The following is a 144,179-nucleotide window of genomic DNA, read 5'->3' on the forward strand; positions in this document are numbered from 1 at the left end:
TGGGAAATTCCCACCCTCCCCGCCCCCTTCGAGCACCCACTCCTCGGCTATCAATGCCAACTCAAAGTTTGGGGGCCACAGGTCACAGGTCACAGCACATCACAGCTATTTTCGTGCAAATGGCATATTTTTTATGGCTTGTCGCTGGATTCCTGTTCCTCGTGTTGTAATTAGACAAAATTGTTGACTGCCACGACTCCGCCCAGTGCCCCGCCCACCCGAAGGTAGCCCCACTCGCGACTGTTAGCTCAGTCCTGAATTCCGGCACTCATGTCTACAGCTCGAGCCGCTGTTTTCCTGCCGCTGGAGGTGTGTTTGACACTTGGCGTGTCAAGACAGCAAAATATGGTTCCCGACCATTCACTGGGGACTGCACTGTAAAACATTGTTTTAGGCATATACCACTATATGCTAAATATACTTTAAACCGTTAAAAAATGTTAGCTCAGACAAATACTTTTTTTATTCCCAAATACATCTTGTTTACCATTTACTTTTTATTCCATAATATCCCGCCCAACAAAAACTGTATTTTGACCAAAACAATGCAAGTGATGACAAAATGTGGAATGTAGACGTCATACCTCGTGGAATTCGTTATAAAATATTTTCAATCGACTGGTTTATTTTTAACCAATTTTTGCAAAAATGTATAACAAATGTTCAAAGAAAATATTTTTTTTAAAAGGTTGAGGTATTAAAAGTTTGGAACAAAAAGATTTGCTTTGAACAGCAAAACAATGCCCCAAAAATTGACTTTCTTTGATTTTTTTTTCAAAAAATTGTGAGAATTGTGAAATTTGTAGAGCAAGCACAAACTCTGTTAATTAAAAAAAAAAAAACAATGGGATTTCACAGACATCAAGTTCAATTAGGCGATAACGAAATCATCACAAATCGACTGCCAGATTAGAGGTGTTTTTCACTAAACACTTATCAAAATGTTCACTGTGTTCGAACACGGGTATGATCTTTGGGCAACAGAAGTTCATTTGGGTTTTATTGTGATTGTGATTACTCAAAGTATGCATGTGTATAAAGAAGAATTCCACACCTATAGTTATGCAGCAAGTGCGTGTTACGAGGAGCGACGAACTACCAGATTTCGCGGCAGCGACCGCGATGGTCGGGCAGATATCCCGGCTGGCAGGGGAAGTCGATCATGGCCACCTCCATGATCTTGGTCTCGCCGGCGGGCTGTCCGGCGACTGGGGGCACTTTGGAGGCCTCGTAGGCGGCCAGCACCTGCTGCTCGTCCAGCTCGACGCACTGGTTGGGCTTGCCCAGGGTCTTCTGGTCGTTGGGGCAGTCCACTCGCTTCAGGCAGTACTTCAAACAGGGCCGCGGAGTGGGCACCTGGGTGAGCTTCTTCTTGCAGGTGAAGTGCGCCGCGCAGCCCACCTCAATGGCGGGCACATTGTTGTTGATGAAAAACGGGCGACGGGGCTCCTCGGTCGTCGTTGTTGTGGAAGTGGAGGTGGAGGTGGACTCCCGGTTAAAGATCCTGCCCAGCAATCCACCCTGCGCGATGGTGACCAGCAGAACGGCCAGAAAGGCCACCAGAAACTGCTTCATTGCCGACTTGTTTGCACTGCGACTGTCGTTCGACTACAAAGCGTTGCCAGTGTTCAAGAGTGGCAATCTACGCCGCTCGATAACCCCTGACCCTAGAACCGCGGCAGGGAGATAAACAGTCGACCCGCATCCAAACACAACACACACTTACACACACACATACACACCTTTGTGTACGCCTATAATTCCAGTCAGTTTTTCTTTCATTTTTGGTTGACTTTAAATTGGTTTATCGCAAAATTGAATTGCATTTGGGGTAAGCGGTGGGCTGGGCATACGCACATTTTGGCAAATTTGGCACGGGAATTGAATTATCTGCATTCTGTGAACCGCAAAATTGTATAAATAAATATTAGTCAATTGGGTATTTCGTACATGCGAACGCATAATTTTGAGCTGGCATGGCTAAGCCGTGGGCGAACCAAACTGCCAGTTTAATATAATAGAAATAAGCCAGGGCAGGAAACGCGCTCGAAAATCGACACTAATGTTCAATGATTATGTCGATGAGTGGCTGATTTGTAAATTGCGCTTTAAGTGGTTTTAATTGATAAGAACTTTTTAAAAGAGTGTCGCTCATATTTTATTGTATTCATTTCAGATTAAACATAGTCAACACTAGAAGTCATGAAGAATAAAAGTTTTCGTGATTAGTAATTTTTATTTTTAAGATGATTATCAAACATTTGTGTTATTGTTAATGCTCATGTTTTTCTATATTTATTGTTGACATTGTTATTTAAGCTATTTTTAATCAATATTCTGATAATTAAGTAGAACTCAACATTTAATTTAATTAGTTAAGTAGCTGAAATGAATATTTAAGCTGCAATCAATTGACATGGGATAAAGAATGCAAAGAAAATACATGAAAAGCTGCCCTTTGGCTAGTCAAACAATGGTTTAAAATGGGTTAAAATGGGTTAAATTGGGTTAAATTGGGTTAAATTGGTTGTTTCACAGGGTCTTGTCTCAGATCCATCGATACTACGAGGTTTATAGGTGTCATAGGAACACGGCCAACACGTCGAACGCACCGGACATCGCACATTATGGAGAACAAAGCACATGCAAGCCCTTCAATGGGTCGTCAACAAAAGCCGACAGAGCTCCATTCAGCTTAAGCGTAATGAAGCAGTTGCAGCCCATTGTCGATGTGGGAGGCACTCCTTTGAAATCCAGGAGATGCTTGCAAACTATTTAAATAATTGATATTAATCGCTGCCGAGAGCTGTCAAAATTAATTTGTGATGTGTTTCCAAAGCCAGATTATTGATGATGATTATGTCCGGGGCCTGACGAAGACATCGCCTAATGGAAGTGGTCGGTCTGACAAGTGAGCGCTGAGTAGTTGCTGCTAGTTCTGGCCGATTGTCATTCCCCAGAGGCATTAATTACACTTCGACTCGAGAAATTGAATCGTCTTGCAGAGGGCAAACTTCGAGCGGCCATTGTCTGGATGGGAAATCGCTTAATATGTATTAACATTTATTGCCGGGCAAACTTTTGGAGCGAGAGGGAAAAAGAAAAATAAATGCTAAGACAACAGCAGGCCGGAAATTGCCAAACACTGATACTTCCGCCGGAAATAGGTTCGATTCTGGTTGTTCACGCTGCTGAAGGTGGCTGCTGCCTGCCTCGAAGTAAATTGAGTTAATGTCGGTGGCGCTCTATCAGTCGACCTAATATGAAGGACAACGCCTGTTTGGCGCCTCGCTCGCTCTCACTCACTCACTCACTCACTCACTATCAATGGAAACACATTTCACATTTGTCGCAAAGGCGGCTTAATTGCCGCCCACTCCCTAGTTCACAGGACTTTGCACAATAAACAGATCATAATCTGGCTGAAACTATCAATTTCAAGCCAAACAGAACGAAATATCTCAATCTGAAGCTCTGGCTTCAGAAGCTTCGAAAAGGAGAGAAGCGGCAAAAAACAAATGAAAATGCTTTACAACATAAAAACAAACTGGAGAACGGGACGGAATCGAGATGGCCGGGGCGACAGCAACGATGTGTTAACACTTAGGAGGACGATCGAGCAGTGGCCGGGTGACAATGGAGCCAGCCGAAATCCTTCGATAGGTTCTGCAGCGACTGGAGGAGCAGGTCCTGGAGGACGACTGCGACGACTGTGCGTCCTCATAGATTTACGCACACTTAGGCAGCGTTTACTCAGTCCTCCAACTTCAAATAGTCGTATAAATTGTTCGGCAGGCGCAACTGTAGCCCGGGCTTTTTGTTTCTTCTCCTCTTTGTCTTTGGCTTTCGGTTGAACTGTTGTCCGGACGGAGTTTCAGCAGGGAAGGGGGTAAGGGAGGGGGAGGGGTAGGGGCACTTCCGGGGCGTGAATGAAGTGCCATGTTCTCACGCTCACGCATTTGCCAAGTGCCTGCCGGCCCACATGTCGTATGAGTTTTATGTCCCTCTGTTTATATGACTGTGTCTCTGTGCGCTCAATCGTTTCTGAGACACATTTATTTGCTCTGGTACTGCTGCTTTTCTGCTTTTGCTGCTTTTGCTCCTTCTTTTGTTAGTTTAACAAATAAAATTAGTGCTATAAACATTCGTTTGCCAATGCCTCACTACGTGGCATCATGGCAAGAGCCAAAAAAGGGAGCCAAATTAAAGCTGCCCTTAAAAAAAAACATGTTAAAAACAGAAAAATCTTGTGAGCTGGATTGCTTTTCCTTTAATGACTTTAAGCCCCCTTCTTAGCACGCCACTGGTAACATCTATATATTTGTTTACACAATCGCAACTCTTTGCCACTTCATAAGTTTTTTTTCTGTTTCAGTGCCACCCACTTCCTTACGGGATTTATTGCCACAGCGAATCTGCTGGTATCGCCAGGGGTCAGAGGAGCAGCAAAGAAAAACAGAAGGAAGGACCTACCAGACAAGGACCGAGCATGTATCCCATTTCCGGCTGATGACTCGGAGGTTTGTTTTAGCGGCGGCATTCCACTGTGCTGCAGCTCTATCGCAGCTATATTTGCACTGCCGATTCGGTCCAAGCTGAAGGAAATATCTATTAAATCTATTACGTATGTGCTGCATATTGAAGCAAATGCATTTTGCGCACAAATAAAACACAACAAAAGATGCTCTAGGTAAGCAAACTGATACACAAAAAAACATTGGCGGAAGCAAATTTATAAAAATGTTCAAGACCTGCCACATAAATCGATCTTAATATTTACCATCTAAGCAAAGAACCTGAACAAATTTAAGAAGAATTGAAAAGCAATTTGATTTAACAATACAAAATTCAAGACATAAAAATTAGAAAAAAATAAAAATATTATTAAGTTACGTTTTAGACAGTATTTAAGAAAATATATAATAATTTGTAATAAAATCTTGGCTAGCATATATCATTATTAAAAAATATTCCCTTTAGACACTCGGCACTTTTTCGTTTAGATGACTATAAGAAGCCCTCTTTTTATTCTCACTCTTCGTGGAAGAGAAGAACACGTGTCCTTGCACCTATTTAGGTAGCCATTTAATGGGACATTTTCGGCTAGAAGTTTTTCTGTCAGTTATGTAGCCATTAAAATGGACCATTTTCAAGCAGCCATATTTATGATAGGGTCGTCCATCGCTGTAAGTGATTATAGATATAATTTACATTTTAGCCACGCAGGCACTGGGCAGTCAGGCACATGATTATAATTCTCTGTCGGACAGCCACTAAATTGCAGAATTCCCGCTTAGCAAACACAGAAACGAATTGCTGCGAATAAATTTTATTATTATCGCAATTGAATTGAATTTGCGATAAACGTTGAAATAATTCGTATGTTGTACATGACCGCAGGAGCGGTATCGAATCGATTCGTATTTGAATGGCCGGCCCAGTTGGCTCTCAAAATCTCTGCCAGTAGGTCGTCCTCCTGTCCAGGAAGCGGGATCCGTAGCATGTTCCTGTGTGTTGTAATCCCTGCCAAAGCGATTACAGTTTTTGTTTGAATTTTGAATGGGCACACGGGAGTGGGCAGTATTTACATTGATGCACTTTAGCCGCATTTTAATTGGATGCTAACTGCGCCCCCTGCCCACATTTAGCCGATTAGCGTTCAATGAAGTCCGCAGTTACTCTATTTCCAATTCGAATGCAAATGCTTCTGGTCAGCGGCAGGAGAGCGATAACAATGGTTTAGGTTTATGCTCGCTTATTTCGCTGCCATGCGGTAAATGGTAAATGGTGAATGGTAATGGGCACACTTTCGCCGTGCCAGAATGGCCGTGAACCGGCAGCCGATTGTTATTTATTTCAGTTTTTGCCACGGCCATTCGCTCCATAATTTGTCACTGCAGGCGAGTCATAGAATCCGTTATAGATAGTAAATACGTATGGGGCATAGAGCTAACAAATTGGTGTATTTTATGGGCTTGTCACAGCCAACAATTCGACCGGGTTGGCTTAAAAGCTAATTACGTTTTATTTGTGCACATATTAGAGGCCCTCTCATTAGCAAGTTGCACCTCTCCCTCCCCACTTTCACATTTCTACTTTATACTTTCTACTTTCTCCGCTCTTCAATTGGCTTCACACTTGCCCGCATTCATGTAAAAATTGAGCTTCCATTCAGGACTCAGCCTCACTTGAGTTCAATTAAAACCGCACTTGTAGTTGTTGTTTGCATAACAAACACACTCAGAGCTCTCGACACACTCTCGGCCAACTGGTCAAGCAACCGCACTGCCCGGCCACGCCCCCACGCCCCTGTCGACCATGCCCATCTGCCGCCCATAATGCAAAACGAACTCAGTCAAAGGCTCGACGCAGTCATTGTTGGCCATTGTTTAACAATTAACCGCAAATTGAATGCAATTAAATAAATAACGGTGTTGAACCTTTGTGCAAACGATGTAGGCACATGTACGCGTCGCCGAAGTCGCTCCTCCAGCCCTTATCCTTCCGCATATATACATATATACACATATATTTATATGGTATACCCACTTTATTGCACAGTGTATCCCTCTGTGTATATGTGTGTGCTTCACTGCCAGGTCAACGGTGAGCGCAATGCAAACACACACACACACCAACACACCAACACACCAACACACTCAACCTTCTCTGGCCTGCGTATGTGCGTTGTACAAATGAAATGAAATATTACGTATACGTCACGTCGGTCCATTGGCCAGCAAACAAACACACTCGCACAATGGCCACTGGCCTCCTGAAGTTGCCTGCTGGGCCGAACTGCCGCGTATTTGCCAAAGTTATTGTTGTACTCGATCCGCAGAGCAATCGGCCAGCGCCGCCACCTATTTTCTTTCAGAAGATTACGTACGCGATTTTACTGACGCTACCGATTGCACTTCCTGTAGGGTTAATTTGTATAACTAGGATTAAATATCACAAGGTGGTTTTGATGATTTGGTTTTGATGATTTACAATTTTCTTTTTTTTTAATACTTTTATGATTTTCGCTGGATGAAACTCTAAAATGTCAGATTTCAAATAGCTTATTTAAAACAAGCAAATTAATTAACACACTCACATTTTTAGCACGCCAAAGCAAGGAGCACCTAAAAAATTAATATCTTAACCTAAAATCATAATTACAATTATGGTGGCTTGTATCTAACATGTTTCGGAAGGCAATTGTATGACCCATTTAATAGTTTGTACAATTAAAATAAATTTTCAAAGCATTTAAGTGGGAGCTTGGAGGTTATATATTGCCATTAATCATGTCTAACTAATAACTAAAATTCTAAGCCAATAAATGTGTAATATAAAATATAATAATAAATGCTTATAATAATTAGAAAAGATTAAATCTAATAATGTTATTTGGTATGTTTGAAACATTAAACACCATGATAATGGAATTTAGTCGCTTTAGGTTATTCGCTGACCCACTGCTAGTCGCAGTGTAAAACAATTTATTATGACTGCGAAAAGCGTCGACAAGCGAAATGGAACAATTAATCGCAGCACCCTGCACTTTGCAGTTGGAAGTCCGGCCGATAAAAAGCCGCGAATCAAGCGCACTTAAAGCGCATAAATGAGTTGTTAAGAGATTGCCACACACTTTGCATTGATTGAGGGACTTGCTTTGTTCGCATTCAGGCCATTCGAGGGCCAAGCGCCAAGCGCCAATTGCCAAAGTTTGACTGCCATTGAGGGAAATTCATGGACTGCGGGGTGCTCTGCGGGGCTGACTGCCCAATTTGACACTTTTTATTGAGCTGTTTTGTTTTGTGATCGGTGGAAAAAATTTCAATTTGCTATCCGGATGGGTTGCCAGGGACATGTGCACGCAATCTAAAACTTGTATGACAACGACACTGCCTGCACCCATCGCTTGTGTTTCAATTTGGCCCACCCGCTACGCTGATTGTCTATTTGCCAGGACAAGGACTACGTTCAGGACCACATCCACATCCCCATCCACATCCCCATCCACATCCCCATCCATATCCGCATCCACATCCGCATCCGAAAAAAGACTAGCTGTTTTCGGGCATATGGAGTGTTTTGCAACTGCAAGCTGCAAAGTGCAAACAGGACCCACCGCGGAGCGAGTATGAAACACGAAACGCAAATGTTAAATGTCAGTAAGACATGCAAAGATACTGTCACACATTGCGGCCTGTTCGATGGTTGCGGTGTCGGAAAGGATAATGCAGGGCTCCATTAAATTCGGGCGGCCCCTCGCTATTGATTGACTTTCATATATGTGCCGCACGCTGGCAGTCCTTTTGAATCTCGACCTGCAGCCAGGTGCAAAAATAGCTACAAAAGGACCTGCGCTCGTGTGTTATGACAATTTATTGCCTGGTGTTTGACGAAATTGAAAGGCCCAGCGTTGGATATTGTTGGCTGGCATCGCACATTGCTGATGGAAATGATGGAAATTGGAAATTGAAAATTGTTTGCAGCAAATCGAGTGGCAGCAAAAAGCCCTGAAAGGACTTTTCCAACAATGGTGTAATTGAATTGACTGCCATTAGGCCACATCGCACCTTTGGCTGCTATAAATGTGTGTGGACTGCTCACTTGTTTAATGATTTCAGATTCAGAATCCGGGACAAATTCAAATTCCCTTCAACTGTCAACATGACCAATTCACGTCTTTTGTTCCCAGCCAGGTCCTTCCCTATTCATGTGAAACTTTCGCATTTCGACAAACAAGAAGTCAAATTGAAAAGTTTTTATTTTGTCAACAGCGGTGGAGGGAAAAAAGTGAAATTAGAAGCCGCGACCGGGAAAGTGAAACAAAGTTGGCGAGTTGTGTTTGCAACTCGAGCAGAACAAATAGCGGCGAACGCAAAGTTAAAGTCGGCAAGTCTCCCTGTCCTCTGCGATCCAATTTAAATGTGATGCTTTCCTTGAGTGGATTACCACATAATTGTGAGATATCGATTGGCAATTAGTTTTGCTGCATTCGCATTATCCGCAGATCCCCCAGATGTCCGAGGATGGCCAAGACAGACGCAGATAAACTGCAGCCTGGTGGGTAATTATTATCCTTAATTATCCACGGATGGGTTGCCGGGCCAAGAAATCTGCCCCTTCTTCATTCATTCGGCCCCTCTGCTTTGCTCCTTGGCGGGCCAATTATGCAAACGCTGGAGCCGACAAAACAAAACAATGCTGAGATAGCGAGTGCTTTCTTTCTATCTGCCTCAGCTCTCGCGCTCGTTAATTGTAATTGAAGTTTGTAATTAAAAAGTTTATTCGCGGAGCGGGGTCATTAAAACGAAACGATGCCGGCTAATTCAACTACTGGACACTGTGGCTCCAGAAACTGGAAATGGAACTGGGCGTTCCGATCCGGGTTCAGGTAGCATTCGCACTCGGCATTAATTTTGATTTAAATGGTGTGTAAACGCTTTTAAACTTTCGAGATTTGTGTGGCCTTGCCTCTGGCACTTTATTTGGCCGCAATTGAGTTATTGGCCTCATTAGCGCCGGCTTTTTGCCCAGGCTTGCAGCCCGAAAGCGGATCCGGTTCGACTAATTACCACTCTGATGTATGGGTGGAATGGTAACGTGGCCAGAAATCCTCCGGCAGGACTGCCGGATTGCGCACCTCCACCTTGTCAGCCAATCAAAGTGGGTATACACCGCACACACCAAACACAGCACACCACACCACACACCACACACACGCACTCGTAGGCACACAAAACCGACAAGCAAACGACCTCAACCTAATCATGAATAATGTGCCACATATTCACACAATAAAATCAAGAAAAAGGCAACACAAATATCATAACAAGCAGTCTGGCAGTCGCAGTTCGCCACCCCTTCGCCCTTCGCCCTTCGCCCTTCGCCCTTCCAGCGACCCTATCAGCCGAAAAGTGACACAGGCCACGCGCGTAAGGGCCATTGAAGGAGTACACTGCAAAAAAATTATTTAAAAATTTAATTCAGTTTATGAAAACATTAATTTTAATCTTAAGCTTGGCCAATATATGGCGCACAGCCATAAGAGTGGCTGTTTTATGCAGCTGGTAGCCTATTTTATCCATCCCAAATCCATTTTCAATTTCCGTATTTTTTATAAGGGACAACATCAAATTTTCAACATTTTTAGCTGTGAATAGGAAATCCAACGATGTTTGACATTCTCACTAAAACATTAAAAAATCTGAAAGGTTTTCTAAGTTTTACAAATAAATAATATCCTACAAACGAACTTACACTTGTGCCATATCAATTAATTTTAGTTAGAAACAAAACCATTTTCCCCAGTGCTAGTATTAAATATGCGTGTCATGTCCATTTATTTGGCTTTGTTGTCACCTTCGGCCATGTTTACTTTTCAATCTCGCCGAACACTCCGCGCTGGGCAAATCGCACCAGGGAACGTCGACATTAGCAGGGCCAATCTGGATAATGCTGGAAACATATTTCGAACGTCTCCCCGATCTCCGTGGCTCAACTTGATTGAATGGGCCTAGACCGGGGCCAGACATCTAAAGTGCACACACATGACTTGCTCGGGCGCATCGCATCCCCCGGCTCCAACACCAGTTATGAGAAAATATTTTTTAGCCCCAGTCGGCTGCTTAATCAGCATTTGTCAAACGAAAAACCTTTCACCAGTTCTCGGCTTGGCTTTGCGCCTGGCCAAAATGACAATGACATTGCAGAGGCTGGCAAATGGCAAATGGCTTTCTCTTTGTGTATATTAGTCTGTGTGTGTGGCTGCTCCACCTCCTGCTTCTTGACAATGACACCAAAATGCCTGGCATTATGCGGGCTGCTCGCTGCTGGCTGCATTGAGTCCAACGTCAACTGTTTCAGTTGACAAATTTGAGCAAAAAGTAAAAATGTCCCAGCCAGCAGCAGACAAACGACTGTGACTGCGAGTGGGGAATGGTTTTTTGGGGGGTATCCAAAGGAGCAGGTGAATCAGCCACCTGGGTAAGCAAGCACACAAAGGCGAGTGCTTTTCCCAATGCCAAGCTGGCAAATTTCCATAAATCATATTAACCCACATTTGACATTACCCACACAAACGCCCACCGCCTTTCGCCTTGCCCCCGCCATCCTCTTTCCGGCATTGTTTGCCTAAAAGTTTTCGCTTTGCACATTTGGCATAGTTTTTCCTTCTACGCAACTTTGTGCAGCTTCCCTTCTTGAGGCTTGCACTTATAAATTTCCCTGGAAATCGTTAGCCCGGAGAAAGGTTTTCAGGGCCAACGTTCCTAATGAATGTCGAAGCTCGAAGCTTGAAACTCGAAGCTCTCAACCTGAAATCGCAAATGAAGGTGCATGTGAATTATTTAGGTTGAGTGAATACTGATGTACATTATGTGGAACATAGAATATCTTTCACCGACACAGTGGAGTTCGAATCGCATGCATTTTTTATTATAATTACCCCCGAATAAACAAAATACCCAGCAGATTCACATGCTCAAGGCTCCGGCTTCGGTTGCTTTTGTTGGGTAATAAATCATTTTTATTGTTGGCACTTAAAATGCCATTGTGTTGCAATAAAGTCGCCATAGTAAGACACGAACATGGCCCACTTAAACCTAACGCTGACCCGGTGCTTGAGCCCTAGAATGCCTCCTAGAGGGCAGGAGGTGCCAAATTGGATCGGGATGACTTGGCCTTCATTAGTTTTAATTCTCATTTCGGGATTTGTGTGGAGAAGAATGGTCTTGCAGCCTGGTCTTCCTGGGTAATTATGCAATCACTTTTTGGCATGGCCCCCAAAATGAACTGCTTGCATGTCCTCGTCTCAGGACTCTTCAAGACTCCTTCCGGCCTTCTGGCATTACAAATTGCCGCCATACGCGAAATAATGCTTTGCTATTTGTACAAAATGCTAATTTGATTAATCCGCGTTTCAGTTTTATGAGGCCGCGCTTGTTTTGCGTCGCATTAAATCCATTTTTCAGCTGACTCGCGTGCCATGGCCCGAGCAAATGCCGAAAGCCAAGCGCCGAGCTGGTACCGAATGCTCCACATCTGCCGGCCAGGACGAGCGAAGAGGCTAAGGCCAGCTCCCAATTAGGATAATCGTCGGCGGGAAATGTTAATTTAAATGTGAATGATTGTGGCTCCTGTGTTTCTGATTCGGATTCTTTTTCTGCTTTTGTTGACTTTGTTGCCCTGGACTTTCGTGTTGCCGGTTGCGTGCTGGAATACATGTGTTTGGGGGCGCGGAAGTTGCGGCAATTGTGTAACCGCTTGGCTGAGCTTGATTCCGAATTGGAATCTCTCGTGACAGGCGGCCATGCGTGGGACATTGATAGGCTACTCGCTCGAGGAGGATCCGCACTCTTCCTCCTGCTCCTGCTCGCCGAAAAAAATGCCGCGTTGAACCTGGGGCAAATCGCACCAGTCGCTAACAGCCTTTCTCCGGATCGAGAATATCGATGACTGGCTGTCGATCTCCTGGTACAGGTCCAGGAACTTGCGAAAGCCAATCGTTGGCTGAACGGCCCTGATCTTTGGCATCCGTTTGGCAGGAATATTGATAACTGGTTCCGCCTGGTAGAGAGCGATCGGTTCGCAGATTTGCTGCTTACGGGATGGCTTCGCCTTAGTCTTCTTTTTGGCCATCTTTTTAATAGGTTTAGCTTTCTTTAGACGATTTTTGGCCGTTGTCGTCGCTAGACGGGGTTTTCTAGGAACCAAATGACTTGGCTCATTCATTACCATATCGGAAACAGGACAGCTCTACAAAATAAGTGGTAAAAAAAGGTTGTAATTTTAGATTTCAAGTTAAGAGGTTTACTTACCAGCTGGGCATATCGCATCCTTTGAGCCTGTGAAAATGTTCCCCAAACACGGGCTGCATTCAGAAGGGCATCGTTTGGCAACATTTCACAGTGCTGCCTCGAATAGATCTGCAGAAAGTTCCTGTACGCCTGTACTGACCGCTCCTCTGGTCGACTGGAACGGTTGCCCATCTCAAAGAACTGATAATTTGGCTTTTTATTATAAAAAAAATTTTAATCTGCAAAAATACGAAAATTTATCACTTTCATATGTGTATAACGTTAACTGATTTAAACAAGATTCAACAATTTGACAGATATTAAAAAAATAACTTGTTTAAACATTTCTTATTTGTACTTTTTGTTAAGATGTTATTAAATTTAAATCACTTAAACAGGGAAATGTTCTCACATTCTTAAGCAGGTCAGAATGTGCTCAAGTGAGATGTATTTATATTTAATACTCTAAGAAGCAACTGCTGTGATTATAACGCTTGAGTTTTAAGACGAAACATGAGCAAAGTACACTTTTCATAATTAAAGAGCTTCCTGCTACAAACATTGGTGATTGTGAGACGGCCTCCACAGCTCCTTCTTGCCAATCTTATCGCTCGGCTAACGAACTAACGCCATTAGCCAACGCGGCTGGTGCGACAACCACTGGATACGTAATAAAAAAAAAGGGCAACAACCGGACATTAAGCTTTTGGTCAAGGAAAAGGGCCGGGACGAGGTGAAGCCTAATGAAATTCCTTGGAAACATGTTCTCGCCTGATAAGCAGCCATTGGTCAATTGGCCAGGCAGCCCACCTCGAAATGTGCAGCACTCAGGCAATGCCGCGGAAACGAGCGTGACGTGGTACGCAAAACGCGATCTCGAACCCCAAAACAAAAAGAAAAGCAAGCCAGTCTGCCGCACGAAATATGAAAAAGTGCAGAGGCGAAAAGTCAATGTCGTTTGCAATGCAGCGCTGTAAATTATTTTACATGGCCGACTTAAGGCCAAATGGAAGGAGTGGGCCAAATGAGGCGACACCCCAGCAGGAGCTTTAAAAGCAAACCCCAAGGCAGAATTGCTGCCCGGATGGGCCTCACTTTCAGCAAGATCCCACGGCTGAAGCGGCTGCAGATTGCAGTATGCATACACCTGGCGAAACAGGGTGACCTGACTGTTTAAAGAATGAATTTATTCAGTTGCTACATTTTTAAAAGGGATTGATATATCGGTAACAACGAAATTTCTTTTATAAATCTAAATGCTGCCAAAAGCTTTTCGAAAATGAAAATAAAATGGATTGGTCATAAGCCCATAATTAAAATTATTTTTGCTAAAAGGAAGACAAATTGGGAGGAATGAGTTTAAGCAAAATTTAATTTTTACAATTTTAGGTTTAAGCTTTTTGGAAAAGAAAACCAAATCTTTTGGTATATTTTCCTATACCTATAGTCGCACTTAAATTATATTTTTTTAACAAGGCCAAGTAAAATATTCTTAATATAATTATTTGCCAACCTTTTGTCAAGGCTCAATAAACAGAAAATTTAAACAAATGAAAACGAAAAAGGAGTTTTCTCGAAGCATATCAATTTGGCTCGCTGAACGTAAACCCAAATTTTAGTGCCTCGTGCACAAAATATTTTCTTTATTGTGGTAAAATTGTTTGCCGTGCAAATGCACGTGTTTAAGTACCCTGCCGCTGCGCCTGTCCCAACTTTCTGGCATTTATCTCTGTGAAAAGGAATCGCTCAACGCCCGGGAAACGTTGAAGCCAAGTTGCGGCGGGATGGGCTCCATTGTCTTAGCCAGGAGTTGGTGGGGGGTGGTCCGAGTGGTAACCACCGCAGAGCAGCGTTTCCGCCGCGGATTCCTGTGCAGCGAGTCCTGGGCGCCGCTCCTTTGGCTTTGTGTATGCAAACAAAGTACGAGATAAACTTTTGTTCTGCCTGAACTTTGTCGCGGCTGGGTGTTTGTGGGCTGCTTCTCTGCTTCTACAGCTGCCGTTGTTGCTGCCCTCGCATTATAATTTCAGCTCGCTTTCGCACAATTCCTCCCGTCTTTGTCCGCGCTTTATGAAAATGAGTTAAACATAATACGAATCTCTGGGGCGAGTTTGGGAAATTGTTTTTAAATTTACCACCAGGCCCCAGTACTGTGTCGGCTTTGGTTGCCGTCACACGAGCGGCGACGAACCGAATTGAAAACGCCAAGAACAATATGTCATTAGAATATAAATTGAAATTGACGGCTCATCTTGTTTGTTTTTCGCTCACAACTTCTTTGCGGCACGCAGACAGGGGAACTGTCATTGCTTTTGCATGTTGCAGGTTGATTAAAAAACTATACGAGAGTGTTCCACTCACGTGCCGCACGCAGGCCGTGGCGAAATGTGCCAGCCATAGACATACTTTTCCAATTTACCCACACCATCGCCATCGCCATCGCCATCGTCGAAACGGACTGTGCGAAATGAGCCACTCAAAGCAATCAGGCAGACACATCTCTGGCCCCACCCAATCACTCAGCCTCCGATGGAAGCCTCCGAAGGCACCCCAATGCCCCGCTTCCGGTCGAGAATCCCATCCCGCAATCCTCACCAGCCATCAGCGCCATGAATTATGCAAATCTCTTGCGGCCAACTCAACGCAGAGGCGAGGCTGGAAAAAAAAATCAAACAAAATCGATTGATGTACAAATTTTTCTTAGCATCCGCAAACAATTTGCTCCAAAGGAGCCTGCCTTTTGATTTGTGCGTCAATGACGGGCACGAGTGGGGGAGATGCTGTCTTGTCCTGGCGGCCTACTCCTAAATTATGTAGATTTGTTTTAGCATAATGCCTGTGCTTGAGCAGGGGTGTTGTACGGAAAGAGTGTGTGTTAGGAGCAGGGATCCTACGGCAGCAGCTATTTTTTGTATTTTTCTCGGCTGCAACGTTTTAAACCGCCATTAAGTTGCCTCCATAAATATCAGGCTGGCCCGCTCCGCCCCCACTCTCCGCCAGAAGAATTATGTAAATTCATCGCCCTCCGCCCATCCGAAGCGTTTCATTGAATTATTGTGCGTTGCCCGGACAACCGATGGTCCACCGGACTGGCCTTTTCCTTTTCGACATATTCCCGTTGCCATGGTGGGCACTGTGCGGTTGTCTTTGAGCCCGGGCAATATATGAAATTCTTAAGTTTTCTCTCTGTTTGCCTCGGCTAATTTAATTTACTGGCATTCTCTGCACAATTTAGTTTAATTTGCCGGACATCCGCTTTGATTGGGGCAACACAACTTTTCCATCGGCCATTGTTAAAACTTGCATTTTTAGCAATAACTGTTGGAGGAATCAAATCAGTTGAAAATTAATTTAATTCGCACTTGAACGGCAAACTTTGGCCATAGCTGGCATGTAGCTTTATGATTTGCTTGCGTTTGGTTCCTTTGCCAACGAAAAAAGCGAAAATACCGAGCTGCAAAATTTTAATTATAAAAGTTTTGATCTTGCTCGCCTTGACGCCTGCTTGCCTGACTGACTAACTGACTAACTGACTAACTGACTAACTGACTGACTGACTGACTGGCTGACTTTTTCCCACTCCTGTATGCGGATTTTCAAGCGGCAAAAGTAAGTGCAGTCTGCACTTTGCCAATTTCACCAATATTAATTATGATTTCATTTTCGTTAGTTAACAGTTTTTTCCAGCGCTGCTTTATTGCTTTTACGCTTCCTTCAAATGAATACCAATGGCAGTGGCAATGGCAACGAGAGGGATGCTCGAGAAGGGTAAGAGAAAGAGTTTCCTTGTGGCGCAACTTAATTAATTTTACATTGCTTCGAGTGCACTGCTCCCTGGCTGTCAGGAAAGTGTTCAAATGATAAACGAGCTAATTAATATGCGCCAAAACTTGTCCCTCGGCCAACTACTACTGGCCGTGGTAATGGCCAATGCAAATAGCTGGAAAGAGTCGCTTGTGGCTGGCCAATTATGCGATATGATTTGCGCAAGTTGCGCAGCATATTTCTGCGAAATGTGCCATTTTCTCGGGGCAGTTCAACGACACAGCTTGCATTAAAATTCATGTGCAATATATTGGGACTTGCATGCATAATGGTCACTAAGTTTGCGCGCTGCAAACTTGGACGGGGGTATCAAGTGGACCACCTACATCCACCCCCTGCAACATGCAAATACCTACGTGGGCAGGAACAACTGGAAACTGAAAACTGAAAACTGAAAGCTGGAAACTGGAAACTGGCTACCAGTAACTGGCATCCGGACATCCTCTGCGTTCCGTTCCAAATGAAACTTGCAACGGTGGCATCCGCCTGCCTGTATAAAAACGCAGCTCAAGTAGTTTGTGTGCCCCATGAAATTTCATGCATAAACTTTTGCCAAATGCAAAACTTTTAATAATTTAAACCGTGCACGTATGGCGACGTTCCTGGTCAGCGTTTGGGTTCATGAAAGAGCTTAGAAGAGCTCCAGGCAAAGTCCTCGCAAGAAATCGACAAAAAAGGACCCAGCATTTCCATCGATGATTATGTATTTTTAAATAAATTTGCAAAAAGTTTGCGAGTCGGCTGACTGGCACAAAGGAAGTGACACATTTAAATTTCATACTTAGAGTTTGCATTATGGAAGGAAAATACTTGAGGGCCTCTTCGAAATTGTAATACTTTAAGAGCCTCTCCAAGACATTTGTTATACCAATTTGTACTCTTTATTGGCATGTCCAATTGCGATGTTTGCAGAGGTAGTTTTAAAATCGTAATAATAACAATAATAAATTCTGAACAGTCCTTAAGTTTCATACTTACAGAGAAATAATAAACTATTCTACCCCTTTTCTTGTTTGCAAAGCTAGGAGGATTGGGAAGTTGATAGCCATCTGAATTCTTATACGAATCGAATAAATAAAACACATTGACACAGTTTGGTTTACATCTAATGCTTTATTTTATTTTTGAATATTTTAGGGTTTCTTATGCGCATTAATCATACAATTAGCATCGTACTATGTAATTAGTAATTAATGAATTCACTTTTAATGAACACGAACGGTCCACGTGCTTATCTATTTCTGGTTTTCTTGAAATATTCTTGTATTTAGGTTCAGATTAGACATTGGATCAATTCGCCACCGTCAATCTGTGTATTCTGTAGTATCGCCTTCGATTTGTTCTGCACTCAACTGGCTATGTAAGGTACACACACATACACATTTATGTAGATAAATTTTAACGCTTTTATTTGGTTTTCAATTCAATTCGATTCGGTTTTTAGTGTTTTATTTCGGCTTTGGCTTCGTTCGACATGCTAGATACAGGAGTTGAATACGAGTTCGAGGGGCCGCGGCCTATAAAATATACAAGTGAGCTTTGACCTCTATTGTGTGCCCTAAATGAAACAGTACAGATTCGGATCGATCGTACAATTGGAAAGGTGCAAAAGCTGATAAAATGCCTGCTGGGTTTGTAACACTCAATAAGTACCGTATTCATGTATTTACAGATTGACACTCGTGAATCGTGAATCGTGATTCGTGCCGCTAATATCGTATGTATGCAAAAATTCACATTCAAATGCTCCGACTAATATTCCGAATGGGGGACTAGCTTAGTTCCGTCGCTCGTTTTGGTGGTACAACATGTTTGCTTAAACGCTAGTTTACATCGAAAAACATTACATTGAATTGCTGTTACGTTGTTATCCTTTTGGTTATGGGTGCGCTTACTGGCTAAAATAAGACTACAGCTGCAATCGAAGTAATGGCAATGAAACGAGCTCGAAACACAAATGTGGCTGATACTTTACATACTATCGTTTTGCGGTCTGGTTTTTGGATCTCTCTGTTTTATTTCGCCTTCAATATTTTGTTTTTTATGCCTTCGCTTCAAACTAAATAATATCACTATATATTGTTTGCTTAATTTACATACACATCCTGCATCGACATTTATGAAGTAAAATGCAGTTCACATTCAGATATCTAATGCTTATTTACATGACCTAGTTCGAGTGGCTTACACTACCATGGGGATGGAACTGGGGGTGGGATTTGGATAGTGGATTTGCATTCTCCTGCTGCACTTTCCATTAACCATTTTCCGGTTTTTATGTGTGTACTCTAATTTAATCGTGGACAAAACTCGTGACAATTTATTTACATGGTTTCCATACATTTATTCCTTTAGCTTTCTGCTCTGTAGTTTGGGCTAGATTCACTTGCGCTTTGGTAAAATAATGGGATGGCCGGGAAGCGAACACATCAGCAGTATAATAAGACCAATTGTGTGGGAAAACGATTTTGGAATTTTCTCTGATTTTCTGTACTTTACAGCTCATGCTTGTGTCCTTCCCCGCCAAAAGATCCTGATCCTTATGCTAATCCTGATGGTCGTCTGCCTGCGTGAACGGCTTATCCCAGGCCCAGTCGACGTCTGTCGAACTGACAATTACTCAAGGCCAGGGCCAAGAGCAGCGCCGTGTGAAGGAGCAGGCTCTGGGGCAAGGAACCTGGCAGGCTGCCGACCGAGGCACTATTGCTGCGCGACTTGGAGCTGGCCACCACCTCGGCGTCCTCGGGGGCAATGTCCTGGTGCTCGTTGGCGACGATAAATTGAAATATATCGCTGACCTGCGGGGCGGACAGGAATGGACAGGGGTTGAGTACAGAAAAGTGTGGCACAGAATCAAGATTAAGTAGCCAAAGACTAGATTTATGATGGCACAGTGGCACCAGGCTACAGGCTACACAAAACTCACCTCATTCCAGCCGTAGCGGTTCTTGGCCTGCACAATCGCCTCGTAGTAAGCGCCCGGATGCAGATTCTTAATGGTGTAGGACATGATGTGTGTCAGAGGCTCCGAGGCCGGTCGGTGTTCCGGGGTGAGGATGAAGTCGTGCCACCTTCCCGGCTGCTGGTACGTATCATTCATCTATCCACAGCACAGCGGGGAGCAAGGCGAAGGGAAAGTGGGAAAGCGGGAAATCGGGAAAGAGAAGGAAAAGAAGAGCCAAATTAAGTGCCGGCTTCAACCATTGACAGTTTTCCTTTGATTCCTTAATTAATTTTATGTCCTGCGCGAGGAAACCGAATGATTTCCGCTGCGAGCGCCCGATCAAGTTATGACAGCTATCACATCAATTAAGCCCCATCCTCCTCCACCTGTTCATCTGAACCACTCGTCAAGCCGCTCCGGCGGAAAGTCCTCCAATAATTGCACTTCAATGGCGCATGAGTGCAGAAAAAAAATTATGTCCGCCCAATCAGCGGAGCGTGGTAGGCCACTGCAGTTTGACATTCATCGTCAAGTGTGCGTGAGTCGAAATCTCATTAAATTTCGCGACCCACCTCACCCGATATGCCAGTGTCTATAGCTCACAGTCGCAATTAAGCGACATTCTCGTATCTCTGCGCTGAAACTCGTATTAAAAAACACTTTGGTCTCTCTTATCTCTATCTTATCTGCTACGTGGAAAATAAATTTACAATAATTTATAGTTTATAACGAGTTAATAATAAAAATACTTTTAATAATCTAAGTACTTTTCCTGCACTTACAAACATTCATAAAATAAAAAGTATTTTAAACTGTAAAATTTATAATTTTGGTCTTGGTTTTGCTTTGGAATTTTCTAATGCTTTCATTATTTAACCCCGTTTAAAAAAGTATGTTTCAGTATCTCTATGGTAAACGACCCTACAAAAAAAATTATAAAAAAAATATTTTACTAATTAGTATAAATATTTCTCTCTGTATATTTTTCCCACCACTTTTTTTTTCTTCTTCCTACATAATGGATTCGTTTCAGTTTTTTATATGTTTTTTTTTACTTTTTGCCGGCAATTTGGTGCTCGATTTTTTAGACATCTCGTCTCAGTGAGTGTAATTTTAATCACGTGCTTCATTAGTGAGCCCTGTATTTTCCAAAAATAGAAGCCCCCTTCAAGACGAGACGTCAAGGTATTGGATTGCTTTTTATGGCATCCTCGGCGAATCTGCCAGCCCTTTGTCTAGATGTCAGTCTGGCGGGATCGGGCCTTTGCGCATATTTCGCAATTAATTAATTGAATATATATAGTACTCCTTTCATATCCTTTCATATCGGATTGCCAGTGGCTTCGCACCCATTATCGCGCCCCTTCAACTCACCAGCACTCGACGGTAGAGTAGGCGGACCTCCTCCAGCGGCGGGTAGCTATCGATTTTCCAGGTCAGGTTGTAGCTGTCCGGCGAACGACCCCACTTGGGGGAGTAGAACTCGGCGGGGCCGGGGCGTCCGGAGAGCTCCATGTACTTGCGGGAGCGGCCCAGCGAATTGTCCGCCACGCAGCTGAAAAGGATTTCTAATTAGCATATGGCTTAAATCGTTAATTGACTTAATTGGCTTTTGGTTTATTTTCTTATTTTCTTTTTAATTTTCTCTTGTTGATTTCGGAGTGCGTCATGTTGTTGCCTGCAATCAGTTTTGCACACGACCAAAAATGTAATTTCCTTTTAATTTTGCGTTACACTCTGTCAGCATTACTCATACGCCATGTACGCCCCGTGGGGTTGTTCCCACATCGATCTGGCAGTCGGCAGTCGGCAAGTGGCAAGTGGCTGGCTGGCAGCCGACTTTCCTAGTCGACTCAACTAATCCAAACACGTCGACACTTCGTGTGCACAAAAGCCACTCACTGTGGGTGGTGGCCAGGTGGTTCGATGGTTCGATGGGCACCACAAGTAGAACCAGTAGAACCACCACCACCCCCCTGAAAGATGGCTAAAACTTTGTGCATGAAATGTTGTGTCAACATGGCGAAACTTCCGCTTCTTTAATATGTTTCAGACAGATTGACATTGATGTGGAAAACTTGTTTGTCCGCAAAATGGGTGGGCCACGGCCCGCACCGACAATTCCCAATCCCCAATCCCCAATCCCCAAAGCCGGACGTGGGAACCATGTACTATGTAGCAAACGTATGGCCATGGCAAGTACAACAAATACATGCTACAAATAGTAGCAGCGGACAAAGCCTCGTTTCTCGGGCCCAGACAAGTGGCAACTTCTAGCTCCGAACTGCTAACTGGCTACTGGCTACTGGCTACTGGCTGGCAAAAAGTGAAATAAGTTGTAGCCAAAGTTGCCAAATTGGCTAAATCAACGCTGGGCGGCAAAGTTCATCGCCAGCCACAAGTTGTCTTCATCGATGCTTACCTGTAGTTGCCAAAGTCCTCCTGCTGGATGTGGCGTATGGAGAGCGTGTGCCGGTTGGCCCGGGTGTTCATCACTCGGCGGTCGGTCGATTGGATCGGAAATGAGTTTTGGTACCAGGACACCTGCAGCGTGAAGAGATTCGGGTTCGACATTAGCTCGGTCAAGATGGTCAGGATGGGAATGAAGATGAAGCACATGTCAATTGACTGCAGCAACTAATAAATTCAACTCAAAAATTGACCCACTTGCAGTAACTTCTTTTTGCCACAATTCGAAACGAGAAACGAAATGAAAGTTGGTCAAATAAAAATGGCATTAATTTGCCACAGCAAGCAATCGGTAAAAGAAATTGCAGGCCAGGCTGGCAATACAAAGCATAGGAGAACAAGGCAGGACACAACACAACACAACAGAATAGAAACGAAACGAAACGAAAAGCTGAATAACTGAAAGACAGGAAAAAGTGACCTGAAAACAAAGTTCTTACATAAAACGGGCAATGGCAAATGGAGAAGGCATGAGCTGTGAGCAGGCCTTGCCTGCCCGTGGCCCCGTAATCGTAATAATCTAAAAATCCGCGAAAAATAACAAATAACAAAAACTATCTGGGCACAATGGAAGAACGAATGGAACGGTGCATTCAAAGAGCCAACAAACCGTTGCGACTGGATCAGCGTAAACAATGCAAACGAGCTTCGCCTCGAATCCTTCGCCTGAGTGTATCCAGGACTTCTCCACTTGTATATCCGGGGGATCTGCACACAGATGCGGACACAGTCATAGATACAGATACAGATATACCGGGCATCCGTCAGGTTGCAGGATGGCGTGATGGCAGGAGGGCCAAATGGGAGGCAACGACACACAGAGAAAGAAACAGAGAAGAATTTAGCACACGAAGGCAGCAATCTGATTACAGTCAAAAATCAATTTATATACAGTTGCTAAGACTCCGTTTGGTCTCGGCTTTCTCTTGCCGTTCAAATTGTTTTCTGCCCGGCATTTGTCTATATCGAATCGGTGGTGCCGCATTGTTGCATGCATCCAGTATATCGAGTTTTGAATCTGCACAGCGGTTTCCGCATTCCCGCTGCAGTCAGCAGCTTTGAGGCTCTGATTTACGAGCCCCGCGAGACTCTAAAACACTTTTCTTCGCCTCCGGTTACTGTTTCTGTGCTTTTCTTTTGCAGTTGCAAACTTGAGCTATCCCCCAAATAGATTTCAAGTTCCTGCTCTATTCACGCAATGATTAATGACAGATTACGCGGCACAGATACTAAGAACTTACACTCAGAAATAAAAAGTCATTTAATTGACAACTTAGATATATCTTTAAAATTGAATCATAATATTTAACGTATATTTTCATTTAAAGATTTTTTGAGATGAAAGCTACACAGATGAAAAAAGTTTAGCTTTAGAACGTAGTTCTCTATGAATAAGACAAAGACAGGGTATAATAAATTTGTATCCACCATTTTAGAACATACTTCAGTTACCCGAATACTGTCATAGTTTTGTAAACTTATAAATATAGTCTTTTGTAGAAGCCCGCTTTGATTTATTAACAAAACATATCCCTATCCCCAATATATGTATCCTAATATATCTATCCCAATACACAATACCCAATTCTACGCTTTTTTTTATATATTTTTCAATCATGACATCATGATTTTTCTTTTATATAAGCACAAAAATATAGTCTATTAGTTTTAACCCGCTTTAACCTTTTTAAAATAGCTATGACTATTGCTTTGGTATACCCATTACATATCGATACTTTAAACATTTCTCAGTCTCAATTCAAGTGTACTTACACAGTACATCCAGCCGCATATCGACTGTGACCGGATCGCCCACTCCGTTGTCGGCGGTGCACTGGTAGACTCCTGCCTGCTGGCGCTCCAGCTTCTCCAGGGTCAAAATGGGTCCGTCTCCGATCCTGGCTGTCGACTTGTTTGCGCCGCTCTGCAAGGACATGGCAAAAAAAAAAAAAGAAAGGGGGTGGAATATGCTGTAACGCTTTGTAAACAGAGTGGCAACAAATTGAATCAATCGCAGACATCTTTTGGCCCCGGCAAAAATGGAGTCGGCGAGAGTGCAAGTAGCAAATGGCAAAAGACAAATGCTGTTGGCAAGCGAAAAAGTACGGTAACGAAATGAAATGAAACGAAACGAAACAAAACCCAAATGAAGACGTCTCCCCATCGAGAAGCGAAAAACGAAAAACGAAAAGCTACCTTCAACTGCACAGAGGGCAGGGGCCAAAAGCCAAGTTGCACAAATATTGGATGTGGAGCATGCAAAACTGGATGTAAACACAGACATCGGAGCGGGTCTCAAAGGGCCAAAAAGGGCGTTGTAGCAAGTCAGCTTGCTGGCATTCTGGCTTTCTGGCTGCGAGCGTCTTTTCTTTGGCAAACGGCTTGCTTTGGCTTGGTTTGGCTTGGTTTTCTCGATTTTGGCATGGGCCAAGTGACGCCCCAAGGGGAACACGTGTCAACGTGTGCTCCAAAGACCAAAGACAGCCGAAAACACGACGGAAACGCTGGGGCAGATTGAAATGGAACGCAGTGCCATGGAGTGACACCCAACTTTGGCAGTCTCTCCAGCAACGAGGAGCTATCCATGAAGGTGGAGCCGGAGCCCAAGCAACTCATCGTACCTGTCTAGGAGCAAACAAACCGAACGGAAATGTCAAATGCGCCAAAGTGCAGTAATGCAAACGAGACTTTTTCCTCGAATGTAGGGGTCCTGACATCGACATATATGGCACCCACATTCCTCGAGTGCTTACTCCGACACTTGACTTATTGAAAGTTTGTTGGCGAACAGAAGTTACACTCAAAAAGAAAACGGTTTTATTAAAAAAACTGGAAATTGAGCGAACTTCAACAAGCCGAAGTTTATATAACCTTGTATCCACTGCAAAAAATTAATAATTCTATTAAATTATAATTAAAAAACGTATGCGTAAATGTTAAAAAAAAATAAAGACATATCGACTTGTGGCTAGACTTTTCGATTGTTCCTATGGCAGCTAAATCATATAGATGTTGTCCTATTTTATTATTATAAAAGACGTTATTATCAACGAGTTAGCCATTACTATATCGCAAAGTACATTCATTTAAACTGAAAAACAGCAAAGTTATAATTTGTTTTCAATAAAGAAAGAAGTCTTTTGAGAAAGACTAACAAATGTTTAGTCCAGTTATTTAAAATTAAATTATTTTGAATTGCAGCTTTCTCGTGGACCAATTTGTACTGATGTTTCTTAGCAAAAATTATTTTTACTCTGAGATAGTTGGCTATTTTCAGAGTGTAGAGTAGTGTCTGTATTTTCACTGCCCGAATGACTGGGTCACTTGCTTATTGCCAGTTGGCATAGTTCCTCTAGAACTATGTGCTGGGTAGCATACTATTGCGGGTCTATGAATCGCATTAATTACGCTTTGAATACGAGCGAAGCCATTCTCCCTGGAAAGCTGGAAACCAGGAAACAAGCAAATCACAGCTCACAGGTTGCTGTCGCTGACAGTGATTTAGTGTAAATTCTCTGGCATCGAATCAATGCCAGATTCAGGTACCGAATATACTGCTCTAGCTCTAGCTACGAAATGGGTAATGGTAATTGGAAAGCCTTTGTGTGTCTCTCTGTTCTAGTTGGCAAGTTGATAAACTTCTCGAAATTAGCAGCGAAAACTGATTGCCAACTCGCATCCGCATTTGCAAGTCATACAAGTCGACATTAATTCATTTGTTTCGCTGCCGTTGCCATTGCCATTGCCGTTTTGGCCCTCTTTGAATGCCTGGCAAATATGTTATCCCTTTGTTGGCTCATGCGTAAAATTATGTGTTTGTTGAATTCATAATTGCCTCCCATTACAGCCACATGCCGCAATCGTAGATTTTTGGGGCGGCGGTGCCGCCTTGCGATTTATCATCTCACTTTTTGTTTGCTCCTGCTGCCGAGCGGATGGCGGAGATTTCTACTGTGCGGAATGTGTTGAAAACTGTGAGTGATGAGTTATGTTGTTGATTTATAATACAAACACATTCCTATCTAGATCTGTTCCCTATGTGTGTGAGTGTGTGACTTTAATATAGGCGAATCATTTTTAATTAATAACGAACTTTTGGCCATCCCAAAAGGCTAAAAAAGTTTTCCCCCCTCGCCTGCAGTTTTGTTTGGCGGGCTCTCGAGAGCTTAAAAGCGAGTGAAAGTGAAATTTGAAAAGGAAAGTGCTTAAAGTGCTGACCCCGCACAGCTTACCCGTACCGCCCGTTGGCAGGAAAACGCAATTTAAATTTACATAACGATGCGAAGCAGTTGCGGGAATTAAATTCAATTAAACTAAATGAAATTCACTTAAAACAGCATCGGAATGTGCCCAGTTCAGCTAAATGGCTAAGGAGTGGCGCACAAAGCAATGTGTAACGAACCTTCTTGGTCCAGTAAATGGATGGCACCGGATTACCAGATCCCTTGCACTCCAGCGTAATGGGTCCTCCTTTGCGGGCCTGCAGTTGTCCGGATGTGGGGATGGCCCGTACACTGGGCGGAACTGGGGGGAGAAAGGGGGCCAAATCAGTGGCTAATTGATGTATGCGACTTAGGCAGCACTTGTCAAATGCAAATCTCTGCCCTAATGCTGTGCAAACATGTCGACGTGTACTCACCCAATATCTCAACTGTGTGCACTTGATCACGATTTATTTTGTCACTGATTTGACAAACATAATCCCCGGCATCTTGGGGCTCCAAATCGGATATCTCTAAATTATAACCATCTATCAGTCTTACGCGCTCATCCCTTGTAACCATAATGTTGGAGGCAGTGAGCACATTTGTTCCCCGTCGCCACAGAAGAACGAAATTGCCTGCAAAAAGATACAGAGATACAGACAGATATACAGAGTATGAGAGAGTGTAGTCTTGGTCCTATAAGCAGATGAAAAATATAGAGCAAAATGTGTCTTCTTGTTGGCTACGAAATTTATTGTAAAATGCCGCAATATAAACATGAAGCGTTCTGCTGCCAGCGTAGACATATACTTTCAGCTGTCACTGCGGCAGAGAAACTTGGAGGCGGCGGCAGGCGGGCGAAAATAGTTTTCTTCCGCCCAGATACATATCTATCTTTCCATCTTTCTCCGACTCAACTTTCCCCCACCGAGCTGTGAACATTCTGCAGATTCCGTTCTGTTTGTCTATCCGGAGGTCCTGGCAGCATCAGCAGCAGGATGTGTGGACTTCTGTTTTCATCTATTTTTTAGTATGTTTGCTCATATAAATGACATAATTTTGCAGATGTTGTTGGCATAATTCTTTGCTTTTTTATTCTTTGCATATTTTATACCACTCGGATCGCTGCTGGTGCCATGGCCGTTTTTATTGTTGTCGTCGCCACAAAAAGGCAAACGAGAATTTGTTAAATGAGATTAAGTGGCGTATAATATGTTTATTTATTTTGTGTGCTTAAGTCCTGAACGAGAGACCCATAACCCAGCGCTCCACTTGGCTTCACTTCGGCCTCGAACCATTTATGAACTTGTATTTATTATGGAAATATTAAAAAAACAAACGTGAAAAAGCGCCGCACGAACGTATTACGTATACGTGCTGTAAAACCGAAATCAGAGTTGTGTAAATACGACGTCGTCAACGTTTACCCACTGTAAGGGTGGGTGTGGCAGTTCGTCCTTCGGTCCAACGGTCAACGGTTTGTTGGAATATGATTCGCAGCATTCGAAATATGAAATTTTAATGAAATGTTTTCATTTTCATTTTCATTTTCCCGACCCGACCTCCGCTGCTCCGCCTGACTGCTACCGCTCGCAAAAATGTATATGTTTGTGCGTGTGTGGGCCCACTGGCATCTGACATTTTCCCGACCTTAAGCTGCCATTAAATAATCACAGCTTAAAGTAATGTATTATTAATGCCGCATTTAAAATGCATACGCGTCCATAATGAGTGTGCTCAGTTGGGTATTTGCCTTCCTTCCGGTCATCAACAGGAGTTGAATGCAAAAGAAACACTGCCCCTCTTTAAATGCGATAAATACAAATATTCGCTTAAGTTGGGCACAAAAACTCACAACTTCACCCCATAAACGCAGCTTGAATCCTCTGGCTTAAACTCAAGCAATCATCGTTTTATTGGGGTTTGATTTTTATTGAATCGACTGCAGACTTTCAGAGCAATTGCCCAGCATTTTGTGGGTGAGCAGGTGGTGGAGGGTTTTATTTTGATTTTATATTAGTCCTCGCCGGCTTCCGGTCCTGCACTTTATTGGAGTCTAATGGCTGTATATTGATATTGTTGTAGGGAAAGGGGAATGCCATAAAAATTTCATTTTATAGCTCGTCAATTTCGACATATGAATTCGGAGGCAAGTTAAAGCTGCCCTCTCAACCCACAAAGTGCTCATAATTTTTGGGTCCTACAAAAGCATGTAGGCGTATTGCTAAATGAGTTACCCACTTTCTTCGGTACCTTTTTTTTCAATGGGTTTTAGGTGAAAGCAATTTAGTAAGTCAATACGTTCCTGCTGCGACCAGACCAATGAAAATCCAATTTACAGCCGCGCTCGATATTTATTGACTAGCGTTTTTGTCTGCCATTCACCGGGTGACAACATGACGTATACGTATTTGATTCGCACATATGTGACGAATGTAGGTACACAGCGTACAATAGCGGACGGCAATCAATGAAAGGCTTCATAGACCATTTGATACTTAATTTCCTTTATTGGATTAAAGGCTTGCCCTGCCGCTCTCTTTCTGGCTGACCTCTTCGCCAGTTCGTGGGACTGAAAGCTGCAATCAAACCCCGTCCGTGTCACCCATCGTTAAAAGCTGAAGCGGATTGATGACAGTGCAGTGCAAAAAAGTACACACAGCCAGGGGCACTGGCACTGGCCATCGGACTTCCAGCTCCAGAAACATCAGCAGTGACAGGGCCAGAACCGCAAACATAGTAAAGTGCATCGGGGGAGATTTTAGAGCAGCCCAGAGCGTCAAATAACTTCCAGCTGCTGCAATTATCTTGATTATTTTGCCACAAACTTTGAGATTTTTTGCTTCTGATGTTTGCCATCTGAATCTGCCATCAAAATCACAGAGTCAAACGAGTCAATTGGCATTTGACGCATATAGAGAATTATAAAACCAGGCGAATTATACATTCGAGCTGTGTTCAAATGACAGCTTAAGGCGCAGATGGAAAATCTGTGTTGTACAGCTGAAACAGCATCACAAAAAGTCGAAACATCAGGCGTTAATGGGAAATCATTGCACTTTAATGCGTCGGAAAGTGAATCGAATTAAATGAAAATATTTTTCGAAATAAAAAACTGTGCACAAACAAGCTGGTTCAAACGGAAACACACACGGCATTTGTTGAACATGCACTACGAAAAAATAACGCTTAGAATGTGAGAATTAATTATTAATTAATGTGTCAACTCAAATCATGATTCGTTTTGCAGTTTTTGTGGTTATCAAAATAGATTTTTCTGTCACAACCAATTATTTCAGGCTGTTGTCTTCCTTAAATAATATAGAAAATTTGTGGACCTACAAAGCAAAGGGTTTTAAATTATTTATTTTATTAAAATGTTGCTAAAACGTTTGTATTGTTTTCAGTATACTTTTGTTGGTTTTCGGAAACATTTTTCGGCAATAACGTGATGTTTGTTTGTAATGGTGTTGTATGTGAGTTGTTTTGCCAATATTTTTTTCACCGTGTACCGTCCGTTTGATCGGCACTGCCTTTCCACAATCGCGGAGTGGGTAACTTTGCTTGATGTCAATCTGGGCGCTGGAGCGCATGCTGCGCGGATTGTCGTCGCTGCCATCAATGTGCAATTTATTTTCATTTGCTGCGAACGGTTAATTGCATTTTATTTATTGGCGTGTCAACAGCAGTTGCAATTTAAGCTTTTCCCCCTGCTCTGAATTTAACTGGGTCAAAATTAAAGCGACCCCAACGATAATGACTAAAGCGAAGGAAAGCCATCAGCTCGGTCAATATTAGTTGAAATTGTTTAGTCCTGGCAAATATTTCGCTCGTCTTTTAATTGATTAAAATTCGATTTTCATTGGCCCCGGGAGACACATTATCCGCAGAGTAACTTCCTGCGGACGGATTCGTCGGTCTGCTGACAATCCAGTTGTTTGCCAACAACGCCCTAGCATATTGACCGCATTTTGAGATGTGGCTGGCTAAAAGTTTTTGCGTCTCTTAGCGAAATAATAAACTTACGGAGCTTCGCAGCAAACCAAATTTGGCTTGAATTGAACAACTTTTGCGAAGGACAAAAGGAATATTCTTTGATCTCTCGGAGATATCTTTTGGCCACACTTGAGTGAGCTTTGGCATTTTATTAATTAAGATATTCATATGCGAAATTCGGGCAATCAAAGCAAATGCGTTTCTGAAATTTTTCATTAGCCCATGCTAATTGGAGTCGAGGAAGACATTTCTGACATTGCTGCTTATTTAAATATGCAACTGCAACAGCAAATGCTCTCTCAAACGGCAGCCATTCATGCATCCATGGGCAATCAAGTGTCATTTTATTTGCAGCCCAGATGCATTCACGCTTCGATTGCATTTCGTTGCCATTTGATTGCCTACAGTTAGGCTGGATCGCATCCAGAGTGGAAATCTATCAACTGGCGAATCGAGGCTAAACTAAACTCCATTTGGCCATTACAAACGGCTTCCTCCATTTCCCATCTCCCATCTCTCATTTCCATTCCCATCTCCCATCTCCCAACCCTCTGCGGCGGTCAACGATAATCAGCCAAATTTATTTGCTGCCAATATGTGTGAGGTTGCATATTTTGCCAGCCGATTTATAAATACGAAGGGAAAAGTGTGTCGATGCGTATGGCCAAAACCGAACGACAGGCTGCTGACAGCTGTTGGTTGGCCAAATGTTGTCGCCATTATTGCTGTTGTTTTTGTTGTTTTTATTGTTTTGATTGTTTTTGTTGTTCCCGTTGTTACCATATTCGAATATTAAATTTATGTGAACTGACATTTTGCCTAAACAAATTTGCATATATTTTGCATAATTCGCACCGCCTGCCGTCCATCGAAAATATTATTATTGTACAACACCCAGCCGCATTCATTTTAATGATCGCATTTTCACATCGCAATACTAATAAGGTCGGATTAATTATACTCACCCAGGTTCTCCACCTGGCAGGGCAGGACGAGGGTGTCCCCGACGACGGCGCGGTAGGTGTGTCCGCGGGACAGGAAGCGCGGCAGAGTGGCGGTCAGTGTGGAGGGGGCCACCGCCGACTGCTGAACGTTGCTCATCGAGCGGCCGTTGCTGCCTAAAAATAGAAAACGGGAAAGCGGTTTAGCCTGCGGTTGTACACAGAAAATAAAACAAGACAATTTAAGGTTTGCGTCTATCCACCTAGCCAATAATACGACATTTTTTTTGTGTGTCCACCGATTAGAGCCGAAATCGAACCAGTATCAATAAGAAAAATAAAAGCAATCGAAGTATTAAATTTCAATAAACCAAACTTAGGAATTATTAGTATAATATTTCGCAATCCAGCTATTTGACATAAAAATGGAATTTGTCCCCATCATTATTTTGAAATTGACAGCAAATTCATATTTTAATTACAAATATCAACCAAAATTAAATTCAAGTATTCATCTGCTTGCGAATTGCTCAAATAATTTTAGCAATTTATTTGTCTATTATTTTCAGTAGCTGATTTTCATGATGCACAAATGGCAAATCACATTATTTATAATTGGCACTTAATTGTCTTAAAAATCAAAGCTTTTTTTTAATAAAAATATTTAAATGCTAATTACGTTTCGTACACAAATTATTTGTGACAAACCCCAGAAAATTGATTGTTAAATTGCATAATAAATAACAATTTAAAAATATGAAATTTTAAAGGTTTAGAAGACATCTTAAAATGCTTTAAATATGAATTCCAAAACTCTAACTTCCAAAAAGCACAGTATTTGCTGGGCGGCGCAATGTTTTGGGGGCTATTGCGTTTCTCTAAGTGCACTCACACTCCTGCTTGGCGGGCCCGTCTATCGATGGCAATTTGTTTCCATCTGAATGGGTTTCAATTAGCATAAAAATGTAGCTGCGAGTCCTTCGCGTTTACGCCGAGACCCCAGGACTCCCAGGATGGCAATAAACGCGCAGTACGCACATACCGGAACGTTAGCGCGCTATATAAGGGGTGAGGGAGTAGGGGAGGGGCTGGAGGGTACCGACACATCTCGGTGCGTGTGACCCGTCAGAGTGTGTTAACGCACTCGCCGTGTCCTCGGGGGCATCGTTGCTGACCTGCCCTGTCCTGTCCAACGTGAAAATTGCCGTCGCCCAGCAGCAGCTTTAAGCCAATTTCTATGGCGGCAAGGAAAACAGTCACGCAGTTTCAGTATTGTCGGCTTTTGGCGACAAATGAGCGCAACGGAGCGTAACAAATGTTCCGACCCGGCTAAATGCAGTTCAAGAGCAAGTCCTGCGCGGCAACAGGACTCCAGCGCAGCGTAACAAATTTGATTACAGGAGAGTTGCAGTCCTCTGGCCCAAAGGACGCCCCAAGGAGTCGCCTGAAGCTTTAGCTATAGATGCGAGAGGCGAGTGGCGAGTGGCGAGAAGGAAACGGCAGCATCAGCAAACAGGCCAAAAGTCTTTGCTTATGGCCCAACAAAGTCAAGTCCTTCTACCTGCTGCACTTTTCCGTTTTGTGTGCTTGTGCGCACTCGTTTTATCTTTTACGATACCCTGGACACGGCCATCGCCTCCGCATTTGACCCACCTGTCTTCGCTCTTAGCCGCCCCCCTTCTTCTAAAGAGACACTTTTACAGGTCCTTAGCGCCCAGCGGACATAAAAGGACATTTTCGCAGATCATCATTTTATGGGGGTGGCGAGGGCAGCCGGAGTACAAAGAAAGCGGGCGAAAATTGGTCAGGCTTTAATGCTGGACACGACGTCGACGTCGACCCTCAGATTTTATATTGTCTCGGGACAAAAGCGCACGCTTGTGTGAAATTGCACAAATTTTGCAGTCAAATGAACTTTAATACGCAACCAGTGCACGGACTTTACACACCCACAGACCGAGTAATAAAATAAATGAGTAGTTTAACCGAATGAAAGATACTCATTGCATACTTTAAGGCGTTGCATTGAGTAAAACATGTAAACGGATGTTGGCCCATATTCAAATGATTGAATGAGCCTTCTCCACTATTAAAGGCAGAACTGTAATCTAAATAGTCCACTAGACCAGCTCTTACTTCTCATTGTTGCAATAATATCCACAAACACAATATACCCTCAAGCCCGTCGAGTACCGCTTACTAAATGTGTCGGACGGTGCCTGAAGGAGCACTTTAAATCTCTTTTATGCCCGGGACACTCTCGAGTTTCTCGACCGCCTGTCGAAATACGAGCCGACCCCTGCGTTAATATCTCGGCATGCATAAATATGTCTGGCCCACAGCAGTCGACGCGATATGCACCTCGTCCCCTTTGAGGGGCCTGCCGAAATTAGAGTTTTGCATATGAATTTTCTGGCGACGGCAATGGCAACACCTCCTTTTTTGGGGTCGGTCGGTCATTCGGGCCACAAAAAGACCCAAGTGGCACATGTCGAGGCTCCAGCTCCAGCACATATTTTTCAAATGACCAAAAATGCAGTTGGCCTTAAATTGCATGCATGAAATGCATTAAACATGCAAACCACTTCGCACCGAGAAAGCCGAATGCTAGGAAGGTGATTTGTGTATTTGTGTGTGTTTTGGGTGTGCGTAAACCTTTTTCGGTGGCAGAGTTGTGGCCGAAATGTGTGGACGGGCCATAGGCGCATTAAACAATTTTAAAGTGGTTTTCAACTATGCACAAAATTTCATTAAAACTTGGTAAAGCTCAGAAGGGTAGGGAGCCGAGAACGAACGATTGGTTTTTGTTTATTTAAATGCTGAGATAAACTGAAAAAATAAAAATGTCTTATACTTTTTAAGCTCAAGAAAACAAAGCTTTGATAGAATAACTAACTTTTTTGTTGATTATATGCTGGAAAAGTAAAATAAACCTCCATGAGTGAGCTCTTTTATTTTTTAATCCAAAAAAAGCGTAAAAGGTGTAATATGGTGTTGAACAAATTTAAATATCCATAAGACCTATTTTTTTTTTGTATGGCACTTAAGGTCGAACTTAAATTTAGGAGCTCTTAATGTATACGGCTCTTTCACTTAAGTACACGTACATAGCCAGTTGCGTGCGTTGCACCAAACGCAGAAACTTTCGCCACTTCCGCGTCGAACACTTTCTCTCTGTCCGTGCTGAAAAATGAGCGCGAATGGGGCTTGTCCTGGCTGACGCGAAAACTGTGTCACATGAGTCCACCGTACAGTGCGCACTCGCCCTGACGCACACACGTTCGCCTGCAAACACACTCGCACGCAGAGCACTTACGTCAGAAATGCATACAACATTGCAGTAGTGTAAGTGAGACAGCTCACCGCACAATAAACTCGATTTGGTTAACAGACTTCAAGATCGACCATATGATGCCCATTGTCTGCCAACGGCTTTCAACAATGCAGTGGATATGCCATCCTTTCTTCGTGCATATTGATTTTCATCTGACAGCGATATGCCCTGCATTTTCTAGGGAAAGTGGTGCGAAAGTTTGTTGCTTAAATAATTTATCTCGTTCACAAGCACACAATTTACGTGGCGGGGGTTTTTAGCGGCTAACGACAATGCGGTGTTCTGCTCGTCAACATTGTTGCATAAATAGTGACGCTACTTGCAGCAAGGTGCACTGGGAAAAACACATCCTAACAACTGGAATAGCAAATCTTTTCACATTTTAATGTATATATTAATATTCTTTCGGTACTGATTTAAATCGATTACATGGTCCTCTTACATTCATTATTCATTTTCTGTGTTTTATTTAAACAATATTTGATATCGCATTCCATATTAATCAGGAACGGCGAGAATCAGAACTTAATCCTGAAGTAGATGTGAGTATTTGAACTGTTTGCTGATCCTTAAAAAAATGATTATTTATTAACGGAGAGAGGCAATGGTCGAGAAATCACAATTATTGCAATGATTTAGCTATTGCACCTTAGGAACGCATAGTTTATATTAATGGAACTCCCACGAGTATTTTGCTGTGAAATACAAACTAACAAAATATTTTCTCTGTACCACATCGTCCGTTCTCAGGCTGTTTTTCCTGCACTTTTACCTCTAACCACGGGCAACGGCGGTTGAGCTCTGCGAACAGCGATGACTACGCCATTTTCGCCTGCTTTTGTAAACGAAGCTCGTTGGCATAGTTCCGCCAGAGGCCTCTGTTTCGAACCACTCGGATCTGTTCAGTTTCAGTTTTGGTTTCAGTTTCAGTTTCAATTCCAGTTTCAGTTTGTGTGGCCGCGAGCGCAGAGCAGGCGAAAGAGCTTGCCACACGGCTGCATCGATTCGATTCGAGGCATTCGAAATTGTTTCGCCGAAATCTGGAGCAGTATCTCATTGCTGTTCGGCGCTTTTCGGTTTCTGTTTTTGTGGCTGCTGCAATAGTTTTAGTTTCAGTTGCACTTTCGCGATTCGAATTGCGATTGTTTTGCGCCAGCGACACTGCGGTTGACAACGAGGAGCAGAAGCTGGAATCGCTGTCACCGGCGACTGATATATGCATGCACTCCATTTCCCAGTCAGCGCACTAAATTTGTTGCATTATTTTCGGCGGACACAAAGCCCGCACATGCAGCGTTTTCTCATTTCCGTTGCGTGGTTGCAGCTTCCATGGCAACTTGGCTCTTCTTTCGCTTCTGCGGTTCAGTTTACACGCCAGAGCATTTTTCCCACGCTGCTGCCAGCGGAAGTTCTGGGGCAGCGGGTCCAGGGGCGGATTCAGTGGGAGTTTAATAAAGGACAACTTAAAATATGCTTTACATTGCGTTACAATTCAACTAGATTTAGATTCCAAGCTGAAAATAATAGGAGGTGATTAAAAAACTTACATAGGAATAACTAAAACAAATTATATAATTTAAGAAATCATTTAAAACGAAAATTCGTCATACTTAATGAAAACAAAAGATTCAAGAAAACAAATTAAATGCTTTCAAAACTTTTCAGATTGCGCTGATATTAAATTTGTTTATTTTATGCTACTGTAACTATTATTTCACAGCTGTAAAAATGTTTCAATTATGCACATATTTAAGTAATGGAGTGAACAAAATAACATATATCAAATTTTAAACGAATACAATTTATTTTTGTTTTAAGTTTTTTATAACTCCTCTTAAAAAATGTGAAAGTGCGCCCCTGGCAAACGCAATAGTTGCAGCAGCAGCAGCAGCAGCCACACTTTGTTTCATTAAAACTTTTGCCACGTGTCGTAGGTGCACGTGTGTTTGGAGGTGTTGTTGTCGGTGTGTTTGTATATGATCAGCATCTTTGCTTGTTTTGCCATTTGTTTAGTGTTTACTCGCCACCTGCCACGCCCACTCACACCATTCGCTAGTATACCACCCTCCCCACATTCACCAGGCGTAGTATCTGCATTTCAATGCATTTTAAAATATGCACAGCGGGCGGTAAGAGGGGAAAACCAAGAGAAACTAACCAAAAACGAAGCGAGGAGCAAATATTTTAGTTTACAGGGGGAACGTTCATTACATATTTTTTTTGGTTTTCTCTGGTTTCGCAGTTCGGCAGCTTCTTGGCGCGGAGTTTGCCTTGTTAGTCGAGATTTTCATGCATATGGAGCGGAGAGCCGCGGGATACGATGCCACACCTGTCAGTTAAATCTATCCCCATTCCCATTCCCAGCCCCAGCGCCATTGCCATCGCCATCGCCATCGCCATTTTCATTCCCCGCCCACTTACTCTCAGCATATTGCATTTTCCGTTGTTTTACCTTGTTGCATATTTAATGCATGCAAATTATTTACGGTGTCGACGCTTAGCCCGCGGCGCAATGTTGTTTTTAAAGCTCACCTCACCTAGCTGCGGCCAATTCATTTTTATTGCCTGCAATTTTGGCCCACCCCGCCATTAGGGGATGCTGATGTTGGCCCCTTGAAAACCCCCGCCGACATGGCATCCAGTAAGCCCCAGTGACTTGGCTGACTTGGGAGTCGTAAGTGCATTTATCAAAATCCTCTTTCCGAGCCAAAGATGGTGCGGGAAAGTGCATGTCAACGGCAGAGGCGTGGAGAACGTGCCACGGACCTGCTACGTCGGCACAGCAATTTCCCAGCAATTTCGCAGAAAAAATGACAAAAGGCATACGAGTGAAATGTCATTCAAGCAGCGAATGCCATTTACCCGAAACCCCAACTCCCAGACCAAAATCCCATCCGCTTTCATCAACCAGGTGGCGGAGTCCTGCCATTTGACACCCGAAATATGCAAATACTGTCAGCTTTGTCGCGTTGCTTTTCCCTCGTTACTTCCGCTTTTCCTCACACTTTTCCCAACCCCCTTTTCCGCCCACGGATGCAGCGCGCTGGTGGGTGTGAACTCGTCAAGCATTCGCGCTTGTCGATAGTCAATCTATTCATCTTTCTAACTGGTTTCACATGTGCTGCCAGAATGCCAGAGCTGCCAAGGCTGCCAAGGCTGCCAAGGCTGCCAAGCTGCCAAGCTGCCACACATTTCCCAGCTCATCCCCGCCCATCTGGCTTTGGCTGGATGGCGGTGGGGGCGTGGCCGCTGTCAGAATCGAGCTTGACTTTTATGCACATATCATTTGCATAACATTATTTGAGCAGAGTTCGCATTAAATTCTGCAATGCCAAATAAATCCGCAAGCGAAATGCTATTTTTTCGAGCTATTTTCGTTTACGTTTGCACTTAGCATGCACTGCCACTGCACTTTGCATCCTTTTGCCTTTTGCTTTTTGCTTTTTGACTTTTGCAACTCCTGCGAATCATTGGAATCCTCTACTGGTGCTGACAGTTTTCTCAATTTGCATACGCCGTTGCAGTTCCATTTTGAGTTTGAGTTTGAATTCGAGTTCGAGTTCGAGTGCGAGTTGAGCCACGTTTGATTTACGCTTGTTGACGCTGCACTTGGCGTATGCGTAATAAGCGTGTGAGCACTGACTCGCCTGCTTTGATATTCTGGAGTGGGTTCGGAGAAGACGTCGTAAATTGTTTTATTGCCCTGTCATGCCTGAACATCCAGGCAGCTTCTTAGAGAGCCCGGCCATAAACTTATTATGAATTCCTGTTATTTATTTGGCAATTTATATTTCATGCACATTGGCAAACCCTTTAAATTAAATAATAAAAACAATACTCGCGCCTGGACTCCTCCAGCGCACCCTTTCGTTCGCTGAGCCAGCAAAAGAGGAAAAAGCAGAAGGCGAAGATAAATCCCTTCGCATCCCCCGCCAGCCAACAAACAGTATATGAACGTTAGCGCATAAGACAGATAAAAGGGTCCTCGGAGCTGGGGCGTTTTAAAAATATTAAAGCTGCTCAGACGTGTGGACTTGACTTGGTAGTTATGGTTCTCAGAAAATATCGGGAAATGCTGGCAATTGCCTTGGAAACACGCGCATAACCGCACGCACATATTCGGCTAATAAGCGAGTGGGTAAAACCGAGCTATATATCTACCACAAGGACACATTCGCTTCCATTTCTACATCCACATCCACATCCACATCCTCAGCCGTAAATCAAACTTCTCAATAGACAGAAATGTTTGCGGTTATATATATTGACAGGAATTTTCACTAATATTTTATACACACTCACACAGAAGTTCTATGAAAGCGGAAGGCATTTGATCCCACAAAAAAGCGACGCCCACACGGCGTATGAGTAATGACGCCGGCTTACGGCACTCGTGCACCAGGCTAATTTGAATTTTAAGGCCATTTGCAGGCAAGCACTCCAATTTCAATTGCTCGGAAAACTTGCGCCCCGACTTCGACACTCGAGTTGCTGGGTGCTGTTTGGTGGGTGCTGGCCATTAATTTGCAACGCCTCAAAATTGCTTACGAAACATTAAGCGATTGCAGTGCCAGCGAAAAAATGGCATTAAATATACAACATAGTTGTACGTACAGCCGCCCACCGAGTTAGAGTCGCAGCGCAGTGGGTGGCCTAAGATATCACATTAAGAATTTAAATTAATTAAATTAAAATGCGTGGGTGTTTGTTGCTGCTGCGGCTTTTGGCCAACCAAGCGACCAAGCGACCAACGTCTGTTTCGCCAGTGCTCGTCCTCTTCCTGTGCGGTCTTCAACGGAGCCTGGGTGCCGGAGGTTTGTTAAAGCTGCCACAAGATTTGCATAAAGTATAATGGCCATCTTCCTGGTCCCAGCCACAGGACGACAAGGACGCTGGCGGAAAAAAAAGGGGGGGGGGGAATGGAATGAAAAGCGGAGGAGGAGGCGGAGGCGGAGGCGGAGGAGTTGCCCGTCCAGGATCCACAATGGAAAAAGCCAACCGAGCGTGGCCATTCAATTTTCATTTTTTCCCTGGCCCCGTCGTCTTTGAACTTTTCACATTTCTCGTTTTTTTGGCTGTCGCGCAGCATTTGTACTCGTACTTTTTGCCCAAGACATTTCCGCGCCGCATGTCCAGTTCCTGTCCAAAGCTTTTGGTACTTGCTGGAAGGCCGGCGTTTTATGGCTCGCTCGATTTCTCTTTTCCTTGATTTTTCCCAGCCATCGCCTTTTGCTTTGCTTCCTGGCCGATGGACTCGATGGCTCGATGTCTGCATGTCTGGATGGCTGAATGTCTGGAGCGGCAGCGGAGAAATTTCAATTTGATTCTGCTCCCACGATCGTTTTGTTTTATTTCCTGTAGATATCTGCAATTTCGTGTATCAGATTTGCTCCTTTTACAAGCAACGCCCAATAAAAATTGACTTCGCCCGCTTCCGCCGCCATCGAAAGTTGAGCATTTAAGCCGCTCCACTCCTCGCTGTTAAACGAACTGATAAATTTAATGCTCCGTTATGAGCAGTCCTTGAGCAGGGACTAAACAGCCACAGGGCTATGCATATTATTGGCCCTAAGTCCTGGCAGTTTCTCTCGTACTTTGGCCGAAATTTAAAACGGCAGTGTGCGGCTGCGGGAGGCTTTTGTGCTCGGGCTTAACTTACAAATTGCTTTTAATTACCGCCTCAGAAAAGCGGCTGGCAGCTTAGTTAGTCGACTCACGACCGCCGAGCAGAAGGTGAGTTGCTATGTACTGAGGGGGCTCAAATCGAAGCCAACCAAGAGTGGGGCAAAGTGCTGTCTACACTTTTAACTAGTCAACTAGCGGAGGAAAGTTTTCCTCTGCAAATAGCCCGAAGTACAAAAACTTGGGCAAATTCATTCAGCACACAAAAACATACCCACTAATATGGACTGGGTTTATGCATGGATTTCTTGATATCTTGGGGACCTATAAATTCTAAGTTTAAATTAAGTTTGCTGTTTATGTAACGAGTTCATTTAATACAATACGTTAATAAGTTTAAACATTAAAGAGCTTTCTTTAATTTTTACTATTCTTGTGAATTTAGAGAGAAGCTTAAGTTTCAAATTTAATTTTAAAAGCTGCCAAACAATTTATCTTTCCTCTCTTTAAATCCTTATAAAATCGTAGCAAGCTCAAAATGGCAAAGAAATGTTTCTGTTCATGCTACGAAATGGCCAACAACTTTCCATGAAGCCATTCCGCCGCACAAACGTGGCCAAAATGGAGAAGGCAGCCATGTTGGCGAACGACCTTTGTCTTTTGGCCCGCCTCATATTTGCGTTAACTGTTTGCCTATATATGTGTGATGGTGTGTGTTCTTTGAGGCCAAAATGCAAATGTTTGGCCGCCTCGCAAATCCTATTATTTTATTATGAGGGTCAGTTGAGTGTCGTCGGGCGCAATATTGTTAATATGAAGAGCAAACAAAGGCCGTCGCCGCCCCGCTTCCACCAAACTGGGCGCATATCACCCTGCCTTCGGGGCCGTAAACATTCTGATATCTTCTGATAACTTTCGCCAGTCATATATAGGATAATAAATATATTCCCCCAATGATGCTGATTTTTTGTATAATTTAAGGCGCCTCATCGAATTCGACTTGATGACCCGACAGGCAGGCTCCGCTTAAAGATCTTTGGCCTGGCCACATTTTCACTATTAGTGCGGATAATTAGGTGCATTTAATCACAACAGGAATGCGGTCTGGCGAAACCAAATCCCCCAGCCATTTTTTGCCGTGTGAGCTTGTGTGCCGTTGGCCAATTTTCAGCTAACTAATGTTTGTCTGTTACTTTGCATTGCGCTTATTTCTGCTCATTTATTTAACAGTGTTAAATCCCCTGTCTGTGATTGCTGTTTCCCGTCCCTTGTTTGCCGAGTGTTCGACTGTTTTTTCCGGATTCTTTTTAGAGTTGCAGAGCAAGCGGAGCGGAGAAGAGTTTGAAAATAAATTAAACGGGATAATTTGTGGTGCGTTTGTTAGCAAAATGTTAATGAGGTCGGTTGTGGGCACCGGTGCCCCCCACACATAGGTGACATCCCCCCATTTTGTCCGACATGGTGACACAGCGAAAGATAAAACCCTGCGAGCGAACTTAGAGCGAACAAACATTTAGCAATGTCAAGCAACAGGGGGGCAGTAAATTTCAATTTGCTGGCAGGACCAAGAGCATCATTTAGATTGTTTAAATACCAGCAAAAGTGAGGCTAGAGTCTGAGCAACTCAAAGGCAGATGGAAATGCATCCACAGTCACAGCCACACGCATCCACAGGCGACAGACAAATTGGGCAACAGTTTTTCAGATCCCTTGGCTTAGGACTTAGGGCCTGGTTGTCCTGGTTGTCCTGGCTGTCCTGGTTGCTTGTGGTTTCATTTGCTGGGCATAAATCAAGCAGAAATTGCAGCCCCGGACAATCTGTCACCCCCGCAGAGCGCTTAGGTCGACTACGATTTTAAAGATAAACACTCGCCAGACTGCTGTCTCCTCGGCCCCGAAGTTATTTCATATTTAAGCCAAATTTAATGGCCATGTCCAAGTCCACTGGACAGGACTCAGACGGAGCAGGCAAGTCAAATCCCCACTTATGTATGCATGAATATATATCCCAGTGCCTTTTGCTCTGAATGGTCCGGTCTGGTCTCGTCATTTTTGCATATTTGCCAATCAATTATGTATGGATCCCCATTGGATGCTGATTCTGATATGTGTCAATGCATTGCTTCCTCTGAGCAACCTAAGGGACATTGGAAGAACGGTCGTCTTCTAATTACTTATATCTAGAGACTCAAAAGGAGTGCGCTCGATAATGGGTCGCAGTGCAATGGGAATTCCGAATCAAAGTCATTGCAACTGGGTCGAACAGCTGTGAGTTTGCCAACTTGAAAGTTATCGGCGACCAAGTGGGGGCCAGGCAAATGTTGTCTGCGCCGGAAACGGAAACAAGCTGTGCACACGAGTGGAGGCGGCCAAAAGGAAGTGAGCCAGCCATCCTTTCTGCCTTTCAGCTATCCAGCTTTTCAGTCTTTTGGCCATCCAAAGACAGCCAGAGATTGTCGTTGCCGGCGCAGTTAGTCAGCAAGTCGTTGCAGCAAATGGGGCGAACAGAAGGAAAAGAGCCAGCACCAAAAAAAAAAGTCCTGCGGCAGCAGACGGAATGCCGCTTAGTCCTTGAGTCGACTCCTCTTTTGCGGCCGCCTCAAGCCCACATGTGAAAGGCATTCGAGTGTAGCAGGTTTTAATTCAGCATGGAAAATGAAATTGAAAACTGTGCCAAATGTGTGCACACAAACACAAGCCCGCTGCGCTCTGATAGACAAACTTATTTTATGGCACTGAAAATAATATAAGTCTTCGAGATTTGAAATGACAAATTCCCTATAGCATCATTAAATGGATTGTATATTGAATTGTGATTTTATTCTTCCTACACTTAAAAAAGCACGCTTAAAAACTATTTGCTATCCTCTTTTCGCTTAATGTGACCATTATGACATATAAACAAAAGCCCGACATTAAGAAGTTTTTAAAAACATTTTCATAAAAATTGACTTCTCCATTTATGCGTTCATTAAAACTGCCAATACAATATCGTTAGTAACTTATCTTCTGATAAGAAATCCCATGTTAAAACAATAATAAATTGTCGCCCATTGACAACATTCTTTATTTTTTCCTAGTGTACAACTGATGTTACCGCTGGAAAACCAAGCCGAGGATGCTGCTCTGAAAAAGTGACATGTAATAAATTTTATTGATTTTCGCTTTATTCTGCCGGCTGCTGCAGGAGATCCGAGCTGCGGCTTTAATGCATTTTTAAGCCTTTAATATTGCGGTTGCACTGGGTTTTCGGGGGCGATGAGCCGGCAATTATAATTGAATTAGAAATGCCAATCTCAGTCCTAGTTTGTGCTGTTGCATTGAGTGGATTTGAATGGGAATCTGTGCGCCCATGTTGGGGTTGCATTTGTTATTAGTTGGCCGGGACACTCCTCAGCAAATTGGAAAAGTAAAAACCGCCTCCTACAGTACTGCATTTTTCATGTATTGTCACACACACACTGAAATCGGAATCGAAATTGGAATCGGAATCGGACAGACATGCTTGTGTATCTCTGTTTGAATTTATTGCATTTTTAATCAGCCCGTTCGGTTTCAATCGTCTGGGCGCGTATCCCATTTTGTAACATGTTTTTAAATTCAGTTGCACAACACAAGGTTAAACAATAAACGCCCCATTAATAAATAACATCAACTGCCATTGTTTACTTTGCTCTTTTTGTGCAGCTTATGTTTACCCATTGTTTTCAATCATTCGTTTGTCCAGTCTGAACTCACCTGGAAATAAATAAAAAAACGAAAAACAAATCAGAAAATGTTTTCTCTCGTAAAATGAGTTATTAATTAAATGTTGGGTACTTTGTAGCGCTAACAAGATAAGTAAACTTTGTTGGCTGGAAAGTTTGTTGTACTGGAGCTTTAATGTACAATTATCGTTGAGAAATTTTCCATTTCTAGGTACTTAAACCGAGGCAGTAAGCTGGTAATTTTAGTCTGGAACTTATCTGATAAAATATGAGTGGTAAACATGCACATCTAATTTGGAGAAAGGAAAAATTATAATATATTGTTGTAGCAGCCTGGTTTTTGCTGATTCCTCTATGCGATTGTTAGTGCTGTTCTTTTTTTTCTCTCTGCAGCCGGGTTAATGTGTGTGCCTCATTTATCAAAGCACAAAATGCTGCTCTTGTTTGCCGTCAAAGGGTTGAGAAACGTCCTTCCACCCAAAACCCCCACACCAAGCGACCCACCTTCAACTACCCTTTTTTCATGTGCGTGTACGGCACATGAAAAATCCTGCGGCTAATAAGTGACACGCGTCGATTAATAAAACTCTACGAGGCGCACAAGGCTGCCACCCACTGGGGGGCGTGGCCCCGGGGGAGTGGATGGAATGCCACTGCGTGTGTCGTACATTAAAGGGCCATGTCACATTCAACGATTATGCAAAGCAGCCAACCGATCTTGGATAAGACCAAGACCCAGTGAAGGACTTCCCCCCAAATGCGTGAGTCCCTCGGGGACGTTTAAGTGGCTATGCCCCAGCGTTAATAGCTCGCCAAGGTTCCTTTTCGATTCTGATTATAATTTCATATTCCCATGCATTTTCAATCTAATCTACTATCTGGCTTTTACTTTATGAAATGATGCAGTTTTAAATTGAGTCATTTTTTTTAATTCCATTTTGCAGACAAGACTTCATAGTCAATTCGGAAAATTGCTTATTTAATTCACTTATAATTGAGTTTATAATCCATGTCAGTCTTAAGAAAAGCGATTAAAATACAACCTTATCTTCATCTTCAAATGCACAATATATGCAATTATTCTTAAAGTACGACAGCTTTATTTCGCCCGGCGTGGCAATGAAGTTGGTTTTTTGCTTTCGTCTGAGCATGTGGCAAGTAAATCAAGTTTTAAAATATGCCAAGAGCACAAATATGAAATCAAAATCCATTCAATTTCCATTTGCGTGGGAGTGTGTCCTGTGGCTCTGCTTTCATTTTTTCTGTGGCCCGTATGGAAATGAGTGTGCTGGATTCTTGCTCCAGTCGGTTATTGCTCTTCGTTATTTTGTGAGCGGTTGAAAAAGAGATGCAAATCAACAAGCTGCCAGCAGATAAGCAAAAACAAGTGTCTCCCTTCTGTCCTGCGTGTCCTGCGTGTCCTGGGCATCCATCTATCCATCCTTCTTTGCCGTCCCCCAGCCATACGTTTGTCCCTCGAATTCTGGCATATCGCCCGTATTTACAATCCGTATGCAGAGATGAATGATGCTGCCAATGAGCGTGTGTCTCGGATGTGTTTTGACAGCATTTTGCTATTAACTTGCTTTTCCTCGCCAGCTATTTGCTTTTCTTTTCACTTCGTTCGGGTGACATGTCTGCTGCTTGGCACAAGGAACATGGAACATGGACTGGGAATCGAAATGGACTTTGGCTGATATTTGATAAGCCGTCGTCTGAGCTAAATGACTACCCCGGGGTCGAGCAGATCTCCGGATAAGTGATTTATGCATTATGTGTCTATCGTTATGGACATAAATCGTATTAAGATGGCACACACAGCAACCCGCACCACCATCCCCCCATCCCCCAATTGTCTCATTACAATCTCCCTGGCCTCTCAGCTCCTTTTGAAGTTTACACCTGCGGCATCTCAGACGCTGTGTTGAAAACAAAAGCTGCTTTGTTTGCCAACCTTCGGCAGAGTTGTTTTGGCTGGCGTTTTTTATTTCCTCCTAACGAGAAACTTCAATATTGTCCCTTTCGCCCACCAGGCTCAAACAAGAAGCGAGCTAGAAAGAAGGCAGGGCAAATATTAGCCCGGGGCTATTCATTAAACAGTCCTTTGCTCATATGTTTTGCTTTCGCCTGCCACTCTGTGTCCTTTCATTAAACAAGCCCAGCCCCCCCTGTCCCTGCCCCACTTGCCGCCCCCTCCGGCAGCCACTTGAAGCGCTCATTGTTTGCACTTGATGATGCCGGGTTGACAGCCACGCCCACGTGGAAGCCAACGCCCCCGCCCAGTCGGCACACCAACGAGTTGCAGACATTTATGGCAATATTGCCGGGCATCTTCGACAGCACCTGCTGCTGGGAGGAAGTCATTGCACTGGGGGAAAAATGTATACCAGCAAACGGGCTTAAAGGAGTGGTAAAAACACAGCTTATGTACATAAACAAAAGTTATTGAAGAACCCATTAAATTAAGAGTCTTTTAATTTAAGGTTTTTTTTCCATTTTCCACTAAATACTAGTATCGCTTAATGTGTATTCAATTTAAACTTTAAAAGCTATTAAGACCATATGTGATCTAAAATAAGGTTAACTTCAAAATGCTATCATTTTTTCTAGTTTTTGATTTAATGAATGCTTTATGTAAAGCAATCGTACTTTATTTGATTTGGCATGATTCAAAATTGCAGAACTTCCGATTCTAGCCTTAAACTTTGCCTCTGTGTGAGCTTATGCGAAAATGTTTAACGCCATCTTGGCAAACGGCACTCGATTTCTCATTTCAATTTCGGCACTTCTGGGTTGTCGGTTTTAATATATATCCCTCTGCTGTGGAAAACTCTCGTCTGCTTTTCTCATTGTCTCCGCTGACAGCAGCTGGTCTCCTCGTCGTCTGGCGGCAGAAATTGTACATTAAAAAGCTTAACGATGGCGCGCTCAGTTGTCCTTGTCATTAGGTCCTTGGCTGCCTGTTTTGTCAGCCAGCCAAAAGTCCGCACCCCGTCAGCCGTTTGACCGTCTGAGTGGCATAAAACGCACCTGATGTGCAAAAACTGCTTAATTGAAAACATAAGCTTCTATAATTTCGTTTTGCCCAGCCACGCGGTGTCAAAGAACTCAATTTAAATATTCTAATTTATGCGCCTGCATATTAACAGGCACGATCACGTAGCCAGGACCTCCTCCACCTCCACCTCCTCCTCTATCCACATCCATTCCATTCGAACTGTCTGCTTAGCTGAGGGATGGCCACTTCTGGCTCCCCGTCTGTTGTCTGCAATTAAAAGCGCTTAAATCAATAAGCCCACACAGTTGACGTTCCATTTCTCATTTGGCCAGAACGTGTTGGCTTTTAGTATGCAAAGCACAGTTAGCGGAGGCTAATGGATCCTTCTTGGCGACATCTTCCCAGTCTCGTCACCGGGAATGCTCTGTAACCGATTGCCGGCAGGCGCGAAACTGTCCCAGCGGCCTTGTTGCGATACTTTGATTGGCATCCCGAGACTCTTGCGCCATCATCATATCACAATGGCAACTTTGGCTCCCGTTTGCCGGCTTATCAATGTCGCTGCCTCACATCTGCCAACGCGACAAATTCGCGCGCTATCTCAATCTTGGCAGCAGCAGCAGCAGCACCACCACCACCAATCTCACCTGACACTTCCTTGCTCCTCGAAAGCGAAATATGGGTGGCAAACAGTGATGGAAGGTATTCTGGTACTTAGGTACTTTTGAAAATTATGGTATTAAATTCAAAAGAAGAGCATTGACATTATACTAAAGTGTTCGATTTGGAATATCCGTCTTTAAAGTCTTGCATTTCTATCTTGCTTTTGAAATCTTAAAATAGTTTAGTACCAAGTTTTTTTTGTATGATATAATTACAGGTATAGGACCTAGTTTACAACTTGTTCCTTCTCTTTACTGGCAATGGGGTGGTGCTTGGGTGATTGAGCGTTGGTGGGGTGTCTTCATTATTTCTTTTCACGCAACCGTTTCTCGGTTTTGCGGTGGGTGTGGAGGGTGTGGAACGAAAGTAGAACGATTCGCCGGCGAAACTTCATCCTCCTGCAGTCATTCATTCAGTCCCCCGGCTGAGAGGTCCACCATTGTTGTTGCTCGTAATTTATCTACCGCTTTTGTCTACCGCCGGCGTCTCAATGTCACCCGTTTCTGGGTTCTGCGGTCTTTGGTCGACATTCCTGGGGCACAACCCTCCGCCTTCCTCTCCCCCCTTCCCCCCCACGAAATGGAAAATCTCAGCGCAGTGCTTAGCATCTCAATTCGGTTTTGGTTGGGTGGCTCTGTTGCTATCTGTGGGCCGATAATAAAAATACCACCGCCAAGGTCCCTGGGGTGTGACAACTTCCAGCTTTGATTTTTCCTTGTTTTGCTGGCTTTCTCTCCTTCCGTTTTTTTCCCCCCTCTAAGACACAAATTCCGTCTTATCAGCAGTCGCAACTGCCGCCCCCTCTCACCCCCCCACCCGAAGTGTGCAATCCTAAATTATGTCAATAAGTAAATGAATTTCGGCTATATTCAGATTTTAATATCAACTGTGAAGGAAAAATGTCTTAGGATTCTCATTTTGCGCGGCTTCTTCATTTATTCATACAGCTCAAGAATATACTCACGCACCCACATGTGTGTTTTGGTTATTTGTCGTTTTAATGGCAACATCTCAGGAAGGCGTACATATGCGCCCTGCCACGCCCACCACTTTGTACTTGATTTTAACAAAACTGTCTGTTTAAAGAAAACAAACTGGAATTGTCTCCTTGGGGGGGCCAAAAATGAAAAAAACCCAAAATGTAACGTTCCCGAGAAATGTATTTAATATGCAAATCCTGTGTGTCCTTTGAGATGATTATGGCACACATTATGTCCCGAGCAAGCACACGTAAATGTAGAAGTCATTTTTCCCCAACGCACCCACAATTATCGATTTTAAAATCCGCTTTCAACCAGCCAGCGATGACAAATTGAAGACTAATTTAAGCGAAATTAAAGAAGCTTTCAGCCCGTTCGGAATTTAAACACGAGTGAATCGAGCTGAAAATTAATATAAATGGGAAATGGAGTTTTCTTTCTTTTTTTTTTGGTTTTTTTTTGCTCTGGCGCATTTGTTTTGTGAGTGCCGCGCGGAACTTTTCCAATTTGTGCACCGAAAAAGGATAGATAAACAGAGACGCAGACACGGACATTAACTCTAACTCTAACTCGAGCCCAGACATGGGAAAACCCCGGCCAAGCACCTGGTCAGACATCCGGACATCCACTATTCTCCGCTGACCTCTGCGGCCTGCTGGATAGCCGGAAAAAACTAATCGAACCGAAATACTCGAAATGTTTGCTTGATTTCTCGAGAGTACGCGCAGCTTGAAATTGCAATCATTGAACAGAATTATCCCTCCTTTCTCTGTGCCATGTTATTTTTATGCCCTCCTCCGAGCCGGAAACTTCAAGCAACTTGTTGGGGCAAAAGAAAAAACATAGAAAAATAAAGGAAAACGCTTCACTATCCCCGATAAATTAGCTCTTTAGAGCGGCGGCAGACCGGATGGTTAGTCTTTGCTTTGATTGCATTTAACTCGAGTTAACACGACTACGGTTGTTGCGGTGAAGAAAAAACTTATCGCCCTCAAGCTGCATATTTTGGTTTCGAGTAGAAAGTTCCACCATGACACTTACATACATATTCTTTAAAGTCCAGCGTTTAATTAAAATACAAACAGCGATATTCCCACAATTATCCCTTTTTCTCGGCTCCTTCTTTCTGTCCGATTTTTGCGCATCTTTCGTTTTGCGCCCCGATAATCTCCATCTAAATGATGGAAAAAAATTATGCTTGAACCGGGAAAATGGTTGGCGTTATATTTTTTTTTTTGCTCAACTTCCCAGTTTCTCCCTAATTAAATGTGTGGCATTAGGTGGCGCATTTTGGCACCAAGCCCAGCTTCTGGTCACAGATTTGCGGCCAGCGATAGGACCAACGTGAACATGTTGCCGCCGAAGAGATGATGTCAATGCCAGGGGGTTGGGCTTAGAAGTGAGGGGCTAAGGGAATGGGATGGGATGGTGGCTGGCCAACGCTTTCAGCTGCCAATTTACGCCGCCATTATTGAGGTTTTTTCATACATTTCGGTGGCCACTTCCGGCGACTGCAGCATCTTGTCTTGCCTTTTCCGGTCCTTCTTCATTTAATTTTTTATTTATTTCCCCCCTTTTCTTTGTTTTTTTGCTTTGGCTGCTCTGTTTGTTTTGGCCTGGGCTTCCAAAAAATAATTCTGCACGCTGCCGTTGTACCGTCATTACGTCCGCTCGTTTTCCTCGGCGTTCCGGAGTCGTAAAGTAAATTTTTTAATTAGAGTCACGAGTAAAACAAACCAATTAGTAAAGCTGTCAGAGCAATCCTTTCGCCGCCCTCCTTGGCTCCCGAGCCGTGTTGTACTTTTAATTTCCTGGCCGTGTTTTGGCCACAATTCCGCAATTTACGCGTGCTGCCGCGTTGGCGGCGTGTGAATTATTGAAAGAGTAAATTATGTGAAAAGGGCGAATTAAAGAGGTTCGGTCGGGGCACTTGCCATGATTTTTACGACTCTGACCCGGTCAGAGCCCCAAATGATTTGGGGTCTCCTTTCTTCCGGGCCCCCCCGCTCCCTTTCGGTGCATCAAGTGTCCGAACTGGAGTTCGACTGCCTCTCAAGACCCCAAAATGTAGTTTTAATTAAATAGCACAATTGCCACTGCCGCCGGGCACCTTTTCATCCTTCGAGAAAAACTTCTTGCTTGTTGTTCTCCGTTCTTGTTCGGCTCGGTTTGGTTTAGTTTGGTTTGGTTTGCTTGTGTTTTAGTTTTAGTTTTTGGTTTCGGTTTTGGTTTATATTCGTGGCTACGTGAGCTGCATGACCAATGAATAGCCGGGGGATTCTGGGGTACCAAAAATACAGAGAACAGAGATGTGTGTGCATGGAGCGGAGCGAAACGAAACGAAAAGTGCGGCGGACTGGGGCTCAGAAAGTTTTGAACTGCCAGTCTAGCAATAATACAGAAAGCAAAAAATAAGCATGGAAAACAATACAATATTAGGGAAGACTGGCCTGGGGGAAGGTAGAAAGGCCGAGGAGAAAACTAAGTTATTAGCACCAACTGGGCTCCGTCGATGGGCGTTCTGGTTGTTGTGGGCGTGGTCACTGCACTCGCAGTTTATGTTTACTGCATTCTGTGTGTGCGAGCGTGCGGCAACAATTTTTGGGCTGCCATCCTTGCCATTGTCGTCATCCTGCCTTCCAACTCACGCTCCGTTGACACTGACAGTCGATACTTTGCTTAAGGATTACGAAAAGATTTCCATAAAAGTGGTTTAAAAAAAATAGATCTCTTTTAATATTAAAGAAAACATCTCGAACAGAACTTATAAGACAACAATATATTCAAAATTATTTTGTATTTTTGAAATGTATAGTTTACCCTAATATGTCAAAGAGAAAAAGACATTGGTGAACTTGTTTTCTTTCCAGACCCACCTACTTCCGCATCCGTACAATCGTACAATTTATTATTGTTGCACTTTGTGGCAAAATATATTTGCGACTGCTGGTATTAGCATTTTATTTCATTTGTACAAATGTTTTTCCGTATTTATTTTGGCCAAGTTTACCCAATTGTGTATCTGTTTGTCCACAACTTGTTTCGGGCAATTTCCAATGTTGGTCCTGGCCATTGGAATGGCATCCTGGGATATTGCCTTTGCTGGCGCCTCTGTAAACACACTCGACTTGGTGAGAGTTGGGCTAAGAACTGGGTGTCTGTGTGTATTTTGGCATGGCCGTGTCTTGGCACGCCAGCACCTGTTCACACACAGACACACACACACACACACACCCCCTGCGACTTGGTCGGGCCTAATAAAAATAAATAGCCATATAAAAGCGAAGCGAAATTCATGGCAACGCCTGGCAATACAATAAAGCATATTATTTCAACATTTATTTCCCCGCTGCCATCGTGGCAGCCATTTGGCAGTGCTAAAGTGTTTTCCCACTCGGAGTGTTGGCACTTCTTCGCCGGCTAATGAGTGCAAGAGCTACGTGATTTACTCGGATCCCAGTCACTCAGAGTGCATCTGAAAGGGCGTTTGTTTCCAGCTCATTAGAGTTCGCTGCCTGCCAGTCTCCACTGCCTCTTCAGATAATTCCCCGCTGGGGAGAGTGGCTCCCTGGCTCTTCGCAACGCAAATGCTTATTTATGCCTGATAATGCTCGAGTCCTGGGCAAAGTCCTTGTCGCTTATTTGTTCTGCAGGAGTAGGAGCAGGAGCAGGAGCACTTCACTCGAGTCGAATGCATCCGGCTGAGAGGAATCGAAATGTATTGATTTATGGCTGCAACTGAGCGAGTGGCTGGCGGCCCAAGGTGAAGATACTGGCCGAAAGTTCGTCCTGCCACTGTGACTTCAACTGTGGCCAGCCCAAAAGTTCAATCAAGTGAACTGGCTGTGGCCGTTGCTCGGTCATTGATAAGTCATAAGTTTCTTCGCAAGTTGCGTCACAAAGTTGGTCAAAGTCAAACACAAAGTTTCCCGCTGGCCGGGAACTGCCAGTGGCTTGGATATTAGAAGTGCATTAGTTGCCAGTGCATTATTAATGACCAGCTGCGCATTGATTTTTACACTTGCTCGTATGACAGCTCTGCTTGTTTGTTTTTTTGGTTTTTCTTTTTTCGCTCCATCAATATTAATTGAGTTGATTGAAAGGATGAACACGAAAAGGCTTTCCGGTACGGAATCAAAACTCATTTTCACTCAAAAAAATGTCAATAAAATGTACTAAAAAAATGTACTGACACTTTTATACACTATTTACATATTCTTTAAATCTTGTAAAATGTCTTAAAAGAAAAAAGCTTTAGAGAATTCAATTTAATTGTTTTTGAAGAAAATTTGTTGTTGTAAACCTATGTATACCTTTTATCCCTAAACTAATTTCTTAATAGTTAGTTTAAAGTTTTTTTTTAAAGTAATTTAATTTAATTTAATTTTTTTAAAGATATATTTTGCCTTAAAAGCATGGATATATTCCAAATTGCAAGCCCTTTGTATTTTCTGAGTGCTGGCAGCCATTCGGCCCCGCTTCGTTAACCCAGATATTGATAACTTTTCACATTAACTGTGCCGCGTGACCCCGTGACCTGTTGCATGTTCGCCCGTGCAGTTAATTACTTTGATTTATTCGAGAGTTATACACATGCGTGGTCCGCCTGTCACATATTTCAAATCGCGCTTAATTACAGCGCCGTGTACTTACAAATTAACAAAATTGCCCAGCCCCCAGATAAGCCCACCCACTCGGCGGTAAATTTATTACAAATTTCAACAAAGTTGCCACCGAGCAATTCACCTGCCACTCGAGACTGAGCCAGTGAATTTATTGTTTTGTTAGACCAAAAATTACGGCGATAAAAGCGTACAAAGTGCTCAAGTGCGACCTCCGATTCGCCAAATATCCGGCATAGAGCACAGACATGGGGCGAGGCTGGCATCGATAAAAATCGATAAGCATCGGCAATAAATTGCCAACCAGAATTCAAATAAAACCAAATGCCGGCTAATCTCCATTAGGCAAATACGTTGAGCTCACCAAAAACGTTGTGACCCATTTTGGGACCAACTCGGCTTATTGTCGCTGTTATCTGGGGCGTGGGACGTGCAATGGGCGATGGGCAATGGGCGATGGGCGATGTGGGGCGGGGTGGAAAAGGTCACTCTAAGTGCTTTTCATTGAGCACTGAACTGCGAACGGAAGCGGGCATAAACTTAATGGAATTTAGATTTCTTCATTACGGCAACAGGTGAAAGGAGCATCAAAACGTGGCCTCTTGGCCCAACTTGATTACCTGCTCACATGAAAGAGATTCCAGATTTGGGCCGCTTAATATTTGGGTTCATTTTCATGGGATTATAAAGAGCTTTTGGCCCTGGGGCTAAATGGCAAATTGATTTGCTCTTGATAATTCGAAAAGGTAAACAGGATTAGCCTTCATTTGTGGATAATTGCCCGGGGTCCGTGGCTATTCGGACCTCCGCCTCCGCTCTTTAGAGGAAGGAAAACTCATGTAGCAAGCTGCTTGACCCGTGAGGAATTGATTGGAATGCACTGGAGCACGTGTCGTAAAAGTGCGCAGGCACTGTATAACATGAATAAATGGGAATGTATGCGCCCGTGCTTATTATTTACATTCGGCTACAACATTGTCGCAGGACTTCGATGGCCAGGCCAGCTGTGTGTGCTCGTGACCCAGTCGATATGCTCGCCTTGTGGATGTTGTGGACATGGGCACACAATCAAGGAGTTTCGTCCTTTGGTCCCGGCCAAGTTTTATGCTGAGTAATGGCCGGCCATAGCCATTGCAATGCTGCTGCGAGTGGCCGTAAAGAATCGCACTCACACTCGCACTCGCAATCGCAATCGCAATCGTACTCGCACTCGTAGTTTACATAACGGTTTTACGGCCAGCACTTAAATGCCCTGCGAGTCATAAATGGCGGAGAGATATCAAGCATACGCTACGTTTGCCATGCTCGGTAAGCAATCCTTTTGGCCCAATTGATATCCCTGCAGGAGCTGCTGCTGCGAGTTCATTGAACCCTTTTTGGCAATGATCTGCTGGTACTGCTAGTACTGCTAGTACTTCTGGTACTGCTGCTGATGTTAATGAGGATGATGCTGGAAGCCACATTGTAGTCATAGTCCCTACACACTATATATATGAACCCGGACATATGCAAGTTCCGGGCAGAACATGAACAACATCCGCCAAGCAGCTTCCGTCTCGAATGTTTACGCTCGGCTTCAGTCGCAGAAGTTCGTTATTAGAAAAGTTTTAATGTCTCTCCCAAACGCACAACAACACAGGCCACACTACAAAAAAATAACTGACTGAAATGGAAATTCATGGTCTTGAAATTACCAGTAACCAGTAATTTACTAGCCAAGCTGCATCCAACAGCTATCTATACTTTATGAAAGTATTTTCAATTAACAAAAAGGCTTTCATTTTGAATTTAATTATTATAATGCACATTTTTGTTATATTTTTTTGCAGTGCCTGACAACGAGATACTTTTGGCATTATTTGTACTGAAGTTGGACGTATTCCGCCGTCCAGCAGCAAATGTGAGCCTGACAAACGACTGGCAGTGATCTGCTGTTGGCACTTAATAAGCTCCATTTGAGCCAGCCGCAAAAGTAAGGCGACCTTCGGTTTGTTGGCTTTTAATTTGCCATCGAACGCTCTCGCTCCACTGAGCAGCAAAGTTTGACGTTGTTTGGGAGACGTCATCATCGGACTGGGCCAAAATTTACATAACTGAAAAAATATTGTGCGGGCGGGCCTAAACGAGGCACAAACGCTGCCCTGCGGCCTTCCACTTGCCGCCCTGCTTACAAGCATTTTTAAAGCGTTTTCCCCCATCTTCTGCCCCTGGATTTTTTTTTTGGGAGCGAGCGAGAGCAGATGTAAAACTTCTGGCAAAGGAAAAATGCCGAAGCAGAAACAAAGTATGAGAAAAAATATGAATAAGCCGTGCATGAGGCAGCCTTCTAGGCAAATGTGTTTAACATGGGGTAGCCGAGTTTTTTCACTCTTTGGCTTTGGCTCTGCCTTTGGTCGGGGGCAGAAAAAACAACATTGGCCAGAAAGTTAAAAGGTGGCCCTGGGCCGCATGCGACACATGGCCGGAACATAAACGTGGCCCTGGGCCCACGTGGCGGCCATAACTGGTGCCGACTTCATCGATATTTCATTTAACCCCTTAATAAAAGATATGCCGGGCAAACTTACTTCATAATACTTGATGTCGCTGCGCTGGCTCTCGATTTTCCCAGGCGGCCGAGAAGTTTTCGGGGAAAGTTTAGGGAGCCTCAAAATTTAGCCGCTGGCAAATTGAAATTGATTACCAAAGCAAAAGAATTGAGCGGTATATGTATGTATGGGTGGCGGTGAGGCGGAGGGGCTGGGACACAATCCGAATGTTTATTTATACCAGGCAGTTTGGTTTTGGACAGGGGCCTATTTGCATAAGCGACCGACCAGCTTATTACACAATTTAATATGGAAATGACGCGGAGTGAATGTAAACCTTGGATTCGGTCGCCGCTCAGCTGGCTTTCAGCTGCGGCTTTGCCGACTTGCGCTGCCTGCGCACATAGGTCTTGTAGTAGAAGTCGAAGAACATGGAGAACATGAAGATGTTCTGGATGAAGCCGATGAAGGCGATGAACACCGGAAACTGGCATGGGTTCCGCACGATCACCAGCAGGAAGTGGCAGGTGAGGTAGCCGAACTGCAGCAGCTGCAGTTGCGTAATGCGCTGCTTCCACCACAGCAGGTTCTTCACGGCGCCCAGCGAGGCGGCATAGTAGTAGGCATACATCACGGTGTGCACCAGCAGGTTGATGACCCCCAGCATCGTGCAGTGCGACCCGCCCAGGAAGGTCATGAAGATGGACACGCCGAAGACCATGCCGCCGTGGTGGTAGACATGCAGGAAGCTCACCTGCGAGTTCTTCTTGCGCAGCACTATGAAAACCTGTGAGAGCACGTTGAATATAGAGTTGGCATATGACATCTATATATATATATATATATATATATACCCCCCACTAACCGTATCGAGTAGGTCCAGGTACTTGAGCATGTAGTAGCCATACGAGGCGTACAGCGTCTTCATCATGGCCGGCGATCTGTCCTGGTGATCCACCGGCTGGCAGGTCCAGCTGTATCCCGGCTGCAGGTAGGTGTTGGTCAGGCCAAAGTAGAAAATGGTGGCATTGGCCAGCACCTGCACCACGTTGTACACCTGCATGACCCGCTTCAGCTCGAAGGGAGCGCGGTGCTCCATCCACCGGGGTCCGTAGTGGAGCACAAAGGCCACATACACGGACACAATGGCCAGCACGATCCACAGGTTGCCCAGCAGCGGCAGATGCGCCACCCGGGGATCCCCGTGCTCCGCGTACAGATCCCGCACCAGGCAGTACAGGTACGCTACCATGTTGTGCCTCATCCTGATCTCGATTCAGCAATACTCCTTGCCGCAGTGCCGGTAAGCGATTCGCAGCCCAAGACGGACCTCAGTCTTCTGAACGATACCGCTCCAAGTGCTATCAATTCGGCATGGGCTGTGGGCTGGCTATGTTAATGACCGATAAATGAGAGGCACCACGCACGCCGCATTAACCCGAGTCAGGCGTTGCACTGCCGGAGAAATTCGCTTTCATTGTCATCGGTTTACAAGCTTCGAATAGCTTAAGTTTTGCGCTCAAAGAACACTGAGGGAAAACAGTGGGTCTGAATTTATTGTGATACAAAATAGGGCTCATTTGTAACTCAACTTTGGTTAAATCGAAGATATTTATATATAATAGCTTCAAAGTAGAAAAAAAAAAACTGCAAAACTGTTAAAAATATTTGATCTTATAACTTTCAAACTGCATTTAATGGAGAATTTTATATATAAATATATTTTTTTTTAACTGATGTTCAGATAGTAAATTTATTTTGTTTTAAAACATAGAATCTACCCCCAAAATCCCTTTTTTAAAAGCCTCGCTGCTGGGCTGAATGCATAAATCTAAGGTTATCTGTTCCCAAAAAACATTCTCAAAATTAAGCAACATTTTTTCTTTATCTCTATGAACTTCAGCCAGTCGGGGGTAAACAGGACTTAGCTATTACTTGACATTGTATAAGAATTTATGGGCTATAACCGGGCGGTACAGGAACTTTGCCGAGTGGAAAAAAATGATGTTCCAGCGGGCTGGGTGGTGACATCAATTTGGGTTACTCAACGTTAATCGTTTGGCTCGCAGCTTGCGGCTGCGAGATATATGCAACTAACCCAGTTTACAAAGCATGCCAATAAATTTGCAGCATAACTGCCAATATAAGCGCAACTGTTTTGAAATTAAGCCAAAAGGGAGAGCGAGGAAAAATGGGCGGAAACGTCAGCTGCAGCATCTAGTATCCGGCATCTAGAATCCAGCATTCAGCATCCAGCACCCAGCATCCAGCATCCAACACCCAGTGACCCACTGAGCGACTCCGGCATGCTTGATAAATTCGCCAAGTCTGTACAATGGCTGTAAATAGCCGCGGGCATCGGACAAATGGCCCTTTAAAAACAACAGCAGGAGCAGCGGGAGCAGCTGGAGCAGCTGGAGGAGATCGTGGGAAGGCCAACTCAGCGAAATAGGCAAAAGTGTTTTACGACTTTGGCTTGAAGCGAAACTGAGGGCCACGATGCAAAGGAGCGGACTGCAGGTGGCCAATCAAACCGAAGCAGGTTGCAATTTGTTTGCGCAACGTGCAAACTTGGCTAGCATTTTGTGGTCGAAAGTTTGCACTTTGCTATAACAGTGGGGGCTATAACAGGCTCCATTTTATTTCGATAGGTAAATGTGCCAATTTATGGGGGGGACGGGGGAAATCAATCAAGGATATGTTCGTAAACTTGTCCTTATTGGCCGTTAAACAAAGGCAGGTGAACTAAGTCAGGCGAGGCCGTATCACTTACTTTCACTCGTGTCCTTAAGCCGCAATTGATGCGTGTGTGTCATGCATGCACACAAACACACACACACACACACGTGTGAGTGTCCTTGGAGGTCCTGCGGTGACCTTGCGGTGCGACAGTGGCAGACATTGAGCCAGCCAGCGCCAAAACAATCATTTGCATTTCGCCTCCCCACGGACAGTGTAATGGACGTCAGCTCATTTGCACAAATAAGCCATAACCGTCGCACGTTACTCCGCCCGCCGATTGGCGTCCATTTTCGGAACTTCAGGACCTCAGAGTCAGAGCTTCAGGACCTCCGCGTCCGTCTCCGTCCGAGAAGCCAGTGCTGTTGCAATAACGGTAATGGCCGCGGTAACGACAACAGCAAACAACAGAAATAATAATGATAATCATTTTGCGCGCACCGGAAGTATGCAAATATACGACACGAAGGACCCAAGCAGCCGAAGGATGCGGATGTGCGGATGTGCGGATACCCGGCCGTTCGGAATTACCCCACCAAGGGAAAGGAGAGAACAGAAACGAAATCGAATGGAATGGACGAAAAGACGTGGCCTTAACAGGTCGCCCTGAAAATTAAAAGTCCGCCGCGAATGAAGCGTTAATGACGACGAGTAAGTAAACAGTTTTTGGGGCGACAGCATAAATATGAAAATGAGACCACGCCTCCTTATGGCTCTGCTTAATACTTAACAATATATATGCATATAGCTTTCTGTGTCGTTGGACATGGCATGAAATGAAAATAATAATCTCTTTGGCCAGGAAATGAAGGGAAATTCAACAGGAAACTTTTGTGACGTGCCGCAAACAGTCCGTGCAAACACACTCGGCGACTGGAAGTGTGTGTGTGTGTGCTTGTGTTTGTATTTAAATTGAAAGGTCCAACTCAAACACAGGCCGACCAGCACTCTGCAGGTGTTAAACTGCGCCGCTTCTCATTCTCTGCTCTTTGTGTGTGAGTTGCCATTGCAAATTACAGTCATTTTGCCTGATATTTTTTCGCCCACACATCCTCGGGAATTTTATTTAAAAACGTTGAAAAATATATATGCTTTTGGCGGATGCGAAAATGCTCGTCGATTTTTTTCCGTCAGTTGCTGCTGCCCAGTGTCAATGGCATTGTTGCTTGGCACGCACTCGCACTGAGAAAAAAATGTATGCATTTTTGTTGATAAATTGCTTGAAAAAGCACTTAAAAAAATGTGTGTCAAAAAAATTCCTATTAACAACATGTGCTTTTAATAACAAAGAGATACAAAGACGTAAAGCGCTTTTGCTCATGGCTTTGATTTGTCATTTTGTAAATATTTCTTCCTGATAAAGTATACCTTTAGGTTGCCTTATATCCGTTTATCAATATAAATTTTAAGTATTATTAAGGAATCATATAATGAATAAGTAAAAATATAAATAAATCTCTTTACAAATGAATATTTATATCTTTTATATATTAAAAAAACAAATGTTTCTCTGTTTTGTAATCAATTTAAAATTGATTGTTTTTTCCCTGTGCAACTTTCAATGGCTAACCTGTTTTGACCGCCGCGAACCCTCCACAAGAATAGCAATAAAACTTTATGCGCACCCATTATGCGCCCAACCGCCCAAAAACATTGCACCTCCGAGGACGAGGACTGTCATTAGTGCAGAGTGCATAATTTTCGGGACAGCCGACAATCTGTGCATGGGCGGCCGTATTTATCGCCCCGGCCAGTGGATGGGCGATAATGGCTTGATTTCCAGCCCGGCAAAACAAGGTAAATGGGTATTAATTATTATGGTTATGGCCGGACCAAAGACACTCGTTATTGGCGTGGGATTGGGTTTGGGTTTGGGTTTGGCATTGCCATGGCTCATGGGGCATTCTTGGAAGCTCGTTCAAGCGGAATTTGGCAAATGCCGAAAACTTCAAGGGTATTATGTATATAAATGTTGGCCCTGGCCATGTCTTCTAAGCATATTTTAAATGCCAAGCAAATCCACATCGTGCCAGCCCACACCACATTTGCCCCATGCCTTAGCCATGAAAGTCACTTCCAAAGTTCAAGTCAATGTCGCAAAATGTTAACGGCGCGTTAATAATGCGATTAGTGGATGCTACAGACCCATTCCGATCCACCGACTCGGCTTCCAGCTCCTTGGCACCCCCAACTTCCTATTGAAGCCCGAAACCAGCATGTATCCCCTCTGGAGGACGGAAAACACATTTGAATGCGACCGCCCAGCTGAAGAAACATGGCAAAATTGGCTTTAATTGGGGAAATAGGGCTGAAAGAGGAGGAGGGTCACAAAACATGAGTGCGGTGCGGTGCGTCCCGAGTCCCTCCCGCCCTGGTGCTAATTAATAAATTTCTTGGGGATTTCTCGCTGCGTCTTTTTCGGGTTGGCTGCCATAATTATCGCATGGCAATCGCCCTGGGGACACAGCGTGCAAATGTCTATGCTAATATTCGAATTTGTGTATATATATGGCATACAGAGAGTCTAGAGCTCTTATATGATCCTGCTCGGAATCGCCGTTAAGCGAAGCCTTCAATTACAGTCGTCAGTGTTGCGATGTCGGCGTCAATCCCCTGGTAATAGGATATTTTCAATTTCCATTTGCCCGCTCGTATATTTTGCAGATTCGTATTTGTTTTAAGTTATGCGCCCAAGGCTCTCCAGGGGAATCGTTCATTTTTATTCTCCTCTTCCCATTTGAGGAGCATATTTCATTGATACGCTGGAAACATGACAGGGTACATAGAAATGAATATGTATATATACAGGGGACGTACATCTGGCCCAGGGAGCGTGGACCGTGGGCCTAGTTGGAATATTGTCAACCCGGCGAGAAGAGCTACCACGGGTCGTCCTGGTCACGTAATTGAGCCCTACACCACGGGGGCCTGGTCGGGAGGGCAAATCGAGACGGGCCGCTTTCTGGGCAATAGAAAATGAATTGTATGCACGGAAATATGACAAACAATCAAAACGAATTCGGAAAAACCGCAACACAGACCAACAAAAGCGCCAGCTGAGCCAGAGATTTGTTTCCCCAGTTACCGGAGGGTTGGATGGTGGATGGATGGAACATGGCACTGCCAGTTAATGGAAACGGAGGCTCGGAAAAATCCTGGACGCCTGGCACAAACGACAACGACTACAGCGACACCGACTGATGGAAATTTATTGCTGGGAACATACCCAAAGGGATTCGCAAATATAATACTACAGTCGGAGCGGTGAAGCAGCAGCAACAATCCACTGAAAAAATACTATAGCTATAGAATTCATAACAAGATTATTGAGATCAGATCGGCCTAGATTTAGAATAAAATTCCATTTTAAATATTTGTTCTCCTCCTAACTGATTTTCTTGATTCAAAAACCTTTTCTTAAGTAGATTTTACAATTTTAAATAATAAAAAAGGTTTAAACAGTTGTTATAAACAATTTTTATCACAGCTATAAATTTCCAGTATTGGATTTTAAAAATGTAGATATAGCTGCAAAAGTGATTTATTTTTTTCACATTATTTATTCAGGAAATGACAAATAAGTAAGCCAAACTACCCTGTCATATGACTTTTCCCGCAGTGCTGAATGAGTAAATGGAGGCGAGGACTGCATACAAACACGTTCCCCATGTCGGGCCGTTTGCCAGCCCCAAGCTCGATCCCTTCCAGCTTCGACCCGCCGCCCTTGTGCTAACATGGCTTAGAGGATGCGGAATGGAGCCAGCGAATTGGCGGGCGGGAAAAACTAACCCTATGAACAATTTCCCAAAAGCATCTGCAAAAACATACAAAATGCGGTTTTAGCCGCTGAGAGCAGATCCGTAGAGGGAGCAGCGCTGGCGGTGGGGCCGGGAAAATCTGTTGAAAAAATATATGACAGCCAGAACATGTTGCCAGCTTTCCCCCTAACCGCCGCCAAACAAAGCTGCAGTGCTGAGCCAAAAGTGAGCTGCAAGCACGCACTGTGCATATTTTGTTATGAAAATTTAAGTGAAATCACTAAAAATGCCAAACAAAACAGCAAGATATGCAAAAATGCAGTGTTAGTGAGTGGGGGAGTTGGAGTGGGAGTAGCGATAGTCGGTGGGCGGAAAAACCCTCGAGCCGGAAAACAGCTGTTGTTTGTGTTTGCTGCTGTCTGCTGATGATGCTCGGTTGTCGCTCCTGCTGCTCCCGCAGTCTTATGAAAAATTGTTGTCAGTTTATAAAATGGTAGCTGCTGGATGTGAGCCCCTGCGCATCCTTCAAGTGCATCACGTGCACCACATTCTCAAACAGGCAACTGATGCCAGAAAATCGAGGCGGACACGAGGGCTGCTGGCTGCTGGCTCATGAAAATGGGTCAAAGCTGAAAGTTTTGGCCAGCGGGCGGAGGTGGATCGTTGCTCGCTTGCAGTTTATGGCTCGTGTTACTCAATAAACATTTGTCAAGGCAATGCAACCTTCGCCCCCATCCACCCCTCCCTCGAATGTCCCGCCAATTTGCTGCTATCAGAGCCAGCAACATCGCATTTTCCTTTCCCTTTTCCCTTTCCTTTGTGAATTCTGCTCCCTTTTCAGTGCGTTCCAATGTCAATTGTTACGTTTTATTGCCTTGTTCTTTGCACTGACTGCACGGCGAAAAAAGTTCGTAATTTAAGACATGTCCCTTGAAATCGAGACTGCAGGTCTTAAAAACCCTCTTTAGACTATTTTCTTCATAAATTTAACTGATTTTTTTAAAGTTATTTTTTTAGCATATTACTTGAAACTAATTATGACTAATTAAAAAAAATTACATTTTACATTATTTGAATTCCAATTACATGATTAGTTTTATGTGACAATAAGTTTTGGTACATATAAAACCGATTAGGATTTCTTTTTAGTAAGAGCATTTAATTAGATACGAATAAAGGTACTCATTTTTAACAAAATTATAAAAAGTTAAATGAAATTCTTCAGTTAAAGCCAACATCAGATATTTTCAGTTTGCCTTAGCTACTATTTAATTTTATATTTAGTTATATAGAATTTAGAATACAGAATACGAATTTTAGATTTGAACTCACATTTTTATGTCTGTATCTGCCGTACATAAGGGTTGAGCCAACGCTAAAGGTAACTGGCGCGCGAAGAAATTTATGATCAGTGACAAAAGCACATTCTCACCTTTGATATAGCTTTACTGCCTTTGCCCCTTTTTCCACTCTATATTGCAGATGCTGCTGGGATAAGAACAGGTCTGTCTTTGGTTTGTTCTGTTTTATTGTGCCCGCCCTTTTGTGGCTCTGTGTGGGTGTGTGTGGGTGGGTGTGGGTGGTGTATGTGCTCCACTCTTATTCCCAAAACCCACTCTAAGCCCCGCCCACCTTGGAAAAGTCCGAAACCCGGCAGAGCCCGGTGCCACGCATCGATGGCTCTTTTATGCGCTTCGCAGTTTTTCGTTTATTTTTCTTATTTTTTTGCACCCCACAGCCGCATTTTTTGCACAGTGTTTGCCTTCGGATTTTTGCGATAATGGAGACAAATGTTGTGCTCTTAAATTTATCGATTGGTTGGCGAAAGTTACCAAAGGAAAATATAGCCCTGGATGGTGAATTTGTTTTTATGGGTGCGCTCGTTCGGTTGCCCCTTCGTTCGTTGCGTATACGCCCCGTGTTTACCGTTTCGTCGTTCCGCTTAGCTTTAAAGTTGGCTGATGGCGCACCTGAGTTTTCAATTTATATCATGTTTTTCATGGCCTAATAGAGGAAAAGCAAATTGGCAGACAATGAACTTGGAGTCCCAGATAAGCCAACTATTTGATCAGAAATTTTGTCTGTTTTCCACAGTTCCTCTATTTTAATCCGATTTTTGTTTTGGCTGTGAGAAGAAAGTTTGCAATTGAAAGTTCGGCGTTAAAATTCAGAGAGGCAACTGCTTAAGTTTCCGCGGCCATAACAAGTTATTAATTGTGGCTTGGGGCTTGGCGGCGGCTTAGTGGGTGGCAAAACATTCCCCTGGCTTCAGGCAGTGGCTCAGCTGACCACTCCACAAATGACCTCGGTTTCCCTTCCATTCACTATCTAGCGGTAAGCTCCTACTCTATTTTTTCGCGCTCGCACCCAGCGGCTTCAGCATTAAACACCACAACGTGCTCGAGGACCCCGGCGCCTGGATTTATGCAGCGTTACATTGGCATTAAAATAGCAAAAAGGGATTACGGGGGAAGTGGGAGACCGCCCTCGTATTTTATTATATTTTTTACATTATTTTTTTCTTTTGTTCCCGCCAGCACTTTTTGCCCCGGCTGTTATTGCCCCAAGCTCGCTCTCTCTATTATGTAAAAACATAAATGCAACTTGCGTTGAGTGCTGTGCGAAATAAAAAGCAATGACTGCGAAGCGATGTAGAAATAAATACACAGAAAGGTATATTTGGTTAAATTAGGTTTCTTTTGATTTTAAAAAAGATAAATCAACGATGAACCAGAATTTTTTTAACATTTCGCGAGAAGCGTGAAAATGGATTAACCTTTTTTATGTGGCTTACGTGATGGAAAATGGAGTTGAATTTAGTAAAAGAAATACAAGTAATGGAACTTAAGCCTCAAAACATGGTAAAAAGCTGTAAAATGCTTTATAAATTACTTACTATTTCGAAAAAATGTAGAGAACTGTTTTTAATAAAACAAATATAACACCAAGTGGCTAAAAATAAAAACCTTCTATATTTGAAATTGTTATCAATAAAAACATATTGACTTAATAATTGGAAACACTTTAAGTATGTTAATAATTGAATAGTAGTGACTATAGATAGTTTCTATATTAAATTCTATATATTAATTTCTATATTAATTCGACTATCAAATGCCCTAGATAAAATATTGCCATAAACTTCGATTTTATAACAGAACTTATGATTTTTCTTTCCGTGTATTAGCGAGACTGCAGCAGCGCCTTTTGCAGCTGCCTCACTCCACAAAGCTATTGTTCGAGCTGTAGCTGGACTAAATCAGATGTGACTCGAACCAGGGGTACCTGGTTGTAGCTGTACAGTACAGTACAGTACAGTAGAGTCTACAGTGTACACTGTACAGTGTACAGTGGGCGTCGGAACTGCGGGGCGGCGAATCACTTACCTCGATTTGAAATGGCGGCCTCGACGGCGAACCCGCCGCTTCCGGCGTGCGCGTGCAGCAGCCATCCGAGGCTAATTACAATCAGAATGGGGCAATTCATTTTGAGCGGAACGCGGTTGCGTCGCTGGCTGCTTTTCCTAATGCCGGGGGCGGTGGGCGTGGCCAAGGCGCCTCTACGTATGCTACGCGAAATTATTTTCATTGTTCCGCGCTCGGCGCGAATGGTGTGGAGCTACTGCGTTCCGGAGTTCTTCTCTTTTTGTTGGCTTTGTTATTAAATTTACTGGAGTTGCGGACTACCTTTCTGTATTTTGTTTTTTGTTCGCTTTAAGTTTTCATTTGGTTAAGCGCCAACATACTTTGCATAGTCGCTTTGCCGCTTTGTTTAATATCCAGTTTTCCAGTTTATTTTCGGAGCTTTTTTGCGTGCAAGAGCTCTCTAATTAGAAATTGAGCGAGGGACCGCAAGCTCCCATGTATGGCGCACTTTTGTGCGCTTTCCCTTGACAAATTGCGCTGTGTGATGTGAAATATTTTCTAATTAATTTTTATTGCCCAGCTCTTTGTTGTAGCGACGGCCAACTAATTATCACTGTTTGTCTGCCGTACAGTGATTGTTTTCCCGAGTATCTGCAACGGAAATGTGAGAGACAAATAAACAATTATTTCATTTCAGTTGCAGCATGACATTTGCAGAGGTAAGAAAAGTTTTAAAAATACGAGCTCCTCTTAGATTTTTGCGATCTTTAAACTAAACTCCACTTCAACTTTGGGCCACAAACTCTCAAGTGCAGTGCTCGGGAATGTTTTCGGTGCTCAAAGCAAACATTAAAGCATATATCCTATTCTCGATGTGAGCACTTGCATGCGCTCCATAAACCCACACACATGCACCGAAATGCGTCTGCAAAACTTCACTGACACGCAAAATTACCCCACAAAGTGCAATTAGCACACAAGTTAAATTATAAAAGTTCCGTTTTTTAACCTTTTTTCCCCTCATCGCTGATCCCACCACATACACACACACGCACACACGCACACATGGAAATTTCGACAAAAGGGAGAAAATGGCGATGGAGAATGGCGAGCCGGGTAAACAACACTTCAAGAGCAAAGTCGAAAGCCAAATAACAAATTGTTCCTAGGGCGGCGAAACCCTACACCATCATCCCGCCCCCTAGTGCCATATTTAATGACAAAGTTTTGCATAATTTTATGAGTTCTCAGCGTTATCCAGGCTACACATATTCCTATGCACATACAGGAGCTCGGGTAAGCCGAAGAAAAATCAGCAAACTAAAAAGTTCAAATTATTTCATTATCGCTTTCGTGCAGGGCAAACTATGGCTGAAAAAAAATAAAGCAGGGATGTGCTCAAAACCCATAAAAACAAACTGTCGTGGTCAGTGGAATGGGTCGCGAGTCCTGCGAAAAAAATGAAGTTATAAATTTAGATTAACCCCATGCAGCCGATGCCGGCGAGTCACTTTCACTGGGTTGCTGCTTGAAAAGTCCATTAAAAGTCACAAGGCAGCGAGCGAGGGAGAGCCCGGTCCATAATTATCTATCGTTTTCATTATTACCCTGGGCAGCCAGTGCCGCTGTATCAAGTATACGCCACGTGGTGCGCTTATGTGCGGCTCATGTCCTGGAGGAGCAATAAAATATTTGTATCTATCCCGGGCCAACTCGACTCCAGTCGACTCGACTCGAAGCGAAGTAGGTCGCGTAGGTGGCGGTGCTACAAATCTGCGCCGGCCATATAATTACTCAAAAAGTTACCTCTCGCCGGGAGATCCTTGGGCTGGGATAGGATAGCCGGGATAGCCGGGATAGCCCGCCTTTTATGCGCGATGATGCCAGCAAAAGGCTTTTATCATGTAGGCGGTAAATAGCCGTAAATAAACAGGACGGCGCATAAAATGGCAACAAAAGACGCCCCAGGACAAGCCCAGGTTGCCGCTGTTGTCATCGCCACCGCTGGAAGAGCATTTGCCGGAGAAGATGGGCACTGGCAGAAAAAAAAGCAAGTACTAGAATAATATTATGGTTGAATTCTAGCCAGGTAAATGAAATAAATCGCTTTTACTGTTCCTGTTTTTAAAAGATCACAGTGATTTTGCATAGGCAAATAAAAAGGATAAATAATTGAATTTCAAATAAAAGCTTTTTTCTAATTTGTTTTTTTTATTTGGATGACTATTTTGATAAGAAACTTTGTTGAATAGGGAGACTTTAATTGATTTAAAAGCATAAGATTATTCTCAGTGCAGCTGCTGTTGTTATCCACTGTTGTGGAGGGCCAAGGTTATCGGTTTTATGGGGCTTTGGCCTACAGATTTTTATATGTGTGCCACATGCTGTGCGCTGCTGCCCTTATTTATGACACGGCCAACACAACATCGCACGACGGCTACAAATTTCTGAAGTCCTGCAATTTGATCTCGCTGTTTCGGTTGGCCGGTTGGTCCGTGCAAAGAGCTCTGGCTAAATGTTTTAACATTTTATCGTGCTCTTTGTTGGTCCGCTGCGGTGACTGCGGTCGCCTGGTAGCCGCCATAAAAGTTTAATATTCTAATAAAGCGGATTTAATTATTTAAAAACAACATTTCCACGTCCGAACGCCGACGGTTTTTAATTTTTACGCGCTCTGTTTCGCGCTCTGTCGCAAAGCAACGCAACGCAACTTGAGTCGACTTTCGCCTCCTGCTGATGCCTCGACTTTCGTCTAAATTGCACTTTGCGGTACAATTTCCAGCTGCAAGTTTGCCAGAGCAAGTCGTAATTAGTTTTTGCTGGTTTGCTGTGAAACTGATTTTCACTTGTCGGGCGGAAAAAGGGGTGTGGTGAGTGGAACGGAAACGGAATCCGAGGGAAAAGAAATAGCTATAGCTGCGTCTTTTGTCAGCCCGGGGTTTTGGCCGCTCCATCTCGACCCCCCCCCCGCCCCTTGTGGTTGACTGGCGGAACTTTAAAATGGGTTAATTGCATTGTAAACTAAACGAACAAATGGCAAACAAGTGGCACAAGAGGGCAACAAGACAGCCGAGGAGCTGCAACAAGCTCCAATGAGACCAGCTAGCTGCTGCGGATTCGATTTGAGCTTTGGCTTACTTATAAATCTGCAATTTCACCCTCTCGCTGTGTTTCTCATTCTTTTGCTAGTTTTGCTTGGCAACCGACAAGTGCATCATTAAAAGCAGCCAATAAGGATAAATACAGTGCATCGACTACAACATACTTGGTACCCCCTTCATTGCAGCGAAAATAATAATAACTTTCATAATAATCTAAAGTACGATTTTTAATGTTTTTATGTTTATTTTTAAAAGAGTTTTTAATATGATAGTTTTAATTTTGTAATACGTCTACACCATAGATTCTAGTGTATAATAAACCAGTAGAAACAATCAGTAAACTTGACAGAAAACAGAGCTTGCCAAACTCATTTCGAGCAGCAGAAACTTTTGAGGCGTGTAATCAAAGGGGAGAATAAAGCTAAAATATCTTAAGGAAACGCACTTACTTCAACCCTTTTTCTGGGGGAATTTTCATCTGGCCGCCGTTGGCAGTGAATTATTTCCCATTCTGGGCAAATGACGTCGACAGCGACCATTCTCGCCACATTGTCATTCAAATGATTAACAAGCCGGGCCACAATGTTGCCAACTTGGAGCACAAAGGCGGCCGGCAAAAAAATAATATGAGAAAACCCGAGAGCTCTTCACACACGCACACAAAAGCCGCTGCGTGCAAAGTTCAAGCAGAACACTTGCCACAAACTCCGGCGGATTGACACGGCAACAATGTGGCAAGATGGTAGTGGCAGGACCTCACGCACGGGGATCCCCACCTAATATGCAGTTGACAAGTTTTAATGAAAAAAGGAGAAAAACATTTATAGGGAAGACGGACGACAGGATGAAAGTAGAGGTTGATGTAGATCCAGCCCGCTCGATAAAAGATTATTAAAATTTTCCAAACGAATGGCAAAAGTTCGCTGCAGCAGTTTGTCAAAGGTTCAAAAGGTTATCTGCAACACACACATACACACACACACACACACACACACACATAGACAGACTCTCATGCTCGGAAAAGCGGAGGAAACTCACTCACTTGACGGCCCCTTAGTTCACGTGTGCGCGGGTCTACAAAGTTGACAGACATTTTCCACAAGCAGTAGTCAAGCATCCATCTAGTGCTCGACTTGAATGCGAATATTCCCTACACAGATGGGGTCAACCAAATGGAACTTAGAATGAATGCCTTCCACTGAAGATCACAAACGAAATATGTCATGCAAGTCCTTAAGTACTATTAAGTTAATACTTATCGAATCTCACATTATTTAGGACACCTTCTATTCCCAGTGCTACAAAGTTGATCACCACTGTAGCCCTAAATTCTGCCTTATCTCTGCGCAGGCAGTGCAAATTAAATTCTGGGCTCACTGGACAGGACAGCGGAGGTACCATGAATGCCCCTACATGAAATATGAAAGTAATCTCCGCATATATTAAGGCATTTGACGGCTGCTTTAATATGCAGCCAGCCGGCAAAAGCTGCCATCTCGGCTTCGGCTTCGGCTTCGGCTTTGGCTTTGGCTCCTGGGCCCTTGATACTTTGCATTTTTGCTGAGGCAAACATAATTCGTCTATTATGCAGGCTGCCACAGAACAGGACGAACACACACACACACACACTCACACACATGGAATCTCATGGATATGGCAAGGGCTATGGGCTTGCAGCTGGAGTTCATAGATCCTGACTGGCGCTGTATTCACTTGGCAATTACTGCTTTATTTATTATGCCGAAATGGATTATCCCTTGCAGTGCCCGGGGATGCAATTTCTGCTTGTTCTGCTATTTTGTGCCGTCAACATTTTTTCTACTCCCCTTCGATGCTGGAAATTTTCCGAAGCACTTGTGTCGTCGCCGCTCCCGATGGGAAATATTTGCATGGAAGAATTCTGTGGCTAAAGGGCCTACGGCTGCATCTCCACAAGTGCCTGCCTGTCTCATTTGTAGTATATATCTAATCCGGTGGCTGGTGCGGCGTTTAAAGCGAAAACACTGCGTGTACATATTTTTACAGCACTAAATTGAATTAAACAAAAATAAGCCTTTGAAAGGCCATTAAGCGCGAGGACTTTGAACGCATTTTGGTGCAGTTTAAATGCAAATTCCTGGAACCACATTGTTCGAACGCTGTGCTTACAACTGCCAGGCATCGCTGGCCTCTGGCGCACGGCGACATTTGTAACAAATTCGATGCACACGAAATCCATAAATCAAATCAATAAAATGACAGCATGAAAAATTGCCAACACAAAAAACCGCAGGCCAAAGCCAAACCATTATTTCGGAGTCAAAAAATCGACAGCGAGAGGCAAAATGTCGCCATTTTTTGTTCAGAATAAAACCCAGAGAGCTGAATAAAATCCGCAACCGCATTTTGAATGGCAATCAGCAGTTAGAACAAAACCAAGGCAATAATAATAATAATAATAATAATAATAGAACAATACACGGGAGCGATATGCAATGGAAGTTAACCTTTCGACACCTACAAATAAATAAATGGCCAAGTAAATATTGTAAAGAGCGCAAACAGTGCAAACACAAAAAAGGGGGAGTCAACAAGGCAAACAGCGAAAGGCCGTAACGAAACAGAAGGGGCGTGTTCGGAGGCTGCTCCTGGCAACGGGTCGTATGGATAACGAATAAAATTGTTGACTATGCCATAAAGCGACAGCCGGAGTTGCAGGAGCAGCAGATACAGACAGAAGCAGGAGCTGAAACAGCAACAGAAACAGAATAGTAATGTAAAAGACAAAGAGATTGAATGAAAATCCTCGTATGACATAAAAAATAATACGCAACATGCGAAAACAGACAAAAATGCACACACAACAAATGGGAAAACATCGAATCGAAAGGATTCGGGGTTCTGGGGCGTATTAGTTATATTTCCCTTCGCCAGTCCCTGTCTATGTGTCAGTTTTCCAGTGGCGTCAGCTGGCCAGGATGAAGCCAATCCGGAGCCAAAGCCAATGCCAAATCAAAATCGAGAACGCCATCGCGCACTAAAGCCAAGTGGAGCAACAGAAAATGCCGCTGGCAGGAATGGCAATAATAATACGTTATTGGGAATATTGATTGTCCGCATTAGGAAGATCCCTTTCCAAAACCGTGCTGGGATTTCCCTTTTCTGGCCACGAAATTCGCATGACGGCGTATGACGGGCACGCACTGATAAACGCTCGTAAGCCAAAGGCAAAAGGAGCAGCAGAAGCAGCAGCAGCAGCAGGTGTTCTTTGTTTAACGCCCAAATGACTTTCGGGTTTTTGCCCACTATCCCAGGCCACAAACAAAAAATAAAGCACACTCAAAAGCCAGCGGTGCCTCAGGATATGCGATGGCGATGACATGCAACGATTCTGTCAACAGGAAAGCCAAGTCAAACCTAGCCAAGCCCAGGGACCAGCTGTGATTAATAAACAAATTGAAATACCTTCGGCTAAGTAAAGACCCAAAGACGCGACTCAATAAATCACCGGCTTATCCACTTCCTCGGCAGGGGCAAATCAATTATAGCCGAGCACACACAACACAAAAACATGGCAGCGAGCAGGCACGGCAGATAATTTATTGATTACCATTAACAAACAGCATGTCAAGTAAGTGTCATTAGAATGTCAACGCATGTTGACGAAGACGCAGCCCCCCGCCAGTTGGCCAACTGGCTGATGGACAGTCCCTTGACCCCTGACCCCCGTTGTCACGCTCATTAATTTGCGCGGTGTGTGCCAACAAGTTCATTTCGTTTGCAATTTCCTGCCAAAGGCGTTGGTCTACCCACCGCGGCTCCATCACAGTTGACAACGCAAATTGACCAAGTTGGCGGCCCAAGAAGCGGCCCAAGAAGCGGCCCAAGAAGCAGCCTCGGCATTCGAGCCACCTTGGCAGCTGTCTCCGCTGACAGGTCGAGACAAAAAAGCACACAAAATACTGACAGTTTGACAAATTGTTTATGTAAATGGAAGTGCAAGTGGCTGAGCAGAGGGCAAAGCGGCTAAAAACGGAAAAAAAAAAAACTGGGCAGGCTTAGGCCTATTGCCTTAGTGACACGTTTCCGTTCTCGGTTCCACCGATTCTCCACTTTTCCAACTGCCGGGATCCATTTCTCGCCGAGAACGAGTAAACATCTAATTTACTGTTTGTACTCTTTAATTGCTTGCCGCGTGCCCGAGGGGACAGGACAGCAGAACGCTTGGGATACGCTGACAGGCCGGGCTGTGAATGGTTTTGTCGGTCCCATAAATGACAACGACCTTCGCGGTGCTGGGTGCTTTGGGGGGTGGTTAACGCCCCAAAGACGCCGCCCAGGCAATTAAAAATTGCTGTCTTGAAATTTCAACTGCAGCCAGCGTCTGGCCCGCAGCGAGTTAGATAGTTCAGGTCTTAGGTTTGTCACTGGCAACACCGAAAAAAATATTTAGAAAGAACAATATAATTAAAATCTCTACTAAAACATTACATTAAATGTGTTAAAAAAATGATATATAAAAGTTGTTGAGCTGGCAACACCGAAAAAAATATTGAGGCAGATAAAAATGTAGTAGAAATATTAACTAAAACATTGTATAGCAACTTTATCCTGACATAAAGTATTTTAAAATGTTCATAAATAAAAATTGTGTGTTGTAAATAAATTAAGTTCTTTAAGAAAAGACTATATATTAAGATGATAAAATTACTTGATTTATTGATTCATGCTCTATAAGTTATCCTTTTATTTTGATAGCATAGGCTTCATAAAAATTGTGCACCTTGTTTAACAATTTCTAATTTGGTTTTAAGTTGTGAACAAAACATAAATTTTTACTTAGGCCATGATAAGGTTTATTATTTATTAAAAAATTCTATTCTTTAACATTATTTGTCTGAATTGTTTGATGTGATATGCGATTTCCAATAGGATTTCCTATTTTATATATTTTTTTGGTATTGGTTGATATGATAAGTGATGTATTTTCGTAGTGTAAGCCTGGCCATCTGATATATTTTCCTTGTGTAGACCTGGCCAAGTGGTTTAAGTTAGCTTGCTTCGGGCGTTCAGGCCGACTTCCTGGGCGTCGCCATTCTTGGCCGCCTGCAAAACGCTTTTCCAGCTTTCTTTTCTCTGCTAGTTTTCATTTACATTATGAATATGCGTGCGATGTTTGTTGGCGAGTGTGTAAGCGGACACAAAAGCTGTTGCTTGCTTTTCTGATTTTCTACTTTTCTGCTTTTCTGCTTAGGCGCGGGCTAAATGCCTTTCCGCCAGACTTGCCGAAGGGCAGAAAGTTTTCCCTTTGAAAGTACCTCTGCCCCGTCCGCTGGGGTCTTTTGTGGAACGACTTAGTGATACATTTTTTGCCTCTTCGAAGCCGTTGCTCTGCTTTGGCGTTATTAACTCTAATTACCACATTAAACGACAAAGTGTCTTAATATTCAATTATAAGTTTTTTTTCCTGTGCCGCATTCCATTTGGAGTGAAAGGCCCATTTCCTTGCGTGTCCTGCGTTGTTTGCGGTGGACTATTGGAAAAGTTTTGCCGATATTTGGGCCGTCTTATGTGCGTTTGGGTGTCCTTTTTGTGACCCTCAGCTACCGGCTTTAATGATGTCTGAGTGCTTACAAATTATTTCACCAAATGTGTTTAGTGTTTAGATTGCTTTTGATTTTGTTTGGTGAAAGTTGGACAATGCCAGCCCTAGTGTATGGCAACCAGGCGATGGCTTTCCTCGGAATAGAACCGATGAAATAAATTGCACTTATTGACTTTTTCTGACCCGCCCCGCAGGCAATTAACTCTTGCTAATGGCACCAGCCGTTGGTCATTGGGGATAACGTGAGCACGGAAAAAATTAATATAAACGGCTTTTTTGCAGTTCAGCAAATAGATTTTATGTTAATTTTAAAATTGGAATACAGTTTTGGTATAGTTGTCTAATAACTACATTTTGGTCGGTGCTACCGAACTAGGGTTTTCGGAACTCCAAATTAAAATAAGACGCCTTCATAAGTGATCTCAAAAACCTTGTTACCTCTGGAATTGAAAAATAAATGCTTAACATGTATATATATGGAATTTTGATAAAACTCAAAACAATATTTCCCCCCTGCTTGCGTATTAAATTCGAGTGTAATGGGAGCCCGTCGATGGCTTCATCAGGGAAATGCCTTTCACCGCACACAAAAACACACTCGCTCACATGCCAGCAACTCAATAAACTAATGAATGCTTATAAAGTCAGCGTGGTTGACAGAATTTTAATTAAAGAACCGTGAAGCGCTAATTTTGCATATTAATAACCGGGACAGAACTACACGGCACGCCATGACGTGAAGGCCACAAAGGATGTCTGCAACTAGCTGAAAGCTCCAACTGAAACTGAAATTGAAACTGAAGCGGAATATGCCGGAATGTGGCACTGGCACTGCCACTGGCACACACAAAGGCGATAAATAAAACAGTAGCAGGAGTCGTCGACTTCGACTCCACTGCCATTTAAGTAGTTGAAATTAATTTCAATTCAGCTCGCACATGTCCCGACACCACACATCCAATCCAGTGGGAGTTGGCTGGGGAATTTCTAGCAGCCCCGTCTCTTTGGAGTGTTTTATTCCGGCGGCACACGTTGCAGACATAAAAGTCGCCTCGCTGCTAAATTATAATATCAATTATTTCGCAGCACAGAGCACATAGAGGACTCTTCTGGCGACAGAAACAGCAACAGAAACAGGAGCAGGAGCAGGAGCAGGTCGTCAGGAATGAAGGCTTTGCCACCGGAGGCTGCCGTAATTACCGCTCGGTATGCAAATGGCAGCTAACTAGCTGTGTCAGGTACGCAAACAGAGTGACAGCATCTCCTGTTTTCCACTTCTCGTTTCCCGGAACTCGGCTCATTTTGTTACGTTTTGATGGCTTTTCAATTATGCGCTATCAATTAGCCAGCCCACAACCCATTTACTGGCGGCCCATTAGCTTTGCCTTTTGGCCCACAAATCAAGTTTTGTTTGCGTTATGATAGGAATTGTGCACTGAGAAAAAAGAACGCCGTTTGGAATTTATTGCTGGATTAACTTAGGTCAAGCTAACATGAGTATGTAATAAGATAAAATTAGATATTATATATTTATTTCACAATCACTAAACTGTTAGTTGTTACTATATCTAAAGACAAGCAACGTCAATGGAATTCGTTTAGTTTCGATAATTATGTTCCGGAAGTAAAGGCAAACAAATTATTTTCCTTAATACCCCAAGTGTAAATGTGTAAATTCATATAACTGAATTTTTCCCACAAAATGTTTAATATCAAAGAGCATGTCAAAGTCATACTTGCCCCGAGGCGCACTCCCTGTCCAATCCTTAGACTCATTACACACCAACGCCTCGAAAGCTGGGCAGCTTTGCAACTTTAATTTAAGCAAAACACGACGCTTTCCTTTTCCAGGGAAAAAAAACTCATTAAATCAATTTCACACCAGACTGAGAGCCACACCAGTTAGCAGTCTTCAGGGCCGATAAAAAAAATCTCCAGCTGTGGCTGAGGCTCGGTCTAAGACTGAGGCTGTTGGCCAGAACCTACTTCCCCGTGCCAATCGCAGCTCAAAGGACGCGCCAAAAGCCGCTGCCGCTCCAGATGAGTAGGCCCGGAAAAAGAGACCACTGCCGAAAAGTGCCGACCGCTGGTGGCCTGCCATTGTTTGGCAAAATGCTTTCCACAGCCTTTGTTTTCATTCCGCTCCTTGGGGCTCCTTCGTCCCTTCTCTCCAACAGAGAAATTGTTTCTGCGTGATTGAGGTTTTCCGGCAGACCTTTTCTTCATTTCGCAGCTGCTTAGCTTCGTGAAAGCCGAAAGAATCCAGGGCAGCGTTTAAAGAGGCCGTGCAAAATGTCTTTGTGGCCACAATTCATAAAATTTGCAACTGCCCAACTGGCTATATATTTAATATTTTGATTAATTTGGGCTTCCCTTTGTGTGGCACCCACGACAAAGATGTTTTGCCACAAAGTGAAAATTGTTATCAGCGCTTGATCTTTTTCAAACACAATGGCTAACCCTTTTTTCCGCCAAGATAAGGTTATTTTTGTTCGACAGAATTAAAAACTGGGTGGTGAAAAAGCAACAAAAGCCGAGGCAGGAATCAAAGGAAAGGGCCCCTCCACCTGGCAACCCTCAGAAGTGCTAATGGTAGAATTCGGAGATCAGGGCCGAAAATAAAGAAAATAATCTAAATGCAAATAAAACTATTTTCATGTCACAACAATGCCTTAAACAAGGGGAAACAAACGGAAAAGTAGAAAGGAAACTCAGGGCGCTGGGAAGTATGCAACTGAAATGAGAGCGAAAATAAACACTAAGAAGCAATGGCACACATTTTGAATACATTTATTTGCACATTTAGAAATGCAAACAGCGGGAAAAGACTGAAAAGCCGGGCGAGAAAGGACCCTTTTGCGCAGCCAAAGATGGAGAAAAGGATACTTCCGAGGGACTTTCCCCCATCTCTCACAGCTGGCAGCGCCAAAGTGAGTGAAATGTGTAACCCTTGCAATGATTTGTTAAATTACAAGCAAAGTTTTACCAGAAGGGGGAGCCGCGTTGCGAGTAATTAGTGAAAACCTTGGCTATGGCAATGAAAAATTGCTTGAAATTGGGCGTGAAAATGGCTGCCAACGTAGCTGGAGGGTTAAATAAATTCCTTTTTTTCCTGTTTTCCCTTTGGGTTCGTCTGCCTGCAAATTCACCAAAAGTCACATTAACTTGCCGTAGTACGCTGCTGGTTTCATTAGCGTTCCGCCCTATCAAGATCATGTTCTCGTTTTTTTGCCCAGCACTCGTAAGCCATTATTAATGCAGATAATTTCAGTTTTAATGTGTGCCATGCATTCCGCGAGGAAAGCTTCCAAAGGCAAATTAATGAAAGTTATCGGCGCAGATTTCTGGCAATCACAGTCTTGTCTCTGTGAACGGCAACTTTTTAATGGATCCCCAAATTGAGGCAAACTTTGAGCCATACCCACCAAAACTTAATCCGTCTCGAAGCCGAAAACCCGGAGCTTGGACAAACATTTCAGGCATCCGGGCAGAGTCATCGACGACCGCCTAGAAGCTTCTGCTTTCAATAAACAAATTTGTGCGCAAATATTTTGGTACACAAATTTCTGCCAGGCTACTAAATATTTTGTGTAAAGTCGTTGAACATTCACAAAGATTGCAATAATGACAGTCGAGGCTCGGCAGTCGGAGCGAAGTGGGCGTGGCAGGGGGGCTGGGCGCAGAATGTGTGTAAACTGGAGCAGGAGGCGGCATACATTTCGGAAACGAGGCGCACGAACCTACGGAATCGAGCTGAGCTGAGCGGGACAGACACACAAAAGTCAACATAAAATTTAATTAAAAACTTTGCAACAACTACAACGATGGGGCGTGCGCCGCCTTCGAAAATGAAACAACATAATGCAGCGCTGGCGGAAAACGTGAGGAACAGCCCAAGTCGACTTCTTGCCGGCGAAATTTGTATCTTTTCGCTACGGCAATCGGAATTACCAGTCGCAAGTTGAGGAAGTCCAAGATGTGCACAGCTAAAAAAAGAAATGATACACAGTGAAAACATATGGGTTGTAGTTTCAGCACTAAAAGTAAATGAAATTATAAAAATATATAAGAGATGAGTTATGCTTTCAAAGGTTGCAATCACAAAGTGATTGAACTCATCACTTAATCAGGTTCAAACGGTATCTATTTAATCAGCAAGTTATTTTGAAATCAGCTTTAACTTAGCACAAATCCACTTTTTGGGATAGAATGAATTTAACGAGTACAAATGTATGTATTTTTTTTTTTTTAAACAAAAAATAATTTGTTGTAATTTTTTCCAAGTAAAAAGAAGATCAGATAAACTTTATATTACATTTTTATTGTAGTGTGACGTCTTTGCTTGATTTCTATGCCAACGAACGAACTATGAACTTGGAGTTAGTCAAATTGGCCAAGTATATTGAGCAGGGGCTAGCGTAGCAAATTTCTAAGCGAACTTCAAGTTGGGCAGATAAAAAACAGGCAGCGGCAGAAATTTAAATATATAAAATGGATGAAAATAGCGATGCCAAGGCAGCCGCTTCTTCACGATTCCGATGCGGCAAGAGGAAAACCAATTACGAATTCAAATGAAATTCATGAAATTCCTGCCACTTTGTGCTGAACTTAAACCACGTCTTTGTAATATATATCACTTTGAAAGCCTCCCGAAAAAATAAAGAACAGGAAGAGGCCGCAAAAACTGTGCCATAGTTTCGTAGGGCATCCACATCCGCATCCGCAATCGCATCCTCTACGTTGGGGGTGTGTTGTACGAATATATATCCCCGCCCTCGAGGAGTTCGAGACGTTCTCGAGGCATTTAAATTGCCGGCATGATTTGAAATACAAATTGAGCAAATTGGCAGGAAAAACTGTGCAAAGTGCTCCTCGACCGCAACGCCCAGTGAATTGAGGTAGGATGTTGGCAAAAGCGATGCCATCAGGAATTCGAGTATTCTTCGGAAATGCTCTTAAAGTTCGCTATCTCTGTCGTGTTTAGTGTACGCCTTGAAATTGCTATTGATTTTTCTGCTTTATCTTTGCAGCCCGCGGAACATGAGTACACTCAGCTATCGCGTTACGCCCCGTCATAATTAAAATGTTAAAAATATGGTCACGGAATCTTCGAAGGCCCGCTGCTGCCTGGCTTTTAATGGGCGATGTCGTAAATGATATGGCGACCGCATTGAATTTCCAATGAATAGCGACCAGCTTGGGTGGTTTGAGTGGAGCGTTGTCACCTTGACAACCACTGGAAGCTCGTTAGCCAGCTTAGCTACAGTTTATCTCCTGCAATTGGCGACCCACGACCCTCGACCACCCACCAGCACTTAGCAAAACGCTCTACTGGCCGCCTAATCGCATTCAATTAACACAGAACACAGAAATTCCAAAGGGAAAAACTAAACTACAAGAAAACGCAACTTCTGCCGATGGCAAGACAATGCTGAAATCGCTCGTAAGACGGGCCAAAGTGCATGGCAGAAAAGCAAATCCAATAAAGTTGTTATTCCTTTTGCTTTGGCTGGTCGAAAGGCGTTTATAAATTACTTAAAGCGCTTAAGGCCGGAGAAAAGAAAACCCGTGCTTGAGGTTGAGAGTGGGCCAACAACTTGTGGCGTGACCGACCGTTCGAAGCCAATCCGGCAATATGTTCGCCGATTTTCCTATTGCCTTGGCTGTTTGGCCGTTTGGCCGTTTGGCCGTTTTGCCGTCTTGCCGTTTGGTTGTTTGGGCTGCTGAGCAGATTAAAGCGTATCGTGTAGCAGCAAATCCAAACCGCAAGCGGCCAACAAAGGAGCAAAAGTGGAGAGGTGCAGAAGAGGAGGCGGGAAGCACTGGGAAAGCCTACCAATTGAATATCAATCAACTTTTGGGGCGTGCGTGTGTGCGGCGGCATCAGCCCAAAATCCCCCAGCAAAAGGAGCTGAAACAAAAGGAGGCATTTATGTGGGTGTGGGTGTAGGTGTGGGTGTAGGTGTGGGTGTTGGCGAAGTGAAGTGGCCTTGGCCCCCACTCCCGTAATGGAATTAAAACTGGCAATTTCGAAGCAAATTGCTTGATAGGCTGTCTTTTCTTGCAAGTGTGATGTGATGGCTGCTGCACAGGGAAAAATGATAACAGGATTATGCTGATATTGAAAAAATAGATTTCATTCAGGCTTTAAATTATCTGTGGAATAGAAGCAAAGGCAACAAACATTTTGCAATGAATAAAAAGTGTAAAAGAAATCTACTTATTAATAAAATTAAGCTATAAATACTGCTTGGGGTTTCTTCAAGTCTTTATTTGAATATTAAATTTTTGAAAGAAATTATTTCATTTACCATAACAAAAGATTTTAAATCAGTTAAGGAATCTGTAATAAAACTGATTGTTCTGAATGGGATAAATGGCGACTTTATCTCTAAGTAGTATTCAAAAAAAGCCACTACATTTTTAAATAACAAAGAAATCATTTTTTTTTTGTAATAAAAACATTATAATAATTTGACCAATTTGTCACTAATTAAATTGTGAAGAAGCTATGCGGAAATAAGATTTCCTTAGCATATTAAAGATTTATTATTTTTTTAAGTGTTCTGAATAGCCCCCACATTGAAATTGTACAAACGCGTCTAACCGAATTAGGTAACACAAATCAATTGCATTAAATGGCAGCTAGCGGGTGTCTTCGCCCCTTTTAGGCTGCCAGAGTGTGTGTGGCTTGGATTCCGCCTCCATCGCACTCCCCTGCCAAAAATTTTACCATACGAAATTGCTGTACACGTCTCGTATGCGCAATACTTGCAGGCGTATGCCAAAAACAATTGTGCTGGCCTGAACAGGCAGCCAAATAAATGCCGACGAACAGCTGCAAACGACTTATTTATGCCGCAAAGAATTCCGAACCCATTCCAGCGTAAATCGGTCCTCCTATGATATCCCTATTATGGCCTGCTTCTAAGGATTAAGTCTGCCTGAATCCTAATTTACACAGCTTCTGGGTATTTACCTCTTCCGAGGGCGAAAAACTTTTGCTTAGCTTTTTCGGCGAACACTCTCAAGTATTTAAATTTAGAGGATTTTTACGTAGCTTCGTTTCGTTCCTTCGCTTTCGCCATTGCATGTGTTTATTTCATTTCTCATTTTCACAAACATTCTTCCACCCACAAAAACACACACCCCTGCACACACAACTAAAGACGCCACATGCCAAGTTCTACTTCATTTCATGTCGGCATTTGCACATTTTTATTTTTGTTTTTTGCCCAGCTGGTGTATGTTTGTTTGTGTGTGTTGAAGGAAATTTTGTTATACTTTTTGGTTTCTTGAGGCGGCTCCAACTTCCCCCATAGTCGCGCGCAAAAGTGCGACTTGGAAGCCACCGCAAAACAATGAAAATTGGTTTTGTTACTTTGCTTACTTTCGCAGACTCTCTTCTTGGCTAAGACCGTTGTGCGGTTGAGCCCTTGGCGGTGGCATTTTATTGCCCACCCCGTTATTTTTACTGTATTTATTCGGCAGCTGGCAGGAGTATGGCCACCCAAAAACCACCTACCACATACCACCTACCACCTACCACCTACAAGCCATAAAGCCACCAGCTTCTGCTGTTGATGGCGTTGAGTATTATCGCATAAAATCCAAAATGTAAACACTGGCACAAGTCGGTTCCTTGCAGCACGTACACGTTTATATTGTAAGCGACATTTGCTGCCAATTTGAATATTTCAGTACGAACAGCTCCCACAAGAATTCACTAATATGCTGCAAATTATTACCTGGCCTGCACCACTGGAACTCACGTGACGAGCGATCGCTTCAAGTTTATTATCCTTGGGGTTTTCACTCAAATTTCTCGTTCATTTCAGTTAGCTTATCCCTTTGTGTTTTCCACTTTTCAGTTGCAGTCGAAAAACTGCTTTGTTTTAGTTTAGCACACTGCACAAATGACCACAATCCTGCCGCTAGATTCTTTTTTGCTGGCACAGCTGTTGTCCTGCTGAAGCTTTGCTGACTGGCACCAAAAACGAGTCGCGCGCGTTCGTGTCAACTGCGTCGAAGGTTCACTTTCAACTGAAACCTGCTGGCCGTTCGCCGTCGTTTCCTAGCGCCCCGCACTCGGCTTCGGGTCATTGCTTCGGGGCACTTCGGCCGGGCTCGGCTACGCCCACGAGGGCACACGAGCGGCGGAGAGAGAACGCTGTCCGGAGAGCGGCCAGCTCCTGGCTCTCTCCCAGTTCGCCGCAGGACAACTGTGCCACGGCGAATTCGGAATTACCAACTCACGTTTCTGGCTTTTCGCATACAAAATAATAACGAGTTTTGTTTACAAGTGTTATTATCGAAACAAATTGAAATTAAACCAAAAAATAATGCTTCATATAGAAAATTGCTCATGTTATTGTTATGTTAAGTTATTATGCTTATTCAAATGAATGAATTAAATAAACATTTGTAACTCATTTAAAAATTATGCTGTTTTTAGAACATTTTCGAAACTTAACAGTTCGCTTAATTGAATTAAGGGCTCTATATTTAATTACTTACCCTATTTATCTTAAATCATTTTGTTTTGTAAATGATCTTTTGATCATTAAAATAATTGAGACTTTCACCTGTCGCTCGGAGCTCATAGAGAGTTCGCCGGTCACTCTCTGGAAAATGTTCTCACAGAGAGGTCTTAAAACCTACCCCTACCTTATTTTCCCTTTTAGGCCACTCCGAATTTCTCTCCGAAACGAAGGGGTGACTTGGCTGGCGATTTCAGAAAGTTTGCCGCACTGGAAATGTGTTGGCAACATTCGAGTTACGCCCGCAACATTTCGAACTGTGAGACAAATTGCGGCATGTCCTGCTAATTTCGGTGAGTGAAAGTTACGTGGCGAGTCCCCAGGTGGAACGCTGTCACTTTTCACATGAGGAAAAGCTAGAAAATCAAGTTACCGAGGCGTGACCGCCGCGGGCAGACTCGCGTGTAATTAAAACTAAACACCAGGAACAACATCAACATCAACATGAACATGAGCACCGGGGGCAGCAACCAGCCACGAGTCATCCGGATGGCCGCAAAAAGCGAGTCAGCAGTTTGTCCTCCGGAAAACAAAGGGAAAACCGCCCGGCTGGCTGCATGGGCATCACGCTGATGACGAAACCGAATATGGAAGTCCATAAGTCAGGATTAAAAACGGCGACTGCGTCGGCGGCGGACACGCAAAATATGGCGACAACAACCTGGTCAAAAGCAACTTACAACAGCCGGCGACAGAGACGTCCTGAAATTAATTTGAATATTTTCCAACATTTCGGCCCACCGCGCTTTTGGCCTTTTGTCTTTGCTTTTATTTCAGTTTTTGTTTCAGTTTCCGCTCTTGTAGCAACGGGGCTTTTGACTTCATTAGAAGTAATGGCCAGAATCGGGCTGAAAAGTGAAAAGCAGGAATCTGTCGTTCCGTTCCGATCCGCTCACCCACCCAATTCCTCCACCGACGACCTGTCAGCATCGCAACGGTTATAAAATTGCAAAATATTCACATAAAGACATAATCCTCCCCCACGACCATTTTCCGGGAAACATGGAAATAGAAACAACGGGCGCGAGTCAACGGTCAACAGGCGGCGTTGGGTCAGTCAGTTTCAATTTATTGGGCGCGCTCGAAAATAAATTTGTTTTCCGAAAATGCGAACATCAAGCACAGCATGCCGTGGGCGGTGGGCGGTGGGCGATGGGTGGTGGTTGGTGGTTGATAAGCAGGTGGGGTGGGCGGTACAGGTAGGGAGCATTTCTCAGGGGTCCTCGCGGATGAAGAAACGATTACGCAATCTGGCCCGTGTCTGGTGAAACAAGTAAAACCAGTTTGGGCGGTCAGCGTGAAATGAGCTGAGTTTATAAGCATTTTCTTTATAAAAAGCATTTGTCCTTCGCGCATTTTAAAGTCGCCCATTAAATTAGGTAAAACAAATGCTTTACCAGTGGCTCATAGCAAAACATGAACTTCAGTTACAATCGATTAATTACGATTGAATCTTGTAAATTACTTAATCTTTTGTTTTCCATTTCATGTCATTTGTTCTTAGTCTGTACTTTATTAATGACACATTTTCTTTAATAAGATTATGAGTAAGCCGATTTGAAAATAATCACGTTGTTGTGTAAATGCTTAACAAACGGCATCAATTTAATTCCGCAGAGAAACTAATACGATAAGTCAAAAAACAAGTTGTACCAAAAACTCTTTTAACTAGTCTTTGAAGTTTTCTTTTTAGAAGATAAGCCAATTACTTCTGTAGAGGAAAATTTATTCTATTTAATGTAACTTTTGGATAATATTTTGGCCAACATATGGATTGGAAGATAGGATGGGTATTTATCACGCAGCTGCTGCAGCTCCTCCCAACTTTGCATCCTCGCAGTAATTCCAGCATTCCTCAATTAGTTTCATACACACGATTCGCTTCAGATTTTGGGCGAACATTCAATATTGAACATTAAGATTGGTCACCTGAGTGCAGGATTGGTTGTGCAATACGGGGAGTGGGTGACCGTACACTCAGCTGGCCAAGCGGATTACGATGCGGATTCGATTTACTCTGTCGTCGCCAGGAAGTCACAATGCGGGTGCGTTACAAACTGGCAACAGTTGAGGGAGTTCTAGGATGGGATGGAAATGGGAATGGGAATGGGTGTACACTGTGCACTGAGGCACTTGCACTGGCGGACCCACAAACAAACAAACAAACAAATAAACAAGCGGCTGGCAAACAGGCAGCGCCGTGATTGCAGGACATTTGCGCAAAAAGGCAAAACAATTGAATTGAATTGACAACAACAGACCACCGATGTCTGGGTGGGTATGGGGTGGTTGGTGGTGCTGTTGCTGTGGTGGTGCACCGGTGGTGCTGCTGCTGGAGGGCCGCTCACTCGACCGGTAATGGTGTTGATAGCATTAAGCATGCCTCGACGAAGTCCAGCCAGGATATGCGTACTGGCAATGATGCCACCGATGGCCAATCTGTTCAAGGCTCTGAGGTAGCTCCTGCACTGGCCAAAAATAAATTATTTAAAATGTTACTATATAATACTATTCATACTATACACGAACATGTAGTTCTATGTGTGAAAACCGCAGTATCGGCAGATAGGAAAGTGGTGACCACTGATAAACGATTTTTTTGTAAAAGATTAAGTAAAATGTTTGGCATTTTAATTTTAAATAAAAAAAAATTGTTCATAAAGAAAACTTTCATTTATTTTGACACTAACAAATTACTTAGGTACTAATTTTATTAGTCCTAATTCAATTTCAGAGTGAATTCTCAAATCTAAGAGTGGTTTTTTTGAAGAGTGTGGCTGTTGCGCCGTGTATTGTTTTCACTGCACTTCAATGCTTTTTGCAATGTAAACAGCCGCCGCAGACGCCGCCCTCGGCCTTCCACCGACACTCGCACATATTTTCACATTTCCCATTTCCCTTCTCCAATTTTTTTCTTTTTTTTTTTGCATTGTTTATTTGCTTTACTGTGGTTACTTTTGCTGTTTTTTCCGTTTTTTTTACTGTTTTGTTCTCCAGCAGCTGGTGTTTGTTGTTGTTTGTGTGCTGGCAAATTAGTTGAATTTGGGAAAGAGCCTGGCCGAAAAGGGTGTGCAGGCTGTTGAAAGTTTTTGTTTGACACTCTCTGGCATAAGCCTCGACCACATGCGACATGCAACAGTAGGAGCATCAGGAGCGTCAGGAGCCGCATCGACAAGGACAACGAGAGCCTGGTACTACTCGCACTCAAATGTCCTACGTTGAGCCTGCTCCTGCAGCACTTAATCCGCTTAAACGTTAAAAGTGCTAATAGTTTTTCATGTTGCAACCCTGACTTCTTTATGGCAAATGGAAAAGAGTGCGGGTCGAGGGAAAAGCCACCCCCGGAAAACCTACGCAGCAGCAGCATCAAAAACAACATTTGCTTGTGGGGTGAAAGGTGTTAAAAGGCAATAATTTATATGCTTAGAATTGTCATTTTGTGTGCAGGACCCGTCTGTCGTTGTCCCTGTATTTGTCTGTTTATTTGCTTTGCTCTCAGTGCGGTAATTGCAATTTTGTTTTGAGGTTTTCGCTCCCTTTAGTGCCAAATAATTACACGCTGCTTTTTTACGCCTCGTCGACTGCCACAATGCTTGGCTAATTCGCAGATCAATTAAAGAATTAGCCGAGCAAGCTCATCAATCACATGTAGATCCAATAAAATCGCATCTGTGCGATACGCCCACTATTCCCCTAAAACTATTCAGCGCATCGGGCGGAAATGTCCTGCATCAATTAAAGGCAACGGACCGTTTCGATTGGAATGTTATTGTAATGGGCTCCCCCCAACCTGAATTATTAACCAAACTGATTGCAAGCGGAACTATGTGTTAATACTTAATAAGTCTAAGGTTTCCCGCTGGAGCCGAGGACATGCAAAAATGCATTAGCATCGATTAATGGCAGCTGTGTGCGTGGGCGACTCCCAGAATCTCATTTCCGCCGGGGCGTAGCCACATCATTCCGACAATATTGCCATACTACACTATTCATATTTCAGCACTGGACCAAAAATCAACGAATGACCAGAATCCTAGGAGGGACACAACATTCTCCACCCCCCTCCCCCGCACAGAATGAGGAAGGACGTCGGTCGGATGTCCTGCCGCGCATTGAGCCATTCCAAGCTGCCTTATTATTTATGATAATGTCTGGCCATTCGTTTGGTTTATTGTGCTAATGTGCCGCAATTAAGATTAAGAAGACGACTTTTCCCCGGTTTGGTTTTCCACCAGCGAGTACGTGCCTGTCCGCCCATGTGACTTTGTGTGCGGCGACCCACCTATGGAAGGCCTTAACCCAAGCAATAAACGGGAAAAATCTTAAGTTAACTTTTCAGGTTGTTTATCCAAATGTGTGAAAACTTTGCAATTCAAAACATATTTTTTAAAAATTCATTTAATTCACATAAAAATCACTGAAAATATGGAAAATAAGAAGCTATCAAGCTTTAAAGCTTTATTTTTTATCCAGACTTTTTTCTGTTAATAGTTAAAGAAACTTTTTAGAAAAAGATATAAAAATAATGATTATTTTTAATAAAGAGAATCAGATAAGATACGCAGTCCAAACTTAAAATTCAAGAACTTGCCTAAGTGCCCAGCAATTGGGTTAACTTTTCTTAGACAGTTGCATTATTGTAGTCGCAGTTTGCCAGTTGTTGGCCAGAGCTCCAACAATTAAAACTTTAATCATCTAGTGGCCAAAAACAGGCGATACCCTCTTGCCACTGGGGAACGGTACAAATGGCATTCGTTTTTTGGCTTTTCGCTGTGCCGATTTGTGATTAATGACTTGGGCAAAGGCAAACTCGGAGGCAGAGAGGACGTTCCAATCCAAATGGAGGAGTAGGTCGTACAAAATCGTGCGATAAAAATTCTTAAGCATCAATATCCATCGGTTTTGGGCTCCACCGTTCGGCATTGACCGCTTTGCGCTTTTATTTATGACAATCATTTATCACCGCGCGCTGTTCAAGGCAAATTTTTCGCGATTACGCTTTTCCATTATCCCGGCGCTGGCAATTCCTTTTGGCTGCTGGTTGTTTTCCATTGGAGTCCTTGTATTGCACAATGGCACTTTGATCTCTGGCATGAGATTTCCCTGATGCCTTACACCGCCACCTCCTCCTCCATCGCCATCCTCCTTTGCCTGCATTGATTTTCTCGTCATTTTCCTCGACGGCAAAGGGAGCGTTTTGTGCGGTTTTTCCTGACAGCTGACACATGTCGGGCCGATAAGTTCGAGTGAATAAAGATGAACGATTGCTGTGAGAGATTATTAAATGTTGCTTAAAAATAATTAAGCCCCCACTCGAGGTGTGGGTGGCAAATTTGGTATGCAGACAACGACTTGGTCAGCTCCATAAAAGGAATATCAGCGAGTGGCCATCAGCTTGGAAGATGTGCTAACTTTTTCCCGAATATTAAACACTTTTTTTTCCCCGGCTGCACTTGCCCCGGAGACGGGGACAATTTCCGCTGGCGACACGAGGTCGACATTGACGCGTCTGGGGCTCTCGATTTTATGCAATTCACGTCTCGGACATTAGACGATGTCAAGTCGTCGCAACGTGCAGGAATCGTCCATTTGGAAAGGAGTGGTATGGTATGGAATGGGTATGGTTACGTGCACAGCCGCTTTGCATAACCATTTTAATGCCTTCTTAAAGCAAATCCCTTTGCTTGTTCAGAAATCCAATTAGAAACCTCTCAGATGCAATTCGACGCTGCCTCAATCTTCGACCTGTCTTCGATTTGTTTTCGTTCCATTTTGGCCAATTTGTTTGTGGCCGAATTGCAGGCAAAGTATTTAATTGATGCTCACATCTTCCGGGAATTGAAACAGAGCGCCGGCAAAGATTAGCATAAACATTTGTAATAAATATACGGAACGCTTGCAAAATTCCAGCTGGCAATAATTCCGGTTGAGAGCCAACATGGAAATGCTTTGCCTAATTGTTTGTTTGTTCGCTTGCCTGTGAGAGTTTCCCCCCTTTCCCCCTCCTTCTACCCAAACAGATGTGTGCGTTTGGTTTGGAATGAAACATAAATATTACGCATACGCAACGGTAGACACAGCCCAAGTGGGAATTGCAAAAGTTCATACAGCAGCACACTCGCACAGTTATCTGCATGATAAGTTTAATTGATCCGAATGGCAGCCGAGCCCCTCCAGCCCCCTGGATAAATAGAATTCGAACATTGGTTCGCCTCCTGTGCCTGGAAAATCATTAAGTTTTTGCCCAGCTGTCTGCCGATGCCAAAGCAATCGCAAAGGAAATTGGAAAATTAAAACGTGCGGAAATGTGCCGCTGAGAGCTAATTAGCTTTGTGGTTTTGCCGGCACACAAGTGCACATGCTAGCGCTCATCCTTCGACGTCAACTTATACCTCAGCTTAGTTGAGTCCTCCAAGTTGGCCGTTTCCGAGATGGCCACTCAATCAGAGCCAGTCCGATTTGGTCGTCCCCCAGATGGATGACCACGTGGGCTCGGGCTCCTCCATCCCGCCACTGGCCCGTGCTAATTGCGCGTCATTTCGCCTGCTCATCGGCTTAAATCCAAGCTCTGGCCGGCCCATCCAGATTTAAACGCATCCGCATCCCTCAGCGCCAAATGCGCAACTCATGGCGTCCAATCGTCAAATGTTCCGCACGTACGCGCCTTCCATATGCGGGCCAGACGTCCATCCTCCGAATTTCGATTGTCACACTGATAAACCGGTTTTTACACAGAGATAATGCTTGGGTGTCTCTTCAAAATATTTACAAAATAAGGCTTTAAATTAAATTTATAAATAATTTCGATGTATTTGGCTTTAAGTATATTCATTGTTTGCTGACCATCTCTTGAAATTTTGAAATAATTCTAACACCTCAAAGTTTTGTATTGTAATTTGTATTTGTAGAAAATTATGAAAAAATAATTACTTATTTTTATTTTTAATATGACCATGCCCTGTTTTGAGAAATTTGGCAAACATAAAAACTTGACTATTTTTAAAATTGTCCAATTAACTGACCTCAACATTGGAAGCTTAAGATTAGGGGAGTTTAAAGTCCAATAAAAATGTAAAAACTAATCGATACTTTTTTCCAGTGCACAACCGTCGCTGTTTCGCTTCTCCTGCTCTTGGTCGGACGGCAATATCGACAGTCATGCCAGTCGACAAAGAGGTGGGTGGGCTTTTCGTGGGGAACCTCGGGGACAGGACGGACACGTGGGTCGCACTTTGGCCGCTGTTAAATAGCATTGACGAATTAAAAGCTGAATTGGCAAAAGGGACCGACGGCGATGGCGACGGCGACGGATGAAAAAAACCAAACTTCCATTCTCTGACGGGGTGTAAAAGGGAGGCGTATATTTTCTGCAATATCATCAACTATAAATTACGAATATTGAGGCACAACAACTTGGAGTACGTGGCGTGATAATGGATATTTGTCAGATATGTGAACATTTTAAACTTCCGCCCCGGAAAAAAGTAGAATACCAGAGTGCGAGGAAGAGGGTTCGAGGTTGTTTTGCCGTGCGGAATCGGATTCGGCACTTTTTGCCACATAAACATAAAAAAGGTAATACGGCACCGGGGACTGAAAATAACCCAAATGTGTGGCACTCGGATTGGAGGCGTGTCCTGGCGTGAGGGCCGATTGCGATTGCAGTTAGGTGGATGGCAGGCAAAACAGGCCAAACACTCGGGGGTGTCAAAGGAAAAAGCGAAATGGCAGCTAGAAATGTTTTGCAATGATGCGGCAGGTTTCCTTTTGCCATCGAACCGATCTCGTTATGATTAGCCCACGGAGGGTGAAACTGGACGATTTCATGTTAAGCGCATATAAGCGAATTGAGGAGTAAATCCAAGCCGGGAAGGAAGTCAATTTCTTGCCCAGAAAAGTGTTGGCCCCAACACATAAAAGCGAATTCGAAAATTATGCACAACACTCGAAGGAAAATGAAAAGGCAAAGGCAAAGGCAAACCAGCACAGACAGAAACTTGTCCTGCCAACGGAGACTTTGAGTTGTTTCGGGTTTTATGCGCAGAGGGGGGAAAAAAAACAGAGAAACTTTCATTACGAACGGAAGTTGGTGGAAATAAAAGAAACAAACAATATACACTTGGACCCGGCGTTGTTTAGTGACATTGAACTTTTTGCATTAAACTTGAAATGTTTTTAAAGGAATCCCGCCGTCTTGCGCCGTTCAATCGGCCGTGCGAGGATTTGGTTACAACTTTAGCCTCAATTGTTATTGTTGTTCTAGGGCTAAGACATCCTCCAGCGAAAACTCAACCGAAATTTTTGGATGCAAAACTTTGCATTTCCTGCATATTCTTCTCCCATATTTTACAACAGCAACTTCCGGCTTCCGCTCGAGAAGCATAAAAATAATGCGAAACTCCTGCCCCCCATCCTGGTTCTGATCCTGTTCCTGCTCTGCTGCCATTTTCCTGGGTCTTCAGAGCTGCCGAATTGTTTTGTGCAGGACACGGAGGCAGTCGGCAAACGCAGAACTTTCCCAGACATTTGCCATTCATTGGAGCCCCGTTTTGGGGACTCGACTTTGGCCTGTCAGCGCCAAGTCTCCTGCGTCTGCCAGATAATTGCAAGAAAATAAACTTGAGACAATTGGGAATCAAACTTCGCAGACGCGAGCGGCCTCCTGCTCTTTAATGGGATTAAAATTTCATTGCAGCGCCTTCCAGGAAATATCCCCTTCAAAAACAATAGCAAAAGAACCCGGTTGTGTACAAATGTCTATCACTTACGCCAAATGTTACGCCACATTCATCACATCCAAAGCACGCGAGTTCTGGGAAAGCCGAAATTAAAACCCTTGCCACCCAATGTAAACGATCCACAAACAATATTAATTGAAACGTACCGCTCATATGACATTTATGAAGCGGCCCAAAAAACACGGCCAAACAAGTCGTAGAACCGAATATGTCGAAATGCGGCAAGAAGCATTAACTAGGAATAGTGTTGGTTTTCTAGCTATTTTATAAAGGTTTTTTTAAGACAAATTCATTGTTACTGTTACTTCTTTTTTTTTTACCGAAATGCAATTTTAAATTACTTTTATTAAAAAAAAAAAAATTAAATTTGATGTCAATAAAATGTTCTTGCTTAAGTCAATAAGTATTGTAATTTTTGAATGAAAGAGTTTTTGCCAATAAGATTTTTCTTATATAAACATTTCTTTGTATCTTCCTTAATTTTTGGTTTAGCTTTTTCTTTACTATGATTTAGTTTACTACAGTATCTGTGCTGGTATTGTGGGTTTAAGATCATACGCCTTCCTTAGTTCTTAAATCGATGAAAGCTTGATTTAGCTATTTCTTTCGCTAAATATATATGGGCACCGCTGAAACTGGATCAACCCTTGGCCCGTGCGCCGTGTGCATGTCCAAATGCCAAATACAAGCGTTAAGCTAAATGAAAACAAATTACCGTTGCATGTGAGACACCGTCCAAGGCGCTACCAGTCCGCCATACAGCCATACAGCCATACAGCCATAGAGCCATAGAGCCATTCAGTCAAACAGTCGTCGTCATTCCACCCTTACGGAAAGGGGAACACCCCCTCGTTTGTCCGCCGGGTGACGACTGCTGCAATATGGTGCCGTCATAGCCAGACCAACCTGCATTCTCCGCGCTCGCATTTAAACATTTAAACACGCACCGAACCCAAAACCAAAAAAAAAAAAAAGGGAAATAAAGGGAAGAACAGCTAACGAAACAGCCCGAAATGGGAGACAAATTAATGAACGCCGTAATGAAATGAGCTGTGCGTACGGGCCAAATGATTGTCGGACTAATGACAGGACAGTTAGGAAGTCAAATCAAGTCGCGACTGGAATTCGATATTACTCGGGGGCATGGCGACAACTCCCTGACAACCCTGCCAACACTGACAGCCCTGAAACCCGTTTGCGATTGCTTAAGTTCAAATGAAATTAATTAGTGCAGGGGGCGTTACCTATTGATTCCAGTGATTCCTGGCTACAATTTAATTGCGTATGCTTAAAGGTGGACTGGCTCATTCTCAACTGCCGAGGAATGCTCATAAATCTCTCTTCGCAGCGGCTGCCATGCTGCGCACATGTTCAATAAACCAGAGATTATACGCAAACATAGACAAAGTGAATATAGAATTAGAAAAAATCAGCCATCCAGTGCTGAAGCGCGAATACCCTTTGGTGTGGTGGCGTGAAAACTAATCAAGACCCCCATCAAGTGCTTCTCACCCACCGAATGAATTCGTAACCGCGGGTCAACTTTCACCGGCGATTCATGAGTGCAGTTTATTAAAGTTCTCTATGGTTTCCAAAAAGGGTATCCGCAAAAAAACGCTGGTCGAAAAAATACCTGCTCGGCGGGGGTCGCTGGATGCACGTCGCCTCCCAATGAACTGCAATAAATCTCAATAAAAGTCGCACAACAAAGCGAACCAGAACCAGAGCCAGAGCCAGAACCAGCAATCCAATGCAAGCGTCGCAAAACAAACAACCAGCAAGTGGTCCTGGAAAAGTGTGCGACTGCGGGGTTAAACTCCCCAATCCCACAAAACATTCTACGTTGCGAGTTTTGCCGCGAAAAGCGAAAAATGTGTGGAAGGTATATTTTAAATTTGATTATTGAAAGTCGCGCGACGGCAGCGATTATGTGATTTGTAGGGCGACAAATGTATTTGCCATATGAAACGACACTGGCAGAAAATATAACCAAATTGCACTTTAATCGAAATGGAAACAGTATACAATAATGTAATATACAACATTTTTTTTAAATCAAATATTTTTAGATTTCGTGTATAAAATGGAATATGTAAACAATTTATACTGAAGATTAATGTGCTCATGAGTAAAAAAAGCTGCTGTATACGGTTGTTACTTTTCTACTTAAAATAATTTGTTTTACACTGATTATTTTATTTAAACAAAATAAAAAAACACTTCCCGGTAATAACCTTTATATTATTTCCAACACAGCAAACGGAAAGAAGAAATATTTCCTTGTGATGTACTTGATTTAATGTGTACAAGTATTTTGATCAATTTGAGATGCTAACGACTTATTTTGACACTAACCTGGTTACCTTGCTAAACATTATTGGAAATATGAAGCCGATATTGTTATATTTTTTCTCCACGTGAAGTTTCGACTTCAGAGGGCGCGAAAAGAAGACAAGGAGGGTGGGTTGCTTTTTTAAGGATACTTTGTGGGTGTGTACGTGCGTGCGTTTTTGTGCGGGGGTTGCGCACCCAAAGTTTGTTTATTTTATTAACAAGTTATGTGGAGTGTGTGCGGAGGGGTGGGACGGAACGCAACCCTTTGTTACTTTCGCTTTCGAAAACCTCGACCGCGATCAACTCAGGTCGCAACCCTCGTTTCGCTCGGTTTTTCCTTTCAGCCAGCTCTTTTGCGTGCGGCGCACAATTCAATTTTCATTGTTTATCAATTTTCTGCCTATTTTGGGCGCTTCAAAGCGACGCTTTGTAATTAAATTTGGAAAGCCGCCAGTGGGGCATAAATCAGAGCGCAACAATGGGAAGGAGGCCTCATGATTATGATTGCATGTGAATGTGGGGAGGAGTTGGCTGCTGGCAGTGTTTTTGTCTGGCTGGCAAATGTCTTCATTCAATTTTCGAGTGAAAAGTGCGTGGTCCTGGGCGCAGGGTCTTTGTCTTGGCAACTTTCTTGCCAAAAGTGCATACGAAGCAGAGAAAAAGTCAAATTATTATGTGTATGTGCTTCATATTTCAGTCTCTTTCGTGCCAGACATATAAATCTCTCGCAAAACAATAGAGCAGCGCACACATAGCGCCGGGCAAACTGATTTGAATTTATGGGAAACTGATTATTTTTCCACGCCGCCAAGAGGCGACAACGCGACAATGGTGCTGTGCCAAAAGCTGGCATCCGCATCCGTTTAAGCATCTGCCGGAGATAGTTGATCCGGCCGGCAGGATATGCGAGTAGTGCACATATAAAGTGCGTGACACGTGACCGCGCAACGGGTACCGCTTAAGATAACACGGGCAAGCGGCCGCACAGCCGCTGCATCCGCTCGCCAACAGCACTTGGCCAAATCCCATTGAAAGGTCAAACAAATTATGGCAACACAAGGCCGCCCCCTGCTGTTGCTACAAAATCTATTGACTCTTAAACTGCACTCAGCCAAAAAATGCATTCTCATTTTACAACATTTGTTCAATCCAATATAGAACAATATTTTTAAAATATATAACAAACAAATATATTGTTTCTATTTTAATTATTAACTATTTTATATTAAGTTCAATATTCAACACAGAGAAAACAGAGCTCTAAAATTTGACGTGTTAGGTGCAAGAAGAGAGAAAAAACATTTTTAATGGTAAAACAAAACATTTTTGTTACAATTAACACAAAATTTGAATCTTAAAATCTTTCTAGATTTCTCTGTGTATAAACACTTAAAAAAATTGTATTTAACCAAGAAATCAGAAAGCAGAGAAGATTTTAAAACTTCGGTTTAAGGAAATCTTTTTATTAAAAGCAATTACTATGAATATCCTGGTTTTACTAATTTAATACATTTTTTTAATTACAGTTTTTTCCAGTGCTGTTGAAGTTTTTGAAGAGCACTCGACAATCTGAAAGTCCTCGACGCCGTTCAGTACTTCATTAGTCGCGTGTTTGTGGGTCTGGGCAACCCTTAGTCCTTTTAATTCATATTAAGAGTATCTACTGGTCTTCCCGGGAATCCCGCCCTCTATTGTTGTGTTTTTTAGGCGTGCTGCATTCGTGGGCGGGGCAAATTTGAAATTGATATTCGCACGGCGTGAAATCAGTTTCAGTTTCAGCTTTCGTTCGGCTTCTACGTGCGATTCCCCTTTATATTTGTTGAGCCTTCGATTCGTATGGCTTGCCTTTGTTTCGAATCATTTGACGGGGGTCCTGCGGAGCACTTAGCCGCCGGTTGGGGCCATGATTTATTGAGTTGCATAAACAGAAACGGCAGCGCAATCAAGTCGCAACTGTAGCCCAAAACTCGGCGATGGCCCGGCGACGATGGCATTTGCCCAGTGAGCTCAGCTTTCAACTCGATTGCTTCGCAAGTCGTTAGGCGTCATCGAAAGGGGGCCTTCATCGTCCGGCTGGCTGGATGGTTTGATGGCTGGATTCCTGGGGGTTGACCTGCACTTCATGGTCCACGTCCACGGTTGTAGTGCGGCTGCAGCACTGTCTTGCGGTCCTTTTCACCCCCCCCCCCCCCCCCCCCATTTATGTACCTTTGCCCACAGCTCCTTCCGTTTTCTTGAAATGGCAGCCGCAATTTTGGTTATGGGAGTCGTGCAACAAAGGGGAAGCAAGTTGCGTCCCCTCCCCACTGCCGAGGATAAATCACAAATAGATTTCCTTGCGAGACTTTTGGCCAAACTCCCAGGCTGCTGGCTCCATTTCCCAAATGGGGAAACTGGCGCCTGACACGCCCTCTTCTGGTACCAAAAGATACCGCCATAGCTGTTTTCTAGCTCTTTTTGAGACACTGAAAAACGTGGAAATGTTTCTTCCAGAAACTAAGTATATGATTTTCAAGTAATTCAATAAAAATTGAGAACATATAGTAGGTAAATTTTTATTAAAATGTAAGTATTATTTGTAATTTATTAATTTTACACCCAAAATTAAAAAAAAAAAAAATTAAAGGTAATTGTGTGTGTCTTAAAATTAAATTAGATAGTATTTAAGTATAAGTATTAATTTATCACAAAATACTATATAACACCAATACATATTAGGTTAATTTTTAAGAGTCTTAAACAGCTATCTAAAATAATTTAAAACTAATAGATCCAATAGTTTAAAATTCATGTCACATAGTTCAGTTTCTATAACAATTTTTTATGTTTTGGTGCAGGTAAGACTTTTATTATAAAACGAGTAGGAATCTAATTTTATAATTTTATTGTTACTGTTTTAATTTTAAATACCAACTATTTTATGAACTTTTAAATAAAAAATTAATTTTTCTTTATCATACAGCTGACAACACTGCCCAGCACACGCTCAAGTTTGTGTTGGTTTTCGTGTGCGGCATTGGTGGCACTTTGTGCTGCTTTGTGTTGTGCTTCAATGAGGTCGAAATGGCTCAAAAATAATGTGAAAAGTTCCCTTTAACCATTTTTCCACAGCCACGGCGCTGGTGACGCACAAAAAACGAGGAAGAGTCGAAGAGTTGAAAAGCAGAAAGGATTCGCGCCACATTTCCTACTTTCCTTTTTGGTTAGATTTTGCTCCTTTAGCAGACCGTACTTCTCCTTCGATTTTTTGCTTTTTCACTGCTGCCTGGTTGGAGTTATGCGACTTTGGGGAATTTCTGACGGCCCTCGACTCCATCCTCGTTGGCCGCCTTTATATCCCTCTGTCTCAACCCGTTTGCCACTTTGGCTTCCTTTGACTTTTCGAGAACTTTGTTAGCAGCATCTTCGCATCTTGCCATCTTGCCATCTACTGCCTGCGAACTGCCTTTGAAGTTATTGCGGCTAGTGCAACGCCTGCTGCTGTCGCCTTTGATGTATATCGATAGTGAAAACTTGAGAAACTCGCTGTGGCTAATGTTGCGAAAGACATGTCGCCTTTGCATCGCCTCAATCGTATATCTCTTAAGACTCTCGGTGATTAACCCGATTTGTGCCGCCTTGGCAAAAACTACTTGAAAAAACGTTCAATGAGAAAACATAAATTTAAATGTAATAATTATTGTAGAAAAAAAATGCTTTTGATTGGTTAATTAATTCACTTTGAGAGCCTGTAAATGGCTCGCGGTAAAACAAAAAACAAAAACACATTAATATTTAATAATGAAAAAAAAAAAGTTACAAATAAACTTACATGCTGATTAATATACAGTTTAACAGATCTCTCAAATTTAAGTTGGCATAACAAATTTGAAGTCCTTTAAAATCGTAAATATAGTATTGCAATAAAAGAAATATGTTTGACCACATTTATTTGCTAACAAATTTAATATAAATTAATTTAATCTTTTGATTGTATACCAAATACCAGTTTGCTTATAGTTATAGGGTTTAGGTTTGGCCAACTGAAAATCACAGTAAAATTAATGCAATTAGCTTGGAGTGGCTTGAAAGGAGCAATCAGATCAGGACCTCGGCAAATGGCGAGTGTCCTGCCGGGAGCAGACAGCATTTGGACTGATTTGTCCCCCAAATGACTTAAGTGATGCAGCAGCAGATTGTCAAATGCCGCTGCCAGATAAGAAACAACCGAATTGTAGAGCAGTAGCGGCAGCAGGAGTGGCAATAAAACAAAGAGCCCGAGAAAGGCAAAGTAAAATGGCTGCAAATCTTTGCAAAGGATGCGGGGGCGCTGGACCCAACCAGCTGGCTGATGCTGACTGCCGACTTGTGTCCTTGTGCCTGGCACGCAACAACTCAATTAAGCCGCTTTAATTGGTCTAATTAATTTGCGCTCAAACGCACTTCAAGTCTAAACGTGTTTTTCCACAGGACCAAGAACGGCGTCCTCCGAGAAGGGTTACCCTTGCCGCCTGTGTGAGGCTCTCGTCCTTGCCAGCGAGTCCTGAAATATGCATTAAGCCGCAGATTTGCGACGCGCCGGTAATTAAGCCGAGCGGCCCGGGACTTCTGCAACGTGCGACGATTGAGTCCCAGCTCCCAGTTCCCAGTTCCCAGTTGTTGACAGCCGGGCTGGCAGCTGATTTTTCAGATTTCAAGTGATGCGTTTAATGAGCGGCACGTGACTCGCTTCTCCCATTTTTTGCTCACAAAGTAACTCTCATTTCGAATTCTATGCCAGTCGAAATGCTGACGTTTAATTTTCAACAAATTTGAATACGATTTTTGTAGCCATCGCCATGATCTATATACCCTAGCAGGGCGCAATACAAATGTGGCTAAGCTGTTATTGCATTACGATTTATTCATGTATATTGGATAAATTCTTATTTGCCCAAAAAATTTGGACAAAATTGGCATATTGGCAAGTTTACAAGCAACATTTTCTGTATCACCTGCAAGGGCAACTAAACTTCGGCTTGCCAAATTAAGTTTTATTCATTTCAATTTCGTGTTCAATAAATTTGTATTTTGCGTGCATTTTACACCTTTTCAGTCTTCAGGAATCATTAATTTTAATTCAATGGGTAGATAGAAAAATGGGAAATTAAACCTGAATCGGGATAGAGCAAAAGGAGTTGGTATGTTAGGCCACAGATTATTGCTCTAATGCCGTCATGTACTTGGCATAAATATTTATTTACACCATCCAGAGAACACACCTCGCTCGATTGGAGCACTTCGAAAGTGTGCCTAATGGAGAAATATGCCGCAGCACAAAGCAAGGAATTGCTTTTAGGGCATCGTCCTCCGTAAGTACTTGCAAGCCGATTCCGTTTGCCTATGTAACAATTACAGCAACCGAAGGGGAACCCGGAATTTCGAAATGTGCGACATATGGAAGGGAAAGACGGTATACTCTCGGCCCATACATAAATTTTCGGTAAGACCTCGGCGAGGTTCGAAGTTGGCCAAAAATGAGTGATGTTTATTTGTGCGCGAGCCAGGGCCATTAAAATGAAAAGCAGCAGCGGCGGGGAGGCCAAGATAGAGTTCATGAATATGCAACAGCCAGGGATAAAGCGCAGCCGCCTTGAGTCGAAGGGGGAAAGTCGGGGAAGGAAGCCAGGAAGTGAAGCCAAACGCGCCATCACAATAAAAATTCATTACGGAAAGCGACGGATGGCCAAAAGACCGGAAAAGAAATCGCTATAAATTCTCGACGCAACCAAAACAACAAAGGCAAAAAAAAAAAAGAGAACGCAGGGGGAAACCAAAACAGCAACGCCAGTTACATGAAGAATTATTGCGGCGGCGAAATGCTGTCCACCTACTTAAAATTAATTTCGGCAGGGAATCGTCGTCCAACCAACATCGGTTAAAGCTATAGCTCCAGTGGAGTATCAAAAACCACCCAGCGGCAATGGGAACTACTTCTACAGCGACAACACAAACCGACAGCGAGCGTCAGCAGTCGCCGGCCATATCCCGCGGCGTCTCCGCCAAAACCTAATGAGAGGGTTCAGTTGCACTCAGAAAAAAAAAAGGTTTTTACTAAAATGGGAGACAAATCTCATATAGTGAAAATTCTTTAGAAAACTAGCCAAAATGTTGATAAATAATTCAGCTCTAATTTGTTGCATAAAATATATATAAAAAAAAGAAAATTAAAAAAAAATAAACCATTTATTACAAAAATGTGGCTCTAATGTATACTATAAAAATTATAAATTAACAGATAAATAAAATAAGAAACGATCCATAAGTATACGAATGACAACAACTATCGTTCTACATTTATGATTATATATCACATATGTACATTTTACAAAGCACTTTAAATCTACATTTTTTTACTAATATATAATAAATATAATAAATACTTTTAAAAACTATACCATAAGTCCACAAAAAAATAATAATGTCCATCTTAACATTTTAAGTTTTATATATTTATTTAGGCTTTTCTCTTAGCCTCAACGTTTAAAATTCTGTGCTTAAAACAAAATCAGAAGTTCCCGATTTCACAAATAAGTTTTTTATCTTTTTCCAAATGCATAATTTTAAGTAATTTCTTTTAATATAATATCGAAATGATTTTTTAAAGTTTGAATGTAATTTGTTTTTCCAGTGAAGGCTTGCCCAAAAGGGCTGCTAGTGAAGCCCGAGGGTGCGGTCTTGGGTTTAAGGAGATGGGGGCAAGGCGGGTCCTGACTTTCGGCGCGTATGTCAAAATATTGATATATTGAAACAAACGACGACCGACGGCAGCAACAATAAAGACGAGGCATTGGCAATGGGAATGGTAATAGCCAGTGGCCGCGCTGAGCCTTCAAAGTTCAAAACAACCCCCCCGCACTCTTTGTTTTTGGGCAAATTTAATGAATGTGCGATGTACACGACATTCTCATAAAGCCGCCCCGCTGCTGCCGCCACCAAAAACCAAATTAGTCGCAGTTTATAATGGGGGACAGTGTCGATTGCAGTTGGCCGATAACAAAACCAGAGGGGACTCTACGGGGAGTGCCGGGTAGCTGCATCGATAGACAGGATATACAGATACAGGATGGGCGTTGAGAGCCGGCGGCACAGCAGTCAACCCCCGGGAAGCTCATTAGACAGGCGGCGCTAATGACTGCTGCAGCATTCGGTTGTGCAACTCCATCCAACAATGGAACGCTCTGTGTTGTGGCCCGCTAAATAGTCATGTGAGCCCCGTCCTGATGCTCCTGTTCCTGCTCGTAAACATAATAATAATGCCTCGTTTGCCGTTTGCCCCGTGGCGCTCATAAAGCCATTAAGGCGCTGAACCCTTTGGCACGGCGCGTAATTCACACAAGGTACCGGATCTATTTGTATCGACTGAGCTTATGGGTATAGTTCTGTTTGCCGTGCTCGGCGACCCTCATAAATTATTTTACCAAAACTGTAGTACGGCAATAAAACTCGCAGCAACCTGTGAAATCGATGCTGGATTAGACCCATTCTAATAGACCCAAAGCCATAGCCGCAGTCGTTTGTAAATATTTCACTTGGTAATTTTCGAATTTTGCGTTCGAATTTTCACTCTGCCTAAAAGGGATAGCAAACATGCTATATTAGCTGCAATGCTATTCCATCCAAAACCGAAATGGGAAACATTGTAAAAAATAGAGGCAAAACAAACACGCATTGCCAAAATTGAGTGCCCGCCACTGGTTGGCGAAAAAAAATGTAAAACATCATCCCGCGGTTTGGCCCACAAAAATATAAATCAAAAGGCAGACTGCGACTGGCCAAAACCACTCAAAAAGGGCCAACAAACTCCTGTTCTTCCGATTCCCGTATGAGTATCCGGGCAATTCAATTATATTTTTGCAATAATTTTCAATACACTTAAGTGCAGGTACCCTTGCCCACTTGGCTCCCAGCCTTGGCGGCAGTTTAGAAAACAAATAACATTCAATACAAAAAGCAGCCCCATCCAACTGCCGCATTTGCTTATATATGGTACAGTATGTGGCTGCCATTTCTTCGTCTACCTGCTGCTGCTGCTGCTGTTGCATATTTTCTTTATTTTATTGGCCCACTCGTACTGTAGATGTTAATGGAAATTGAACGAGCACTTGGCCTTTGCCGGGGCCCAAACTCAACTTTGCAGCAGCCGGAATCGCAGAGTGTAGTTTGAATTATGAAAGTTACTGAAATTGTTTTGGGGCTTAGGAGGCTCTGATTCTAACTCTGACTCGGGCCCTGCATGAAACCCAACTCCTCGTCTCCGGGCAATAAATTCCAGGCAATCGCTTACAAATCGCTTGAAAATTGCCTCAACTCGAGCACGGTTCTGCATTAAGTGCAGAGAGCTCTCTGTTCACATCATCAGTTAAGGGAAACTTCACCCTCCTCGGGCTTAAATTGACATTGACATTCGATATTATCGCTGACAAACGATCGGCAATTGAAAATTGCGAGCGAACGAAGTTTATAACAACTCAGTGTGTTATTGGTAAATGTTACGACTGTGACATACTTAATTATAAGTTTAATATTATATACTTTTAATATGAAATTGATGATAGAACAAATAAATAATAAATTAATACTGTATTTTTCTAAAAAAAACTTTAAACAAACTTCTATTCATAAGTCTAAAACCCTAAATTCATTAAATTTGAGACTGGGAAGAACTTGGCTGATCAAGAAGTTGTGTACATATATTCATACCTTATTTGTCTTGCACAGATATTCCCAAAGAGAGGAAAAATACCCTGTTTAAATATACAGACTTTGATGACTGCGGGAGAACTTAGCGCTTATCCAAGTGCAGTTTGTCACAGCTTATCAATATCTCCGGGAAGGAAGAGATGGGGGTTTCTCGCAGATAAATCCCGAACACACGCGCACTTCAAAGATTAAAGCAATTTACAGATTGAAGGCGAACCCGGCGCTTTTCGCATTCAATAACTTTAAAACTGCAGCCGCTGCCTGAAGGGGGAATATCATACAATGGAAGCTCTCTTATGAAATGCAACCGTTTGGAAAATCCAGTCAATACTTTTATTGTTATTGTTTCATGTGAGGAGTGGTTGCTACACATACCATACCATATATGTTTGCTGTCAGTTTTTGGGGCACTTTTTATTATCGGGGCCTGCCAGCAATTGGCTGTTTCGATTTCTCTCGCAACCCCTGTTTAAGTATTTCTAAAATATTTCCAGCGATTTGCAAAAATGCAGTAAATCGTGGGAAGGGCGTTAATGTTATGGCCCTATTAGCTGAGCAAGAACAACAATGACAGAGCAATAAAAGTCAATCAGCATTTATTTCAGTTAACCCCAACAAGATCAAGAACAGAAAGTAACTACGCACACAAAAAGGGGAACTTGCAGAGGACAAAGTTGAATTGCTTAGACTCATTTGCCATTCGAAATGAATTCAAGAGCGTCGTTCAGCAATTTGCAGCATGCAGGCAGAAAATTTGAGGGGTATTTATCTCAATTAGCCGAAGCAGCCCTCCAGCTGCAGTGAATCTAGAGAAATTACACCTCACAGCTCGATTGATTGATGCCCAAATCCGACTTAGGGTCAAAACCCCGTGCCAGCGGCATAATTGTCGCATTGAGTGATTAATTGGAGGCGCCGCAAATGATTAAGATGCTGGCCAAAAGGTGGGATTTAAGTGGCCGCAACAAACGCATGCAACAAATATGGTCGAAAGCCTAAATATACAGCTGCAAATTTACATATTCAAAATTGCAAATTTATGGTCAATAAGCTGGGAGCGCATAAATCACAGCCAACTGGAATTATTTCATCTCGCTCGTTTAGTAACATCAAAAAGCGTTGCCTTGTTGACGAAATGCCAATGAAGCAACGATTCCACTTGAATGATGGCCAAAACGGGATGCTCGTGTGTGCTTAGCCATAAGTCAACTAAATTATTAAAGCATATAAGCGTTTATTTATACATATATTTATGGGGGTGTTGGTATTATGATTGCCAGCAAGGGGAGCGAAAAAGGGGATGCTTGGGAGAAATATCCCTGATTTTTGGCAACATATGGCCAAATTAAAATGCAAATTAAATGCAAATAAACAATTAAAATTTCCAACTGCGTAACGCTGATTGTGGCGGAAGCCATATCGAGTGGGCGTGGCCAATCAAACGGAAATGTTGAAACCGACTGTTAGACAGCCGCCCTTTATGAGCGGGGCGCAAAAATGCATAATTAATAGACAAACAAGTCAAACGCACACACACACACACTACACCCGCAGCCAAAACGCTGCCACTCAAATTGCCTTTTGGACCAACAAACTGCGCAAAACGTACAACAAACATAACAACAATACCAGCACTCAACAACTATAGTAGCATTCTTAACTGGTAGAGACTTTGGATTACCTGGTACTAAGAATATTGGGATAAAAGCTGAAACAATTAGAGAAATACAACAAAATTCAGTTTAAAAAATAAAATTTTAAGAAAAATTCCTGTTTAATAGAGCTCTTCCTTTCTTGACAAAAACTTAATATATATGTAATTTTTTATTTTTTTTTATTTATATACAAAAACAAGCCATTTAAATTCAAAACTACAATATAAACGTATCAAAATAAGGGCGAACTCGATCAAAGTTCTATAGAATAGAGACCATCATTCAGATATTTGACAACTCAGTATACCCTTAACAATTCAATTAGCATAACCAAGCGGCAACAGCAATTCAAACAGAAGCCGCATTCAAATTCAAAACAAATGAAACGAAACGAAATCGTGAAGCGACTGCGGAAAACCCCTCAAGACATTTAGTGTTTGACATGCCAGGAACAACAAACAACAAACAACAACAGCAGCAGTGCTCAAGCCAAAGGTGCGAACTGTTCGCCTTTGAAGTGCGGCGAGGGCCAGAAACTGGTTAGCACGAACAGGACAAGCACCCCGCAATTATTGTCCTTACAAGTGGCACAACAAACCACTCTTTTTGCCGATTGAGTGGTCTAATGATTATAGGGTGACATCTGCAAGGATTGTTGCACTTAAAAATGTTACAAACTTTTCATCATCACGGCGTGAAATCCAATTTCCACATTTGTAACAATTCCCTGGGCCCCGAAATCTGTGCAAAAAGCAACCAACTGGCCCAAGACTCATTAGCCATGGGAGAATGGGAATGGGAATCGGAATCCCTGGCCCCCAGGGCCTGGCAATTATTCTGAAAGCGAAAGGAGGACGCCGATGGAAATTGTCATTTGCTGATATGGCTAATCTATTGCATCAGTCGGCGGCTTGTGGCTCTGTTTGCCCTGTTGGCCCTGCCGCAGTAACTGGCTAACACAGCGAGTGACGAGCACGCTAATGATACATTGACAACTGTTGTTATTCCTGCTCTTCCAGCACTTCCTCAATTCCTCCTGCCGAGTGTATGGCCCTAGCTGAAATTCCAGCTAATAGTAGCTGACCGACGCTCGGCGGCAATCTGTTTGTTTGCCTACTGGGTTTGTACGGCCTGCGGAATCATTAGGCCATTAGAGGAATCGCAGCCAGGACGACTAATGGCGGCAAGAGGGCAGATCGGGGGTCCAGTGCGCTTCATTAACGCATTATGTGCCGTCGTGGCATCCGTCTTTCGACTGGCTAACAAGTATGCACGCGAAAAAACATAAAGGCATAAATTAAGATTCACATTTCACACAGGCTGATTAATTTTTGAATTAAAATATCGTTTTAACTTATGTGCGTTGACAACACAAAACAAGACGAGTGCACAGGAAAATACATACCAACATATACATATATTAAAAAGTAAAACGTTGTTTGTGAACTAAAGTACAGACAAGAATAAAATATCATTATGTAGACATAATATTACAATATTAAAAAAAATTTTTTTTTTTTGATATAATAAAAAAGTTTTGTAAACATAGTCATTTATGTAAAAAAAAAAAACTTTATTCTAATCTTAAATTAATTTTTTTCCCAATGGAAAATAATAAGCTTTGAATTTTTTTTTAAACTTAAAATGAAATAAAGATTGCAGTATAACAATCTTTTAAGCTGGACTATTTTCAAAATTGTAATTAGGAAAAAATATATTTTAAATATATAAATAAAGGAAAGTGCATTCTTAATGCTCCTGTTTCGTTTGCATTTTAGCCTAGGGAAATAATAGCTCCCGCGTTTAAAATTTATTTATGGAATGAAAAATAGGAAATCTACAGCTACCTTTTTAAGCAATTCCAAAAACCAATTGATTTCTGCAGCACCCCTCAATTTTATTTTTAGATCAATTTAAATTTAATAGAAAAATGGATATTCACTTTACATTTTCTACTGTGCATGGCTGTTATCAGCGCATAACTGACCGCACCAACATACTAGCACACATGTATGCGAACATGCGTGCCCACACGCACACATAAACGGTCGACAGGACAACATGAAAATGCAATTAACGCGTTAATGTTCAGTTGAAATGGCTCTTGACCGCTCGCCGATGTTGGTTGTTGTTTGTTTCTGGTTGTTTTGCCGGCACCGACATCAATTTTTTTGGTTTCGCGGTTAGCGCCAAAAATTCGTTGCCTATCGCTGGGCGCCCACACACAGACACACGCACACAGACACGAAGATGCATAGTGACAGTTTCTGTGTGAGCGGTCATTACACCTACTTAATGCTTAACAAATATGGCGCGAGTTGGTTTTTTGCTCGCCACGGACAAACATATTTTTTTCATTAACAGCAAATGGCAAGTGGAATGCGTGCAAATACCGCATTTATGCACTAATTACATTGCAACCTGTGGAGCGCGAAAATAATGAAAGAAATTCTTGCCGCTCCCCGCCAGAGCTTTGCATGCCAAATTGGTCGGTTGGCGTTGCCCCGCATCACTATTAACCCGGTACCTGTTAGCCAGTTTGCCCTGTTGGCACTTGCCAGTGCCACAAAACGTGGCCAACGCAGCGAATGATGCCGTAAAACGGAGGTTTTCGTTGGCGGCGGGGGAAAACCGAGTGGAAAGCTGCAAAAGCGTGCAATCTGCTGCCAACGCTCCAGTCTCCTCCTGGTCGCTGTGATTTTCTAATTAGGCAAAGTTTCCACCAGCACATTTTGCGGTCGCTAACGCTGCGGCAATTTACGCATAAAACACTACGGTGGCTGAGGGAAAAACTGCAGGGCAAAAAGGGACTGCCTTCCACACCTGCACTTCTATTTCTGTAAATTAACATAGAAATATATAATTTCCGTTATGGCCAGGCAAAAAAAAAAGCGAAGAAAGAAAAACGAAAGGTATAAGCGGAAAAGACGAGTTACTTTATGACTCGGCAAGATCCTGCAATATATGGAAGCAGTGCGCCAACCGCAAAGACCCTCGCCTACTTATAAAAATATTACGCTGCCGCCCAGTTTGGGAATTGAGCGGGGGGCGGTGGGCGGTTGGGCGTGGCAGGTGGAGGTTACCTGCCAAGCAACTATAATAAATTTCATGGGCTCAGTGAGGCGGCGTTCACGGATCTTCGGGAAGAACGAAGTCCGGACAGCCAATATTCTTGATTGCACAGCGAAAAACTCAAATTAAATGCAATCTTTCTTGTATTGAATGCCAGAACAAAATCCTAAGCTCAGTGGTGCGTTTATTTTGAAACCATATTTATATATTCTAAACTTATATAAGTTATTTTAAAATTAATGAAATATTCATAAAAGTTTTAAAGTTTTTGTGGCTTCTATATTAGCACAAATCCTTATATTTTTTTTTAAATGACATAAAAGGTTCAATGTTCACAAGATTTTTAAAAGATTTATTTCTTTTTTTTGGAATATGTTTTAAATTTGAATTTGTTAAATAGCATTTAAAGGTGTTTTGGAAAAAAACAAAAACATTTACCACTTCAGCCATATTCTTTCTGAATTTAAATCCAACGTTTTTCGCTGTGTTTGACTGTGCGTGCGAGAATCAGTATCCGTGTGTCCTTATTCCGCAAAAGCCGGAGACCAAGACCCGGAGCCGGGTCCGGATCCACGGTTAAGCTCAGGCGGCGGGCGATGCGTTGGCCAGCCCAAAAGAAATTGCGTTGAGTTGTGAATGCCGCGCTGGGATTTAAGTTTTCATTACGTTTGTAACCTTACAAGTAAAGACAGATACCAGAGTGTGAGTGTGTCCTTCGCCGTAGGTGTGGGTGAGAGCTTGTATGTGTGGACTGCTCACCACCTTTCACCTTTCACCCTGCACATTTCGGGCGTAATTTATGCGCTTATTGTCTTTTGCACGGCCAGCCTCCTGCCAGCAGCAGAAAGTCCTTACATGGTGAAAAAATTGAATTAAATTAAAAGAAATAGCAAATATATTCTTAAAGCTTTAACTTTATTTTCTAAGGAATAACAACATTATTTTCTATTACTTTTAAAATCATGACCAAAAGAATTCTTTAAAATATTTATTTTAATTTAAACAAAAACTGATTTACCAAAAAAAAATCTTATAATTTCCTTTTACAATAAATATTATTCACGACATAATTTTATTGAGTAATAAATGTAGTTACATTTATAACTTATTTGAGCCTACCCAAATTTTCAAGTTATAACATTAAAAATATTTAACTTAATATAAATTATAATTCATCTCAGATAATTGTTTTTATAAAATACCATTGTGTCTTAATAAAAATGCCCCTGATTTGATATTTTCCCTGAGTGCATTAGCCTTGTTTTGTGCCCTGATCCGCCACGCCCCCTTTTTGACACCATTTCGAGGACTCATTTTGGGCATGCCACTCGCGAGTTTGCACGCCTTTCAGCCCTTCAGGCCAACTCGACTCGCCTCGACTCGACTCGACTCACTTGTCGCAGTGTCTCGGCTCCTTGAGTCCTTTCATGCTGGTAATTTTTCATAACCGTCGACGACGGTTGTCCGCCGCTGCCAGGTCGCTTTGATCCATGGCGACACGTTGACTGCCGGCGCACCTGAACACCCGATGGGTGGTTATGGTAACCTTTTGAAAGAGAGGACCCAGGTAGGACCCACCGGGATCCAACGGAGCCCACACATCTGAGCTACCCGCGCCAGAAATTAAATATAAACTTGCTGCAGCACCTTGCCCTTTGGGAGTGAAGTGGAGTGGCGTTGAGTGGAAATGGAAATGGAAATGGGAGTGGAGGGATGTGGAAGGATGTGGAGGGATGTGGAGGGTTTGTCCTGCCGCCTGCTCGGGCAATAAAAAGTCCCTAGATTATGTTGTTGCTGCTGCCGTTGCCATTGCTGCCTTGTTAATGTGGCACTTGTGTTGCTGTTATTGTTGCCGCTGTTACTAGCTAAGTGGCAACTTCATCATCTCGAGGGGGAGGGATTGGGAGCCGCCTCAATCTCCGCCGGGCTGCCATAATTGTATTCAACAAGCTGGTGTCGCTCCGGAACCAAGATTCTGTATCTAAATGTGTGCGCGTGTATATTTCATTCTGTACTTTTGATTATAAAATTCCCCAAGTGCGGGACGGAACGGGGCGTGGCCCAGCGGGTTTTTTATGCAGATTATGAAATTTATTAGACCACCCCGCCCCCACGTTCAAAGCTTATCCTTCGGCGAGATATTGCCCTAATGCGCTTGAGTTTTAATTCGCCGGCTCATGATTTACAGCCCTTGAGCCGTTTTATGCAATCAGTCAAAGCACTGCAAGGCTCACATTTTATGGGCCCTTAAACGAGCAAAGCATTAAGTACCTACTTCACCAAAAAGCGATGCACGACCGTTGATGAACTGGCAAAACACCATTACCCACCCACACACACACACACACACACACACACACACACACACACACACACACACACCGGCAATGCTTATCGGGTGTTCCCAATTAGTTAAGCATTTCCACAAATTCCAGCACAAACTCAACCTCAGCCTCAGCCTCGTCCTGTTGCCGGTTGTCTCAGATATCTGATGGTAGTTGTCGGTTGTGGCCATAATGATTATTATTGTGCTAGTTGGGTCGAGCAACTACACTTTAGAAAAATGAAATAGAGGTTTAAATTATATCAACTAATATAACATAGATACCCATAAAAACTAATAGAGGAAATATAAGAATTTAAAAAAAAAGCTTCTTTGTTCGACTGTATAACTTCCTCACTTTCAATTGTAAAACTATTAAACGTTAGCTTAGCATTGCCATAGAAAATAATTAATTTAAGTAATACAAATTCCCTTCAAAAAGCAATTTAAATAATAACTAAAGCTATTCCTACTACTGCAGTTCGCTGTATAACTTATTTAATGACTTTTTGTTTAAGTGCACAACTACAACTCGCAGGCTTCTGTATTGATTGGCCTGCAATGCAATAATTACATGGTTACATGAGCGCAATTTCCGTAACATAACTCACGGAGGTCGTAGTGCTTTACGCATGCAACATGTTGTCTGCCACAGGACCTTTATTCCTACCCTCCCCTCCCCTTGCCACTTCCCTTTTGTTAACTAACCATCGGAACACACTCACCCACACACATACACATGCGTGTTTGGCGTGAGTTCGCCTTGCTGACGAGTTGATGAGATGTTAAGATTATGTTAATGAGTTCATTAAATCACAAGAAACAAGCCAACGCATAAAGTTTCAGACAGTTGGGCGGGTAGTCTACTAAGAACTTGAGAGTTCCGGAGATCTCTGAACTCTGGTCAGTTCACTAGAGGACTTGGTTGGACATGAATAGTATAGTTAGAGCATGTCTCATCAATAATAAAGGAATATTTTTGAAAATTAAACTTAATAATAATAATAGTCAGTACAACCTACGTGTCTTTGAGTGCAAAAATCGCAGTCCTCAACAACTGAAATCTCGTTACGCACTCGCGGATAATTTCAATCTGATCGATCTGTGTGTTTGTCAAACTGATTTATCGAGTGTCTCGGCTTGATGGCGTGGAAATGACGACCCCCAGACTCCCAAGCCCACACATCCAGCCACATACGTGGCGTAATGATATGCAAATAGCGTGCCCTTTTCAGCTGCACCTGCATCGGTTCGAAGTTCGAGCAGCAGCATTGGCACACGCATTCCATCGGGGACGCACACACGGAAAACCCCCCATTTCAATCTCGTCTGAGCCGCATTGAGCTGCAGCAGCCAAACACAGCCGCATATACAGTCATTTGGCACACTGGCACCCACACCCTGACACAGCCAGGATTATTTTCCAAGCAGAGCACTCGAAAAAATTGCAACTAAAATATTACAATTTGAGTGTATCAACTTTAAGTTTAGCTAATTTAATCTTGGAATTAAAGTAAATCACTAATGTAAATATATAATAAAGATAAAGAAATTGTTTACTTTAAAATAAACAAATTAATATGTAACATAATATTTATTTCAGTGCGTGGTAAGGATTTAATTTAAAAGAGTATTTTTATTATTAGCCCTCGCTTTAGAGCTGAGACTCATAGTAAACTACAAATGAAAATATAAGTCGGCAGGGTATCTTAAATACAACCACAATATGGAACATTTTAAGTAGATTTTCCGTTCAGTGCCCGAAAACATTGAAGGGTGACTCATGCTCTGTATTGGCTCATTTTAAGGACATCGATTTGGTGGCGTGGCTAATCTGTAGAAATTCCAGGCAGCTGTGAGTAGCAATCTGACTAACGCAAATCACAGCTTATTTAAGCGCGACCATTCATGACCCAAAAAAAAACATAAATAAAATAAACAAATAGTGAGAGCTCAGGGAAACGTTTGTGCTTATCATATTTGCACCTTTTTAACCTTTTGCACTGATTTTCTTCATCGCCCGTCGCATCGGGGTCAATTTTAAATTATACACTTCCGCTTCCGTGCTCCGACATTCGCTCGATTGACGACGCCGTCGGTCGGTGGGATCGGGGTACGTCTTGCCTTTGCCTTGGCTCCTGGGTAAATATTGAAATCGATTCAGTTTTCATAAGCCGGCCACCTCCGTGTGTCCGTGAGTCCGTGAGTCAGGTAAAGCGACTGGCTGGCATCCTGTTGGCATAAAAAAAGAGTCCGGGGGATTCGGTACGGGTACGGGAACGGGTACGGTCTAGATGGTCCGGTCTGTGCTCCGGTCTGCGGTTTCGCCTTCTTGTTATGCTTCATGTTTTTGCCAAGTTGTTGTCGACGTCGACGCTGCTCCCCTTTTGGCTCGAGTCGACTCAACGCGGCTCGGCCTGTTTATGCAAGTGGATTACGGTGTTTGGATCTGATTATAAATCATCTTTATAATCCGTAAATCGTGTTTGGTTAACATAATGGAATAAATTTATTTTATTTATTGCAGCTGTAAGTTTTAATAAGATTTCTACGACTCGTCGTCGTTTATGGCTGGGCTTGGGTCCGCCCACAATTTCAGCTTGGCTCCAGCTCCAATCTGGTCACCAGATTCCCAGAGGCCTGGCCTGGTTGACTTTGTCCTGTGCCGGCTGCTTGAGTTCAAGTGCACTTTAAGGCATCTGGAGACAAGGTTGGATTGCGTTGTGTCGTCTGCCCGCGACGCGGCCGGCAATTATTGTAAATTGCTTGGTGTCATTTACACATTTTCCACGCATTTTCGCTGGTCCGGAAGTTGTTTGCCCTTCGCTTTGCTTTCCCCTCACTTACATTTGCCCGCTTTTTTTTTGGCTGTTCTGGCTGCTGTGTCGTTAGCGTTGTTGTCTCCTTGCTTATCTGTGCGCTGTTGACCGCCCTGCTTCCGCCGCTCGTCCCTTTTGCCACTTGGAGTCCTTGTCGCGACTATCGTCGCCTGGCCCAAATAGCAGCCTGCACGGCGAGTGTTTAACCAAACTGCCCACAAAACGGCATCCGAGCAGCATCGCAGCAGCTCATTAAACGCATGCACTGAAAACACACAAGTGATGCCAAGCTTAACAACTATCATTATTTGAAGATTAACTTATAACCTTTTTGATTTTCAAGTGCGTATTAAAAATGATTATTTAATAACCATGCAAAAATTGTTCACTAAAAACTTTATACATTTATTAACCATTAAAAAGGGACTAATGGAAAAATTTGTATACCAAATTACCATTTCAGTTTTAAAAGACAAGCAAATATATGGTAAGATCATTTAGAAATTAAATCGTTTTGTTTCAACTTGCTATAAATTTTCATATAACTTGGTTGGTTTATAATAGTAGTCATCACTACCAAAAGTCTACCCAAAATGCCATTGCAAGCACTCAGCTGCAAAAGTGCGGCTTGTGAAGACCATGAGTTGCTCATCGGCGCCTTTTCGAATATTTTCTTTCGAGGATTTCCATGGGGTGGCCAATGCAGTAGCCAAGGCCAAAGGAACCTCCCACTGCCGTTGTCTGCACATATGAAATATCGCACTTTAACGTCGTTTCAGAGCATTTTTAAAATGATAATGCGAGTTTCTCGCAGATAAATAATGCAAGTCGGCTCATGAACCACACAGAGCCTGTTCTGTTCTGTTCTGTTCCTCCCTTGAAGAGCAATTCTGTCGAAATTTTATGAATATAGGGATTTATGGGCGCGCGAAGGATTTGCTACGTGGTAAGCTCGAACGTGATGAAATATGAAGGACGCTCTTCCATACATCCACAGCAAATGTATCAGTTTAGGCTACCCATACACTTTTTTAATGTGTATTATGCTTTACAGTTTTTTCATATTGATTAAATCAATGTGAAGCTAATTAAGTAATGCACATGAACACTTCTACAGTCATTTAATTAAGGTAATTTAATGCAAATCACTTTTTGTAGCTTACTCTAATTGTGATTGTAAACAAATAATGGATTTTATTTGATGAGCTCTTTAGAGGTTTTTTTTTTATTTTTATAAGAGCTTTCTGGATTGGAAACTTGTAATTTACCTTAACCAATTAACATATAAATACTCTAGCTTTCATGGCAGGGGGGATTTTAGGTAAGCCGTGTTGACTTCTTATTCCGGCGCTACTTGAACTAATTTACTCTCAGACAATTATAAATGTGCATGCAGAAATTGTTGCCGAAGTGCGCATTTAGCCACTCGAAAAAAATGTGCAAAAACACTTGCCTCCGGAAGAGCCCCCCAGCTAAATGATTGTTATGACGTTGAGGATGACGCTGATGCTGGAGGGAACAAAAGCCGTGGAGTCGGGCATTTAAATTATTGCTAAGGCATATGAGCCAAACGAAAGGGGTCTTTCGTGGGACCTGCATTTGGTGCTGGGCTAGCATTTGGATTTTTAGCGCAATTTAACAGCAAATTAAACCACACTCACAACGGAGTTCGCCCACAAATGCACTAATGCCACATGATTGGTGTGTGTGTGTGCAAATTGAAAAAGTTTCTGGCCAAGTTTGGTTGTACATATTTCCACCAGAATTTATTGGTAGACGATGCCGAAATTGATTGCTCGAAAACACTAAAGTACTTTTGGGTAAAAGACTGCCTGCAAGTATTGACCAATTTATGCAGCGATTCAATCGCCGGCGGAGCGTGTGAGCGGGCCTTGAATTTATTGCCAACTAATTTAATATGTTCGCTCACTGTCAGAGAGTGTGTGCCAAACTAATTAAAAAGTATTTAATATCTGTAAACATGCCGAAAAATAAACTCGTATAGCCAGCTAGCCCCAGTTCGCTGGCGGAAAAAAGCGCCATGCCATGCCCCGAAAAAGTTTGTCGTCAAAAGGCAGACTCTCGCATACATCATCCTTTCCCCATTCAGACCACCACCAATCCCTTTCGGCTGGACTTTATGGACTGCCCGGGGGCAGGACTCAACAGCAACTTCAAACGCGGCACTGCCAGCGTCCTCATTTGGAGCGTGTGTTGCCTTTTGTCGTTGTCGCCTCGAACCTAGGACCAAGTGTTGCCAAATTGTTAAAAAAATTTGAAGAATTCTAAGTCGACTTCATGGTACCCAGTACCCGTCATAAAAAAAAGCCTTTTTTCAAAGAATTTATGAAAAATAAATATGCAAAATCTATGGCTGTATTTATTTAATATTTTTATTACATGTTTACCAGTTAGAAATACAATTTCATATAAAAAAAACAAAGGATATTGAAATTGAATAAAAAATCTTAAGAAACCTGTTTAACTTTAAATTCAAATGTATATATCAACAGACTTTCTTTAAGATGTCATTGGGGTGTGAAAGTTATTAAAGTCGAATTTTGAATCTACTACGATAAAAGGGGATATACCCAATTTTTCTAGAGCCTAATGGGTATTATAACGAAGCTTTCTCGCTGGCGATGTCGCGTCCTCATTATGAGCTCTGGGTTTTGGACCAGCCAGCCAGCTGCATGTTGCATGGACCGGCGGAGTGAACCAACCTACTCAACCAAGGACCCACAGCCCACAACCCACTCGGAACTCGAATGGTGCATGTTGTGCGGCCCACTTTGGGCTCATTTCTCAACGGCGGGGCTTTGTTTTTAGCAAGCCAACTTTTGGCAGCCAAACATTTTTAGCAAAGTTTATGCCGCTCGTTGGCCAGTTAACGGCTTTTCGCATCAGCGACGGACATTATTTTGGGTCGTGGGGCAGTGGACGTAGCAGTGGCAGTAGCAGTTTGCGTGCTGGTCCAAAGGTTCTCCAGCAACAACTTTATTATTAGGAAAGTTGAAATATTGCAACCCCCACGCCCACCCCCCCCCCCCCCCCCCACACACACACACTCATGCACAGGGAGTATAATCAGCTAATTGGCGAAGGAAGGCCAGTTAATAAGTGAAGAGTTCTTGCAACTGCACCTTGCGGCTATTGCGAGCCAAATAGCCGAAGACACTCGTCCTGACAAACGTACAAATTGCACGGAAAGTGAAAAGTAACAAAGGCCAAGCAGAACAAACTTTTTAATTGTTTAATGTTTCACAAAGTTTCCCTTCATGTTCTTAATTTCGCTTGTTTGCAGTTTCGTTAGTTTTTTCGCCGTTCCTTCGAGCACTTAAGCTGACTCCATCTGTCAGGTTGGATGATTGTTTGTATTCGCATTCGCTTCTCCGAGCAGCTTTTCGTGAGGTTTTCCCAGCCAATGTGGCGTATGATGAATTTCAAACAACCAAGCGAACAACACTAACTGCCATGACAATCAAAATGTAAAAAATAGAGAGAGAGAGAAGAAGAAGGCACAAAACAGGGGATTGAGGGATCACCAAAAGTTTTCTAGCAAACTCAAAAGTCAAATAGCCACAACAGCAGGCAAGATAAAAATATAAGGGCAAATACAACGTTGCGTCTGCAAGTGCATTCGATGAATTAAACATATTTGGTTTTGCTTTCGACGGTTTGCTATCGTTTGATTGATATTTAAAAGCTCACTAAAAAAATAATTCAATAATTCAAAAAATATGTTTAAGGCGGCAGGATGGTTTGCAACTTAAAAAAAATAGTTTTTGGATAATTTGTTATATAAAAGTACAACACCTCAGGAATTTTTCTTGTCGAAAACGTTCCTTTCTCACTTTTAGACACATTTAAAAATGATTTAACCGCTGAATTTATTTTTGTGGCATACTTGAATTTGTTATTTATTATTTTAAAAGCTAAATACAACCTTCAAGGTGGAAGTAAATAAAAAAGCTGAATTTTGGCCGTTCACAAATAAATAGCCGATATTTCAATGTCAATGTAAGCGCGGATATATACAGCTTATACAGTATATATGGTACACCGACAACGCTAAACAAAATCAAAGTTGGGAAAACTTTTGCTTTCAAACCGTGCTCAGCGGAAGTCAGCGCCATAAAGTGGGAAAAGCTTAAAGCGGAAATAACAAAAATTCCTTAAATAACAACAATGGTAAATCGGGGCACATATTTCTACGTGTTTAGTGCCGTTATCTGGCTGTCTGCGTAAAGTGCCAAACGGAAGTGCAAGTTGCAGTGGTAAAGAAAACGAATGCGAATCCGAATTCGAATTTCACTAAGAGTTGGAAAGCAAAGTCAAAGTCGAGCACAGACAGTCATTGAAAGTGGTTTGTGGGGTGGAAAAAGTTTTCACTCGCTAGCAGGGTACGATAATTGTGAAATGTTTTTGCTGCTGGCCAAGTTTATTATTTTCTTATCAGCCCGTACAGTGCAGAGCGCATTATTCACTGCCCCCCAAATGTCCCTCCACTTGGACCGCTGCCACTTGACGACGCATAAAAATCTTCGCACGAAGTTTTCAGCAATAAAAATTGCAATAAATTGAAATGTGCGTCTTAGGGTCTGGCCGAAAAAAGGAACATTACCAAGTCTATGCGGTTTGAATCGACTATCGTGAGGGTCAGCCAGTCAGCCCCTTCGGACCATCATTCAGTCATCCAGTTCACAGTCGTTTCATAAGCTTTTCTGCCAATGGCAAATAAGCTGGACACTATGCGAAAAACTGTGTTAATAAAAATAAATTACTCTGAATATCAAAAAATCACTTAAATCACTTAATAAATTTTAAACGGGACTTAAAAGTCACTTAGGCAAGTCGCAGTATCAGGCAATTTGTTCAATAATATTTTATTAATAAAAGTAAGGTAACAAATTTGGTAAGACAGATTTATTTAAATATTAAAAAAAATGAAAATAATATACAGCCATTTGTAAATCAGCGATTTATAGTTCATGCAGCTATGTATGTAAATATTACAAAAATAAACTGGCATTCCCAATTTTCCTTAGTGTTTCCATTCCCAAGAGGGTTGCGCAGAAACGATGTCCGAATGGGTTTGTTTATGTGACCGGACGGGTGAGCGTGAGCCAGTGTCTGTTTGATTTGATATAGACTCGAGAAGCATGTCCTCGTGTCCAGAGCTTAACTGGGAAAACAATAAAATATCGAGTTTCCGATAGACTAATGTTTCAGTGGCTATCGGGGCCGGGCACTTTTACGAGTTCGGTGTCGAGCAAATTATCATGGCTGTTGTTTGGGTCGTCTGTGTTCTGGTGGTTGGCTTTGGCCTTGCATTGAAACCAGCAAACGAACAGCATCCCAGCAACTTGACCAATTTGTGCAGTGGTGTTTCAAATAGGATGAGAGAGCTACGCTTATCGGCAAATCATCGCATCGTTCCAATTATTTGTGTACATATGTAAATGCTGTAATTTTCAAATTAATTTATGTAAATTCGCATTTCGCATTATGAGCAACAACAAAGGGGGGACAAACATGAAAATGAATCTCTAATTGGCAAGCATCTCATTAATCCAATTTAGCAAAATTAATTAAAACGTAAATCGACTAATTAGCACGCAGCACCGTTCTGATTTTAGATGCACACGAATTTGAAGGCCAAAAGCTGCAGTTGCCGGAGTTTGGGTATAGGTATTCCATTCGATTAGCACTGAAATATATTCAATCGATGGGCCAGATTACACGGTGCAGCGTAACACGCATACGCCGTGTAGGGCATTGATGAAGCGAATCGGATAAACAGGATGTGGAAGGAGGAGCAGCAGAACGTGGCGGAATAAGATGGAGAGGGCCACGAGCACTGCTATTACTTGACGGAAATCCAATTTCACTCATAGTGTAAACCGACATTGATTACAATTGTGGAGGACCTGTGAAAGCATATTCATTCGTATGTAAAATCAATCAATAGAGTTGCCAGTTTAGCTATATTACATTTCAATCAACTTAATTCAGACACAAGCCCTTTATTACTATCAAAATTTACAAAATTATTTGTTTAATAAAGTTTGATATTTGAGTGAAATCATCATTAGTGTGATTCATTATGATAAATGACTGGTTTAGTTGAATATTACTTGTAGAAGCCATAATCATAAACATGTTTTGCCAAATAAAATGAACTTCTTCTCTTTAAAATAGCTAAATATAAGCTTTAATCTGTAGTGTGTAGTTGACAACACTGCTGGTATAAGTGCGCTTTGGCTTCTCCATATATTTAAAGCGCATTACATTTTCATTAACATATACATTTGTGCCAGATTTGGATTAAAATAAGCCGTCCCATTAGGAAAGACCTCTCCAGAAACATGCATCGAATGCAGGAATTTCAAGGCGATTATCAATCAATTTGCATAGCATAAGGAACTTATGTTCGAAACGGTGCAGTGTACAAGTGCACATTTCAAACCATTCCATTCTATTCTCTCACGCCCATTCCCATAATCCCCCACTGAGCTCGCTGCTCTGGGAGATTACGTAAAGCTGCCTGCCAATGGAGCTGAGAGGTCATCAACTTCATAATCAACAGCGACATAAATAATCACATGTCCCACTTGGGGTTCGTGCATAAATGCGTTCCGAAAACGAGCGGAACATGGGACCGAGTTTGAGCCCCAGTTCAAGTCCACTGAGTGGCTACGATTCCACGTACGTTCGCTCGGCCTGCGGCCAGCCGCACTTTTCTATGGGCCATCAGTCGGACGCTCACGTGCGTTTGGTGAACTGATGACCCACCTCTGCCTTCACGCCAATCCCAGTCCCAGTCCCAATTCCATACCCTAGACCACCTGGCGTCCGGCATGGGAACTGGGTTAGCCCCACAGATGGGCAACCGACTTGGTCAGGCGTACGTGCGCCTACGCCAAAGGACGCGCATGGAGATTGGGTGGTGTCCAACTTAGAGTGCAAGCACTTGGCAAAAAGCCCTTCGAAAATCAAGGACGCCAGCACAGAAGTCTGGCTATTGATAAATAAAAATATACTATATAGATAAACAAAGCCTGGGCTAGTTAAAAAATTTTTATCTAAGACGATATGAGTTCAAAACTTCACAAACTCATTACTGAAAAAATCGAACAAACAAATATTTAAGCATTGAATTTATAAATAATAAATTGAACTTATAAATAAATATATTAAAGATAACTGATATTTATATATGAATAAATAAAATAACTAATAGAATATTCATTTATCAACTTCTAATGATATTTTTACATAAATCTAAGATATAGCTTCCTTTCTGAAGTAGAATAAACTAATATTTAAGCATTCAATCCAACTTACATGTTGATATGTTAAAGATAGCTATAATCCTATAATAACTAAAAAGATTTTCAAAGGTACTTACTTTAAAATAATATATTATCAAAATTCTAAGATAACCAATAGCTAGCCGATTTTTTAAATAAGGAAATATTTGATTAATTTTAAAAATTGAATTCATAATAAGGATCTTAGATTGCACATTGAAAGCTTCTCAAAGGTTGTATATACCCAGTGTTCTTTTCAGTGTACAGCTTGTGCTTAATTTCAGAGCCTGTGCATGTATTTTCACGTCTGCAGCTATTCATAACAAACACACATAGTCGGTGCCATGGCCAGAACTCGAACTCGAACTCGATCGTACTGTGACTGTGACTGTGACCCGGTCGAGCTCCGGACTTGTCTGCTGCTTATGGCACTTTGACGATGACCATCGCACCACCACCACCACCACCTAACTATCCAACCAAACAACCATACAACCATCCAACCGACCAACCATCCAGACTATGCCATTGCTTTGGCATTTGTGCACGTTTTATTAATGGCGCATGGTTTAATATGCATTAAGTCCATGATGGCAGCACTCGCATTGTTCCGGCCGATGAAATTTGCATTGAATTGCTTGCTAAATATTTGTCAAAGCCATTGCTGGGCATTTAATAATCAATTTTGGGCACTTCCCTGCACTTTGTTTGCGACACAAATTGTATTTGTCTTGGCCAGACTTAAAATTTGCTTATCAAACTTGTTTGGTATGCTTCTCTAATTGAATTTCACCGGCTTCGATGGCGCCAAGCGGAGGCGTCGTTGGGATCCCAAGCCTTGGACGTAATTATTGGCAAGGATGCTAGGAATGGAAACTCAAGGGTTCTATTAACAATTTGAAATTTATTTTCGGTGATTTTTCAGGCCACGAGTTCAGCCTTTTGTTGGTCCGAGAAAGAGAAATATTGGGGCCATTGTCTGAGCATTGTCCTTTTACCTTTTGCCACCTTCGTTTCGGTCATGCCTTTCTTACCATTTTGCCTTTGACCACAGAACCACTTCCAATTCCATTTAGCGAGTGCTGTGGTTTATGTGCGCTCATCTATTTCATTTGGGCTGCCGGCAACAACACAAACTGTGTCAAAGGCGACTGCCTAAATGATTTAATGAGTTTTCTTTATGTCCACCCATTTGCTGGGGTCAAGATTTCGGTTTCGGGCGATTCGTTTGCCAAGAAATCCTTCTCATTTTTTATGCAGCAGCGCCTGGCATAATGATCAAAGGCATTTAGCAACAGCTGTTCTGAACTCCCACATACTTTCACGTATGCGCATGGATTAGGCCAAGTGGAATAGAAGTAAGACAGAAGGCTGCTCTTGAGGCGTTGCGACATGCAGGTGCTCTGTACTGTACTGTAATTTAATTATGTTGCATATCCCAAGGCGTTTTCTCGAAAGTGACGGACATGCAGACATATGGACAGGCTAAATGAAATACGGACAAGCTGGGCGGAGAGACAAATAGATAAACATGCGGACAAACGGAAAGTTGGGCAACGGACAGCTAGACAAACGGACAGATAGGCAAATATACAAATTGATAAATGGATAAAGTTTCATCAGTACAATTGGTCTTACTGATCAATAATGTATTTTATAAAATGTATTTCTCATTATAATAATTTAATAATACACCACAGGAACGGGGTATAAAAGCGGTCTATATTTATCATTAGGCCACCGGATACAGTGCGTGCCCGCGATAAATACACATCGCAGATATTGTTTCGGGTAAATCTAACAGAGATTTATCTGCCAAGTGTCAGCTCGAGGGGAAATTTATACGCTTTTGGCTCCAGAATGGCGCGACAAGTGATCGTCGAGGCGACTTCCTGCCAGCCGCATCCGCATCCGCATTCGCATTCGCATCCGCAGCCGTTCCAAAATGGCTACGTGCGCTACTGTTTCATTTGCATGGGTATAAGTGGGTGTATTTTGAGCGGGGGCGAGACCGAGAATTAGCTGCATGTGCTTGAGATTCCGATTCCCATGGCTACCGAGCAACCGAATGCCAGGATACACAGATATGCATAGATTCCCAGCCAGCCTGCCGCCTTCTGCTGTCTGTTTCCGGCTTAAACGACGCTCTGTCGCTTCAAATTTCATAGTCGCTTGCGCGCTGGATGCGTGAGTCTGTGCATATAAATTAACATAATGCTTAAGTACGTGTGACAAGCGACTTCCGGGTTTCGTTCGGCGAAAATTTATGTTGCTTTCAAATTGTCGCACTCGTGTGTTGTACGAATGTGTCTTTCACCAATCCTCGCTAGCAATTAAAATCATTGGAGCAATAAAATCGCAAAGCGATGTGTACAAAAAAAATATCATATAATTGTACGGCACAAGTAATCTCTGCAGGCAATCGATAAATTGCTTCATTGCTCCGCTCAAGGGAATGCGTCGTTGTTCAAAGGCTTTTCCGCCAGCGCCATAAATATTTATTTATTTAGCCGTGAGCCAGGCCGTCGCACAAGCCAATACATCATGCCAGGCCTGACTTCTTCTGATAAACTAAACGTCAGTGCATTTCATAGATAGCTATCAATTCTAATTCTAATTCGGATACCCATTCTCTTTCCTGTTCCCATTCGCATTCGCATTTCAATTCCCGGTGGCATTTCAAGTGCCAAACAAAACTTCACTCATTACGTATGCGCTCTGGCTGGGATGTTGATAAAATTTATTACGCATGCGGCACGCGTATTTCATCTTGTTTGCTTGTTTGCCGCGTTATTATCGCCCAACGTGGCGTATGATTAACATAAAACGACAGCACCCACCTGCACAGGGCAAAAGCTAAAGGACTTGTAAGCCAGGAAAAGGCACTTAAATCAAATTGGCTTCAAAAATCTGAAATAGTTAGTATTGTAATTGTAATAGCAGTTCTATATGAAATTTTGTGGTTAAGAATTTCTTTTTGAAATAGTTTAATTATTTTAATACTAATATTTAGAATATCATTTTCAGAAGTAATTTTTGTCTTTGTTTATTGACTTGGCGATACTGGATACTGCATTCAAGCTGCTAACAAGATAATACAAATTTTAAAAGATCAAAAGCATTTTTTATACATTTTTTTTCAATTCCCAACTGTTGTTCTGATTATATTTATGGCAAGTTTAAATCGTAGGCCTAAATATCTGTTCAGGTAGTTTTTCTGAGTGTACCGTTTTCCAACCACCTGCAATGCATTGCTGGCTGATGATGCCGATGATGTTGATGACATCGCCTCTCTGGGGGCGTAGTATCGAAATTCGGCATTTCAACTGATTAACATACTTTTCTCGCATTTTACCGTGAGGCGAGTCGAATGGAGCAGACAGGCACTGCGGTTACGTAACACGCCAGCATCCAGTTTCCTGTCGCCCCCGCACTCACGTACTTTATCTGAACGCATTTCGTTCTGCGTGCCGGGATGTAATCGTTTCGTGGGCGGTCTATGGTACACCTGAAAGTGATCAGCCCTTGAGCCACTTTTGCACAATATTTAACATTTAAAGACTCCGAAAGACTGAAGGCGACCAGGCCAGGCCATTGTTCTCGAAGGGTCATTGTTGCTGCTGGTTCACGCTCTCCTCACGCTCTCCTCAGGTCGGAAAAGTCGCAAAAGAATGGACGACATGGACGGCATGGATGGCATGGATGGCATGGCTGGAATGGAATGGACACAAAAGCGAACCGCCTGGACCTGCCGGCCAATCAAGGACACATTGTGTGCGTGGCTCCTGCCGCCGCTATTGCTCCTCCCGTAGAATTTGAAATGACAAAAAATCGTTTGTGCGATAGCCGGGACGAATAAAAAGTAAAAAATAAGTGGCAGCCAAAGCAAAACGCTTCAATATCAAATTGCAGCAACGTTCCCACAAAGAGGATTTCAGCATTGAGGAGCAATAAATATTTAATTGAACCCACTTGGCCGGACATTTGCCAGTGCAGCAACTGAAAATTGCCGCATTAGAAGCAATTTTCATTTTATTTTAATGCCCGCAATTACGACGATTGAACTGGGCGCCGTGGGAATAGATATTTGAATTCCTGATTTTCTGTGCATTTAGATAGAAAAACATTTGAGCAGCCTAATTGCAGGCAAAATGGAAAAGACAGCATGCCTTTCACACAACTATATTATGTTATCTATGCCTAAAAGGTGGTAGAATGTCGAGGACTTGTGGATTAATTAACACAGGGCTGTGCTCGGCAAACAAATTTTGCCTTCGATAAAAGTGAAATGTGCCACAGTTGTGTGCCAGACAGGCGGTCCAAGGACTTTGCGTCACCAATAAACAAACAAGAGGGTCAGCCAGCCAGAAAACAGAAAACAGAAGGTAGCACCATCACCATCGACATCGCTGTAGCCATCGCCTCGATATGGAAGCCGACTAGCAGGAGGATGAGTTTGATGATGAGGTCGTTATTGTGGCTGCTGGCTGCTGACTGCCAGCTAGCCAGGAGGTATTATTACACCATTACGCATGCACTCAAGGCCTTCATTAGCTCGTAGTTTGGCGCTATTTGAAAGGCAATTACTGCTGGAGATGATGATGCCAGCCACGGAGGACTGAGACGCAGCTCGATGACCGGAAACGAGGCACAAAGACCCATGGTGCATTGAGCTGAGCTCTAGTAGCACCACCCCTTGTCGCAGGAAGCTCTTGGGGGCCAGTGCTGTCCACTGCGGATTACCTTAAGTAGCTAAAAACGATACTTAAAGCAGGTAAATGTACCTTTGTGGGACACAAATCTGGTTAAAGTGTTCCAAGAGTTGCCTTGTGTGTAAACTCCTTTGCCCGACAATTCCAGTTGGTTATATACAACATTAACAATTCTTTTTCCAAAAGGAAAAAAGACAATCTTACATAGTATAATAAATTTTATTAGCCTAATTTTCTAGAATTCTTAATAAGCTTAAAGAATATAAATTATAGTATGGTATGCTTACCATAACGACAAAAACAAAAAATTCTAAAATGGGGCTGCGTAACTGTATTCTTTTAAAAAGGTTCAAATTGGTAGCAGTAAAGGGTAATTAATGGGCTTAGCACTTTCAGATTCTTAGAAAACCCCTGGTTAAGCCAGGTAATCATTCAGTAAACTCATTCTAATAATGATTTTTGGTGACAACTTAATGGTGTAGAATTTTTGACTTTAGAAAAGCCAGATTTAGCTGCAAATCGGACAAGTTGTCATCGCTGCCGCAGACAGTGACGGACCAAGTAAATGAGCCTTCTCGTTGACAGACGAACTCATGTGACTGCGGCTCGAACTGGGTGTGTAAGGATGTGCTTGGGTGTGTATTTTTGGGAGGTGAAGTGGTGTTGTGTGTGTGCGAGCGGAAGTCACTTTAGCCAGTGTCTGTGAGTGTGTCAGAGTCCCCGCTGACTGCCAACTGGCATTTACAACGTTGTTTGCTGTTGCCAGTGGCTGCAGAATTCGTCCCCCGATAACAAAACCCTTTCGCCGGCCAAGTCTGCAACACGCAAATGCAATTAACACGCCGGCAGACTGAACGGAAATGGAACTCTGCCATTGCTACGACAGAGTCCTGCCGAAATGCTGACCGCTGCTCGGAGCTCTTCATTTTTTGTGCCGGCCAGAGCTCGCCGGCATGGAACGTAAATTAGACATCTGAGTGCCTGAAAGTCAATTAGTTGCAAATTAATTTTTCAATCGCTGCAAATCGGGAGGAAGTGTGCCCCCTTCCCTGGCGAAATCAACAAATCGAAGCTGCAATCAAGGGTAGGAGTCAAGCGCCAGACGAACAGGTAGACATTCAGGGCCTGCAGAACTCAACGCACACGATTGCTCTCGAAAAGCACGCGCCAAGTTGTCGAGGGAATTTTTCCTTAAACGCTTTTTCTCCTCCTTTCACCAGCTGGCCAAAAAAATAATCGCCCAGTCAAGTGTCCTTGCTCCTCGTGTCTGCCGTTTTCCATTGCACTTCTTTCGGCTTCATTGGCGAAATCGTTTATTTGCAGTTTAATGTGCACTTCACTGCTCGTTTGCATAGCAATACATATAATGTCGTTGGGCAAAAGTGGAAGATTTACTTCCCGCTGGAGTGGAATTTAAGAAATTTCAATATTTGCTGGCGGCCCAAAAGTTTCCGCTCTTCTCTTGGCTTACCCTGCTGTAATTTACGGTGACTGAATCACTTTAAAACATTAGTGGTATGTCAAAGTGTTAATTAAATTTTCCAACTTACAAAACCATTTATTTTTTATATAAGATGTGGTCACATACTCTTTCTAAGTTTAGTTAAAGTCTTTAAAGTTCTTTTATCATGAAAAAGAAAAGTGTTTAAACCAAAACATACATTTCCAAACCAAAAGATAACAATATGATATTGTTTTTAACACAAGAAAGATATATAATCGCACTTACATGTCTTGCCAAGAAATTCGGTATTGACAATTATTTATTAATATTCAGCTTAAGGAAAAATATTATTTTTCTATGCCATACCTGTCCAAAAAAACAAAATTGGTTTTGCCCAGAGCGAAGAGGTGGCAGGTGGAGTAGCATAAGTGGGGGCAGCAGCAACAGTCTCGACACCACATATATTATTCATTCATTTAATATTTAAGCTGCATAGCAGTAAATCATAGCGGTGGTGCAGGGATCCCGAGCACATGGCCATGTACAGGCCCTCATTGAGTGCAAAAAGCATTGCCCAGCACATAAACCATGTTGCAAATGACCAGACGTGGGCCCTCCATTAGCCCGCCTGGCCACCAACCACCTGGACTGCCACTTCATACAACCACCCACCCAACCACCCAACCACCCAACCACCCAACCACCCAACCACCCACTGGCACCATGGTGGCCTTGCCTTTCGTAGGGATCAGCCCTCTTGGAGGGCATTTTTGTAGCCTGTATCTGGTGACCCTGTGCTGCTGGATTCTGTTGTTTGTTCCACTTGACCACTAAAGCATAGTTTTAGGCGCTAAAAGCTAAACACCAAAATTCAAAAAGCAGCTGGTGCACAGGCCCAAAAACTGAGGGGCACTTTAGTTTATTTCGTTTGGCCAGGGCCTGCGTGAGTGTGCACTGTGTGTGTACGTATGTTTTTGATCGCATTCGGCCCACACCCACACCCACACCCACACATACCAGCCATTGGCCATCTTCTTGCCTCAGTTGGCTTTGGCACTAATTGCATGTTCCTGCACTTCACCTGCTAACAAGCAACACATTCGCACTGCCTTTGGGGCAGAGAAGCAAAAAAATTGGTGAAATAATTAAGGCGACTGCAGCGAATGGTAGTGCTCTGCTGCAGAGTTTAGAACGGAAAAAATGAAGTGGAAACAATTTGCTGCAAAATTAAGCCATGTCGGATGCCTTTATGATTGATCGACAAGCCAAAAAATCTCTTTATTGAAATTTGCGGTCGTGTCATAATGATTATATCGTATTTTGTGCACGGGTGCCGCAGTCGACGTCCTCTGACAGAAGTCCACTATGCTATTTGCAGCCGACCACAGCGCAATAAACCACTAAATAAATAATGCATGGCTTGGGCAATTGTGTATTGAATGGCCAATGTCCGGGCAAAAAGCAGCAATCGACCCCCGTAAAGCTGACCGAATGCAAACAATGCAATAAGGTAAACTTGCAAAATTAATTAAATAATATTTAAATGTCGAATCAAATATTTAAGTGCCTGGCCTGACAGGACGCCCGGCAAGCAGTACAAATGAAATTAATAAACAATTACAAATATTTTTTTCCCATGCCGGTTGGCCAACCAACCAACCAACCAAGCAGCCAACGTCCAGTGTATTCAAACATAAGACCAGACATGCACCCACAGATGGTCCGTAATGATGGTCTGGTCAAAACACGCCCCGAGGAGCAGATCCTGGGTAATCCTGAGCCTCCATCTGCCAGCCGTCTGTTGGCTTAGCCGTTTTAGCTGCAATAGCAGCAGAGGCGGCTGCCAAGGCAATCCAGAGTCAACAGGGCCAGGACACGGACTGAGCCCAATGTTATTGGTTGGGCCAATTTCTGTTTGTGCCACAAAGTGCCAAGTGCAATTTGGGCGCAACTGGGCGCTTACAGCCCCAGTCGGAGTCCTCAGCCCCAAAAAGCCGCATGTGCATCTTGGATGTTGAACGTTATTAATGGCGACTGATGGACGGCACCACTAATGGCCGCCCTCTGAAATTTATCTGCGCTGCGGCCGTGTCACCTATACAAATTAGCGGTGAGTCTGTCTAATTTATTCTGTTTAATAAGCGAAACGGATATTCCCTACACAGAAAACGAATAGAACATGAAATAATACAAACAAAAATTATTATAAATTGAAGAAGGTCTATTAATCTGAATTTTTAGATTTATATTTCATTTGTAAGATATATTACAAGGTTAGGTTTCCCAAAGAGTGTTTTAGAATCAATTTGTTATAGCAAAGTGGTCGTTTTTATTATATTCCACTTTAAAAATTCTATTGAAAAAAAGAATCGTAGTCCAGCTAAATAAGACCATGTTCCACATTAAATTCTATCACAAGCTCGTGGGTGTTCTTCGGTAAGAAAGCCAATTTTTTAGTCAACAAAGTTTCTGAAAAATGTTCAACCCTGGCACACAGCAACTTTGCACGTCGCAACTGTTTAAATTTAATTTGCCAGACGAGTCCAATGCTGCTGGCAGTGTTTTCAGGTCGCCAGAAATCAACATTTTCTGGGGCGACGTGAGCAATCGAAGGTAATGCACTGGCTTTCGTTGGCCAGGGGAGAAGTAGGCGGACGGGGTACACAACACACGGAAGTAGTTACCATCATGCCAAATATGACAAATGCTGTTGCACATACAGACCCAGAAAAAAGAACCAGAAAAAGGACTTTAGAAGGAAGTACCCAAGACCGACTGACACGTAAACTGCATAAATATAAACGCAGCCGGCGAACGTGCGAGACATGGAGGCAAGTTGCAGGCAACTAGGGGAGATGGCAATCCAATGCAAAATTTAACAAGGAGCACCCACCGAAACTCACTGAGCGAATGAACCTCCAAGGGACCGGGACACAGGCGATTAGGGGTCCTTGAAACCAAAATGCAATGGCACTGAGCAAAACTCCAGGGATTTTGGTTTGGTTGGTTTTTGATTTGTTATCAATCAAAAATAATTTTTTAAATTTTACTATTGATTTCCATTTACTTAAATCAGATATTATTTATTTGTAGCGTCTATTTTAATCACTAAGGTTTTGAAAAGTGCCTCCAAGTATGCAATATATTTTAGAACGAAGGTCCTTTGATTTTACTCCAAACTACGAAGGTTATATTTTTCATTGCATACTTTTAGACACCCTTAAAAAATGAATAAAAACCCTAGTTGTTTCTGTTGCACCTCCATATAAATAGATTTATTTTATATATTTTAAAGTAATTTTTTCGCAGTTTAAAATGTATACAGAAAATGCAGCGAGGAGACGGCGGAGAATTCCCAAAAACACCACAAGCGGCACCATCTGCATCTGCCGCTTGCAGCAGGAAACAAAGTGTCGCAAAAGAAGCTGCGTCACCCTACGCGGTTGCCATCAGACAATGAAAGTAACCGGTAACACAAGAAGCAACAGCAGCAGCAGCAGCAGCAGGAGCAGCAGTTGCAGTCCTTTAGAACAAAAGCAACTCCTGGGGTAGAAAATTTTAGCTGATTTGCAAACGAAAATCCGCTTAGGGTTAAAATATGCAAAGTGTTTGTTCGCCTGGTGGCCGCCCGGCAAGTGAGAATGTGAAATGACATTTTCGGGGCGTGCCGAAGGCAGGAAAAACTGTGTTTGTATATTGCAATATTGCGCATTTCCATTGGAAAGGAGGGAAAAACAAAAACAGAGAACAGAAAAGTAAGGCTTGCCCTTAAAAGAGAGTCAGATGACTGGCGAAAAACAAACTGCTCCGTCAAAGGATCAAAAATGTGGGATTAGTCAACAGTCAATGGGCGGTATTAATGGGTCTTGCATTGGCTTTTCAGCCCTAAACAGAAGATTGAGCCAACTCTCCTCGAGGCTGGTCGCAACGAGAGGATATTGCAAATTTACCAAACAACGGAAGCGGAAGTGCAAAACTAGCAGGAAACGCACTCAAACCGAAACAAAATCGATATCTGTTTGTCTCCAGCCACTAGAACACACACACACACGCTCGAAGGGAGAAATAGAGCAGGATAAAGGATACAAAAAGGAGGAGGTGCAGCCAGTCGATCCTTGGGCGCTTCGATGTATGCAAATGCCGCTCGTTACATTTGCATTTGGCCAGCCAATGAACTTACTCTGCTTCTGCTGCTGCTGCTGGAAAAGTAGATTTAGATAAATTCACTTTCACAATTGACACTATAAACAGATTGCGGTCCAAATTGCTGGCCACAGAAAGAGCATTAGATGGAGTTTTGGCAGAATCTTAAATCACAGCCTCACACCCTAATTGAAATTGGGCAACCGGTGAATGCGTATTCGAATCCGAATCCGACTGGACGATATATTGCCAATTGAACGGGCCACAATCGCAATCACTACCAGGCTAGGGCATAATTACTAGCCACATGCCTGGCACAATTATCAATGTACATTTGATTGCAATCGCTTATTTGCACAAATAATTATTTGCATGCAAAAATAATTGCAACAACTGCCGGCAATGCAGTTGCTGGTTGTGGCTTGTTTGCCTTTGTCGGGGCTAGTCGGTTAATTGTTAATTAGCGGCCAGGCCAGCGATTTCACTGGCAGGTGCTGATACAGCTCAAAAACACTCCTATTTAGGCTTTTGCGGCAGGTCCTTTGCTCATTTATCAGCGGGGGATTTGCAGGACGAGCGCTCATTACCAAGCACTTTCTCCTAACTGCACACGCACCATAAAACCCAGCTACGTATGCAGCAATTTTCGAGGCTTCACCACCCCGCCAAACGCCCACCGAAAGTCATGAAAGATTTATGGCAACGTCGGGGGGTCTGGTGGAAATTTAATCAAACGCCAAACAACCCTTTCGTGGGATACAGAAATCAAATTTCGAAATTTGCAAACTGCGTCTGGGCGCAAACTTTCGTATGAACCAAGAAAAACGAAGGGAAAGGAGTGCAAAGCCGTAATGGAAATGGCCGAAAATTGCGGGGATCACATTCCTCAGCCAGGAATGTGGACCACTCACTCCACAAACATGTCCTTCAAATACAATACTTACAGTCTATATGTTTACAGCTGCGGTCAACTTAGTAACACAGCAACATAAACAATTTGAATTAAAAAAAAAAATTGTTCGTTTTTATTTGAAAACTTACTACTGTAAGGTTAAAAAACCATTAAAGTGTTTACTTACTAGAAATTATTTTAAGACATAAAGCAAATTTTATAATCAAGAATTTATCATTTAATTTATCATTCAGAGAAAACAATAAAAAAAACAAAATGATCTAACTTTTAAGAACAATGCCCGATGATTCCTGGGGTATTACCTTGACTCATTTATTATTATTTTCGTCTGAGCCATAAGTAAGCTCTTAATTGCCATATATTTTAAAACCCATTTTTGTCTTACCAAAAGCACGAGCAAATATGCCGCGAATTGAGATAACCAAAAAAATCAGAAACAAACCTATATCTGTACGACGTAGTCCTATTATTTTGACCGCAGCAGTATATATACTTCATGGAATGAAACAGATTCTATGCAGAGTGTGTGTGCGTGTGCATTCGGGTAAATTTCATCTTGGAGGAGCAACATAAAAACGTCGAAAACATGGCAAACATTAACGGAAAAACAATTTTCATAAATCTAGAATTATTACCCGGGCACCAAGCACAAAACAACAAAAAAGCAGGAGCTCTTCGGGAGAAAGCGGAAGTACGCTGTGTGTCCATTGAGGCAACAAATTTGGCAAAAAAATAAAATTCCATCCAGCATATGGGTGATGGGTGCTTGCGAATACCCTGCCTTAGAATTGGCGAGACCCTTGCGAATAGAGAAATGACCCCGAGCCGAACCCCAGCGAAAAGTTTCTTGGCAAACATATTTGCAAACGCATTTAACATACGATGGCACGAATATTATTTCATATTTTTCGCCTATTTTGGGAGGGTTGTTTTTTTTTCCATGATCCGATAAGGAGGACTGAATGGGAGTGCTTATGTAATTGCGAAGCGTTTGGCAAACAAGCCGCCGCCATAAATCACATAATTCACGCTTCATGGACAAGAGTCCTTTTACATTGTCTTTTTTACCCACTTTCGCTCTGCGCTCTAATTTGATTTTTGCAATCGCTTTGAAGTCCACTCAGATTTCAATAATTCTCCTTTTCCATCGACATGCAAACGCAAACAAATTATAGTAAGAGGAATGAAGTGGGAGAGTGTGCAAAAAAAAAAAAAGAGTGCACAGAATGGAAGAAAGGCAAGTTGAAGACATCAACTGTCGCTGTGAAATCTGTTATTAAGCCATTTATAGTTGAGGCAAACAAAGCGAACGACACTTGAATGCTCGAGTGCTTATAGACACACTTTTCAATGGCTTATCAAAATCTTAAGCTGACGACAATGGCAGCCCGGCGACAAAGGAAAACCCTCGCTCACATGCGAGACAATTTATAAAATTAAAAGTCTTGGGAGGCAGGCAAGTGAAAGAAATGCAATGCGGCAACAAAGGGGGGAAATAAAACTCGCCGAAAGAAAGACAACTCCTCGACCGATTTCCCGGCTTTTCCGCTCAGTCGATTGGAAAGCCGTTACTGTGCAGCAGTTCGATTAAAATGAGTGGGTGAAAGTGAAAGTGAATGTCTCCCCTCACTGCATTTGGCATATGCCGCACATATAGTTCTCAAAAATGCCTGCCAATCATGAAAGGGAAGTCTGTGTGTGTCAAGTGGTCATGACAAATCCGCCAAATACCAAAACCGGTTTTAAAATTTGCATACGCAAAGCTTTGCGGATTTGACACAGCAAAAAAAATGTTTAACTGATTTGGGCACCAATTTTTAAAAGCTTTGAATAGTGTATAGATACTTTTAGCTGATAAAAAAATGTATTTATGTCTTGCGTTAAAGGATTTCTATTGAGGATTCTTGATTTTAGAAGTCTTTGTTTAGAGACTATTTCTTTTATTTTGCTAAAGTTTCCCATTAAATTTAATTAGCCACACAGTTCACACTTAAAACTCATTTTCACAAATTGCTTTATTAATAATCAACTTGAATCGAAAAATGAAGTACATTTTTAACTGTGTATCGCACGAAGTAGTAGATTAATTTTGCGCGCATTTAAGTAGGCAACACCACCATTGTATCTACCTTTTTCCACTTTCCACTTTCCTCTTTTCCCATTTTCATTTTCAGGTTGTGACAGATGACAAATCGCAAACGCAAGCAGTTTACAATTGATGTTAAATCAAAGCAATAAACACGCGGCAGATGTGTGAATGCGAATGCGAGTGTGGCTGTGGCTGTGGATGTGGATGTGGATGTGGATGCCTTATTTGTCACCCACACTCAAAGAGCAGAAACGTGACAATTTCTGTCATTCCGCCTGGGGACGTATCCGTTTCCGTTTGACTTTCACTGCACTGCGACTGCGGCTGTTTTTTGTTTAACTTAATTTTCGGCAGCGCCCAAATGCTCGACTGGCTTTGGCGCCACCTTTGTTTATGCTCTGATTGTTGTTTATGTGAGCGAGGCCACACACACAATATGCAAATGCCAGGATGCCAGAGTGCCACGATGCCAGGACACCCGAATGCCGTGTGCCGTATTCCGTAAGCCAGAATGCCTGAATTCCTGAATGCCTGAATGCCAAAATGACAGGCCAACGAAACGGACAAAAGGATTGAGCTTCGGGTTGACAGCCGTTTGACAAAAGGGAAGCCTAAACTTTTGGCCCGGCTTAAGTGCCACGGCGAGCATTATTCACCTGGTTGGCCACGTTCCCTTCCACCCGTCACCTGGGAATTTCCATGGGCCTACGTGAGCAAAGTGGAGCAGCACGGACTTTTTCCCGGCAAGTGTCAGCCTTTAATCAAGTGTCAAACACCATGTCTAAATTAACATTCGGGGCGTGGACTCGAAATCAATCCGTTTGTCAATCAGCGTTTAGAAAAATCACGCTTGTAAAACGAAACTGTTTTCAAAAACATTAAAAACCCTTGATATAAGAATGTCAGACTTTCTTGCTTTCACAATTTTTATAATTGATCCGATAAAACTAGTACAACATTTTAATTTAATATAAAAATTAATATTATTTCAATTATTTAAAAAAGTTTAAATTACCAAGCTTAAATTTATCAATAATTACCATTGTCGGAAAACACCGCTTCAGCCAGATTTACTATTTAAACAACAACTGAAAATACATTGAAACATTTATTTATGTAAGATCAAACACAACAGCCATACAAATTTGATAATTAAAACCCGATTAGGTACACTTAAAATAATTAAGACAAAAGAATTTTTACTGGATGAATGGCTGATATAAGACCCGGTTGCCAAATGAAACTAAGCTCGTTACCAATTAAAAGAACGACGCAATTTTATTATTTTAACAAAAGAATAATTATATAATATTTTCTAAACCTATGAACATATATTGTGAAATTCAGTATTGATAAACAAGAGAAATGTTACTGTACACATATGACAGTCCACTACAAAAACATTCATAAATAAGTAAGTTAATTGATTTTACATAAAAGGCTTTTTATAAATATGGAAAGTAATATTGAACATTAAACTATTTGTTGACATTATTCTAAATTCATGACACATTTTTTAACTATATATATATAAATAGAATCTCCTAAAAATATTCATGCCTCACACATCTCAGCCTCCTTCTATTAGCCAAATGCAAAACTCGAAGACCCATTGAAAGTTTTGCGAGCCAGCAAAAGCCCTTAAAAACGAAACTTACAGACGAGAGTGCTCCACAGTCGCACCCCGACCAAGAATAAGAAGTTTGGGGCAAGTTTTTCAGATATTCCGAGCACCTCAGTACAATGGCAGGCGAAATTGCCGGCTGACCGCCCATAAATGCATAGAAATCCAGTGCAGAAATTAGAGGAAATCCACAAATCGAAGCAAACTTTTTCCCCTTCACCGATTCGAGCCCAGTTTATTGTTCGCAAATTTCCCTGGGGCCTTATAAAGTCCTAGTCCACCATGCACCACCGCCACCAGAATTTCCGTAGTGCAAACATTTGCGCTGCTGATTACTTTTAATGCTTCCATCGAGTGTGTGTGTGTGTGGTCCAAGGGGATGGCGGAAAAATCAGCAAGAGGCCTGGCAACATCAATCAGTTTGAGTTTGGTTGCAAAAAAAAAAGAGAAAATTGACCCAAATTCTGAGAAAACCTAAATCGTTTTCCCCGCACCACTAGCCAAATTCAGAGTTCATCATTCGTTTGTGATAGTTTGAAAAAGCCAAACATGACGCGCTTTTGGCCAATGATTTTTCTCTGGGCTCGCTCTTCTACAGGAATTTTCTCGACTGTCTTAAGTGAAAATGGTTGGGAAAACTGGAAAAGCCGCGAACGTATTCGTCCGTGGTCACTAGTTCTGCATGCCTCCTCTGATATTGAAATTAGAAAATCGAAAGCTCCTTTTAAGAAACAAGTTCTTGAATCTCGTCATCGGGCTTCGTTCCGAGATTACGCCATCAGGCAGTACGAAAATCGACTGAGATTGTACTCGCATCCGTCGAAGATTTTCAGGTATTTTGCCACCATCAAAATGAAAAACAAGTCTGGAAAATACGAGTCGTATATGACACCCTCCGATTTCCTGCGATCAATTCAGCCGGGGGCCAGGCAGCCAGAGAACTTGGGCCTGGATAGGTTCCACAGTCTCGATGGGAAGGCGGCCAGCAAGTGGCAGCCATCCGACAGTGGGGACAGCATTTTCCTAAAGTTTGAGAAACGTGGCCTGCTAACCTACAGCGACTATTTGCTCCTGACCATCCTGCTTTCCATACCAGAGCGAAATGTTCGCATTGGCTTCAAACTTTTCGACCTAAACGGCGACGGCAATGTGAGCATCGATGAATTGGAGCACGTCCTGGTGGCAATCACCCAGGGTGAAGCATCCATGCTGAACTCCCATCTGAAGAACCACCTTTTCGGGTCGCAAAACAGTAGAACGCTAAGTATCTGTGAGTTTCTGGAGTTCCTTCACGAGTTGCACACAGAGGTCCACAGGCTGCAGTTTAAGAGCTTGCTTAAGGAATCCAGGTAAATTACTTCGTTAAGGTAAATAGCATTGATTCTGATTTGATGATCTTCAGATCTGTGATCTCCGAAGTGGACTTTGCCAAAGTAGTGCTGGGCCTCAGAAATTCACGCAGCAAACGACGCGAAGCACTGAAGCGTGTGAAGACAAAGTTTGGTCATTTGAATGAAGGTATTACGGAAAAAGAGTTTCTGGACTTCTTCCGTTTTGTACAGGATATAAATGCTATGGACAATGCACTCGCCTTCTATTATTTTACCGGAGCGGATATCTCGAGAAACACGCTGCGAAACATCTCGCGTGTGGTGTCCGGCGTAAAACTGTCCGACCATCTCACAGATGTCATCTTCTCCATCTTCGATCACGATTGCGACAATATTATACAGCGAAAGGACTTTAACCGTATGCGACGCCAGTGGATGTACCCCGTTCCCCAGCGAAAAAATCTGAGGCTCTCATCCGCTTTTTGCATTTTGTGCAAGTGCACCTGGAAAACACTGCCATGGTGGAAGTCTATAAGACAGTCCCCGGAATTCACACATTTCTGGTGACGGTCCTTTAGGCATGAGCGCTTTTAGCTCACTGACAGCATACACGGATGAAAATTTGTTAAAATATAAATTAGAGATGGCTTCCCATATGGATGGACTAAAAAAAATATTAATAAATATTAATATTCATATAACTTGTCTTATTGGAAAATGTATTTATTACCAATTAAATTAACATCTATATTTACAACGATTTAATTAGTTAGTTAACATATAAATCAAATGCTCAAAAATAATAAGTACAAAACCTACAGAAAATACTTGAAAAATATATACAAATATTGCACATTTTTATTTATCAAAAGTTTTTGAAGAAATCTTAAACTTACTAATGTTTTTAATACAAATATTATTGATTGTTAGAACTGCCATAAAGAGAGGTGGCAAAGCAACATTTGCCTTATATTTTCGCTCAATGCTTAGAACAAAAGCCCAATTGACTTAATTCTAGACGGGGCGCAAAGGAAGCTCGGTTCAGAAAAGCGCAGTCTGTTTGCTCTTGTCTTGAAACGTTTCAACTTCACAAGCCGCCAAGTTGAACGAGTTGAAAAATGAAGCGAGTCTACAGGATAAAATCCATTTTGTTGTCCCGACACTCGAGTTGCGTGCGAGCGATGGTAAAATTCAAATAGAAAGCAGTTTCTGCCCCCACGACCCCGAACCGACCACGTGGCTTACATGACTTTGAACTTTTATCACCTGCTGCCAAACGCTGCCAGTCAGCCAAAAAAGGGGGAGTGGTGGGGTCGGTGGGGTTGGTGGGTGCGTAACCCAGCACTTACCAAAACAATTTTAAATACTTGCGGTAGCACGCACTCGAGGGTCGAGGGTCGAGGCGTTTGGAGGTCCTGTAACGGCCAGACAATAGTTTGCCACACAAATTTTATCTGGACATTGGCAGGCAGCCACAAGTTGATGACCGTAGGACAATTAAGGTCCCCAGGCATCCGAGATATTTGTATAGTTTACGCCGTCGAAATGGTTGTCGACATTATTAAATGAAACGAATCCGTTGTTACTTCTAACTAGAAAATGTTGCAATAAACAATAATTAGAGTTTACAGCCATAAAAATCTTTTTATGGCCGGTCATAGAGAAAATCAAGAATGCTAAAATATTTTATATAGCCAGCACTTTTTTTTTTTAAGTTGTAGGATTGTATTTTTGAATGGTTGGATTTTAATCATCAATTAAATAGTGGTAGATAAACTTAATGCTTTAATATATATTTTATTTAATCGCAGACCATCGATAGAGTATAAATTCCCCGAGTTTTGGCATTTGACTATCATTTATGCACGCGGAAAGGACTGAAACTTTTATCAATTTACAAGCTGCGGTAGTCCATGAACTCTATAGTTTAGACGCTCATAAACATGTCGGTGTTACCGCCAGGCAACTTTCACATAGCACTTTACAAAAATCAAACTCATGTGTGTTTACACGTGTGCAACCAAACCCTAGCAGTTGTCTGTTCGCAAAACTTTGAAACTTGACGCGTCAAGGAAGTGCGATAAAAATAAACATCGAAGTTGAGGTGCCGCAAAGTTGGAGTGCCACGCCCCCAAAGTGCAACCGCAGGGAGCGAAGAAATTATTAGAAAGAAATGCCACAAATTCCAGTTGCAAGCCAGAAATCAATTAAATTGACAAACATACGAACCGGACCGTTGGTAAGCCATAAATCAAAAATTATTATTTCACTCTGGATCTGTCAGTGTGGCATGTAATCAAGAAATCAGCATCAACTGTCAATGGGATTTCGTTTTGAATAAGTCATGGAAAATTCTTAGTTTGAAACAAATATTGACCAGGCTTGATGTAATTGTCCTGGCAAAACGCAAAAAGGCATTTATAACATTTTAAATTTTGTACCCAAATTGCTTTGCTCATGTGCTCGACCACAAATTCTGCTGACTGACCTGGAACACAAATGGTTTTGTCTCTTCTCGTTATTCGGTTGTGCCAAAATTTGCTTGAAATGCTCCGTGAAAGCAATAACGTTTGACTCGGCCCATTTGCCTATTTTCCTCGAAGCCGAGTCCCCATATAAATTCATACCACTTTTAAATCCTTTGTTGGCCCCCCCTTATGTGTGAGTTATTCAAATTTATAAATTATGCAATTTTATGGTTTTAAGGCGTAGAATGTGCAAAAATATTATTTTGCACACGCTTATGCTCGAGCATGGAAGCACACAATTTTTAGGACGACCTCTACACCAGTCCCTCCCACACTTTTGCCTTTGAGCACCTGCACTTTAACATAATTTGCATGAATTTGGGTTGAATCAAATGCTCGGCTGGGCAGATGCAAACTTTGAGCCTTGGCCAGCGACAATTATCTGAATTATGAATATGCAGGTGCTTATCGGCCGGAATATATATGCATATAGCATATAACATATATATAAATGTATGCAAATGTGCGAAGTGTGTAGGACTTAAGCAGCTGCAAATCTTATTTATCATCAAGCATTCCCAAGACACTAAATCTTGCTGGCAAAAGTCAAATGCCGATAATAAATACACCTTTAAGGCGCCCTTAAATTAACTGCCACCTCACACCTGAGTGGCTGGATAATTAAGTTTCACGACTTTTGCTCGATTTAAGCCCTTACCTCCAACTCTGCTGGCATCGCTTTAACGCTCTGCCCTTCTACTCGCATTGAAAAGTTGGCATTTAAAGGGATTAAAAACTTTTTCACATCATTTCCTGCCGATTAAAATGTTCAGCGAACGCCAACGACACACTGCGAAGTGGCTAAGCCCTAACTATTGCCATGGCATCCATCGCCGGAGTTGGGGACACAAAGGATTCACATGACTCCGAGCAAAGTTTTGCATCAGTCGGCGCTCTAGTAAAGCTACATTTACTTACAACTTGTAACTTACGGCAAGTATTAGCACAAGTGCTCTTAAGGGGCCTCAGATGGCTCTTTGCTTTTTAAATTTAACTACAAATGCGACAGTCTCGTTTGGTTCATCAGCAACAACAAAAACAGCGCATAAAAAACAACTCTTGAGTCGACTATGAGATACCAAATATATTTATGGTAACTTATATATAATATAATTATTATTATAATATTAATACATATTGTTATTTCTAAAAACTTAACCAAAACACAAAAAATCAGGCTTTTCTAATTGTATGAGTTCTAATATACAAATGTCAAAAAAAAAACGTATAAGGACAGTTTTTTTGTATATGTTTAAAAACCATAGCCTTAAACACTGCCATTAGGGAGTATAAAAATCCACAAACGACAAAAAAAATTGTCTGCGGCTTGTTTGATTACGTTTCATCAAACGTGCCTAAAATTCTAAAAGCACACATGTCAAACTAATAAAGTTTAAGCGAGAACGTTTTGATAACAAGGGCAACAACAAGAGCATTCACATAACAACAGGCCGTAAGTTGGGTCTTTATTTTGTATTTTTTTTCTTCTCCAGCAGGCCAGACTTTCTCGTTCCCCTATTCAATTTACATACACACTCTGTCTGGCAAAGGCGAACGTTTGTACATTTTAAATGCTGCGACATGAAGCCGGGTAAAAGTTATTTAAACTTTTTCTTTCCCAGCGCATACAGGCTTGTATCAAAATCATTTCTCTGGCTGTTCTGATGAGCTCCACTCATAAACTACGTGTATGTTTGCTTGCTTGTTTGGCACAAACGAGCATCCCAGCAGCCAGCCATCCAGTTGGCATCAGCATAATGATGATGAATGGCCCCTGCTGACATATGAAGCGCATTAATACAGTCTGTGCCATCGGATTGGAGGTGGGAATGATTGGGTTCTCGAGGCGTGGGGTTGGGTCACCCTTCCATGGCATTTATCTCATGAGATTCATATAGATCAGCGTCCACATCGCCGTTGCTAACGAACTTTCGATGGTGTTTAAGGGGTTATTAAATTCCTACAAAGAAGTTGTGGTGGGCGTAGACCATAAACCTTCTAAAAGACATTTAAGGATTTTTAAGTAATTAGTTAATCAACAAATAAGTACACCTTACCAATTAGAAAACTGAAATTATTTTTGTTATCCTTTATTTTTTTTTTTATTTAAAAGACCTAAAATTTTTACCTAACAATGTCAAAACCAATTTTATTAATTTATATAGATTTCGAGATTAAAATTTTTCAGTAAAAGTTTTCAATTAAAGTTAAAAAAAAATTTTTTTAAACTTTTATGAACATTTCGTACGAAAATATTTGAACATAAACAGAGCTTATTTAACAATCCATATTTGTCCACTTAACTGGTGCAAATTCATTAACTTCTCCATCAAATATTTTTTCGTTAGCATGCATACATAATTAATTAAAACATATTCAACGTTAATTATTTAAGCACGTAAAGCTGATTACATAAGATAAACAAAACGAAATCCGTTATAATTTATAATTACTCGACGCGTATTGACTTGCTTATGCAAATGACTTCGTTTTTGCAGTTAATTATCTCATAAGTTCATAATTGTTTGCATTCGCTTTCACTTAAAATACAACTTAATGAAATAGGCGAATGACGTTGACTATGATAATATATTTATTTTTCATATGCTCTCCGCTAAATTGAAATTGGTCCAGAAGCTACGCGATTAAAAATTGCATTTATTAAACTGCATCAGTGTGCTGTTCGGTGAATATGAAATTCCGCAAATTGCAATTAAATAAGTAGTCAATGGCCTGTAAAATGGTGTATTAATATTAATGAAACAACAATGGCTACAAAAGGTATACTCGTAAATTATTTGCAGTTTGTAACTTATGCAATATAAATTCTGATTACGGTCAGACCAATTTCCCAGCATTGAAACTATTGAAAAAAGTATATATACTTTTAATTAAAACTGTAATTGTAATTATCTGCCATTCGACTCGTAATAAAATAAATGTATACTGTGTTCTCATAAAAAAAAAAACAATTATTCGCCGTAATCTCAACATTTAGTCCGAAAAAGAGCCGACTTCCCTGGAAACATGTTGCTAACAATTGGATTTCCCCTACGCAGTCCAGTCCGAAGGGCATAAAACTACCCCTAGACGGGAAGTACTAACCCTTACCCTATTTTATATCAAAATTAACCACAATAAATGCATGCAAGCCGCAATCAGGGCAATATTGCATAAATAATTAATACTGCAAACGCATTAATTTAACAAAATGCAAATGCATTAGATTTAATATGGGTTCATGTCCGCTTGCCAGATGCATAAATAATGCCAAAGTTCGCAAAAGTTTATCAATACCTGAACGTCTTGGGGTTGAAAACTTTTTTAATAAATTAAAACCGAATAGACGGAAAATGTTGTTCCCAAAAAATATGAAAAATATATAAGCAGGCAAAGGTAAAAGGGAAAGCGAAAATCAAAACGAATGATTAATGTTAAAGGAATATAAAATGTGCCAAGCGATTAAAAGGCGGCCTTGCCAGTAAAGCATTTATTTATGGCAATCATTTATCATTTGGTGGCCGGACAGGACCGCTTCCACGCCCACTCCCCTCACCCCACTTAGTGCCCACAGTTGGGCCAGGCTAGACAGGATGTGTGATAATGCACCAAAGGCATGCGCGGCACAAGGAATCCGTCCTTTTCCAGTTTTGCAGGCCATCTCGATGGCCGGCATGCCAAACAATTATTTATTTGATGCTCTACCAGCTACCTTTTGAATAAAAAATTTGCCAGCGCATCGACACAACCGACCCTGGATCCCCTCAATGGAGGAAACGACAGGACCAACAGCTCTCGACTTCAGTCCATTCCTACCACTGACATGTGTCAATCAGGGGTCCCGGAACAGAGAAATAATCTCCGCTCGGCATGAACTTAAATGTATTATGACAAATATTTTGCAATCTCTGCAGCAGGTTGATGTGTGGGGCAAGGTGTCCTTGCTTCACTTTAATACCCAATACTCGTGGAGCAAATGGGTATATCTGTATCGTTAAAATATTAATAAAAGTTGACCCCATTGTATTTAAAGTCTACGTCCCTAAGTTGTGCCAATTACAGATGACCAAACTTTAATTTCTTAAGACCTAAAACTCTTTATTATAAATCAGAGAGATAGAAGAATCAATAGCTCTAATATAAACACCAAATTTTAAATTAATTGATTATCAAAAATAATCGTTTTTTCAGACTTTTATTTTTAAAAGATTTCTGTAATTTTGTAATTTTTGTTTTTAAATTTACGCGTTGTAAATTAAAACCATAGTAGTCCTTACAAAACAAAAATTCTTAAGAAACGAACCTTTTCGGTCCCTGATTTGTTCTTTTCAACGAAAATTAACAATCAAATCTTAATGGCCAAGGCACTCGATATTATTTTGTCACTGAAATTTGTAAATTTAAAGTTATTTTTTTGAGAAAAGTTTTTGGTTCCAATAAAACTGAAGAATTCGCCTGAGTACGGGGTATTATTAACCCTATATAGCGTTCTTCCACGTCTCATGCTTCTCCGTCAAGCCACGCACAATTCCGCTTAAATAAAAATCATTTCGCTGCAAATTCATTGCGGCATGCAAATGCTTTTGACATCGACATTTTCTGTGCAATTGCAATCCCTCCCTGTTCTGTCCTGGCGCCTTTGTTACTCCCGATGCATCCTGCTGATGGCGATGGCTCACTCTCACTTGTTCGGCGGCAAGAAAGGCCATGGCGCGTTTTCGCTTTCTCCCCGGCTTTCTGCTCGTTTTGCCTTTGCTTAACGGACATGCCGTAAATCAATTTCATATTTATTATTTTATGAATCGCAAATGCTTTTATTTTCAATTTGAACCGCTTGGCTTGTCGGCGGTGTCGGCGAGCGGCACTTAAGTACGCATCGTTTGCATGCGCGGCTATCGCGCAATTTAATTTACCGTATGGCGCACGAGCGACCTTAATTGGAAATATTCGCATGTGTCTGCCGCATCCGTACATCTGAACTGGTGTCCGTCCAGGTGTCTTTCCGTCCTCCTGTCGAGTTCTGCACCCAGGAAGGCGGCAATGATAGCGCACAGCACGTAACTTTGTGGTCAAGGCGCCACTCGTTTCTCTCACCTGCACCGGATGCGCGCTTTAAGATAGGCTACATAAAAATTAAATTAATTTTGCAAAAATAAAGCCAAAATGATGATCGTCTGGTAGGTATGGCAATGGTCATTTCGCTGGAAATTCGCAGGACACTTACGTTTTTGATTAAGTGAAACACATGTAAGCTAATTTTTATTTGGATTGTTAATATGGGTGATTAACCAGTAAAGGTAGATGACCTAAAATTGTAGAATGAAATATGCTAATTTGCTTTACCCTTACGCATATATAAAGAACTAGTAATAATAAATTTTAAATTTTAAATCTATTTTATGGCCTTTTATTCATTTTGGCTAACTGCTGTTTATCACTAAGGGTTTGACATTACTTAAAACAAGAAGGAAAGCAAACTTCGGCAAGCCGAAGTTCATATACCCTTGCAGCTATTGCATTAATTAAATACTTTTGAAAACATTTAAATTATGATTTACTTGAGTATGTGCTAAAAAAAAACATTGAAACTATGATTATTTGCAGCTCAATTATTAGATAGTTATTTTATATATTTTTATTATTTCTATGGGAGCTATATGCTATAGACGTCCGATTTTGATAAAATTTATACCATAATTCTGAAA

General features: G+C 42.4%; 6 protein-coding genes across 11 annotated transcripts in view; 2 read left to right on the forward strand and 4 right to left on the reverse strand.

The window, feature by feature from the left end:
• Positions 1 to 4,590, forward strand: part of LOC128266663 (sodium/hydrogen exchanger 9B2) — a 25,261-nt gene extending 20,671 nt beyond the window's left edge. Inside the window, exon 12 of the mRNA XM_053003352.1 lies at positions 4,376 to 4,590. Coding sequence (XP_052859312.1) covers positions 4,376 to 4,510 — 135 coding nt within the window. The 3' untranslated portion in view covers positions 4,511 to 4,590. The remainder of the gene's footprint in view (positions 1 to 4,375) is intronic.
• Positions 792 to 1,620, reverse strand: LOC128266690 (uncharacterized). The gene has a single exon (XM_053003382.1). It carries the CDS (start codon positions 1,573 to 1,575, stop codon positions 1,096 to 1,098), a length of 480 nt encoding a protein of 159 aa, XP_052859342.1. The 5' UTR covers positions 1,576 to 1,620; the 3' UTR covers positions 792 to 1,095.
• Positions 4,591 to 11,497: 6,907 nt separating the features above from the next.
• On the reverse strand, positions 11,498 to 13,101 carry LOC128256729 (uncharacterized). Its single transcript, XM_052987266.1, has 2 exons — positions 12,816 to 13,101; positions 11,498 to 12,753 (listed from the first exon to the last, which is right to left on the reverse strand). Exons 1-2 carry the CDS (start codon positions 12,984 to 12,986, stop codon positions 12,328 to 12,330), a joined length of 597 nt encoding a protein of 198 aa, XP_052843226.1. The 5' UTR covers positions 12,987 to 13,101; the 3' UTR covers positions 11,498 to 12,327.
• A 4,611-nt stretch (positions 13,102 to 17,712) lies between these two features.
• LOC128252268 (neuronal growth regulator 1) lies at positions 17,713 to 82,230 on the reverse strand. Of its 6 annotated transcripts, none has more exons than XM_052979878.1 (11): positions 81,948 to 82,230; positions 65,512 to 66,141; positions 31,199 to 31,351; positions 26,672 to 26,872; positions 26,435 to 26,556; positions 23,806 to 23,956; positions 22,643 to 22,740; positions 21,986 to 22,107; positions 20,938 to 21,118; positions 19,546 to 19,719; positions 17,713 to 19,417 (listed from the first exon to the last, which is right to left on the reverse strand). In XM_052979878.1, the coding sequence occupies exons 2-11, from the start codon at positions 65,711 to 65,713 to the stop codon at positions 19,199 to 19,201; spliced, it is 1,623 nt and encodes a 540-aa protein (XP_052835838.1). In that variant the 5' UTR covers positions 65,714 to 66,141; positions 81,948 to 82,230; the 3' UTR covers positions 17,713 to 19,198. The 6 variants fall into 6 exon arrangements, 4 of the variants coding, with proteins under 4 accessions (XP_052835838.1, XP_052835828.1, XP_052835847.1 ...); XM_052979868.1 differs by having other exon boundaries at positions 81,924 to 82,230; XM_052979887.1 differs by lacking the exons at positions 17,713 to 19,417; positions 22,643 to 22,740 and having other exon boundaries at positions 19,581 to 19,719; positions 81,924 to 82,230.
• LOC128252292 (elongation of very long chain fatty acids protein 7) lies at positions 55,811 to 56,982 on the reverse strand. The gene is made up of 2 exons (XM_052979914.1): positions 56,494 to 56,982; positions 55,811 to 56,415 (listed from the first exon to the last, which is right to left on the reverse strand). The coding sequence occupies exons 1-2, from the start codon at positions 56,890 to 56,892 to the stop codon at positions 55,984 to 55,986; spliced, it is 831 nt and encodes a 276-aa protein (XP_052835874.1). The 5' UTR covers positions 56,893 to 56,982; the 3' UTR covers positions 55,811 to 55,983.
• A 52,775-nt stretch (positions 82,231 to 135,005) lies between the features above and the next one.
• Positions 135,006 to 136,597, forward strand: LOC128258053 (calcium uptake protein 1 homolog, mitochondrial). Its single transcript, XM_052989430.1, has 2 exons — positions 135,006 to 135,964; positions 136,018 to 136,597. The coding sequence occupies exons 1-2, from the start codon at positions 135,165 to 135,167 to the stop codon at positions 136,511 to 136,513; spliced, it is 1,296 nt and encodes a 431-aa protein (XP_052845390.1). The 5' UTR covers positions 135,006 to 135,164; the 3' UTR covers positions 136,514 to 136,597.
• The last annotated feature ends 7,582 nt before the right edge of the window (positions 136,598 to 144,179 follow it).

This window comes from Drosophila gunungcola, chromosome 3R (genome assembly GCF_025200985.1).
Source record: "Drosophila gunungcola strain Sukarami chromosome 3R, Dgunungcola_SK_2, whole genome shotgun sequence".
In the NCBI taxonomy this organism is placed as follows: domain Eukaryota; kingdom Metazoa; phylum Arthropoda; class Insecta; order Diptera; family Drosophilidae; genus Drosophila; species Drosophila gunungcola.

Coding starts and splice junctions, on each gene's coding strand:
- LOC128266690 (XM_053003382.1), bottom strand. CDS start 1,575: ATGAAGCAGTTTCTGGTGGCCTTTCTGGCCGTTCTGCTGGTCACCATC.
- LOC128256729 (XM_052987266.1), bottom strand. CDS start 12,986: ATGGGCAACCGTTCCAGTCGACCAGAGGAGCGGTCAGTACAGGCGTAC. Junction 12,754..12,815: donor GGATGCGATATGCCCAGCTG/GTAAGTAAACCT, acceptor CTTATTTTGTAG/AGCTGTCCTGTTTCCGATAT.
- LOC128252292 (XM_052979914.1), bottom strand. CDS start 56,892: ATGAGGCACAACATGGTAGCGTACCTGTACTGCCTGGTGCGGGATCTG. Junction 56,416..56,493: donor ACCTGGACCTACTCGATACG/GTTAGTGGGGGG, acceptor GTGCTCTCACAG/GTTTTCATAGTGCTGCGCAA.
- LOC128252268 (XM_052979878.1), bottom strand. CDS start 65,713: ATGAAAATAATTTCGCGTAGCATACGTAGAGGCGCCTTGGCCACGCCC. Junction 26,873..31,198: donor CTGCCAGGTGGAGAACCTGG/GTGAGTATAATT, acceptor ATCTTTTTGCAG/GCAATTTCGTTCTTCTGTGG. Junction 22,108..22,642: donor ACGCTGATCCAGTCGCAACG/GTTTGTTGGCTC, acceptor TTCACGCTGCAG/GTGTCCTGGTACCAAAACTC.
- LOC128258053 (XM_052989430.1), top strand. CDS start 135,165: ATGACGCGCTTTTGGCCAATGATTTTTCTCTGGGCTCGCTCTTCTACA. Junction 135,965..136,017: donor AGCTTGCTTAAGGAATCCAG/GTAAATTACTTC, acceptor GATGATCTTCAG/ATCTGTGATCTCCGAAGTGG.